Here is a 101,150-nt window from a genome sequence, read left to right as displayed (position 1 = left end):
AATTAGCAAATTTAAAGGGAAATGAGTACTTTCAATCACATCTTAAACAAACTTTAAATTCTAAAGTTAAATCAAAGATATTTGGGATGCAAAACAAAAGAATACAGCACTACATCAATTTTGGTTAGCAAATATAAAGTTTCCATAAGATCCATAAGTTACGCTTTTCATGGAATGGCACTACTGTCACATTGAATGTTCCATGATTGATAGCCGTCGTATGAACACATCTGCTGATGTTTTGCAAATAAAAATTTCACAATTTTCGTGTTTAAATGTATTCTGCTAAAACCGGTGTAAGGGGGCGTGGACAATACATTTTGTATTTCTTTACATAAAAACAAATTATACTTTGCATTTACCGCACATTTGATGCAAGTAACGTACCAAATCACACTGAAAAGACATTTTCTTTTAAATCACGGCATGAATTCCTGTAATAGTTCTATATATTTTGGGTTTGAAGCGTAAATATATCTATTTAAAACGGGGAAGTTGCAATAACAGATATTGTCGATATTGTATTATCAAAACAAGTCAAAGTCATACAGTTTAGATGTTCTTTATCGTTTCCAAAGTTCACTGTGACAAATATTGTTAAATCTTAACGTTCTAACCTGACCCAGAAAACCATTATTTAATACTTTATAATGAAAAATAGATGAAAATTTTGCCTATGTCTCCTTTTTAGCAACATAGATTTATAAGTCACTCAGCATGAAGCAGTATATCAGTCAAACAAATAGCAGTTTTGTCATTCAAATAAATATCAGTCACATACATGGCATTTTTTAAGTTTCAAATGCCACAGTATCTTCCTGGCACAGGTAGCAGTATGTCTGCACATAGGTAGCAGCATGTTTATTACATAGTAGCAAGTAATTGCCCAAAGAATTTTGCCTAATACAAGGTGACCATTAATATTATTGAATTATGCAATATTTAATTAGAAATGCTCTTGATTCCTTGATTGTGTTTTTGGTGGTGTTATTATTATTTTTTTTTTGTGTGTGTGTGTTTGTTTTTGTTGTTTTTTTGTTATAACACCTAACTCATCTTACACAAATGCTGTTTTAAAAGCAGTCATGCTGTTGTCCGTTGAGCTCTCCCTTAAATCAGAGCTGTCGGTAACGTTCGTAAATATCTACGCATCTTAAATGCAGAAATATGACGATTTTGGTCATGTAAGATCATTGAAGTTCAATTAAAAGTGACATAATGAGACATTTGTTAAGAGGGTTTGGTGAAAATAATATGAATAAATGAATGGAAAACGTAATCAGCCAGGAATAAATAATCATACCAAGTTTCACCTAAAACGGCACAGCACGTATGCATAACAAATACTCCCAATTTAATTGGTGGATCGGAGTTTTTATATAAATAAATATAGGGAAGTAACTGTATATTCACATAGGCTACAATGAACTTAAGTGTATCAGCTGCATTTTGGAAGATATTTACAAACAACATTAACTTAGCAATCATTTTAAAACGTCTTTGTAATAATTCACCTAGTAACAGAATAAAAAAAAACTGTAGAAATGTTCTTTCCAATATTTCTACTTGAATAATGTTGAATCACGCTTAGGTTATGTTATATGCTTTTATAACTTTATCTTTAAACGTCATATTTGTGGCATGAAGGCTTCTTAACCTTTGATCCATTTTGTTTAGTTCTGCCCATTATTATCCCGCCACTTTTCATGGAATGACACGAAAGTGCGACATTGAAGATTCCATGACTACCGCCGGATCTGCGGATGTTTCTGAATTCATGAATTCAAAATTGTACTATTTTCAGGTTAAAATGTAGAATTCTGCTTATGCCAAAGCCCTTGGGCGTGGACGGTCACTAGAATGTAAAAGTACCTCCATCAATAGGCTCAATCAAACCGAGCCTTCAACATTTTTTAGTTTTGTCGTTTTGGGCAGTTTTTAGAAACTCCGTTTTCTCTAATTTAACGGATACTAAAATAATGCAAAACACCTATGTATAAATGTTTCATTATAAAAAGTTTTTTTTTAAAATTTTAAGTGATAATGCAACTTTTTTATACTAAATTGTATGTCTTTTCAATAAACAAAAAGGTTAAAAACTATTCAAATTTATATCACTTGTTTGTTTCAAGGTAATTTGCAACACTTTCAATTTTGACGCTTTTGGGATTATCTTGTTTAAAAAACAAAAATACTAACTTTAAATCATAAACTGAATAACATCTTATGAACGTGGGTGTCTGTTACATGAAGCAAAGAACATTTCATTTCCATTAGAAATGATCAAATTTATTCTAAAAATATTTAATTTAAAATATTTTAAGCATGAACTCATTCAGCTTTGTTTTACAGGTTATGTCGGGTATGAAGTACCCTTGTAAAAACAGCTGGGTTTGCAAATGACAACCAAAGAACAACGTTTCCCTTTTAAAGTATGGACTTACTTTGTGCCTCTTTGCGGTAACCGTTTTAATTTGAAAATAATGCATTTAATTGTATTGGCATTTTATGCAATTTAACAAAGACATAAAGTGGGAAGAAAGATCAACAATGCAAAACGACGTTTACAGAAAGCAGAACAAGACGCACCTAACCATACTAAAGGAGAGAGTTCAGAAAAAGCTTTTAAAGCTTCTTACTCTATCCATGAAATTATTTGTATATACTTTAAGATAACAAATTAAATACTGTTTAAAAAAAACCCTGCCACAAAATTCTCAATTGTCATGGTGCAGAATACAAACTGAAAACCAGAATCTTTAATAAGACATTTTGACAGCATCGTCAGTATCAGCCATTTTATTAACAGTGCAATACTTGGTACCTTAAATATTTCGAATTTTTAGCTGATCATGTTAATTTGAAGCCTTAAAGAAAGCATAAAACGGTAAAAAAGAAATGCTGTAGGTTCAGTTTGACTTTGATCATGGAAGGTACTGACAAATACACTATACACCAAAATTTGTTTATCTTTCTAAGGCCTTTTCTGAAAGCTAATCAGTGTATCAAACAAGAATGCGCACTATTATAATAGTTAAAATAAATACACGTTATACATACATGGAACTAATAAAATTTATATTGATTATAATAATAATAATTTGTTACAGATATACAATATTAATTTATATGTATTATTGTTTGATTCAAACTTTTAAATGATGAAATTACATATTGATTGAACAATATTATTTTCACATAAATATGCAAAACATATATGTGTAGCAAATACGAACGAATTAATGAAACGATTGACAAAATAAACAACATATTCTAAAAAGGTCATGATTGCCATTTAAACCATGAACAATTGAAATTTAATCTCAATATTCGGATCAGATTTGATCGTAATTCTTTTAAATTGATCCGAAGATTTATCCAAAACACTTATCTTTATCCAAAAAATAAGGATTTTTATCTTCAATTTATATTTGGTAATGATAAAAGTCCAATTAAAAACAACTATTGTTTAAAAAGCTGATAAGCTCAATAAGGAACAAATTAGAAAGCTAATATGTATTAAAATAATAAAATGACATCATAATTTACAATTATGTATTTCTCAAAATAATCACCGATGCCAAGTCATTAAATATACATAATAACAGACTGGACAAGTAACTTGGTAAATAAATGATTATGTTTCACCAGGTGTATTAACATTCGGAAAATAAGATGCATGCATGTTTGTGTAGCTAGTTTTAAAACTGACGAATTGACTTTTCTTTGACTTAAGTCAGTATTTTTCTTTATGTTATTTTATAAGGAGAGAGAGGGGGGAATACAAATAACTCATTTTTTTCATAGCATACACTTTTGATGAAGATTGTCGGGCAATATTTGTCCAATGGCTGCATAAAACATTAAGTATTCCTGATAATCGAAAAAAAAAACATAAAGCATTCGATAACAAAAAATTCAGCTCATTGCTCCGGCAACGAAGTATTGTTAGAAACATATGCATGGTGAACAGAGATGAAAATGAATGCTTTGAAAGCACTGAAAAAGCTGAATTATAATTCTAGAAAGGACAGTACGGTATGCAGCGTTTAAATATTATGATATGAAAATAACACATTTTTAATTAAAACTTTTAAGTAAGATTTTAATTGTTTGGAGTATTTGCCTCATGGCTGTATTTTGAGGAGAAAAAAAACAACGTGCAAGCACTTGCCAGTGCACAAGTCAATCAAACTAAACAAGTGTCCTGTCATACAATAAAATATGAACAATGCAAACAGTTGTCAGTACAAACCACGGACAATATCTAGTAGAAATGCTTGCATATGTGTTATTCTTTATTTTAGATTTTCAATTTTCCTGTTTTTGGACGTTCTTTAGGTATTCCTAATAAATTGCATTATACGAAATTTTGTAGTTTACTACAACTTAAGGGAGATAATTGTCATGTTATAATGGTTTTTTGCTGTCCTAGGTAACTCCCTTTTAAATTCAAGTGCCTCTTGAAAGCTAAAGGACTCTTTAGAATTTTATGATTTATGGCAATTTACTCAAATTATTCTAGAGTAACAATAAAATATTGTAAATGTAATATATACAAAATATAAAGTTAAACTTTGCCGAACACACAAAAAAAGTGTTCTTAAAATAATACAGCACATAAGACATAATTACAAACCTATCTGACGTTACACATTTATTAATTTCACAGGTACTGGCAGGCCGTTGAAAAATCTCCCCTATCAACACGGGGGAGGAAGTGTTACACGAAGGATGGAGTTCTTATGATAACTTGTTTGGAGTTCTTATGATAACTGTCACGGAGTTCCTGGAAAACGTTACAGATTTATGTGGAAAACTTTTCTATATACTTGGAGAACTCACGTAAAAAATGGTTATTTTTAACTTTAAATGGGGAGTTTGAGGTGCTAAATTAAACTTTGATAATTAAGCTTGCCCTACATATTGTATAATGTTTCAGAAAAAATCTTTTAGTCCATATTTCGCCGCCGTTTAAAAAAAAACTGGTAGTTTTGAGAATTTTTTTCAAATTACTTGCTAATTCGTACATATTGACCTTTTCATTTGTGATCTTCGTTGCTATACATAATCACCTAATTATAGTGGAGAGTTGCAAACATAAAGCCCGGGCTAATACATGTATACCCGATTTTTCAAATGTTACGAAGTTCTTGTGATAACTCAAAATATGTCCTTGAGTTCTTATGATAATTTTTGTTACTGCCAGTGTGTTTCTTGTGCTTAATTACGGCACGTTTAAGCGTATTTTATTAGTCAATAAGTGTGTAAATCATTATTAAGCATAGTACGCTTATAAATCATTTGCACAAACATTTGGTTATATAACGATGGTTTTGATCCTAATTAAATTTGTGCGAAACCATATTAACATTATAAAACCCAACGAATGCACTAAATGTTTCTGTGTATACTGTCCATCAACAAAAGTTTTATGTCATAAGTTTCCGCAAATGCAACATTGCGGCCATGTGGCAAAATTAAAACACGACCATTCAATATATCTGGAGAAGACATGAAACTGCTTTGGTGTACAGTCTACATAGGATAAACAGGTGCTAAGCTATCTTCAGGAACGACCGCCTCCGTGGTCGAGGGTTTGAGCCGATGACTTGTAATCCAGTTACCTCTCTGGCGTGGGTTCGATCCCCGGGAGATGCTTTGGTAGTTTAGCACAGAGGAAGGTAGTCTAGTACTGGTGTAACTCTCCAGGAACGATGGTTAGGAAACTACCCGCCCATATGACTGAAATACTGTTGGGAAAGGCGTAAATAAAACAAACAAAAATCTTCAGGAAAACCTGAATCAGCGGTCACCTCTATTCAGCAGTAACATGGCTTAAACCGCCAAGGAACATTTTTTAAAACTTACACTTTTTCTCTCAGTTATATGTTTTAAGTAACCGCCTTTCTAAAGCAGACAATAAGTAGTTGGGCTTCCCCCAAGAAGCGGCTAAGTAAATTGTATCTGTTCATTATATACCATGTATCGTATATAACCGGGATATCCTTCACACCCATGCACCCGAAATGTATGATCTTTTTATGCATAAAAAATCAACCGATAACTACCGATTCGGCAGATTTGCACGTGCCCTACGGGTAATTTTCCGAAATATGGAAATTGCTGTACGTCACGTGATGCTACATTGGATTTACCAATGCATGAAACTTACGGTGACTCACATATCTTATTGAAGACTTACTTTCTATCTTCATACTTTTACACGTTTCTATGACAAAAACTGATACCTTTTAGAAATTGAAATACCCGTTGAATACATAAAGACGACATCCACCTCATTAAATTTAGATAAAGGTAGTGCATACTACCTCCTTTTTTGCTGAAAACCATTTACATGCATACCGATAGCATAGTTACTTAATGTTCTCTAAAACTGCCAGGAATAATGTATATATGACAAAATCTTGAGTATTAAATTCAAAGCGTATTTTTATTATGTAAGTAAATGCTCTACATCAAGTATGTTTACAGTCATTCCAATAAAATAAAAAAAACACACACACAAAAAGGCCAAAACAAACACAAAAAACACAAGAAACGGAGGTAAGAAAAATATCTCTTGAACTGAAAAACACGATCAAAACCAACGTTATATAACCAAATTTTTGCGCAAATGTACTATGTTACATAATGATTTACACACTTATTTACTAATAAAATACGCTTAAAGGTGCCGTGATTAAACACAAAAACACACCGGCAGTAACAAAAGTTATCATAAGAACTCCAGGACATATTTTGAGTTATCGCAAGAACTCCGTAACATTTGAAAAATCGGGTATAAATTTATTAGCCTGGGCTTTCTGTTTGCAACTCTCCATAATAATTAGGTAATTTAGTTTAGCAACGAAGAAGATCACAAATGAAAAGGTCAATATGTACGAATTAGCAAGTAATTTCAAATTGGTAATTTTTCTCAAAACTACCAGATTTATTTTTTAAAAAAGGCGACAAAATATGGACTAAAAGATTTTTTCTGAAACAAAATAAAATATGTATATCTTAATTATCAAAGTTTAATTTAGCACCTCAAACACCCCATTTAAAGTTAAAAAATAACCATTTTTTACGCGAGTTCTCCAAGTATATAGAAAAGTTTTCCACAGAAATCCGTATCGTTTTCCAGGAACTCCGTGACAGTTATCATAAGAACTCCAAACAAGTTATCATAAGAACTCAGTCCCTCGTGTAACACTTCCTCCCCCGTGATCAAGATGCTTTACTAAATTTTAAGATTTGTATGGTGATGCGTACTTGTTCTCAGCATTTCGATATTTTCTTTGTTCTTCGAGGGCGTTTGAATATAATTCTGTAGATTTTGAGAATGGATTAAATACCGCTTAAGCAAATGCTTAGTGAGTAGGGTGAAGTCAGGCGTGGACGACGTAATTTCTATTATCACTCAGGAAAAGATTCTAAATAAAACGATCAATTTGCTTTTATTCTTTTGCTCCCGAGGGATCTTACTTTTCAGAGTTTTGATTATTTATGAATATTTCTCCTAAAATTACTCCTTAAAGTTCATTAGTAGGTGGGGGTGCGGTAATGTGTTTTTTTTTCTTTTGACTTTTTTTCCGGGGAGGGGTGTCAATAATTTATTAGCCCATTGATTTCCTCTAGGTATGACGCATTTGTGCATACAATATATTCATTCATTCGGTATTATATTCAATGATTTTCTTTAAAATCACGACAAAATAGGTAAAACAAAAAGAAATGAAACAATAAAATGTCCTGTTATTCTAATAATTGTTTATCCTTAATTACAAATGTGAGTTGTCATCAATTTTCTCATCATTTATGAATTTAAATACGTGATAAAAATACCCCTTTTCAAATACCTAAATTATTATGTTGACGCTTTAAAAATGCCAAAAAAAAGAATCCTTAATAAACGCCAGAAACAACATAGTTAACATGTTCCAGCCATGTTCAATTTAGCCGGTCTTTTATTTTTCATTTATTTATTTATTTATGTATTTATTTATTTATTTATTTATTTATTCATTTATTTATTTAAGTATATAAATACATGGCATTTCATGGTACAAGAACCACTATAACATAATTATTATATTGAAACCTACATAACAAAAACATATTTACCTCTCACCGGCTTGTGTAGTACTCAATTTTTAAGTGGTGCTGAATTCAATTATCCCGAAGGACCACAAAACTTATAACAGAGAATTGTATGTGCAATCTAAAATAACACGATATGGAAAAAACACTCCCTACAAGTTTGTTAAAAGATTTTACATTCCTAAAAAAGTCCTTGAACAGATTGATGGAATTCTGTATATATTTTGGTAGTTTAATCCACTTAGAGCAACCATTGTAGTAAAAAGACTTTTTACCAAACATCAAAACTGCTAATATGATTATGTACAAAACTAGCTGAAATAAAATGTATGTAAAAGGGGCAGAATCTGTATGTATTTTGAAAATATAATTGAGAATAATTTGCTTGAATCTGCTTGAAATATGTAAACAGCCTTACTGCTGGAAGTTCACTTAATTAATTTGACTTTTTTAGTCAAGTTTAAGTACAAACATAATCATCTTATTCTGAGTAGATTGGAGCCTGCTTTTCAGATTCTGAGAAATACCATTATACCAAACAGAGCAGGCATAGTCCAAATGACATTGGATTAAAGACATAACTTTTTTCTTAGTATAAAAAGATAAATAAACTTTCTTTTTTTCTATCAGAATCTTAAGTCTTGCATTTGCTTTGTTAATGACTGATATGTCACAAAGTTCAAAATTTTGTCTAAGGTGGCTTATATTTTTTTTAAACACTTGCAATGTCATTTACATAAATAAAAAAGCAGAGGTCCAAGAATGGATGCTTGAGGTACGCCACATTTTACTTATGCAAATGATGAATAAGTACCATATATATCAAAACATTGCTGTCTAACTGATAAATCAGAATGGAACCATCTGACAACATCTTGACTCAAACTCAACATATTTATTTGTTCTAAAAGTACAGGGTATGATTAAAAAATTCTCTGCCCGTTATACTTTTAGCCACTACACTGACATTTACATACGATACGTCGGTACCGATATGTTATTGAAGATTGCTGACTGAGTTACACGCGGTTTTACTAAGATTAAGTAACATGAAACAAACTTTGGTCAGTCGAAGGGTGTGTCATTTAGACCAAATAGAGAAAGTTGAAATCAAAGCCGTCATTAAAAAAGTGATGTCGCCCAAGGAAATCCACGAAGACTTCATGGATACACTTGTCAAGAAGTCAACTACATATAGCACTGTGAAAAAGGGGCTGCTTAATTTAAGAGGGGCATGGAGAGCATTGGAGTTGACGAGCGGCCTGGGCTGCCAAAAGAGGTCACCAACGGTGAAACTGCCGAAGCTGTTCACGATCTGGTCATGTATGACAGAAGGCAAGACCTGCGAAGTATTGCTAGTGAAGTGAGTATAAGCGTTGATTCAGTTCAGACAACTCTCACTGATGCCTACGGCATGTCAAAGGTTTCCGCTAGATCTTGAGCAAGGTCGTACCATCAACAGTACGTACTATGCAGACGAAGAAATTGCGCGTAAAAGGGGGGCAAACTGACTCAAGGCGTTCTGCTCTTGCACGACAATTTGTTAGCTCACATATCCCAAGTTGCGACGGCTGCTGCAACTAACTACGGCTCAAAATTCTCCCCCATTCCCCATATTCTCTGGATTTGGCCACCTCTGACTTCTACATGTTTCCGAAACTGAAAACCAAGCTTCGTGGTAGACGTTTTGGAAGCAATGAAGTTGTAATGGAGGCGATTAATGAGTTCTTTGAGGACCTATATAGAGAGTTATATTTTGAAGGGTTAACCAAATTTGGAGCACATGTGTGCACAGTGCATTGATTTAGAGGGCGATTATTTTGAAAATAAGACCATAAGTTGGGTTCTCTGACTACCGTGAACTTTTTTATCAATCCTCATATCCAAAAATTTAGTGTGGTCAACAATATCGTAATACTTTTGTTAAATAACAATTATCTTTATAGACGATTCGGGAAGTAGTGAAATCTTTACAAAGGCAAAGAATGAATCATAACTGATATATAACCTGCTACTTGTTTCTTAAGTCATATTTAGGTTTTTAAGGAGCAAATAACTAACAATTAATTTCACATTGTTGTTTAAAGTCATTGTGGAAAGTCTAAATCGCTTCTATGAAACAGAATTTTTGCAAACCTTTAAGAGTAGATATACTAGTAAACATTTCTTCAAACCGCAAAGAAATTGATATCGTTCAGCATTAAATCAACTGTAAAATTAAATAACATATGTTGAATATAGTTTCAGTACCTTTTTAATCATTAATTATTACAGGGAAGAAGTTTTGAGCACCTTTAATCACCAGGAACTTTATCATTAATTGACATCTAGTGTAAATGTTTATCTTAACGACAATAATCAGAATTTTCCTTGATAATAGAAAAATATATGATGACACATACACACACGTAAGATTCGTGTAAAAGTTTTCCTCTTTTATATATTAAATGAATCAGCTGCTTATTCATAAAATTATTAAGAAATGAAAGGGCAAACGTAAAATATTATTGGGTTCATATAAAAAAAAACAATCTTGGAATCATCATTTTTTTTCTAAATAATAAGAGACAGTAGACTTATATTGTGGTGTATAAATAAAAACAAAAATGAAGACAGAATTAAGTCCTTGACCTAAGTAAAGAAATTATGAATTAGTGATATTTATTTCCTTATTCGTTAAGCGTAAAACAAGCTGAGATATAAATGACATAATTCATAGTTATAATACATTTCAAAAGGACAAAACAATCAACAATAATGTTAAAAATCCTTCAGTCCGTCCGTCTTCCGTCCCACATTTTTGTCCGGAAAATATCTCAAAATGTATTTGAGGTATCAACTTGAAACTTTATAGGCTGATAGATCATATTAAGGAGGAGTACAGTGTACAAGAATGATAACTCTACCCTGCATATTTTTTCAGTTATTGCCCTTTGTTATTTTTCAAACTTAATTTTTGTCCAGAGCATAACTCAAAAAGCCTTTGAGATTTCAACATAAAACTTCATAGTTGGATAGGTGGATATTGGTGAAATCTCACTCGGGAGCTTTGCATTTCATAAGAATGATAACTTTAACCTTCATAATTTCTTAATCATAGCCCTTTGTATTTTTTCATACCTCCTTTTTTACCTGGGTGGAGCATTACTAAAAAAGCCTTTGAGATGTCAACATGAAACTTCAAAGGTTGATAGAACTTATTGAGCGCAAGAATGATAACTTTACCCTTTTAAATATTTGAGTAATTGCCCTTTGTTGTTTTCATACTTTATGTATGGAGCATATCTCAAAAAGCATTTGAGGTATAATTTTGAAACTTCTTAGGTACATAGATTATATTTAGTAGGAGTGCAGTGTACAGGAATAATAAGTCTATCCTGCATAATTTTTTAGTCATTGCCCTTTGTTATTTTCCAAACTTAATTTTTGTCCAGAGCATTACTCAAAAAGCCTTTTGAGATATCAGTATGAACTTTATAGGTGGATAGATCTAGGCTGTAGTGTACACGAATTATTACTCTACCCTTCATAGTTATTACCCTTTGTTATATTTCATACTTAATCTTTCCTCTGAGTGGAGCATAACTCAAAAAGCCTTTGAGTTGTCAACATGAAACTTCATAGGTGGATTTATCTTATTGAGGAGAAATGCTTTGTGCAAGAATGATAATTCTACCCTTTATACTTTTTGAGCTATTGTTCTTTGTTTTTTTTATAATTTTTGTCCGGACATTATCTGAAAAAGTGCTAGAGGTATCAACTTGAATCTTCATAGGTGGATATATCTCATTAAGGAGGAGTGCATTACACAATAATTATAACCTACCTTGCATTATTTTTCAGTTATTGTCCTTAAAGTCATATAGAAATTTTAGCAAAGCTTACATTACAAAGACATAGCTTACATAACAATGACATAAAAATTTCTTGTAGGGTAATTAATCATGAAAAATGAAACACTTGAAGATGTATGAGTTTCTAAACAATCCTGTAAAAGAACTCAATTTTTAACACCAACATCTTCGCAGTCGGTAAGGAAATTATTTCCTATTCAAACTTTTTTAATATGCAAAAATAAATAAACAGTTTAAATATTAGATCAATTGAAAATACAATAATCATAAAATATATTAGACACTTATTGAACATCATAAACTAAGGGAAACTGATGTTATTCTCGATATTTTGGACAAAATTAAACTCTCATATCTTGCATAAAATAAACTCAATAAGATCTGAATGCAAGAAGTATTGTATGAGTAAAACAAAATATAAATATCTGAGCAATTTAACTAGATATTTAAAGAACAATTCTGTACTTTTTATTATAAAACTAGCCTTCACATTGTGGTATCGTAATGGCAATAACTATCCTTAACATTGTATTTCATAATGGCAATAACTATCCTTTACATTATAGTTTAGAACTATATGAGTACAAGATCTATCCTTTACATTTTATTTCAGTATGGCCAATTGCATTCCCAGATCTCATGTTGTTATTTTAAAATGAACTTATAATTAGTTGTTTCCTGTACATTTTACAGGAAGTCAAACTGAAAACAACCTTCGGCCGGAAAATGGGCAAACATGCCTGTTTTTATTCACCAGACTATCAAATGTTTACTTGACCTTGTAAAGAAGAAACAATTCGTCATATATTGTCTTATATAGTTAGGTTGGTAATATGTACAATAAAATGAGTGGGTTGAAAGTTTATTTATTGTTCACCGTTGGTAAGGTTACTAACTAGTGGCATACTAATGATACAATTTGTTGCATCAATATACCGGCGGAGTACATTCGGGGTAATTCTGCATATAAAATGTAATTTTAGCAAGTAAGTACCTTATAATGTATCAACTTACTTCCTTTTCCACTTAACAATAGTTTTGAGTAATTCGAACACGTTGTCAAATTTACGTAACAAAGAAGCATTAATCTTGAAAGAGGATATTCATTCTAAAGCAACGAAAGCAGAGTTAATGGTCTCTTTGAACACCTAGTTTATATAATGGAGGCAATAAGAATTTCAATTTCATGTGAAAGGATCTCTCCTTTTTATGTTCTTTAATGCTAACAACAACAGTAGTTGTGTGGTAGCTGTTACAAATGTAAGATGACAGGAATGTACTTTTTATGAAATTAACTTCTTGAAATAGAAACATTAGTATCTTAATGAACGCTAAAAAAAGAATCATTAGCATGCTGCACACTTAGTTTGATTGAGAGTGTTCCTCCTGGACGGTCTATCGAAACCTTTAATTATATTTAAAATAATAAGTTGTTATTTCAATTTTAGTAAAATTTTGCAACAATTCTATTATAAATATTTTGCTTTGCTTCAATGCGTGAACTTAGTGAATCTTTCTAAATGAAATTGGGTATTACGTCATGAAAATGAGCATTTTAAGCATATGCAACTATAAAATAAAATACATCTAAATAATTTCGCAATTTAACAGGCAATAAGGTTAGAAAAAAACTGTATATCAAATGGGGTTTCGCTTGTCACAATTATTACCTACAAGAGCCAAATCACTCACTTAAAGAGAGAGATAACTCGAAAAGAGGGTTGTTAACTCTTAATTAATTATCAATGTGTTTCATTTATTATTCCTTCTTCCTTCGTCATTGTAATGGATTTCACTGTACCAACATTTTTTTCCTTAATTTGTTTCAATAACATTTTTTTTCATTATGCGCTATTCGCGCTACTTTAAATTTTCTTCCTTGGCTTTTGTAAAACAAACTACACTACTTACCCCGGAAATGACTTTAAGTACGAACTTGACACAGCTCTAACCTGCGCACGAGCACCGTCTTGTTTAATTTTTTATTAGTGATAAATGTCCATATATTAGTATAGTTTGTAAAGTATCTCATAAATGATTATCATATACCGTCCTGAACGAAACTTTTTGACATGGAACAATTATTTGAAATTCTAGATCAGGTTTTTTGTGAAAATTTAAATGAATTAAAGCAGGTTTCTTTTCATACGAAATAATAAGCTGCTACCATTTCAGTTAAATATCATTTCTTCTCTTTTTTCTCTTTTTGTAGTCTTCTTATATCTCAGATCAGTGGTTACGGTACTTTTTACATTTGGATGGGTTTAACCGTTAGGATATGTTACTTACTTTCTTCATCCTCCTTTCGTGTATGCATATTTATTTTCTAGAACACATCTGCAGATGTTTCACACTTTTAAATCACACATCTAAATGTAAATGATATTTTTGATTAAGGTTACATTATGTTCAACTGATTATTAAGTAATAGAATATGAATATAAAAGTCAACAAAAAGAGAGCCGTTGACATAACGCAGCTCCCCTCTATGGTAAGTAATGTGTAGCTAAACAAAAACAATGCTTGGTTAAATATTTTAACTTAGTATTCGGGTGCAGAAAAAATGAAAATATCTCGAAAATACAAAAACTAATATCGAATATACGAGGCGACATTTTACGGTCTCCAAACAGCACAAGCAAAACAAATGTGATTAATGTGACAAAAAAAAAGAAAATAAAGAAACTCTCAAGAACACCAAAAAAGGTAAAATTAAAAATATTGCAGACTCAGTTTGAAAGAGCCATTAGTGATAATTGCAAACTACCGTTCTCGCCATCAGCACCATCTGTAGCAGTATTCAATATCTAAACATGTAGATCTAATGGTGAAATTTGTAGATATCTACGGATGTGTTCTTACGGCGGTGACCATGGGCTTTCAATATGTCCCTTAAGAAATTACTACTACGCAAAAGCATTAAATTCAAATGCTTAACCTGAAATTGATTAAAATAAAACCATCGTCCAGGAATGTCAATACGGTTATGAAGTGTTGTGAAGGTACCCCTCTGTGTTCCTTCACGTGTTTTTCATGTCTGTATTGTTACTTGTTTGGATGTTTACATGTTTTGTGATGACTGTCTTGTTGGATTGTCGTTGACGGTTGGTATTTTCTCAATCCCCCCTCTCCCATTTTTTACACGCCCCCCTCAACCTTTTCACACTTATCCCTTTAATTTCTTTATTGGCCCGTTTTAGTTTATATTATTTCACATTACATGTCCCACTTCTTACACCCTTATGTCCACTCCAGGTTTTAGTTTGGTTCCTTTTGGGTGCCCTAATTGAGTGTGTCGGGGGCCGCCTCCTGTGAACGTTGCCTTTGCCTTGTTGATCTTTATATTTTTTTAATGTAATGAAACAACGCTTTGTTTTGAGTCAGCACTTAATCCGTCGACAGTAAAGACAACTGATCACGAATAAAATAATTACTCAAAACATTTGCCGAAATTAGAAAGGATGACAACATTTTACAATAGATTGTTTCCATTTTTAGAAATTTAAAGTTTTTTTTACTGTATGAAAATCAATTCAGCTAATTTACAAAACCATTTAAAAGATGACAGTTGAAGCAAAGTTCTTTTTTTTTTTCAAAATAGCAAAATAAAAGTCAAGTCTTAAAATAACGCACGCGCCAATCACGTCAGTAAGTAATAGCATGTCTTGAAGTAATCAAGATTTATAAAAAGCAACAGTTATCTATAAAAATGAAAGTTTACTTCTTTTAAAAGAAGTATACGAGAGGTCATTTTGCAGCTGTTGAAAATACTCCTCGAAATCGCTATTCACAAAACAATGATCAATTTATACATTTTAAAGGATGTATTCACGAACTAACATTGTGTTTTTACGAAATAATATTTCATTTTTACGAAATACACTTAATGAAATGTTATTAAATTTTTACTACGTATGTACACTAACGTTAATGTGTATTAGTTATACAACGTAAATTTAGGTCATATAAACAATTTTTTGTTGTTGTTGTTCTTGTTGTGTTTTCATTTTTAGTAGAAATTTTTGTTTTGGTTTGGTTTGGTATTTCGTTTGTGTGTTTTTATTTACGTTTTGTTGTTTTTGTTTGTTTTTTTTTATTTTGTGGGGGTGTCACTTTCTTTTTCTAACCTTTTCCCTGATATAAACGTGTTTTGACGGCTTTTTGGACATGTGACAGGTTAAAAGTGGCCTCAGGTCGATCGTAAGGTGACGTGTAACCAACGCTGAAAAGCCTTTTACTTTATCTCATTGCATTGAGAAGTTGCAGCACTTTGAAATCAGTTTTGATGAGAAAAAATGCAAAATAGTGATTTTTTGCAATTGTGACACTTACCCCCGTTGTCATGATAAAAGGAAATTTAAGATTGAGCATGTTATTACAGAGGTAATGGTTCAGTCAACATATGTGCCAAGTTTCATCAGTATTGAAGCATTTTTTATAGTTTTATAGCAGTTGAAACTTGTAACAGGAGGCTTTTCAATGAAAACGTCCATTTTTCACAAAATGCTCATGGGGTAAAAGGTTAATTGAAATTAAAATTTAGCTAGTTTTATTCACTTCTGTTTTCACAAGGAAATTTACAAATATTCAACATCTGTTGTTTTGATGAAGCTGCTAGACAATAATCACACTTTTCCTTATATATGTTTTTGTAACAACTGTCTTAAAAGACTGTCAATATGTTCAAAAAATGGTTGTTGTCTCACACGTGTTAAATTCATATAAACGTTTGCTGCAAATTTTTCCTGTTTGAATCAGCTCCCAATTTATAAAACAAATGAGTAATGAAAGACCTACAGTCGAATATTAATTGTTTATATGAAAAATAAACATCTTGAGAAGTGTCCTAAAAATATTTTGATCACAAGACCAGCTCATGTGTTGTTGACTGGCGGTGCCAATGATACCATTGGTTCGCAATTGGTATCAATGTTTCAGTATAGGTAACATAAGTAAAACTCTAATTGCTGCAAAATGTGAAGTTTCGAATTAAACATCTTTCAATTAAATGTTTATTTTGAGGTCAGTGCGCATAAAATGTTTGTACCTTACTTTAATGAAAGTCCTAAGTACCAAATGATTAAAATAAATATATTTTACAAGTCATAATGACAATCCTTTTAAACATTGGTGATTCTCGTGGACAACCATCAGCTGTGTTAAGTACAGGCTTAAAATATCACAAGTAGATACTTTCAAAAAAATTGACATTATCAAAAGTTGAAGTTTTAATTCAAGTAGCTGATGTTATTAATGCCATAATATTAACAGTATCTAACCTCACTCACATCTTTCATATCTTTTGTACGAGGAAAATACTATTGATAGACATGTAAAAGATAAAATATTCATTTTTTGTCTTTATATTGTTCCAAAAAAAGCTTGCCATGCCTTCGTATATAATTAATTATTTGAATTGTCATGGAGGTGAATATACTGCACAAATAACGGGAAAACCATAAGCCTTTATTTCTTTACTACCCGAGCCCTCACCCAAACCCCAACACCAACGCCCCTCACTCCTCCGGTCTTAAATACACATTCTCATATAATTTAATTAACATTAGAACTCAAGTTTGAATTTCAACAAAATGTTTCCGTACAATAAATATTTATGTTTTTACTCTTTCCGTCACTTCAATATAGCCTTTTACCTACATTCTGATTGAACACGTTTAATCACGGAGTTTGTTAGTATAAATTTCTTGTTACTAGACCTCGTTTGTAACATTTTGATTTTATACGTAGTGCCTTACCTTAGCTTTTCACATTCACTCTTTTCATATGATTTAAAAAAGAAACGCACCCTTTTAACAAATACAAATGTCCGTAATTCTGAAATTTCCTATGGTTATTTGTTAACTCGTCAAGTGTTTATCATGCTACTGTGTGCTACTGTTTTCATACAGTTATATAGCCAGGACGATTTTTTGTTCACAGTGGTAATGGTGAGTGCGCAGGTAAAAGTCAAAATAAGTTATATTTTGTCATACATTTGTTCATTTCTTTATTTGCCTATGCAAAAAAATTAATAATCCGCTTGGCTCACTTGTATTTTTAAAATACCGTTCGGACTTTATCGGTAACGTTTAAGTTTCAAAAACAGACGAAGAGGTCTTTTTTATAATTAAGATAGCTGAACTATTTCATCCTTAACTGTTTTCATTATCAATTATTTGACCAGTTTCCACTGTAATAGTCATGAAATACATGACTTATTGAACTCAATTTGACAACAAAATGCTCATTAAGTCACTTTAACCGTGCAATATGATGAAAAGAAATAAAATGGAAACAATTATGCTTTATAATGGTATTATCTCCTTTGCAATTAAAACCCCATCATCCCTTTTGTTTAAACATTTTAATGAGATACGGTTGATCGGTGACCTTATTTTTTAGTTATAAACCCTTTTATCTTTGCATTGCAGTCGCCTTATTCACATTTAACACGCAAGCCTATTTTTATGAAAATTTACAAACTGTTCCATCTACATGATCTTTTTTCATGTCAGCAAAGAGGTTTTTATCTATAATTTCAGACCACTCGCTCCATGGGTTGTGAAAAAGAATGCAATTCTCAAAACCTGCCATGTATTTTCTAACTTTAAAAAAAATATGTACACACATGTTCTACACTTATCTTGAGGCGTGAAGTTAATAAAGTCCAATTTCAATTTTGCTTTGACTTCCTCTTTATAATAGACAGTATTTCTAATTAGTCATGAGTCTAGTTGATGTTTGATAAGTTTCCTTTCTTCTTATTTTATGATGCAAGCTATTGTTGATATATACTTCCTTTTTGCTCATAAGGAAATACTTAAACATATATTTGCCGTTTTCTCTTTCATTTTGTTATAGTATGATAAGATATTTTGATGGATTAACTGAAATTAAACCATTAAACCGAATGGATAATATTTGTGTGTTGCTAACTTTATTTCTTATTTTACCAACAATCGGTAACTATTATTTGTTTATTTCTTCTTATATAATATTCCTAGTCATTTCTTTTGCATTCGTTAGTGCCTAAAATTCAAGATATGATAATACTTCCGACACTTTTTTTTTGTACCATTCATTAGCATAGTGATTTTTGTGAGATTTTGATTCAGCGGGGCGGGGGAATTTGTAGTTACCGAAAGACCGGAACTGATAAGGGTCCTAGGTATACACCAGACAGAGCCTATAACTACTGCGACTAAAGAGTTATGTAAATCTTATGTCAGAAAAACTGACATGACTGTATATTGAATCGTTAATTATATATAAAATTTATGTCAGACAGACGACTTATCTTCATTTTTGATTGTTATGATGACTGGTATGTGATGTCGTATTTTTGCCCAGCGGTGCACCAGAGAAAACACAAAAATAAGTTTTTTTATTCTTGCGCCCCTCGGAGCAAATTTAAGGAATAGCACAAATCAGCCAACAAAGATTGTAGGATTTTCCTGCGTGTTGAAAATGAAAAACGTGTAAGATACCTTTTAGTATCTTATTTATAAAGTGTTTTGAAACAGATAAAACAAAGTCATACATATAATATTTAAAGAATACAAATACTACTTGAATAAAGATTATTTATCAAAAGGGTCGACAAGTTAATCACATATTATTGTTCATTGAAATAAGAGGGATAAAAGTTAACGAAATCATTTAGACAATACAGAACATTTCGAGTCATCTGTGAATGATGAATGCGTCTGGAAGAAAGGTTTTCGAGAGATTGTTATAGTCTTTGTTCTAATTTTACAACTCATAAGAAGGTCTAAATTTGAATATTTTTGACTGTTTTGTTTCGTACAATGTATTAAACATTGGTTTTTGTCGCGTCTTTGTTGGTATACGAATAAATAGGTGGATGAGGCGCTAATAAGAAACAATTAAAATCTTTGAACAGTCACATTTAGTCCAGCTTCGGCCTTTAAGCTTTTTATATCTTATATTCTTATATTTCTAATTTGTTGGAAAGGTCTGTTTTCGCTATAATATAACATGTATAACGTGCAAACGAAAAACTGGTAAAATCAGTAACAAATACCTGAATTACTAAAGAAAACTGGTAAAAAATCCTAACCTCATTAGGGGATTTTGCTTGATTTATAGATATTTTGTGTGGCATGCGTGAAGTCACCAGCAAACCTACTGAAATATAGCAGTAAAAGTAAAGCGTCTATTTAACGCTGATTCATGAAACAAAAAACACTATGGTCACCTCCACATCAGACCTCTGGTACAAGTATGATGTGAAACATCAGTATATTTATTACTTGCATTCGTGTTGGAAGGACAGAGTCACTAGTTCTATCATTTTTACATTCGTAAATATTGAAGAATATTTCAATTCGTAAATACAGTCAAGTAACCAGTTCCGGTGCAGGACCAGTTTCGGTTTCTTCAATGTCGTGTTCATTTGAAATAGTTCTGACATTTTAATATTTTTGTTGATAATGTCTACTTATCTGTTGGCACTTCACTTTCAAATGAATTGCTGGTTTTCTAGTAAAACAACATTGAATGAGTTGGAACTGGTCCTGTGTCAAAACTAGACCACTGATAGTAAATATTTTCTTGAAAGTTATGAAAGTTTTTCAAATATATATATTTCCCTTTGCTTTTTTTGGAAAATAGCAATGAAATAAAAAAAATCGATACTGGTAGCTTCGGTTATTGAAGGGGAATAATCTAATGGATAGTAACTATATAAGTAGGAGGATGTAAATCTTAAACGCATTTATTTTAATATATATATATAAATAAGTCATTCAAGAATACGATAACACCTTGTGAAAACAGAACTTAAATTTTACGAGGGCTGTCCCATCAGTTTGCATCACAGTTCCGTTATGAAAAATATATATAGGATATATAAGTTTTTCTATAAATACAGGATTTATTTTCATCGAGTGGTATGAAAATAAATGTTTCATGGGTGGCGGTAGCCACGATCAAAATTATATAATTTTCATACCAAAATATAAAATAAATCCTGTATTGACAGAAAAAACTTGAATTTTCTGTTTATTTTATACATTTTTTTAAATTACAATTTGAAAGATATCCCTCTAACTTTTGTGTATTGGGTGAATTTAGAAGAAAGTAGTCAGGCGAGACACCAGTGAAAATACGGAAAATATGTTTCACTGCAGTAAAAAATAAAATATTACAGTTAAAATACAGAAAATTAAAATATGCATTTTATTTCATCAATATTTCTCAGTATTTCATTTATAAGTATATAATAAAATACACTATTTGCAATTTTGAGAAAACATGTATTTACCTTTAAAACATATGATTAAATGGCTAAATTAACGCAAACTTCGTCTTTTTTAAATTTATATTTAAGTATATAAACGATTTTTTTGTCGACAAGATTCAAGATTTCAAGATTTTATTTCAAAAGTCGTTCCTTATTTCAAAGCAGATCTTTAATCAAAAGCATGATTTTCCGCGCATCGTTGACGCATGTATTCTATATCATTCATACAAAATTTTGATATCATACATTGTGTTCTTACAGCAGGCATGATTTACTAGAACATTTGCAAAGAAAAAGTAATCAAAATGACACAATTTGATGTTCAATGATTAAAATGTATCACGAGAAGACGATGTGAATATATGTGTATTGTTTGAAAATGTCACGAGCTATTATCAAAACTGCTCATGAGTTTTGCCAGCGATTTACGAGAGGAAGAACAACATTAACACCTGACGTCAGTTAAGGATTCACTAAAAAATAGGCACAAACGGACGAAAGTCTGCTCAGTATCTAACAAATAACGGATCATTAAAAGTTCTTCACATAGGGTATTAATAGACATTTTTGCTAACGGATCTCTACGTTAGGTTAGGTGCACAGCTCTTGGTCAAAGACGAAATAATGATTAATGATAGCTGACATATGTTACGGTGTGGTTCGGATCGGAATATCCGTCCCGAGGGGCCCGCAAATTGGGCGGTAACGAGGCTTGCCAATGGGCGGATTACTGAAGGACGGATATTCCGATCTACACCGCAAACATATTTTAGATGTTTTGTCTTGCATATTCAACCATATTCCATCAAACTCAAAAATCTCTGTCATTTTATCCAAAATCTTTTTCTTTCAATAGCGTATGAATTTACAACATTAATAACAACGTTGAAATGACGTCATCCTAAGCACATATTTTTCTTCTAAAATGACGTCATTTTAACTCGGATCATTCAAAAAATGCGCTAAAATGACTTTGATGTATGGCACGCGACTCATCTGGCACCCCACATGCCAGATGAAATTTCCTGCATGGGTAAAACTAACAGAAACGCCAGTCTGCTATGCAAAATATTTCAGTCCTTATAATGAGTAAGAATAAGATAGAATCATGTTGATGTCGAAATGACGTCGTGACTTGTGTCGCTACCTTTAAACTGCATAGTTAAAATGTCAAATCATTTGCTGCAACCGCAGATATATTTTGAAGTGGGCGGTGATATTGAATAAATTATATTTTTTGTTTCGCCTCGAAAACTTTAAAGATTGGTTGTTTCACATAATTATGTAGATGTTTGTAAAGAATACGATATATCAATAAAAACAAACAAAAATGACATCAACGTTTTATTTATTAATAAGTATTTGATAATTTTTCATGCTAAGATGCTAGTTATGAAAATAAGAACGACAACTGATCACATGCGTCGCCTCATGATAGCCAACTGCATTTTGCAGCTACTGTATAGACAAATACATAAAAATCATTACCAGGGCAAAACGAGTCTAATTCAAGGGCCATAACTCAGCTAAAAAAATTCAAACGGAAAACCCGTGCAATAGCGCAAGTACTGGAGGTACCAATTAATCCTTTAAAAATTCATTGAAATTACATAAGCGGTATAAGTGAGGTAGTCCGGACAAACTATAAAATAAAAGTATTGTTATTACCATACTCTGACACAAATCATTGAACCTGAAAATGCCGATGACATGCTCATTTATAATTACACTTGGTACTGATCATTTCTGTAAAGTTTTGATGAAATTGCACCAGTAGTTTATGATGAGTAGTACGGAAGTTTTGTGACGGACGGACTGTGAGACAGATGGACAGACAGACAGACAGACAGAAAACGTAGAATCGGTCCCTTTATGTCGCAACTACTCTTTTGTATATATCGAGCTTGTTATCAAAGAAACAATATCCTCTATAAAATCATTAACTATACAAACAGAAAAAGCAGCCAATGAAAAATCGGTTTTCAAATAATTGACCAATTAGGTATGTTTTGAAAACTATAAAAGTATGCCAAAAGAAAAAAAACTTTTGAGAAATAAAAATGCTAATCTTTCCGTGGCATAATGGGCTTTTTAAGATATGATAAAGTTGTATTGTTAAAAGAATGATCTGGACAATTCAGAACAAATAAATTAAAACTATAAATTCATTTAACTTAGAAATAGGACTTTCTAAAGTTTCTAAAAAGTCTGGCATTTTTTCAGCAGAGGCAAAGTGCAGTAAAGAAAATGACGTAAACAGATTTGGTGATAACTGCGGATTTATGTGCCATTGCAAGGACAATGAAGAGTGTGACGCAATTACCGGTGAATGTTCATCTGGATGTGCAAGTGGATGGTATGGACCCGGGTGTCAGTACAGTAAGTTTGTATTGCAATGATTGTAGTCATTTTAATATAATGATACAGGATTCGATTCTGAAATATATGTTTCACTATTCACACCAGAATAGATTAAACAATGGTAAGAAACAAGTAAAACTATTGTAGACACTTTTGCTTTTTATCTTAGAAGTAAAATAACATTCCATATTCATGCTTTATTATTTACGCAGCTTATTTACTATATATTCATGTGTCTAATATTTCTTTAAATGCATATGTTCCAGTGCAGTTTAAATAGCTTTGTCAACTTTGTTTTTATTTTTCTGTCGTTTTGCCATACATATTTGTTTCATTTTTTATTTTTGCGACGTTTTAGTATGCTCCGATGGTGTAAATCGCTTTAACTAAATAATTATGACTGTACTGTATGCAAAGAAACATATGAAGGAAAAATATCGTTAAAGTAACTCATCAATGATTAAATTTCTGAAAAATATCATAGGGCAACAAAAATGAAAAGCTTATTAGAAGGTTTTCAGAGGCAGAGTGAGCCTCTAAATATGTTCAAACCTTTGTTTTTATGGCTGGTGTTGTTGGTGGTGTTATTATTGTTATTGTCATCGCCTTTGGTGTTGTTTCTATAATATTATTATCTTGCATCAACTGGAAGAATTCATATTTTTATTATATACATTTATGCTTTAAAAGTAAGGTGCAGAGGTTGAAATTTCCGAACGATATGAAAATATCAATTGTGGTTTTGGCATGTTGATTTTAATGAATATTGCTTGATCCGAAAAATCAATAATTATCAAAATTCACGAAACTTATGACCTATACAGATTATTCTTTACTTTTTGTGTCAATCACATATTTGTATATCGATAAATGTTTTTTCAATCAGGGGATATCTTAGAGAACAAGTATTCAAACTTCCCAGATGCCAATATTACTGACGGTGATCCAAACACATGTTTCCAGCTAGTTAAAACTAGTACAACAAAAAATCTGTCATGGAGTGTGCGATTACCTTCTAACGAAACAATCAATGAAATACAACTTGTTACAACTGCTAAATCTTTAGGTAACCAAACATTTAAATATGTGTAGCTGTCTTTACTTAGAAATCTATGAAGTACGAAAAAACGTTTAATGATAGTAGCTTCTACAATTTCTAATACAGTTTTTTCGACAACGGCATTCATGTAAAATTATGTGAATACAATTTCTGTAAATAGTTCAGTAAGATAGGAAGACCTGTTAAAGTCGCCATTCTGTTATTTCAGTTTTTTAATTAGTAATGCAAAATTAAAACTAGAAATCGAGCGAAAAAGGACATTGTTAGGAGTTAATGTATATGTAATTATACATATATTGCCATATATACATTATCGCTTTTGTAAACTTACTTATTGATTCGAATAGACCCTTTTACGACGCGGTCCGTTGCTATGAAAAATCGATCGGAAGTAGTGTTTTATCGCGCATGCGCATTCTGCGTAGGACAAAAGAGCATCGCCTTACATAGAAATGTAGTGGAAGTTGTTTCTCATATCAAGGTTTTATATATATATATATATATATATATATATATATATATATAATTTACAAAATTCTTACTGAAAAAATCCACTGAGGTTTTGTGACAGGACGGGCATAACATATTTTACAAAATGATTAAGGTCTTACCAATAACTTGTAAGCAAATGTTCAACTCATTCTCCCACCCTATTTTCCAGAATAATCATTTTTATAGTGAATAAAAAAAGACCTAAAATGAAAAGAATTGCAAAGCTTTTCACACAAATCCAGTTAATAATGGCAAAAAATCAATTTTCAATTTAATTCTGAGTATATTTCTGTTATCATTTGCAGAAATATTTTCGTTTTAAGTGCTTCACTTGATATTTGTTAGATTTTCATTTTGTATATTTACCTTTGGACCTGAGTAGAGTTTCTTAAAATAATAGAACGAACAAAGTACGTATGGAAAGCTGCGTTCCTTACATCATGCAAAAATAAACTGGACCTTTCTTGACACATAAACTGCCAGTTTTTTAATGACACTACATTGTAAAGTGTCCACTAATATTGTGTAGGATTTAAAGTATACATCTTTTCCTTTTTGTGAAGTAAAGACATGTTTATTTTATATTTCCAAAAAGCATTTGTAGCAATTATCAATATTTTCATGTATCAAATTTGAGCATAGCACATCTTTACATCTTTAAAAATTCTAACTCGCCATCACGCCCCTGAGATTATATAATTGTTGTAAAAAGGTTGAATAGATCTATTAGCAAGAAAATATGTCAACTAAACTGTTGTTGAAATAGTTCATATAAAAACTCAAAAGATTTCAACAACGTATAAATCAAGGCTAATTATCATTCTGAAAAAAGTCGGACCAAGTGATAGCGCACTTTTATTTTTTGGCTTACCTGATTTTATTTTTTATCCGACTTGACTGTAATGTCAAACAGAAAAGTTTTAAGCCGCCACATAAATATGTTTATATAATGTTTCAAAATCTTGAGAAGTGAAAAACATTTTAAATGGTAAGTAAAAATAACAAACATTTTATCCAGTTTATCGTAACACATGTAAATGAACGTCACACTTTTTGTCACTTTACAAAATTAAATAAAAAATATAAGACTGGTATGTGCAAAAGATCGATAAAACTGAAACGTCCCGGTTGAATGATATTGTAAACTAGATCGAAAACAAGAGCCATGTTAACGTGGCTTTCCCCGCCAAATGTGTTTGCTCATTGGAAGAATGTTTATGTAGTAGAGCAGAATAATTCAATTCTAAAATGCCTTTTGGTAACTGAAGGCTGAAGTGATTACATATATGAAACTGATGTGAATACTGATTGCTGAAAATAACAAAGGGCAATAACTGAAAAGTAATGCAGGGTAGGTTACCATTCTTGTGTGCTGCCCTCCTCCTCAATGAGATCTATCCTTTTTTAGATAAGCTCCGGTAAAAGAAGGAACAATTACAAAGGGCAATAACTCAAAAATTATAAAGGGTACAATAAGATCTATCCATTTATGAAGTTTCAAATTGACATCTCAAAGTCTTTTTGAGTTATTCTCAATTCAGGTGAAAAATTAAGTATGAAAAATAACAAAGGGCAATAACTACAAAATTATGAAGGTAGAGTTATCAGTCTTGTGCACTGCACACCTCATAAGTGAGATCTATCCACCTTTGAAGTTTCATTTTGATATCTCAAAGGCTTTTCTGGGGTTATTCTCTGGACAAAAATTATGCAGAGGAGAGTTATCATTCTCTAGCATAGCACTCCTTCTGAATAACAGCTATTTACCCATGAAGTTTAAAGTTGATACCTCAAATACTTTTTGAGATATGCTCCGGACAAAAACGACGGAAGGACGGACAAAACTATTTCTATATCCATCACCGTCTTTCCGGCGGGTTTGACACTAACCGCCTTACCAATCCACGTAATCAAAGGAAATTGGCAATACAAATTGTGTAATATATTATCGCATAGTGCGATGATTTTTCTTTGACGTTCCACAACTGTTATATGGCCATAACATGCTTTATTGGTAATAATGCGTAGTGCAATATCTCAGATAACGCACACTTCTTTAGAAAAAGTGTGCGATATTTCAAATAAAGCACATGTATGTGAGTACACTTGGTTCATTTACAACTGTGATCGTAAATAAAACACACAAGGGTCAGTAAACTGTATGGATTTTTTCAGATTGCAGATAGAAAATGGGGTACTGGGAATATGGCTTTTAGTTTAGAAAAATAAATGTCTGGTGCATGAGCGAACTTGTGTATAAATCTTTTAATCCTTTTTCCTTTATGTAATTTGGTGCTGAGAGACACTGCCAGGCAGCCTTTACAGTTACCATAATTGAAATAATGTCAATTTCAAGTCCCAGAGAAAATAACCATAATCGCTTTGATGGAAATAATTCTAAAATCCATTTTTGACATGTCTTAATGCTGACCCAACGCCGGTTAGCATAAAACTAGCGCATAACAATTATTTACAGCAATGTTTATATGACTTTGGTCATCCAACAAATCAGGAATACCCACCATACTTCTGACTTGCTGTGGTTGAACATAAAGAAAACAAAAATCGGTAGTTTACATGTACCATTAAAAGTAACCGAGGTACTGTTGAACTCTCGGGTATTCTCTACAGAAAATTATCTATGCCTTACGGCCTCAACCATTTTCTGTAGAGGAAAGCCCTCGATGTCGCCCCAGGCCATGACATTTCTACAAAACAGTATGTCGTTATACTATAACTATTACATACAGGAGTAATAGAATTTAATCTTTTACACTCTGCTGTTCCAATTTAAATTACTGATGGGAAAGTCGTCCAACGATATCCTTTTTAACCTTTGAATTATTAATCCTGCATTTTCGTATAATTTATCTGTTATAAATATCAATTCAAGTTTAACGTATTTTTCGTTTTGAGTTATCTAAAAATTACTGTTTTACTAGCAAACTATCGTACACTTTTATCGGTCTTTTATCAAAATAAACTTTTCTGAACTTATTGTTAATCTTTTATTTTCCATAAATTTTTATGAAGCTGCTGAGTATTGATAAAATGTATTCTTTTGTTATTGCTTTTTTGTCCTACGCAGAATGCCATGCACGAAATGCAACATCCGTAACTATGGAAATACCGTGGCGTAAAAGGGTGCATATCATTGATTCATTTTATTTTCAATAGCAGATTTATCTTCAAAACGATACCATAAACAAATGTATTATTATTATTGCAAGTACGAGAAGAAATGTTATCTATTTTTCAGCTTATTTCAAAATCTTTGAAGGTTTTGTAGGATATAGTCCATCTACAGGAAACGATGATGTCGTTAATCAGCAAAGGTGTTTTAGACAAGGAGTTGGTATTCCAATATCAGCAACGTTTACGGTTTTATGTGATAATCCTGTCATTGGAAATTATGTGAAAATTGTGTTTGCAGAATTGCCAAACGAACTTGAACTTTGTGATGTGAAAATAAACGGAGGTACATTTATAATCTCATATTTGTTCTTGATAATGTATTATTGTATCGTTTACCAATTTAGCTTTTAATTAACTTTCAATAAATGAAATAATATTTTGCAACAATGTATATACTTTATGTCTTATGAGTGATAAAAAAGTTCTCGTGTAGTCAATGAAAAAATGAAATTCACATCAAAGGTTTATAAGAATATTTTATACGGTGAATTCATACAAAATCAATAGTGCGTTGAACTAATGTTGAACTTACTTTGATCTACTTTCATAAACGTATCTAAGTGTTAATTGAGCCAATTATTAATTTAGTCGTCAAGACTTTTGCGGATGTTGTTCAATACATGCCATTTTTTTAATTTTGTTTATTCAGGTAGAAATTTAGCGTTTAATCGGGCAGTTTCACAAGTATCAAAGACCAAAATTTGTGGTTCTACATACTGCAATGCTTCAGAGTCTGTCGACGGACAGACAAGAGAATCTAATCAGTGGCATTGTAGTTATACAGCAAATGAAACAAATCCGTGGTTGAAAGTGGATATTGGTTATCAAATAAAAATATGGAGCGTTCAGATAATATCTTTTATAGGTATTAAAAACGGAAATTATTGAAAAAGAAATAAAGTTCAAACCCTGACCAGTTCTAAATGAAATATTGAATACTACATTTAATATATATTGCATGTTAAGTCCTTCGTTAATGTATACTTGTGTTGGAAAAAGTTATGAAATAATGTCTTTTACTTGTCTCTTCATGTTATAATTTCTAATGTGACCTGTCACAAAGTGACAATGTGAGCCATTGTGAACACAATTCGCCTGGCGTTGCGTCCGTCCGTCCGTCCGTCTTCCGTCCGTCCGTAAACGTTTACTTTAAACTACATCTCCTCCTACATCTCTTGGTGGTAAACTTTAAAAAATGTTTAAAGAATTTAATTCCATTCAGAACTCTGGTTGCCATGGCAACGGGAAAAAAACTTCTTCTTTTAAAAAACCGAAAGAGCTAAAGCTGAGATATTTAGCATGAAACATCTTCTAGTGGACGTCTACCAGGTATTTGTGGTCATTGATTTTCATTATATGTATATAGTAAAATCATAAAAAATATCTGCTTCTAAAAAAGCCGAAAACCTAGAGCTGAGTTATTTAGCATGAAACACCTTATAGTGGATATCTACCAAGTTTATTCAAATAAAATAAAATTCAAATCAAAATTTGCCCCGCCTAAGGGTGTTCATTGATTTTCATTATAGGAAAAAAAATACAAAAACTTTAAAAACAAAAAACCAAAAGAAAAAAAGCCCCAAAAACAACATTAAAAGAGCTAGAGCTTAGATATTTAGCATATAACATAAATGAGTGTCTACCATGTTTGTTCAAATAAAATATCTGGGTTTAAAATTGGCCCCGACCCAGGGGGCTATTGATTTTTCTATTCGTATGTTTATAGTAAAAAACAACAACAAACAATCGTCATCTAAAGAAGCCAAATATCTAAAGCTTAGTTATTTTGCATGAAAGATTTTCTATAAGGCGTCGACCAAATTTGTTCAAATTAACTCCCTGTGATCAAAATTAGACCGCCTCAGGAGTCATTGTTATCCTTATATGTATATAGTATAAATACAAAACAAAAAATGAGAGGTGGAGCTCTTCCAAAATTGTGCAAATCATAGCACTCGGGTCAAAATTGCCCCGCCCGGGGGAACATAGATTTTCCTTATATGTAAATGTACATGTATATAGTAAAAACGTTAAAAAATCTTCTCTACATCTACAAGAGCTAAAGCTTAGTTTCCATATCAGACAGTGACTTTATAGCAGCCATTGATTTTTTATAGCAACCAGTGAATCTACCATTGAATTTCATAGCACCGACTTCCAAGGAAACCGTTTAGATTGTATGGCAACATGAACAACATATAGAACTATTGTTTTTCCCTTAGCGATAGTAACCATTAAAGTGTTTACATGTACCTTTTTCAGATATACAAATATGAACTTTGTGATATCAGTTTATGATTTAGATTTGGTATCTGCTTTCGCTTGTAGTTTACAATATTACTTGTTCCTTGTCATGGAGAATATTTATATTTAGGTGAGCGATATTAGGCCATCATTGCTATCTTGTTTTGTGATAGAATTCCCTTAAATGCAGTTTACGTAAAGAAAATTTAAGTATGTTTATTGAAGGAAATAAATACAACAATAAATTATATATGTTTATTGCAGATGTTGTTAACATGCATATCATTGAATTATTTTCAGATGAGGATCATAAGAACTTACCATATACCGTGAACATAACAAATGATACTAATGACACAAGCACCTACAACACAAACGAACTTTCAACTAATACACAAACTGTTGCATTAGATTTGATTGGCAGGTTTGTGACGCTATCAATAAACGGGGAAATTAAATTAGCAGTCTGTGAAGTTTCTGTTTTTGGAGGTAATGTCTTTTGAAATGTGATATTTCAGCTTTGACATGTATAATTCCACTTTAAATACCTACAATGCATAGCTTTGTGTTTATTGTTTTAAGAAATATAAGTAATGAATGCATTTCAGTACCTCTGTTTTCATGTCTTTTATACATATGTATTTCTATATAACGGAAAATTTGGTTGTTTTATTGTTTTCATCTTATTGTTTTGTTTGCCTTTTTGGCAGTCTGGCACTGTTATGTTGTATTGTGACATTATAGTTTTTCTGGTTGAGATGTCACTTGAAATAAATTTTTGACTCAAATGGGTTCCTTCGTAGAATATCCAATTTTCTGCAAGCCAACTTGATAGTTTTCCACATAACTGAATGTAACTGATAAAATTTACACAAACAGCGGTGAAGTAGGTTATTTAAAGCCAGTCAGCTGAACTGCCTAATTTAGATAGAGTAAGTACGTTGTACAGTTTTGATAAAATGTGTTTGAAAAAACAAGAAAGTGATTAAATCAAAATATTTCGTCTGCATCAATTGTTTGCCAGATTGTCCAGAAAAAAAGTGTGGGTACAATTGCGAGAAAGAATGTCATTGTGAGAACGCAACAATCTGGGAGAAAATTTCTGGAAATTGTTCAATCAGTTGCAACAAAACGGACAAAGATGATCAATGTAATACAAGTAAGTAAAACTAAAATAAATAATAATAATAATAATTAGTATTATAATAATGATTATAATGAGAACAATCTGGATAGTATCATGTACAATAAAATAACTGTTGATGTTTGTCCTATTAAATTGAGAATGCACATAAAGATATAAACAAACAGGCCTCACAAATACCATATTTAGTAATTATTGAATGCAAACGTTCCGGCTAGAAGCCTTTATTAGTGCAAAACATAATGAAATTACCTGAAGCAACGTCATAACGAAACACGCGTTCATCACGCAAAACACGTTTTGTCGGTTTGCGTTAAAATATTATAACATGTAGAAACAAATATTTATATTATTAATGAAGCTGGTAAATGCATCAAAATGGATCAATAGTGATTAAGATGCATATAAGGCACTGTTTACAAAAAGGAGAACACAGTAGTCATGTAACAATTTGTTTATCAGATAATACCTTATTATAAAGGCCATTGGAATTATGGTATTTAATGTATGGATCCAAAATGATTTTTTACATAAACTTTCTATGCTGCTTTATACAATTTCTATAGGCAAAACTGAAAAATGTGATAGTGAACAATTAAATTGATCCGGAATGGATCGCAACATATGAAATTGGATTTACATTACATTATTTTATATCAAACCTGTGTTAATTTTATATGTTTAATGCATTTTGATTAGTCTGACCTTCGTGTGCATATTACAGTCTTTTACATGTAAATAACATTGCGTGTAGTGCAGTTAACATCATTATTTTAATCAGAAGAACAACCTGTAATACTGCTGTTTAATTGTAATGTTACTATGTGAACATTTATGTCTTAATCATTTACTTAATTAAAACTTTCCATAAAGCAAAAAACGCTTCATAAGACAATCCCGTATTTTTTTTGAACGTCTATCAGCAAAAATAGAATAAAGCGCTTGTTATGTAAAGATTAATCATTTTCTTTCATTTCACCAATATTAGGCAGAGATGTATTGAAGTTACATCAAATAAATTTCATAAAAAAGAAATAGCTACATTTCGTTAATTAAATATGTTTCATATCGACATCCCTTCTTGTTTGGTGCCCAAAAACCAAAATGAGTTTTATATGCTATAAATCTACAACCTCATTGTGGCGAAATCGGAAGTACAATTTCTATTTGCATGAGAAACTCCGCCTTTGGGTCATCAGTTCATCAATGGAAAATCAACTTACATTTTTAAGAAGCAGTCCGAAGTTAACGGTATATTTCCGCATTATATTACGGATGTTTTCATACAAATTCAATTTTTTTATGAGATGATCACTTTTTTTGTAAACGACATGGCTAATGCACCATAAAACTAAAACGGTAAAAGTTTGTTTGCACACAAATAGATCTATCTCCTATTTGCTGTGATCCACATGATAACAATTGATTTTACCATAGTGACGTAGCGCATACAAGAGCTTATTATACAAGTCTTCATTTGCATGTTAAAATTCGTATACGAACTTTAGTGTTCTTTTAAAATCATAACTTGTGAACAATTTCTAATGAGGTTTACAACAATACTGTTAAAAATGTTAACGAAACTATAGAATGCTTGGTTTGTAAGCCGACAGAAAAAATATGTTTACTTATTTTATTTACATGATAAAGGACGTAAAATTAAAAATACAGATAGCAAAATATATCGTTAAATGAATTAAGCGAATTAAGCGTTTCCAAAGAATGTTCAAAACCATGAAGATATTATTTAAAAAAAAAGTAGCCAGGTTTTATAAAAAAGGGAAGTAAGAAATTGCTGTTCTATGAATAATGAATCATAAGAAAGTTCTAAAGTGCTTCACATTGCCGTGCCCAACGTTTGTAAATGATTTTTATCATTAAGATCAAAGCATTTGTTGTGTAAAACAATGTTTGACAATTTCCGTACATAATCAGCTTTGACATTATAAATTACCATTATCTGTCGTCAAAAAATATAACTAGAGTCATTATCAGAAATATCCGTTTATAATGATGAAACATTAGGTAACTAGATAGGTTTCTATGTTAATATATCTTTGATATACGAAGGCGAACATTACATATATCTTTTTTTAAAAGTCTTTCGTATTTCGTAAAAAGTATTTCGCTATGTTCTATCAGTACTGGAGCTACATGCTGAAACAATGGGATGACCAGGGAATCCGAGAAGAAATTTCTCATCTCTAGTCAGTTGGCGGAAACATGAACACTTGTTTAGTAATGCTTAAGTTTCTTTCTTCTATTTCAATTACACATTCTTGTTTTGCTGTTGTTCTGTTTTGTCTGTTTGTTTTTGGTTGTTTTTTATTGGGGTGTTGTTGTTGTTGTTTCTTATGTTATGTGTTTTTTGTTGTTTTTTGTTTTGTTTTGATTTTTTGTTTTTGTCTGCTTTTTAAATATTTGTATCTTGAATGAGAGGTATGTAAACGATTGAAGTAAATGGTGCAATGTGGAAAACGTCGCTGTCTAGAAGAGTGTTAAATTCATTACTTATATCTTCAATATAGAGATGAAATAAATATCTCTCCCTCTAGGTATGGTAATATTAAACATATTGTATCAAAGAATGGTAAATCTTGATGCTTGTTTTTGTAAATAACATGCTCATTTAAAACTACAATGTAAAAGAAATAAATTGCGATGGACGTTAATTACGTTAACATTAATAATTTTATTTGTGTATTATAGACTTGTGCTATTTGATATTAAATTTTTAAGGAAATGGTGATTCTTGAGTGCTTGACATGGCTTCATTTCTGACGTTCGTGTGTTCATTTATTGAAACCATTTGATATTTTGTTTGAAAGAAATTATGCAGTGTGATTCATAATGAATTATTTTAATTCTAAATATTTTCTTCTTATATCACCTTAGATGTTTGAACCTATGTGTATAATGAAACAATATAGCGATATAGAATGTCATATTTACTGTATTAGCCTGCAAAAATAATGATTTTAAGTGTGGGCAAAATTGTTTGAGGGATGACTGCAATACGAAATCCGAAGAAAGTTCTAAAGGTTGTAAACCAGAATGGGTTATTAAGTTCTGCACCCACAGTTAGCATTTGTTTTATCTTTCTAAGTCATTAGCATTTTAAGAATGTTGAAATCATTTGCAATTTTAATTCTGTTAAATAAGTAGTAATGTGCAATGAAGCAGGAGTATACAAGCTGTTTGAAATATTCACGTATCAGTAAGCAAATCAATGAAAAAGATTGCAATAAACACACATGGACTAGTAACATTCGGATATAAACATTTCATCACGATACATATACTAAGGCGGATATTACCCTTCATAGTTATTACGTTGTCAATTAATTAATTAATAATCTTTGACGGGACGGATATTAGCTAATGTAATCTACAAAGGATAAATATTGCTATGAAAAGTTCAAAGTAGCGCATTATTTTATTGAAGTAAAAATATGCAATGATATTAACACCAAAATGCTCGAAGTAAATGCAATCAAAGTGTGTTTCAATAAAATATTTTTGTGTATTGAAACTTTAGATGGAACATGCAAATTAAACCATTAATACAGTGTTGACAGAAACATATTAAGTCTTGGATGATGAACTTCATAACTTACAAATTTGAATAGATTAGTGGAATCCGACAAGAAAAGTAATTTGTCAAATCTCAAAATATGTACAATTAAACCAGTTTATATGTTCAATGACGTCATCATATCAGAAGCTAGGACAATGAAATACCTAACCTGAGTGAGTCATAAAACTTCAAAATAACATACAAAATATTCATATATAATATCTCTAAAGAACGCCCAAAACGGAACCCTAAGGATATGTTGATTTCAATTTTGCCGTTCGGATGTTCTTTTGTTAATCAAGTGTGACGGAAATGTACTTTATAGTTAATTTGATTGCCTCCCCTTTTTATAAGTTCGCCATTTGCATCAGAAAAAAAAATATTACAATTCATTCGTAAATTTAATTAGATAGGAAGAGTAGGCATTTTAGTTGTTTTTATCGCCAAATCGATATAAGTCAGCAGAATCATCCAATGTATTTATATTTTGAATTGCTTGTTTACTTACAATAATTTGTATGGAAATTTACTTAAAATAACAGACGCTCATAAGGTTTAGTTAAAGTCAGTTTCAAGAGACGTTTTATTATTTTAGCCAAACAAAATCATTGTTTTTATTCACTGCGGAGATGATGCTTCACAAGCATTATAAATAGAGCGTGTTCAGTGTTAAAATTCAGTTTGGTCCTGTCCGTTGGAGAGTGGAAACGAGGTCATAAATACTTACTGGTACACAGAAATCTTAGATTTCTGGTACTAAGGACGTTTTATGATTTCTGTAAAATTCCTTGGGCATAAATATTTTAAGAAATAGATATTTTAATTAAGTTTTGGTTTGGCTCCGGACCGTTAAGATCGAAGTTGTAATTATATTTACTAGTACCCAGTCATCTTAGATACTGGTGCTAAAATATCTTTGCATCTTCAGGAATTATTTTATGATTTAAATAGTTAGTCTGCCTGTTGTCCTTGTAAGAGTTGGATATAGGTGATATTGTATTTACTATTACCCATGTATCTTAGATATCTGGTGCTAAAACTACTTTATTGCCTAAGTTAAACCTCTTGGACAAATGTTTGATAGAGATTAGTTTATTTGAAGACATTATTTAAAGAATTGGTTTTTGAACGTTTTATGATAAGAGATTGTTGATTTGAAATATTAAAGTAAGAAATAAGAGATAAGTTTAAGAATATAAATTTTAGTTTGTTTGAAAGTAAGTGTGAAAAGAGTTTAATTGCTTCTTGAAATATATATTTTGAATAATTTAAGAATTAGTTGAAGATTGTTATTTTTGCATTTCATTATTTCTAGAGTTTTTATTAAGTTGATATCTAATCAAAAGGTTAAGAAACCACAAGAACAATTTATATTTGAATATTCTTATCAATTCGGATAAGAATCCCAAGAATAATTAAGAATTTGTATTTTGAGAATATTGTGATTTTATTTTGTAGCTATAGATTAAATAATCAACAGCTCGGTTCACGCTACACAAGTACAGCTCACTTCTTGCAGACTTTAAGTTAATGGGTTACATATGACTATGGTACTATTAATTTGTCTGGAAAATCTTAAATAACATCATTTAAAAAATATGTCTCCAAAAAGACTGAATTCAAGAGAAGTTTAATTATACGGTCATTTATTATCATCCTCAGAGGCATAATAAATTGCCTAAAGTGTTCTATAATAAAAGTAAACTTTAAGAATGTTTGTCAAAATTATTGTACAAACGGTAATGGCTGTTATGTTCAGTACTGTTTTAAACCTTGCAATTAATATTGTAAATAGCATAATAACAATTATTACGAAATGCCTCCATGCAAAACATGCAGCAAGTATTATCACGATAGATGCAGTATTAATGTACTCATTTAACCAAAGTACCATTTCCATGTTACTAACTATCGAATACTAAATATACTTTTTCGAATATAATCATAACAAATAATATCATATTTAAGATACAGTTTGCGACGATGGTTATTATGGTAAGGACTGTTCTAAGAAGTGTAGCAAACATTGTAAACTTGGGAAGAAATCCTGCGATAGGGTCAACGGACACTGTAAAGAGGGTTGCGAAAATGGATGGATGAAACCTTTGTGTACGCAAGGTAATATTTCGTTTTTACTATCTTCAAATTCCATTCTGTTTTAAGTTAGGAGGTATGGTCTAAACTTAGTAGCCAATGACAAAAAATCAATTGGTCATATTAGAAATGAGATTTGTTTTTGTGGCTTTGAAGGCACATTATGCTTCAGAATTGTTTCTTCTTCGAAAAGGGCGAATATAGAGATTAAATTAAGCGGTTTAGAACATGTTCGATGCTTATCGCCTGAGAAAAAATGTAAACAAAATTGTATTTAAATACTAAATCACTACAAAACTTAGTGTTCTATTTGCCAAAAAACAACAACAGCAAATGAGCGTTCAGATAAATGGTCAATGAGTTTGTTTTTTTGGAAAGTATAAAAGGATATCAGAAAAAAAGGTTTTTGGAAATAAAAATATAAGCATTTATGAAGCATAAGAGGCCTTTAATTAAAGATGAAATATCAAGAATGATGTTTTTCTCTTTATTTATATACTTGATTATCTTTTTCTTTCTTTCGTTATTAATTTATTTACAGTGGAACCTGTCTAATCCGAACTCGTCCAGACCAGAAGAAAAGTTCGGATTAGAAAGGTTTCCGGATTAGAAGGGGTTTTTTTTACATATTTTTTACATATTTGTTCATGTTATTGGCAGAATAGTTTAAGGAAAGAAAACGGGAATGCATGTGAAATTGCAATATTAATATTTTATTTTTGCAATCTCTTATCGTTAATTAAACATAAGAATTGAGTTTATTAAACATGGGAATACAAAAAAAATATAAAAAAATAGATAAGCAAAAATATTATATCATCAAGGGTAAGTTAATCTACGATGTTAAACAGAAGGCTGAGACATAATTAAATATTCGTACCAGCATTTGTCAATTGTTGTTTACTCTTATCTGATTCAGTGATTATCCGAATTCACTGACAGTTTCCATTAATTTTCATTACCTAATCACATGTCATTAAATTCGTTACAAAAGATTAAAAGATATTTCTATTGCATCATATCAAGATATTTATTGAAGGTGACGAAAACAATCAATTAAGCAATTATAGAAGATATCAAGGAAAGCTTTGTGTAGTTTTCATACCTTAACAGATCATACGTTTCAACAATGAATCAAGAGAAATTACTCTGATCAGTTTGGTGTATGTGCAAGATGTGCGATTTTTTTGTTAGTTTGAATTTAGGTGTGACATTTTTCAAAATATGTGCGGATACCAGAGATTAATTTTAGAGTAAAATAAGAACAAAAATTGAAAAAATCGTTCGGAATTCGGAGTAGACAGGTTCCGGATCCGAAAGGTTTTTTTACTATTGAAAATAGAACGAAAAGATTCGGCATCGGAGACTTCGTTCGGATAAGAAAGATTTCCGGATTAGAAGGGTTCGGATTAGCAAGGCTCCACATTTTATTTATTTATTTTTTTGGTTGGTTAGTTTTGCTTTTAATTAAATTATGTTCTTAGTCAAAGAAACTCCACTAATGTCCAAAAGCCACACTTTTCATTTTTGGGTAATTTTTCATAATAAGAATAACTATTCTGGAATAATAGAGTGAGCAAGTGACCTGAAACTTTGCATGCAAGTTGTTGGTCTTGATCTTTTTCAAATGGCATCAGCTTCTAAAAAATATTTTCAGTCCTGTAAAAAAGCGCAGTGGAGTGCCTTTCACAATTAAATTAGGACCGGTCAAAAGTGTTCGGAAAAATGAAAAAATAAATCGTTAAAATGAGTATTGAGACTGCTACAAAGTCAATGAATTGTGCTCTTATTGGTTCGGATAAGGCGCAAATGATCTTTATGTAACTAAGCTAATACTCTGATACAAAAAACCACAACAAAACGTCACATTTAGCCGTTTGTGCACATGTATACATTCAATTTGATCTATGAATCATACTAAATATGTTATGCTTAACATATTTTTTGTCACCTGATTGTATTTATTTAAAACTATCATCCTAAAAATGTAAAACAGCCGTTTTCCAATATATATTTGTATATACTTATGATGTTTCCTGCTTTTGTGGGACTTGTGCATTTTGTAAATAAATTGTCGAAGATTGCTCAGCGGGTGGTTAATGAACTTTGGGCCCAGACCGCCAAACACATAATTAGTCAGTGACACAATTAATTGAATCGTAGAAACATTTGTTATTAGTTACGGTAACAAGTGGTTTAGACGCGTGTGATGTTTGCGTGTCATTTTTAAATGCGTTAATGAATAAATGATTATGTCTTGCTGTAAACTTTTCTTCTTTTATGTGTGTGGTAAACAAAGATTATTTTATTCGTTTAGCTTCATTGCTGAATTTATTGAACTAGCCGAAAAAACTAATGTTTGCCAGAGGGTTCGCATTATATAAATTTTATTTTACTTGAATTGACATTTAATTTCATCTATCATCACGATCAAACAAAAGGTCATACTGGTTTTCTATGAATATCGGTATTAATTTGAAAATACAGTACGTCAACTTAAACAAAATGAAAATATTTTTTTGTTATTAATTATCCTAAATTAAAATGAATTTTATCTGAATGAATATAAATATAATTTATATAAGCATACTTAATGTGTTCATTCAAGCTTTTCAATCTTATTCTATTTGCATTAAACTTAAATAAACGTAAACACACAAGGACACATCAAGAACAAATCATTTTTTATATAAAACGAATGAATGAATATGTCAGTTATCGTGTCTTCTAATCCGTTAAGAATGTCTTTTGAGATCGGTCGAGGGCCGGAATATTGACTAAATCTTATTTCGTTTTAGTAAATACAACAGAAGCTGATTCTTACTTTGAAACATAGAAACAAAAATATCATAATTATCCATATGCATCACATTAAGTTTACTGCATTTTTTGTTAAATTAAACGGTCGCCATTCATACATTTATAATAAAAAAGTCAATTCACAGACAAATGTACCAAAGTAAAAGTTTGTATGCTCATAAGAAGACAACATCACGTGCAATAACTTAATAAGTGCTTCTATATTTAATAGCAGTTATTGAGTTCTTGCACTGAGGTGACGATTATTCAATTCAACAAACATTTGCACACTTGTTCTATCATCAAATACGACTAAAATTAATGAAACGTTTCCTATAAAAAGTAAACATATTGGACATATTAAAACAAAATGGTATACGTTGTCTACACATTTTTATCTTATAATAAACACAAAAGTTGGTTTCTATAAACTTTGTTACTGCCTCGCCCGCCAACTTCATTATCAAGCTGGTGAGAGAAAGCGACAAATACATTTTCAAGTCATATAAAAAATCTTTATATGAAAACGAATAGCTCTATGTCGTTTCCCAAGCCATTTGCCGTATAATTAAGCTCATTTATGCCAGCAAATGCATAATCCTAGTGTACAGATCATGATAGGTTATTGCTACCGTAAATTTGTTTATCTGTGCGGTGGCGGTGGTTTTGGTGTTGGTAGTTTTCAATTCGGATTACGACAGTAATCCACAATCATTATGGATTTAAAATAACCAGAGCACAATTCAATCACTGCATTTTTCCTGTTTGTTATTGTATAAGTATTGTAGTGACAATATTTGTTACATTCTACGTCGTCTCACTTTTCAAGACAGTCATGTATTTTCCACAAACATAATTAAACTAAATTGTTTAGTCGAAACATTACAGTCTTGTTATTTAAGCTACTCTTCCACAAACACCGGGTCTAAAAACAAACATAAACATATTTGTTCTCAGCAATTAAATATGCAAAGAAGTAAAATTTGAAGTTTTCACGAGATGACTGTGACCTAATGGTTGTTATGTTTTACTTGACACAGATATAAAAACCTTTAGTTACACCCGTAAACATGTTGCTAGTAGGACCGGTAGAATTTAATATATAAATATCAGTTTAAACCGGATTACCGATTCATGATTTGTCCAACAATATTGACCTGGCACTTCATTAACTTTTGTAAAGGTCATTTGAATAAACACTGACCAGATCTATCAGATTTATCTTTATACATGAATTTGCTAACTCCACTCGTCAGTGAGGTGTGGTGTATTGGTATTGATTTCGATTTCGGACTACCGATACGAAAGTCTTTGGTTCGATTCCTTATTAACACCACGTTAAGATATTTTTTTTAATTGTATGGCAAGAATAAATTTGAAATTGTTTTTCTACACCTGATTTTATAATACCATTTAAGTTGTGTTTTAATACACATTATATTTTGTATTTCATTACAACATCTTTCAACAGTTCCCTTTGTGGCACTATGTAATCGTATATGCTTTAGCGCATACACGCTATAAAGACAGTCATTAAGGTATGAGCCCCCTAATGGGCACTATAAGGAACTATAAAATTGACAACATAGGTCAGTTATATACCTTAAAAGACACAAGAATGCAAAATTTAAACAAAGTTTACCGTATGGTTTACGAGTTATGAAGATTTTCCTAAAGTAAAACTTGTTTATCATATTTTTTGGCTATTAGAAGGGCTCTTTTTCAGAAATGAGAAACTCTAATTATTCTTTTATATAATTTTTATGAAATAATGTTTTCCTATAGAAAATATTTTAGAAACAAATAATAGCATTCAGCTAACAAATGACCCAGCAAAATTATTGTTTCTACTCAAAATGTTTGAAATATGTATATAAATGTTACCCTACCCCACCCATTTTAAGTAGTTGTTTGATCATTTTTCTACTTGGAGGGCCTTATTCAAAATATCCCTAAAATTTACTCAAATCAGGAGCTGTTTTCAAAGTTTGCATAAATTTTCGTTAAAGTATATTGGACGCGCTTGTCAAATATAAAATACTTTTACCGTCTAGTTTTTATTTTATTAGACTTTGAAAAAATCAGGTACCATTTTTGATAATAAATTTGGCACAATTTAGCCAAAAGATACCAATAATAATTTTATAATTAAAATGAAACACTTTTTTCTTATCAAGAGTGATCTGAGAGACACAAATAATGTTCAAAGAAAAAAAAGAAAGAAAAAAAGTTGCCTCTTCTGGGGCTTGAACCCGCGCCCCTCAGATTTAATGCAGTTGACAGTAGTTCTAGTCTATTTGAGTACTCTTCAAAGTGGAGGTAATGCATTAGGTGGGTCATACCTTAAAATACTACATAGATAGTACACACAACCAAAAGGTTTGTAATAGTTGTAAGAGAATGGCGATTTAAAAATTAAAAGAAAAAAAAACAATCGCTGAAGTAGGATTCAGACATAGCAGTTTACGTCTACATTCTTCAAGTGAAACCCCTTTCCAACTGTACTAAGAGTGATCTTTAAGTTACACCATTTCAACAATTGGAAATTTACATTCATATCAATTTACTAGTAGATCGTACTCTATTGTCTCTTTTTATAGACATTATTTTCTATGATATTTTGTTCAGCAATCGATTGCAGTTTTTAAAAAAACCAATTGCACAACCGCTCCATCCGCAACGAACGGATCTACTTGCAAACAATTAACAGGTGTGTATATCATCATTTAAGTCAATTTTTACATAATAAAGCGTTGCAACGGTTTAAAATTAAAGCATCATAAACGTAGCAAAAACTTTACTTTTATGTGTTTTTTTCTTCGGATTAATCATTTAATCCCATACAAATGCACAAGCTTATGGTACAATTTTGTCTATCAAGAACGCCCAAAATACAAAACAAAACGCACACTAAACCTTAGCAATCGTTATGGGACAATCAATCTTATTCAGTAGCGTTACATAAAGTAATCATAAAAAACGAATCAGATTCTAAGAAATATAGGTCATCCTGCAACGACGCAAAAGCGAGGGCAAAATTTTCTTTTCGTTAAACAATCGACAAAAACGTTGGATCTAGAAGAACGTTAATTTACAATTTGACAACATTTCACCGCTTCGAACCCGGGTTTTTTTTCTTTCGGATAAATTGTTTTTTGTTGTTGTTGTTGTTGTTTTTGTACATGTATTATGACATGTTTCTACACATTTTGCTTTATTAAAACTGCTTAATGCCCTTAAATAAGAATTACGCGCTCAATGATAATCCTGGTCAAACATGAATGAATGTTTACACAATTTTTTTACCATAACCGTAGGGATGTTTACACGATTCATAACTTTAGACAAATAATAGATTAACCTGATTTATTTGTTCCTTGCAGGAAAAGGAGCAAACCTGACTGGCAAATTATTTAGGCCTGCCTAAATCATATGGAAATATTGAAAAAATCAGAATTGGAGTCAGAACTTAACTATATTATACCTAAACATTTTAAGAGTTTTCCATCCAAACCAAGATGATATGATTTAAACCACAGTGCCTGTCGAAAAACTGAGTCAAAAGCCTTTTGCAGATCAACAAATACACGTGCATGGCAAACGTGACGCTTAAGAAAGAACATGAGGTTATGTATTGCAGAATAGCATCTAGGGTGCTGTTTTCGGAAACCGAACTAGGTGTCAGATAGAATATATCTACTTTCGATTCATTTCTTAACACACCGGTGAACAAAATCCCGAGATAAACTAAAACTGATTTACTAGGGAGTGAACATTGTTTTATGTTCACGTTTTAACAGAGAGGACGCAACTTCTGACATGATGTTTGTAAACATATTCACTGTGTAATCTATTTTATTTAAATCACTGAAGTCTGCACTATCAATTAAATTATAAATAAAATAAACAAATAAAATTGTTGTAATCTAAATTTTGGCTATTAGGCTGCGCCAAAAAAAATGTGTTCGATGTTCCATTTGTAAACTGTGTGTACGCGACAATCATCATGATTAAAATTATCTTCCCTTAAGGTTTAATCATTCGCATGCCAATCTCAAAACAGCTTGATCACTTAATATATTAACCCTTTCGCTGCCGGAGGTTTATTTATTCATTGATCACCTATTTGCCAGAAGGTTTTCTAAGAAAATACTATATTATTAGCTCACCAGAGCCGAAGGCTCAGGGTGAGCTATTAGTATCAAAGGGGGATACTCCGGTGTCCGTCGTCCGTCGTCATGTGTCAACAATCGTCTTCTTCTCTTAAACCGCTGGACAGATTTACTTCAAATTTGGTCTGTAGCATCCTTGTGACAGTCACACTTGAATTTTGCTTATGCCATTTCAATTGGCCCCTTTTAGGGGTCAACAGAGCTAAAAATAGAAAAACCTTTAAACATCTTCTTCTACAGAACTAATTGATGCATGATCACCAAACTTTGTCTGTATCATTCTTGGGTAGTCTTTTATCAAGTTTGCTCATATCAATTTGATTTGCCCCTTTTAGGGGCTGCTAAAGCTAAAAAATAGAAATTACTTTAAACATCTATATCTAGAGAAAAAATTGATGGATGATCACCAAACTTTGTATGTAGCATTCTTGGGTAGTCTTTTATCAAATTTGCTCATATTAATTTGATTGGCCCCTTTTAGGGGAATCTAGACCTAAAAATAGAAAATCATTTAGTCAGACATCTTCTTCTACAGAACCAATTGATGGATGATCGCCAAACTTTGTCTGTAGCATTCTTAGGTAGTCTTTTATCAAATTTGCTCATATTAATTTGATAGGCCCCTTTTAGGGGTCAAGGGAGCTAAAAATGATATAAACCTTTAGACAGCTATTTCTACAGAACTTATTGATGGATGATCACCAAACTTTGTTATTAGCATTCTTATAGTAATCTCTTATAAAAATTGCTCATATTTATTTGATTGGCCCCTTTTAGGGACTGCTAAAGCTAAGATACCCAACCATGGCATTTCTTCAAATTATAGTTTAATGAAAGGGAAACAACTCGTGCTGGAATTTCTTTCATACATGTGAATGACCTGCTGTTTGCTGATGAAATTATTTGAGGTCATGACCTCTTATGAAATAACTTAAGCACATTATACAAGATATGTAAGAACTTAGTATTCAGCTTTATTTGGTTTCATTCATATTCACTTAATTACACCACGTCATGCAGTGTTTTCTCTAGAGAGCGTTTTCTGCGTTTTTGACACAGTACTTTTGCATTTGATGCGGTAATATTATAGCCGTGTGTTTTCCGTGACGCATATTTTTGCGAGCGTCGTAGTATATATTTTGTTCTATAAATAGGATGAATTTCATCAGCTGATCGGTCACATGATTTATCTTAGACGCTTTAGTGATTATTACATGATAAAAGCGCTCAGGCGCTTCAGATTGTGACGTCATTATCCGGGTAAATTCACAAATGTCTGCTTCGAAAAAAAGCAGCCAAGATTGACTTCATTCTTCAATAAAGACAATGTTAATCAACCGTAAACAACTCTGCGCCTATACCAAATGAGGTTTCCCAACCAAATCAATCGGCGAATGCTGAAACAACTGAGAAATCCAAGCAAAATGATAATGTTCCGAAGCGATTTTTTCGTAAGGAATTTTTGGTTATTAAAATGACTTGCACAGTTTGTATTACTGAAATAAACAAATCATTCACATCGGGATGCACAAACTTTAGAGTTTTTTAGTACCGTATGGTACTGGTTACGGGAGTTGACAGAAAATCAGAACTAGTGTTTTACGCTTGACAGACGTACGCTACCAAAGCTCCATAATTTTACCGATTGGGCACATATTTGCCCTCAAATAAAAAGTTTGTTGTCCCATACTGTAAACACCTTACATATTTTGCATGTGACATTTTGTGTATTCATTTACAAAAGTTATCAAGAAAACATGTTCCATCAAAATTAACCCTGCTGTAGTGGTCATTTATCAGGTCTAGTATATTTCATGATATTTATGGACTGTCCGTAAATTTATAGATAGTCTGGGACATTATCTTATATCCCAGGGATAGTCTAGAAATTTAAAGATTTTTCAATCCATAAATTTACAAATCTTTATTCAATGTGAAATGTGCTGTTTTTAATTTTACACTGAAATCCGCAGCTTCTGACTAGTTTTTTATTGATTGTTTATATTCACAAAGGTAATGTGGTGAGTTTCATCTTTGTATGATAATTTTGAAATATTTAATAAAAGTGAAAATTTAAAGTCATCATATTGTTTTGAATGTCACCATACTGTTACATTTAATCATATAGTATGTAACCTTATTAATTTTAACCTGTGGTTTTAAATTTTAATGCAGCTTCTACTATTTTCTTACTTAATGTCTGTAAATTTACAGATACAAAAATCTGTTAAATTATGGCTCTTCCAAAAATTTACAGACTGTTCGTAAATATCATGAAATCCTAGACCTGTTTATTCTGCATTATTTTATTCTACAAAGTCTCGCGGGAACACAATTGTAACATAGATATTTTTAACAAATTGTTACTTTATCGTATTTAATATTGATGATAAAATATTTGATACTATAATTTTTAATCTTTTCAGATTTTTTTTATGAAAAATAAGTGACATAGATAGAAAAACAATACCATTAGTTTTACAATCCATGTTGTATGTCTTTTATATTCTTTTCGACTTTTCATTTTTCTTTAAAAGGCATATAAGCAAGAGATTGTTTTTGTGTGTTTTTTTGTTGTTGTTTTTTTTATATAGTTTTTTCTATTATTAATAGAACACATTCAAAAGGTTATTTTTTCTCACTTATGTTGTTTCTCAATACAACTTTCGAATTTTGCATTACAATATTTAAAACCACGGAGCAAAAAGAAAAAAGTTAAATACTAAACTAATATACATGGAAATTGTATGTATACTTCTAAAGTATAAGAAACAACTTTAATAATTTTAGTAATAAAATACACTATGAATAATTATAAAATAGATAACAAGTTAACATGAGTTTTACATTTAAATGTATCCAATTAAGAATATTTTTGTTTTATTTGTGGAAGCATTATTTACTGAAGTTTATTATATTGAAGTAATAAAAAGCTTACTATATAAAGTTAAAAAATAAGAGTAAGCAAAAGAGCACATATATTGATTGCTTTATAAAATTGCATTTATAATTCTGTCACTTTTTTAAAGTCTACTTTGTATATTTTTTTGAGGTTAGCAATATATGGATCACATTACATGTAAATGAAAAACAACCAACAGTTTGTTTTCGTAATTGTTTTTTTCAGTTTAATAGGTGAGCTGGTTTTGTTTTTTGTGTATTATGGTTTTATACTTTTAAGTATGAGGTTGGTTTGCTCTTCATGGAAACTACAATAATTACTTTAAATGTTAAAGGGTTAGGAAATAGTCAAAAACGAAAACAATTATTTAATTGGCTGGATTCACAACCATATTCTATTTATATGTTACAAGAAACCCACTTAACAAATCAATATGAACCTTTGAAAAATGAATGGAATGGCACAACTTTTTTCAGTGGAAATAAATCTAACAAAGCAGGCGTTGCATTTTTGATTAAAAACGATTGTAATATTAAAATTTTAAATAAAAAAGAATTGATTATAGGAAAATTAATAATGATTGAAGTAAAAATAAATGACAAGGATTTCACAATGATTAATATTTATGGACCAAATGATGATAACATATATATTTTTGATATACTTGAAAAGTTTATTCTTGAAAATGACGACAAGAACATTTTAATCGCTGGCGATTTCAATGCAGTAATTAATACATCTTTGGACAAAAAGAATGGAAATCTTCATACAAGTAGAAAATGTAGAGATAAGATAAAAAACATATTGAAACATGTAATCTAATTGACATTTGGCGTTTTAAACACCCTGAGAAGAGGCAATTTACATGGCACTCTAATGGAAAACCAGTCATATACTGTAGACTTGATTACTTTCTTATATCCGATTCGCTTAGAAACATCATTTCAAAAAGTAATATTTCACATGGCTTTAAAACAGATCATTCTCTAGTTACTTTGACAATTAATGATAATGCAATGCAAAAAGGACCTGGATACTTTAAAATGAACAGTGCTTTATTATTAGATGAAGTTTATCAAAGTCAAATTAAAGAAATTATTCAAACAACAGCAGAAATAAATAAAACATCAAATCCAAATACTTTGTGGGAAATAGTAAAAGGTGCAATAAGAAATGAAACAATACGTTATGCAAGTTTTAAGAAAAAGACAGAAAAAGAACAAGAGTTAAATTTGAACGATGAAATAAAACAATTAGAAGAAAAAATACTAACAATTGATTCCTATAAAGAAAGTGAAGATGAAAATAAGTTAAAAAATGAAATTTTATTAAAAAAAAAAAAAAAACTTGATAAAATTTATGAATATCGTGTAAATGGCTCAATTTTAAGAGCAAGAGCTATTCATGTAGAACATAACGAAAAAAAAGTAAATATTTTGCAAACTTAGAAAAAAAAACAAGCCGAGAAAAAAGTTATACATAAATTAAAAGTAGAAAATAAAGAAATAACAGAAATAAAAGAAATATTAAAAGAAGAAAAATCCTTTTATGAATGTTTGTATAGATATAGAACTTCTCAAAACTCAAATATTAATTTTTTTGATACAGATATAAAATTATTAAATGAAGAAGAAAAGATCACATGTGAAGGGAAAATTAATGAATATGAATGTAAAATAGCTTTATCAGAAATGAAAAATAATAAAAGTCCAGGATCTGATGGTTTAACAGTTGAATTCTATAAATTATTTTGGAATTGCATAAAAGACTATTATCTAGCTTCCATTAATTACTCTTTTGATACTTCAAAATTAACAACACTTCAAAGACAAGGAATAATATCCCTTATTCCTAAACCGGATAAAGATCTTACAGATATTTCAAATTGGAGACCAATAAGCTTGCTCAATGTTGATTATAAACTTGCAACAAAAACAATTTCAAATAGAATAAAAAAAGTTCTGCCGTCTATAATAAGTTTTAATCAAACTGGTTATATGAAAAATAGATATATTGGTGAAAATGTAAGGCTGATTTTTGAAATTATTGAACATCTGCAGAAAGAAAATAAACCGGGTTTATTATTCTTTGCTGATTATGAAAAAGCATTCGACAGTCTAAGCCATCAATTTATATTTGATACACTGAATAAATTTAATTTTGGCAAAGATCTTATAAAATGGGTTAAAAAATTTTATACTGATATATCAAGTATAGTTATCAATAATGGACATTTTTCAGAATCTTTTAATATAGAAAGGGATGTACGTCAGGGATGTCCATTATCATCTTCATTATTTATTTTATGTATAGAACTATTATCAAATTTCATAGAAAAAGATAGTGAAATTAAAGGAATAGAAATCGCGAACAAAACAATAAAGCAATCCTTTTTTGCAGATGATGCAACATTTGTTAATGATGGATCAGTGAAGTCTTTTGAAAAACTTGTATATGTCATAACGGAATTTAGCAAAATCTCTGGTTTAAAACTTAATACAAAAAAATCCACAGTTCTACGAGTGGGATCGCTCACAAAAAGTGATATAGAACATTGTAAATATAAAAAATTCAATTGGACATCTGATTCAGCAAAATATCTAGGTATTCTTTTCTCGTCTAATTACAAAATAAATACAGATATAAATTTAGAACCAAAACTAAGAAACTTTTTTATTTGCTTAAAACAATGGCAACACAGAAAACTGACCCTTATGGGTAAAGTGATGGTAATAAAAACATTTGCCTTACCTAAACTGTTGTATCCATTTTCAGTTTTAGAAAACCCATCAAGTAATAAGATTAAAGAAATAATTAAAGCAATGTTTTTGTTTCTTTGGGATGGCAAGCCAGAATAAATCAAACGTAAAACATTGAAACTTAATGTTAAAAATGGTGGTTTAAAAATGATCGATATTAATAATTTTTTTAAATGCAGTAAAGGCAAATTGGGTCAAACGATATATAAATGAGGACAATAAAGGATTATGGAAACTTTTTATAAATCAAAAGATAAAACAGTATGGAAATGACCTTATATTTGACTGTAATCTTTCGAAATCAGATATCAATAAGCTTTTTCCTCATAATTCATTTGTAAACAATGTGCTTTCGTCATGGTTTCATATTCAACAAGAACACAATAAAAAAAAGATAACCTTAAACATATAATATGGAATAATTCGAATATTAAAATTGATAATAAATTGGTGTACTATAAAACATGGCATCAAAAAGGTATTCTATATTTAGAACATCTATATGATTATAGGAAAAATGAACTCTACAAATTTGAAGACCTTAAAAATATCTATGGTATGGAAAATGCTGAGTTTTTAAAATATTACACGCTTGTGAATAATATACCAACAGGATATCTTAATAGTCTGAAATCTACAAGAAATTATAACGAAGTACAAGATACACTCCTAAATAAAGTTAAAAAATCAAAATCTACAAATAAGCTTTTATATAATATTCAACTTGAAAATGATGAAAGGTTCAAAAATACAAATGAAGAGAAATGGGAAAAAGAAATAGAAACTGAGTTGGATTGGCAAAAAATAGATATGGTTCCATTTAAAAGTACTACAGACGTGTCATTGAGAAATTTTCAATACAAATTTATTCATAGACTTATTCCAACTAATACAATGTTATTTAAGTATAACCTTTGTAATTCAAATCTATGTGATTTTTGTGGTAGCAATTTAGAAACGCTTTACCATCTTTTTTGGGAATGTACTATTGTACAAAATTTATGGTCAAAATTACATTCTTTTCTTTTATCAATCAATACTGTTTTCTCATATGATTTAGAAACAGTGTTTTTTGGAGAACTGAAAAACAATATTAATAGTATTTTAGTAAATTATATCATCATATTTATGAAATATTTTATCCTTAAAATGAAATACCAAAAGCATGAACCAACTTTTGATATTTTCAAAAACTTTTTGCTATTGAGAATACAAATTGAAGAGAAAATTGCTTTTCTAAATGATAACGTTGAATCACACAAACAAAAATGGGGTAACTTGTTTAACGCTCTAACCTACAAACCAACAGTAAGAGAAAGTTAAAAATAATTTCAAAACCATAAAACGTAAGAAAATTAATTGAAATTAGCTCGCTTGTTCCTTTTTTTGTCTCTTTTTTGCGATTGTATGTATTTTTGTATGTATGTAGGAAAAAAGTATCTTTTTGAATGTCTGTGTGTATGTTTGTGTATGTATATTTTCTCTGACATTTTCTTTGTTGTTTTTTTTTCTCTCTCTCTCTCCTTATTTTTACACCACATAATGTTAAATATTTTTGAATATATATACTTCAAAAAGCCTTCTTTTTTTCATTCTCCCTTTCTCCAAATAATGTTAAAAAGTCTTTGAATATACATGTACTTTAAATTTTCAGTCCCTTTATCTGAAATACTCTTTCTATTATTCGAAATGAATAAATATATAGTAGAAATATGGAGTAAATGGATGTTTTTCATACTTATGTAGTTTTTTTTGTTTTTGAAATTATAGGTATGAGTCTATGAATTGCATGTTAATATGTATGTTTGAATTGTTATACTTCAAATATCAAATAAATGAAGAAAAAAAAGTTTTTTTTAACAAAGCCTCCAAAATATGAGGGCAAAATATTTCAATGATTTAAATTAGAAGGGCAAGTAAAAGTTGAGCTGGACTGGTCTTTCAGCAAGTTCTTTGAAAAATAACACTGAAAAACAGTTGTTTCTGGTGAGCGACTCAGGGCCATCATGGCCCTCTTGTTAATTTATATAATTATTATTATTTGTTATTAGTATTATAATAATTATATATATTTCCAAATCTGCTAGTATAATAATTATTATTGTCGATGGTATAATAATCAATATATTTATTATTATTATTATTATATTATTAGTTATAAAGATCGTTGACAGGTTATATGACCCAATATAAACGGGTATTTGTAAATATAACCCGAGCCGTTAGGCGAGGGTTATATTGCAAACAGCCGTTTATATACGGCCATATAACCTGTCAACCATCTTTATAACGAATTTATAATACAGCAAGCATCATTTTTAGAGAAAACAAGTAAGATTTCTTCATTAATCGACAGCAGCCGTGTATATAAAACTATATAAACGTCACGATTATCCAATGAAAAATGACGTTACAAACGTGCAGTATTATAATTATTATAATACTTATTATTATTATTATTATAGAAACGGCAAAAGCCGTCTATATGTCAAATACGCCGAAAACAATAGGGACGGCAGTGAAAGGGTTAAAAGGGCAAAATTGAAGTTTATCAAAAACGTGCTCTTGTAGAAGCAAGTAATCAATTACATTATGCGCGCCGCGGCTATAATAGGTAAAACCACAAGAATTGTGAAATTGGCATAATCTCCCTTTAGCTACCCGCAAACAGGTTGCTTAACACAAGCCAAGAATTTTGTGTCCGCGTGTATGGCATAATGTATCAAGCGAGACCCTAACGGAATGATTATGGGGACCATAAAAGTCCGGGTTTCTAATATTTTGTCACAAACGATATTGTCAGGTTTATTATCAATACGACAGTTCCAATCACATGCTAAATATACTCGACCTGATTTTTCAAAATTAAAAACATCTTGTTCTATGACATCAAAGAGGTTAGCGTCTACTCAATTTGCTATTGGAGTTCATCCGGCCATGAATATAAACAACAAAATTAACATCTTTATCAAGTTTAAGCCGGACAATAGTGTCATTATTATTCTTAATTATAGATACACCTTGATTGAGACATTAACTTATATAAATTGATATCCCATCACTATTACGTCTTGCCCTTTTATGTTTGAACTTTCGATATAAATAAAAGCAATGAAAGCCTTCTATAGACACATTTGAATCTTTATTGGTCCATATTTCACTTAAAACAATAATATCATTCAGTTAAAATGAAAAAAAATCTTTACCAGAACGTCTTGTGTCAGTTTATTCATTTCAATTCCATACAAGAATACTCAGTTCATTCTCCGTATTTAACTGGAGCCCCGTGTATGTAAACTGTGTCGTAAACAAACCATGCCTTCTTCTTATCCTTTATATCATCAGTTCCCGCAAATCCACGACCATAACATAGTGGTCCAACAAATCAAGTTTATTAAGACACGTCTCAACACTTACAATTTTTGTTTCTAAGTTAACCAGTTACTATTCGATACTACTTTCGTCTCAGTACTAAGAGAGATTTTTCTACAGGTATATCCTGCTCTGTTAAAATTGAAGAGGTATCAAATAATACAAATTCGTTGCACAAATAATACCACTTACTGATTTGAGCTCCATATTTAAACATTTCTTTTTTTTTAAAATGCCAGTATAGTGAGTATATTCCTAAATATGTACAAAATATACCAGAGCTCAAACATGTGCGTCTTGTCATGTGCGGGATGTTGCACTTGTTTAGTATCCCTCATGTACAGACTGAATCAAACCGAGTCTGCAATTCTTATGTAATTCTCTTGTGATTAATGCTTCCGAGGGATCACTTTGTTTCCAGATTATTTTTCACTAAAAGTCACGTAACCGAATAATCAAATTTCAGCCATATCATACTTACATTATGTTTTCTCACGATCTATCTAATACAGAGTGCAACATCTCGTTGCATCATCTAGACCGCATGTTTTGTCACAATCAGTGTCAATTTTTGTTATAGCTATCAACCAAGGTTTGTATATTATATGTTTTGTACAAAGAAATAGTTAATAATATTGGTATCTTCCAGTATATTTCTTGTTAAAACAGTGCACGTTCAAAGAAACATATTCAGTTGAGCCTCCGCTTAAGTCTTCTAATAGCAATCACGCACTGCACAGCGTTCAGATGGTGTCAAATCCAAAACAATTATGAATAACGTCACTTCATTATTTGTAGTACATATTTGCTGTCTTATTTATTCACCATTGAAGTACAATGAAAATAGTAAATATAACGGGTTAATCAAGAGATAGAAAATGCCAGAATATGAAAAGGCTGAAAGGTAAAAATGAGAAAATAAGATATTGAAAACTGTCCATTGTAAATATGTCGGCCATATTCATGTTACCAACCTTATATTTAAAGGTATTTATCATGCAACAGTTCTCGAGCATTTGCCATGGTAGTTGCATGATAAAATAGATATTGTCAATGTCTGATAAATTGTGAATGACGGAAACATTTTGATACTTAATAGAATGTCCACCTGGGAAGTATGGTGCAGAATGTAAGAAGAATTGTTCCTCAGCTTGCGAGCAGGGTGATTGTAATCATGTCGATGGCAAATGCCTTAACGGATGCGAGCCTGGTTACCAAGGAAAGAGGTGTAAAAAGGGTAAGTCTGTTTTATGAAGGTAGGGTGATAGCATAAAAAATGTATGCTAGTATACTCACCGTAATGTACACAATATCAGAAGACGTACGATGTCAATAAAGTATTTTCGTTTAAATATATTGTTCATATATAGTTTACTTATTAACTATTATTCCTTTGATTCAATAATTGGCCGTTTTCATTTAATATACAAAATTCTATAATGTACATTTAATGCATATTAGGAACAACTTATAGTGTTTACCAGATTCAAATTTATGTAAGGATTATCTAGTCTTTTTGATCGCGATCGCTTAAGGTCTTATGAAATACGCATTAGCACAACATGTTACAATTTATATAATCATATAGTCAATACATAACTTTGAAATGCCTCTCCACAATTGCTTAAGAAGAAACGTATTTTATGTCAAATCAGAATAAATTCACTGTCTTTATTCCTGAAAAAAAGATTTTCAAAGTACATTAACCGGGTTTTTTTTCCGAAGAATACATTTTTTTTGAAAAGCGCCAAAGGACGCAAGGTAGGACTAGACACTGCAATGTAGGACTAGACAATGCGAAATACTAGAATGAGTAGTGTATAGGTGTTGGCGTCTGTATAAACTTATTACGTGCGTTTTCATGCCATAGCGATTTACTTGTGTAAACGTGCGTGCGAGCGTGCGTATGTGTGTGTGTGTGCGCGCGCATGTTTCCCGAAATCCGCCATGGCAACCGAAAGGAATAAATGTGAAAGGTCTAGAGCATAAATATTTTGCACAAATTAATGCCTTGTAGACTTCTACCAAGATTGTTCAAATATATCCCTGGGTTCAAATTTGGACCCGCCCGGGATTAATGCGTTTTCCTTATATGTTTTGTAGTTAAAAATTTAAAAAAATCTTTAAAATTATAAAGTGTGAGCTTAGATATTTAGCATGAAACATTGTCTAGTGAGCCCCTATTAGGATTCTTCAAATTATAACGTTAGGGTCAAAATTGGCTCTACCATAGGACATGACTATTCTTCAATCATAAATAAAAATAAAAGGGAAACAATTTATAGTGAGATTCTACATAACTAAGAATCTTCAAATTATAGCATTTGGGTCAAAATTGCCCCTACCATAGGTTATTGCTATTCTTCAATCATAATAAATAATGAAAGGGAAACAATTCATAGTGAGCCCCTATTAAGATTCTTCAAAAAATAGCTTTGGGGTCAAAATTGCCCCTTCCACAGGTAATGGTTATTCTTCAAATCATAGATAAAGAACTCATATTGGAATGTCTATCATACATGTGTACATGTTATGCAATTGTTCTAATAAATATTCAATAGAAGGTAGTTAGTGTAAAGGTCATGACCTCTAGCAATAGAGATGTTTGCTTTTCAGACATATTTATGAAACATTTGAGGTCATGGCCTCTAGCATGAGAAATGTTTGCTTTGCAGAGATATTAATGAAATGATTAGAGAAAATAATGATTCAGACAATATATGATTTTCAAACGTAAATGTTTTATACTTCACTTCAGTGTTGTTATATTTTCTGGTCCTTCGGGATCATTGATGCCAACACTATAAAGTGTTGAGAATTGAGTACCGCTCTTGAGTACCGCTCAAGCCGGTGCTAGGGGGCGTGAGGGATGTTGCACTTGTTCATTATCCCTCATGTACAGACTCAATCAAACCGAGTCTGCAATTCTTATGTTATTTTGTTGTGATTAATGCTTCCGAGGGATCACTTTGTTTCCAGAATTTTATATGTTTTCAGAAAATGGTAATTGAAAAGATAGTATATAACAAAAGTAGCTTTAACTAAATTTCAAAGTTTAATACAGCTATGTAATATAGTGATACCTAAATATTGATGTAAGAATAGTTTTGTTTTGAATCAATTATTATACTATGGACATTGTATCTGAATATTAGACACATCTGCAAATTGTTTTTCATTTGACATGCTTAAATATGACTTTACCACCAAATAAATTAGATACTAAAGCATTATGGCTAAGTTCAATTGTATAAAGAAATAATCTACTTTTGTATCTACTATTTAGTGTTGAATTAATGCTGGCATAGCATTTTTGCAAATGCAATGCCGTTAAATATAATTATATCACAGCCAAGTTTTTAAAAATACAGAAAAGTGAACAGAAGAAAAGTCGATTTGCGTCTCATTAAGAAGCCAATTTGATAAGTCATCTACAAGTTATTTATGATTATCTAATATAACATGTACTTTTTACCTGACGATTACGATGTGATATAATAATTATTATATTGAAAAATGAAGACATATTCACCAGGTAAAAAGTCCAGATTTGTATAGTATGTTGTGTTGGGATGCTTGAAAACAAAATGTGAACTCAAGTGTCATTCCAATTGCAATCAGAGCTATAAGTGGTAAGACTCGATCATTTTATGCCATAGAGATTATTCCAAAAGTACACGAAACAAAATATTTGTATCACTGCTTTTGCAGAATATCATTAGCAGACTTGTGCAAAATTGTATTGTATTCTAAAGTATATTTTTAAATGCCCTAACATCACGATAAGTGACTGGTACATGGAATTTAAGCATGCTTAAGTTCATATAATAGTAACTCTCACACAATTATCTTTGCATAATAGATGTCGCTAAGCGTACGTGTATTTAAGATTTTATATGATTTGTGTAGTGCGCATCATTAAATCTGTTTTTTCTTTTCCCGCTTAAAACCGTCTCCTGATTCTCCTAATTGAGAATATGTTACTTAGGCAGAGTGTATTTTTGAAAATATTTATACTTATGTACGATCATTTTTTTATCTGCATTAAAACATATCTCAATTACTGTGTAAATAATATTAATAAAATATATTCTATTTATAACAATCGATATGAATTCATCCTAAGCACGCAGCTCATTTATAAGAAAAATATTGCCAGAATGCTTTTTTATGTGCAGGTGAATATTATTAGTTATAAAGATCTTTTAAACAACCGTTTATATACAGCCCTACAACCTGCCAAGAATCTTCATGACGAATTTATGATAAAACAAACTTTCTTTGTCTGAGTAAAGAAAATAAAATAAATTTATAAATTGACAGCAGCTGTGGGTATAATAGAATATTTAAACGTCACGAGTATCCAATGAAAAACAAATTACAAACGTGCAGCATTAAAATGATATATCTATCTTTTTCCAAATGGTCAATGAAACTATACGACATTACAATATTCTTGAAATATACTTCACTTTTGTAAACAATGTCAAGATCATACCAGGTATATCAGACCATGACATCATCTCCATTTTCTAGGTCTACCCTCCTCAAATAAAAGCCTCGTATTTGAACATAGTATAAAAATACCAACTGTACTGACTAGCATTTTCATTTAAACCTGAACATCAGAAATACTTCAAAAGACTGAATCTCTGTCGTTTTCAAGCCTTTGGATCCAGTTCAAAACACACTTGAGGGTGGCATATCACATTTCATACCCACTGAAAGAATAACGGCTTAACCAAATTCGCCCAGGAAAACATAATCCATTAAAACAAAATAATACATAAAAGAGACTAACTCTTTAAAAATATTTTTAAAAACAACTAAAACAAAAAATTATAAGTCAGGTCATGATAAATGACTAAAATTAAACAAGCATTTATCTCAAATAAAAGCTGAAATTAAACAATCACATGTAAACATCCTGAATCTTGCTGATGATGATGAACCTAATGCACTAAGTAAATTTTTACCAAATATTTTATACTCTAATTAAACTCTAAAAATATCATTCACGGAATGTGTCTCCAGAAAAAAAAAGCTCATGGTTTCTCAAAATTAATAACACTGAAAAAAAGCATTTTTAACAAACAATTTCAGACAGTTTCTCACCAATTATATCACTCACTTTAAGAGACATGCATACAAAATCTGAGATTTCTTGACTTTAGAAGGTATTGACAGTACATGCAAATGAGTGACATAATCATCAAACTAAAGCTCGTTGCCAGCCTCGATGCCAACAAAGCCTTACAAAGACAAACTGATTGTCCTGAAGCAGCTGAGAGAAGAAGCTATTGTTGACATAATATCTCAGTTCCCTTATTCTCTATGACTTGATCAGTGCAAATGTCAACAAAAAGTTGATGCCAGTCATGCAGCAAACTATCGCTCAATTTATCTTACTTGCATTCTCTGAAAAAAACTTGAACACAATGATGCCACACAAATGTCCTCTCGCTTTACTTCAGCATTGATTAAGAGAAAGGCGATCATGTGACACACAGCCCCATTGAACTAACTGTAACTACCTTGTGAATGGCAAACACACAGATCTCATGGCTTTTCTAAAGTTTTTGATAAAGTAAACCATTTCAAACGCTTAAGTACCCTGCAAGAACATGGTGTCTGCCCTCTAATTCTATACTGGATACAGTCCTTTCTTATTTGCCGTCGACAGACAGTAGTCACTGTCACAATCTGAAGTGCCAGTAACTTCTGGAATGCCTCAAGGACCAGTCCCATGGCCCCTTTGTTTCCTTCTCTATATCAACAAGCTATCTTCTTCTGACCTTAAATCCAATTTCAGATTATTTGCAGATTACACTGCTGTGTACTTAACCTTTAATTTCTCATCAGACCCCCAATATTCAAACATGATTTAGACAATGTGGTTCTGTTAGAGAAGCAGTGGAACATTGAGTTAGAAATAGAGAAAAATCAGAATTCCTGAAAAAGCCAAACACGACAAAATTGAAAATGTTGCAGGCTCGGTTTGATTGTATTCTTGAAAGTGCAATATTATTTAGATCACAAAAACTTAGCCTATAATTAGTACCACTATATTCTCCATGGCCAAATCGTAAAGTTGTTCTCTAATGCTACTAATCTTGGACTAGATCTGTCTGCTTACCTTATATTTAAGACACATGAGTGGGATGGTGAGAGGGTGAATGCTCAGATCAATTATATTTCTTAATTACAGGATGTATATTATAAGCAATGCACTTAACCCATTACGCGATATATACGCCTTTTTGGTGTCTCAAATGGTGGGAAAATGCCTTATTTAGGCCCCCAACACTTGTTTTTGTTTGAGAAATGTTGTTTAAAAAAGTGACCACTTTTTCGGCGCGGCCTCCAACCAAAAGATATATCAGGGGCTGCCTAGAAAATTTTGGACTTGTGAGAGGCTATAAATGACCCCAGATCAATCATAAGGTAACGTGTAACCAACGCTGAAAAGCATTTGACTTTATCTCAATCCATTGAGAAGTTGCAGCACTTTGAAGTCAATTTTGATGGAAAAAATCAACGCAAAATAGTGATTTTTGGCAATTTTGAGATGTCCCCTCGTTGCCATGGTAACAGGAAATTTAAGCCTGAGCATGTTGTTGCAAAGGCAATGGTCTAGTCAACATTTGTGCCAAGTTTGATTAGTATTGAAGCAGTTGTTATAGTTTTATAGCAATTTGAACTCGTAACGGGAGACATTTCAATGAAAACAGCCATTTTTCACAAAATGCTTATGAAGAAATGGGTTAATGAAAAAAATAAAAAAATCTACAAAACAACAATTTTGCCTCAAATTTGTCTGTTAGGCTATGTTTAAACATGGAAAAACGCAATTTTGGGTAATTTCAAGTATTTTCATCATTGTCTGTTAACCCATTACGCGATATATACGCCTTTGAACGCCTTTTCATCCCCCCCTTTTTGGGGTCTCAAATGGTGAAAAAATGTCTTAATTAGGCCCCCAACACTTGTTTTTGTTTGAGAAATGTTGTTTTAAAAAAATGACCATTTTTCGGCGCGGCCTCCAACCAAAAGATACATCAGGGGCTGCCAGAAGGGGATGTGCCCCCTTCTGTTTGGGGGGTTTGAAGGGGGCGGAGTCCCCCTCATCGCCAAGAAAATTTTCGACTTGTGAGAGGCTAAAAATGACCCCAGATAAATCATAAGGTAACGTGTAACCAACGCTGAAAAGCATTTGACTCTATCTCAATCCATTGAGAAGTTGCAGCACTTTGAAGTCAATTTTGATGGAAAAAATCAACGCAAAATAGTGATTTTTGGCAATTTTGAGATGTCCCCTCGTTGCCATGGTAACAGGAAATTTAAGCCTGAGCATGTTGTTGCAAAGGCAATTGTCCAGTCAACATTTGTGCCAAGTTTGATTAGTATTGAAGCAGTTTTTATAGTTTTATAGCAATTTGAACTTGTAACGGGAGACTTTTCAAGGAAAACAGCCATTTTTCACAAAATGCTCATGAAGTAATGGGTTAATATCTGGAAAAAAAGGATCCATCGGAAGCATTTAAGCAGCAAAATAACATAAAAATTGCGAACTCGGTTCATAGAACGCAACATCTCTCACGCCCCCCCCCCCCCCCCCACTTGCTTCGGCTTGAGTGGTACTCAAGAGTGCTGGACTCAATAATGTCATGAACATACGATATCATTATCATAAGTATTCAAATACATATTATAATTACAAATTTACAGATTTTTTCAAAGAGAAAATCTTTCAAAACAAGTCAAATATTTGAAAAATCTTAATGTGAAGGATAATGAGAAGCTGCGATATATATTTATTTTCAAACTTATACTACTGTGTTATAATAATGGCAAACTTTTTGTAAAGAAGATTGCATGAATCAGACTTGTTCAAACCAATGCATTATATATAATGTAAGCAGCAGTAGGAGATAATAATTAACAAATATAGTTGTTATTGATGGAGTACATTAAATATGATATCTCTGTCCGGTTTTGCCGATAAAAAAAAAGGACCAACGAATGAATGTGAAAACATTAAAATTGATTGTGAATTATTTTTAGCCTTTAAAAAAATTACTGAGGTCCCAAAATCCCTAAGAATTTAAATTGTGAATTTCTTTAAGTTCTAACAAAGATCAAAGTGGTACATAAAACTTAAAATATGAAAAGCTTTTCAATTTTGGGTCAAATTCCACAGTACAAATAGTAATTCTTGAAAAACGGAGCGAGTTAATGGTCTAAATTTTTGCACAAAAGTCATTGGTCAAGATCTTCATCAAAGGGAACATTAAACTTGAAAAATAATCTCAGTCCAGCCATCTAAAAAAACCAGTGGAGTCCCTTAAAATAATAATGTATAGTTAACTATCATGTTTATTATAGTTTAATAACACACTCTAGCCACTTTTGTGACTGCGTAAAATGGTATTGTACGGCCGTGTATATATTTTCACATGACGTCATTTGCGTTTTACATACATATCGTAAAGAAATGCTAAATGTTAGTGAACACTATAGATGCTCCAATAAAAAAAGTACTTTTTTCCGTAAACGGTTCATAATTTTGATAAATACAATATTTTATTCGTTAAACTTTTTTTCTAAATTTAATGAACTCATTGAATAAGATGATATTATGCTCGCCTATAATTTTATTTAATCCGTTCAATAAGTTCAGTATTGAGCATACACTTACTCAATGTTCTCTATATACAGAATGCTATCATATTTATTATTCAGGTTGTGATAAGGGTTATTATGGTCAAAACTGTTCTAAAACATGCAGCAACCATTGTAAACATGGGAATACATACTGCAATGCAGTAAATGGAACTTGTATAGATGGATGCAGACGTGGATGGAAGGAACCATTGTGTGAAAGTAATATTTTGTTTAAAATTTTTGTGATATTTTTTTTTAAAATCATGTCGTTTAAAGTCATTTTTTGTTTAACTTAATCGTTACTTCATCGAATTCAAAAAAATGAAAACCACGTCTGCTGTGATTGAGATTTTGTTGAGTTTTTTAAATTTAATTTAAGCTGTTGCACAACAAGTATCTCGTAATTACAAGTTTATGTAATTAACATAATTAGCAATAGTGTGTTATGATTATTGTTACCTTTAAGAATTGTTATACTATACTTTATTTCAGAAACTATTTCTTTATAGCACTACCATAATGCGAAAATAATGAAAACACATACTAAAAAGATCCTGAAGCATTTTACATCGAGGTTTGAAATAATATACATGTGTAAAAATGAAAAGAATTACAGAATACTTATTTTGTGTCTTGTTTTCGGGGGGTAAATCTTTCTCTTAAGATAAATATAAAAATTGATAGAAATGAAATGAATGTTTAAAATAGTACGCTGATATTTGTTTATTTGTATCGCTATCGATATGTCTGTGAGGGGTCATTGTAAGAAATGTTGATCAAAAAACATCGACATCTAGCTGTTCATTTAAAAATACCAGGTAACAGATCATATTAGAAGACTATCGAACAAGTCCTCATCGTCATTGTTCTTGAAGACTACAAAATGTAATAATGATACAACTCAGCTTAAGATTAAAATAAATCTCACAGAGTGAACACTAGCTGCAATATTTTCACAAGCGGCGTAGCCTGATTTTACATGCAAAATAAACACATTTTTAATTTATTCCATGCGTTTTAGTAGTTTTCAGTCAACATTTTAATGCATGGAAGGGCACCTGAGGTCTTCCTCCAGTAAAGCTGGAAAGTCGCCACATGACCTTTACTGTGTTGGTGCGAGGTAAAACCCGACAGAAAATTTATTTGACCGAATATTTCTTCGTTACGCCATGTGATTTCATTACAATGTTCATATTGAAAATAATTCTGTGATATTTCATGAATTTGGTTTCATTTTTAACAGGGTATGTGGAAATATATATGTTTTTTAATAATTTATATGTGTTAAATATGCAATAGTAATATTCTGATTAATTTAGCATGTGATGCTGGTTTCTATGGTCGGGACTGTAAGAAAACGTGTAGTGTGAATTGTGAGAGTGGAAACACAAACTGTGATCCTACTACCGGACGTTGTAAAAAGGGTTGTAAACCTGGTTGGATTGAACCGCAGTGTACCCGAGGTAAATTCGATTTATAAAAAGAATAAACGTACTTATTTGAAAATGATTTCCGTTTGTGATAATTTTGCCAAATGTTTAACATGCTTGTACTGATCACATGCATATAAATTTACAAACGGTCATTTAATATATATTTAAATATCTAAAAATGAATTGTTTAAATTTTGTCTTATTTTCGTATAATAATGTTAACATACTTATCTTGGATGTCCCAATTTATTTAATCATCTGTATTGCGATGTCTAGCTAGAAGTGGAGAAAATTACAATAAGTTTTGAGGTTCCAGTTCAATCCACTTTATCATGATTTTGTATAAATTTGTGTCGGATGTGTAGTATTGTAACCTGATAAAAGATAAATATGTTTAAACCAAATATCTAAAATGTATCAAAAAACATTATCTTGATAACTTAAGCCTGTGATGCTGATTTCTATCGTCGAAACTTTCGGGAAACGTGTAGTGACAATCACACTTTACATTATTCCGTAGCAAAACGTAATACAATTATACAAATACATTAACAATACATAGAGAATAAAAAGGAAATAAAATAATTTTACCAACAAGATAACATTTTTTATAATTATGTCTAAAGATTCGGTTGATTTAAGTCCTTGCGTTTAATGTGTGTGATATAAAATTTTCCAAATCTAACAAGACTTTTTCTTTTTGGAACACAATAAATCATTTAATTTGTACATGCTCAGGTTTTAAACATAATATTTTGATTTATCTTGAGCAAGGTCGTACCATAAACGGTAGGTACTTTGCAGACGAATTGAGACGTCTGCGTCAGGAGATCGCGCAAAAGGTGGGGCAAAGTGCCTCCAGGCATTTTGCTCCTGCACGACAATGCGCCAGCTCACACGTCCCAATGTGCGATGGCTGCTGCAACTGACTGCGGCTTTGAAATTCTTCCCCATCCCCCATATTCTTTAAACTTGGCCCCTCTGACTCTGACAAAGCTTCGTGGTAGACGTTCCTCAAGCAATGAAGGTGTAATGGAGGCGGTCAATGAGTTCTATGAGGACCAATATAGAAAGTTCTTATTTAAAGGGTTGGGGCACAGATGGGCAAAGTGCATTGGTGTAGGGGGCGATTAAATTGAGAAGTTAGACCATTAGTTGGGTTCTCTGACTACCGGAAGTACATCGGTCCAAGAACTTTTTGATCAATCCTCGTATATCTACAAATGTGTTCATTGCCCTGATTGCTTTGCCTTTGAGACTTTTAACATTCTAAACAACCGTACCAGTGTAATTCAATGTTACTTCCAAATAATTGAAGTCATCAACAATTTAAAACTTCATTGATGACAAGACAAGTGGTATTATTTTGTTGTAAAAATGATTCGATGTCTTCATTAAAAACATGTCGGCGAATTTGTATGACCTTGATGTAAGCCCATCGCGATTACAACATAAAACAGAGAATTCATTTTTAGATTTAATACTCGACTTTACAATATTGTTCATGTGTAAACATTGTTAAAATTTTACCATGGTAAACAAGATTAACCCATAACCAGATATACACGCCTTTTAACGCCTTTTCCACACCCACCCACCACCAATTTTTTGTTGTCTCAAATGATGAAAAAATGCCTTATTTAGGCCCCCAACACTTTTTTGTTCGAGAAATGCTGTGTCCCCTTCTGTTTGGGGGTTTGAAGGGAATTTTGAACTTGTGAGAGGCTAAAAGTGAGCCCAGATCGATCATAAGGTTACGTGTAACCAACGATGAAAAGCTTTTGAGTCTATCTCAATCCATTGAGAATTTACAGCACTTAGAAATCAATTTTGATCGACAAAATAAAGCAAAATAGTAATTTGTGGCAGTTTTGAGATGTCCGCTCGTTGCCACGGTAACAGGAAATTTACAAATGAGCATGTTGTTACAAAGGCAATGTTCCAGTCAACATTTATGTCAACTTTAAATAGTATTGAAGCAGTTTTTATAGTTTTTATAAAAAAGTGAACTTGTAACGGGAGTTTTCAATGAAAATAGCCATGTTTCGCAAATTGCTCATGCAGTAATGGGTAAACAAGGAAAAGCGGCATTCAATAAACGTAAACGACGTCTTTGTCGTTTGAGTTTCGCTCCATTAATTTCTGCAATTACACTAAACTACTATTTTAGTTCTGTTTAACAAAATTCTTGCATTCAGATCTCATTTCATTCTCAACAGATTATTTTACGTAAGACTTAAATGAGTTTATATAACACATGATTTGAGTTTTTTAAAATTTGTCCAAAATAAGAAGAATAATATCAGAACTACCATGCACCCTTAGATTATGATGTTCGATAAGTGTTTTATTAAATTAAATGATTATTGATCTGTTCAATTGATATAATGTTTATAATTATTTCACAGAAAAACAACAGGTTTGTTTAGAAACACATTCATCTTAAAGCGTTTCATTTTTTCAAGATTTATAACCCTACAAGAAAATGTTATGTCATTGTTATGCAAGCTATGCATTTCTCTATGTCTTTGTCCGGAAAACTAAGAACTAATAAATGCAAGTTAACCAGTTTTTTGTTCGGTCGAGAATCTTTTTAGCTCACCTTAGTTAGCTCAGGGTGAACTTTTGGAATCGTTGAATGTCCGTCGTCCGTCGTCGCCAACATTAAATTTTGTTTGTAATCACACTTTTGCCTCATTCATCATCAAATTTTGTCAGGAAATTTGATTAGATAATTGCTTGGATGAGTTCCAACATTGGTCATCTCGGATGAAAAACATTTTTTTATTCACAAATATTATACATAATTATACATATATACAATGAGATAATTTAACAACTTCATTTTGAGATATTCATATGTAATAGAGTAACAACATACATATACACACAAAGTGAAAAAAAGCTTGAAATCATCTGGTGGTTAGTATATATCTTTTAAAAGTTGGAGTATTCTGTCAAAAATTAACTTTTGTCTTCTTGTATTTATAGTATTGATATATTATTTCGAATTCTGTTTTAAACGGTTTTAATATGTTGAATTCATTTGAACAATTATTACTACAAAAGTAAGCTTTATAAATACTAAATCCTGCAATGGTGAGTATAACATTTATGTAAAAGTATTGTTCTTGAGATATTTTATAACCGAAAATAAGTATGTCGAGTTTACGTATATTTCTTTGAATTCAGCACCCTTGAAAAATGTATAAAATTTTCTCCCAAAATACATTTACTGCCATACAATCGATAAAAAGATGTTGATAATCTTCTATTTTATTACATTTATTACAGAGTGGAGATGAGACCATTTTCCATTTATAGCGCGTTTTTTTGCTTGTAAAGATCTTGTTAATTACTCTAAATTTGAATTGTTTATACCGATTATCAGGAATTCTTGTAATGAATTTATATATATCATTCCAGTTCAGTTTTCTTTCATATGTATTTGACCAATACGAATGTGTAGCGGGTTAAATGAATACTTTGTTTACTAATATTTGATATATTGTTTTTGAATCCATCAATTCAAAAAGTCTGTTATTATCTTAAGAGGTTTTTCTGTTTTTATTTTTGTTTGCGAAGAGTGAAACGTTTTCATAGTTTGTTTCCAGGCTAGAGGTTTAGCTTAAAAGAGCAAGTTTAATTCAACGACGCAGTTCCGTTTATCTACTAGCTTATTTAAAATAACATTTTGATCTATTTCTCTATTATTTTTTCAAATGTCAAATTTTGATTTTTTTATGTAAATCGCGAGTTTTTATCCATATTTTAATAAGTTCTTGATAAAATTTAGTCACATTACTACAATTGAGACTTTATTAGTGTCCGTATTACAATAAAATATTTAAAAAATTGTCACCTAAATCTTTCAGTAGGTGTTTCGGAATTAATTCCCAGTTTGCTTCTGATTCATTAGTGAAAGTTTTTACCCATTTAAGTTTAAGTTTCGGATGAAAAACTAGGTCGCAGGAGCTGAAACACTCTAGGGGCAACTGTTTTGATCCAAATATTCTTGAAAAACGACGGTCTGAAAATTTGTTTTGATGGTTTCTAAGACAACTTTGAATATAGATCACATGTAGTCAAAAACTAGGTCACACAGCCAAAGTATAAATAAAACCTTGTAAACACTATAATGGTTGCATATTTGACTCAATTGTCATCAAACTTTGTCAAGATGCTTGCGGATAAGTTCGAACATAGGTCATCTCGGATGAAAAACTAGGTCACAGAGCTCAAAATAGAAAAATCATGTTATCACCTCAGATGCTATTATTTTGATCCAGATATTCTGGAAATTGGTTATAGGACGATTTGTAATTTTTAGACGAAGTTCGGAAAAACCTTGTAAACACTTTAGAGGCTGTTTTTTTTATTTAAACATTCTGGTAAATGGGCAGTAAGGTGGGTTTAGTGATTTCTTATTATTATAATGATTTCTAGGTCAATTCGAAGATGGGTCACTTGGGTTCAGAAACTAGGCCATACAGTCCTAATATGGAAAAATCTCTTAAATACTCTAAATGCTACTGTTTTGCTCCAAATATCCTTGAACTTGGTCTAAAAGGTTGTTTTTATGATTTGTATGTCAGTTTATTGGTCATCTGGAAACAAAAACTAGGTAACACAGCCCAAGTATTGAAAAAAATCTTGTTATCACTCTAGGGCCTATTGTGTTGATCCAAATATCTTGGAGATCAGTTAGAAAGATTGTTGTGGTGATTTCTACGTCAATGTTTGGTTAAAAACTAGGTCACATAGTCCAAATAAAATGAAATTGAGCGTTCATAACCAGCTGATCGATATAAGGGCCATAATATAATGGCCTTCTTGTTTAAAGATGTTTCTTGTTTGACTCACCACTTAACGACTCATCAATCTAAATTCTACCCGTGAATAGTTTATTGAGATTACTTTATATCGTTATACCACGATAATTATTGACGTTATTCACATCACATTTTATTACGTTGTGGTATAATTAACCATCGAACCCATTTTTCTGGAAAGACATCGGAATAAAAAACACAATTTTAAATAAATCAGTTAGGTGACCGTCTTAAATGACAATTGCATTTAAAATATATTCATTTTGTAAATAGTCAACTGGATATGAAGCTTTATAACGCTTCAGAAATACAGAAATACTGAAATAAAAACAGAAATACTGTTTGAAATATCATCAATAGATAAGTCTTGTTATAATCATGTCGTTTGAATAATCGCAAGAAGTGACGATGGGGTGTCGAGCTCAAATTCTGTTAAATTTACAGACATTTTATTTGGTAATGTAAATTTCTCTTATTTTCCATTTATAATACGAAGAGGTCAAATTTATATCAGATTATCCAAGATCACGTGTACAATCACAACGTTTTTAAAAAGCAATGATGCATGATCACTAAAAATACTGAAATTCTAGATCGTGGATTATGGGAAAAAACACTTTCGTGCAATAGTCAATTGTGTTACATGATTACCATGGTTGCTAGTGAAGTACGTGAATACACCGGAGTTGAAATTTACTATTCTTAATGTAAAACCCTTACATAGAACAAGTAACTAAATGCCGCATGAATTACATGTTTTGTCCTTGATGGGACGGTGTACACGCGGCTGCATACCAGGATGGACAGCAGAGACTCGTGCAAAACGTGTGTTCTCGTTCAATCTTCAATATTTTATATCAAGTGTTTGATAAATGAAGATATTTTCATATCTCATATTATCATTAATTTCTTTATAAAAGTGTTTGGTGACTTTTAATGTTTTCAATTGCTAGGTCATCTATAGGTTTCTCACTTTATTACTGTAAATGAAATATTGCTTGTGTGCTACTTTTTTTATAGATTAAGCAGGTAAACCCAACCAATAATTAAACATCATAATAATCAAATTTTTTTCAGAAACGTGTATTGAAAGAGATCAATTTCTAGGATCTAGTTTATATATACGAGGTCAGACCGCTTCGTTCGTTTAAACCACTAGAAAATGTTTACCAAGATGCAACAAATTTAATACATGTTTGTTATTACTACTTGAAATATCAGAAACATTTTGCATTACATTTAAAAAAAAATAGAATTAAAAAAAAAGAAACGCTGCTATCAATTTTTTTCTATGCCTTTTCACCATACCCTTTGCAGATGCTAACGTCACAACGATGTTAGGTTTGATCATTTCAAATGTTCCATTATAAATGGCTTTATTATACTTTCCTCTGCAACATTGCCCATTATTATATTTACATATAAATCTTACATACACATTACCCTAAAATTGTCATGTTAAACTGTCTCACGACTCTAAGAGGTAAAAAATTTCAAAACAATGTAACAAAGAAAAAATGGGGAAAACCAATTTTTCTTTAGAAAAACGTTAGCATTCACGGACTGACCATGTGTAACTGCATGCCTTCACAATATCCCTCGTCGCGCCATAATGAACATACTTTAATACTTTGCCTTCAGTGGAAGGAAATACTTTGTTTGTTGACACTCAGACGATTTTCGTTTGTTTCCTGATGAAATAAGTTTATTTATATTGCTATAATTCTTTAAAGAACTAGACGTACCCTTCGTGGCTCAACCCCCGCATGATCGCCTTTGTTACTCACACTTTGAACGTTGACACAACCATCAAGAACAAACCTTCTTCACTATCAGCTTATCCTTCATGATTAACACCTTTGCAAAAAAATACCCTTATACTGACTATACAATCCTCTTCTAAGACCACCTTCACAAAGTCAACTAAATCCGCGTATATGCCTGAAACCCAGATCTAGTATCGTCTTTAGTCGATTTTTGAGAGTATTTTTGTCATATGTAAACCGTTAAAGGGATACTCAGGCGAATTATTGACAAAAATATTAAATTGATCTTATGTACTTGAATCATTCTAAAATGACATTTTATAAACTCCTAGCATGAATTCATGTATAAATTCTATATATTTTGGGTTTGAAGCGTAAATATATCTGTATACGTTGAACGAAATTTAGAGGACGACAAAATCGCCGAATAAAACTAGTCGTGTGACTTGAACAAACCCTTGAAGTTACAATAACAGATAGTGTTGAAATTATATGATTGAAACAAGTATAAGTCATTCATTTGACATGTTCTTTAACGTTTCTAGAGTTCACTGTGACAAATTTTATAAGGTCTAAACGCTCTGACCTGACTCAAGAGGGCTAGAAAACAATCATTTTATTCTTTATGAGGAGAAACGTTTCTGCCTGTGACTGCCCATTGTATTCATTTTGAGGACATATACATAATAATGAATGAAAACATTCATAATGAAAAAATGAGAATTTTGCCTGTGTCTCCTTTAAACGGAAAAATAGGCTAAGTGTGGCTTCTGATGACATGTTTATAATATCTACAGGCGATTTTCAAAAGTGAAGCGTCCGTGACGTTAAATTTTGCTATTTCTATTAAAGCAAATTAAAAAATGCCCGGAAGTGCTGCGAATAAATTTTTAAGTAACTCAATTTGTTGCCTTTGTCACAGGTAAAATAGAGTCAAATTATTGAGCTGAAATGAAAACAAAAATAACATGTAGACGCAAGTAACGTAAAAAAGAATTGAATACGGACATAACGGACAGACCTCGCTATAGTTGTGTCGATGCAAAAATATGAGAAAAAGATTAACAAGGAAGGGCGAAAGTGTCGAATTCTAAGGTTTAGTTGTTATGTTGAGTTCATTCCTTATTCTTCTTTCTTAACAAAATTTCAATTTTGTCTAATTTGACTTTTCTGTTATAAATATATATATACGTTTGTTTTTTTTTTTTTTATTAATATATTTCTAACAATACAATACACACTAATACGTTTTTAAGGGGATAATTTTAATTTGGGTGTAGTTAATAATCCACATTTAATCACTTGCTACACCTAGTAGGCAGAGACTAAATATTTATATTGTTAAGGAATGTCAATGATTATATTAAATGCATAAAAACTTGTAAAACATATATCTTACAATTGTGATAACAAAATATTAATCGTGCATTTTCTAAAAAATATTAATAATCTGGATAAAACTGTAATCTAGATAAGTAAAATTATTTTTTTAAAGTGTAATGATTTTGAAATTATATCAAGATGGGTTGAAAGGTTACTTATAAATTCAATCCAAAATGAGCTTCAGTTCTTCAGTTTTAATTCATACCATCCCGGTAAAATTTAAAACTAGTGTGTCAAAATTTTAAATTATGTGAAATATATGTGTACAACAAGAAATCATGTAATCTTTATCTTAGACCTGCACTATTTTCCGTGTGGTAACAAATATTTTTGGGTAAAGTTAATTTCGTCTTTTTGTTTTTTCACCATTGGCGTCTCGATATGTATCAAATCAACCTTCTCATACGTGATTGTCAGCCTACAACAGTCATTTGATATTGACGTTTTCGTAATATTGTGGGAAAATTGGTCGAAAAATACCAATATTTGAAATTTTCAAAAGTGAAGGATCACACCAAGCCAAAAAATAGCATTCGAGAGCAACTTGACCTAGTTTTTTTTATTATGAATATATATTTGTCAAAAAGATTACACTAATGGTTTTCTTGATCAGATATATATTAAAATTATTGCATTAGATATTGTGTACTGGAACAAAACCTAAACCGATATATTAATTTAAAAAGGTATATAATGATATCAGCTGTGCTGCTGAAAAAACGACAAAATAGTGATTCACATATAAGACAAAAGTTTTGCAGTAAGTGTAAATCATTTGCTTGCCTTTTCTTGAAATCTTGATCACAACATTATATTGATGATACAGATTGCGATGAAGGATATTATGGTGAGAACTGTTCTAAGAAGTGCAACGGCCATTGTAAAAACGGATATTGCAACAATGTTAACGGACACTGCACATATGGATGCATGGATGGGTGGAAAACACCGTTGTGTGACCAAGGTAATAACAGGTTTTATTTATTTTTTGTGTGTGTGTGACTTATTTTTCTGTTCGTTTTTTTAAGTTAAGATGTGTTAGTTTTATATAACATAGTGGTCCTGTGAGAAAAAAACCTGTAGGTTAAATTACAATTGAAATATTTTTACTGGTTTAAAGCAAAACGCCATTAGAAATTAACAGAAAATTTACCGTTAAGCACTCGGCAAAATATATCGCAACACGCGACTTTAAACTGTCATAACATTATATAAGTAATTACTTGAAATATATCTATTAACAAAAACTTAATAAGCGTAATTTTTCGTTTCAATTTTGTGAGATTTATCTCCCAGTTGATATTATTGAGGTTTTGATGATTTTGGGTAATTCAGATTTGTAGTCCTATAAAAGTAAAAACCTTTTTGTTATATTACGATTGAAATATTTTACTGTCTTAAAACGGGACGCCCCAAGAGGAATTGACTGTTTCACTAATTTGCACACGGAAAAAAATATCGCAGCATCCGATTCATCAAAACATTTTAATCATTACTTAAAAGTACCAAATATATTTATAAAATGAATCTCTGCATTGCTTACAAGACGTACACCACGTGCTTGTCAGAAACCAACACTGTAGTAGATATTATGTTTTATCCAAATTCCTTGCTAATTAAAGTACATATATCATTAAAACACTCCTAATATTTTAAAACAACAGTATGTTAAAATAAAACACAACACTTGTCAAGAGGGTTGGTTTCTTTGCTAATCATTAAGTCTGAAAATAATCTCAATGACAACAGCCGAAAGATAAAGCCTGGTTTGCATACATAAAACGGATATGTCAATATGTCTGTGAGGGTCATTGTAAGAGATATCGGTCAAAGCCCATCTGCACACAGCTGTATATTAAAAAAACACTAGGTAACAGATTATAAGAATCTTACACTGGCTGCCGGTACAAAGCGGAATATCAAGCTCGAGGGTAACTGTTTACGGCGGTAACGAGGCTCTGCCGAGTTTCCGCTTAACAGTTACCCGAGAGCTACATATTCCCGTCTGCACCGAAACCCGGTGTTTGATTCTTTTTCTTGCATATTACATATCAATTATTTTCAGAACAGAAATTACGAAAACGGATATGCTCATAACGAACTTTTTTTCTTATAGTAGCGTATAAACTTAAAACTTCATTCATAACGGTTAAGTGACGTCATCTTAAGAACATAATTCATTCATAAAAGTCGCGCGTCAATGACGTCATTTAAAGCACTCGAACTGTCTTACATGCCTGTTTTCTAACACCGGTGTAATCGGTAGATAATCCTGTCTGATATGCAAGAAAAATTTAGGAAAGACCATCGTTATCGTCATCGTCATTGTTCATGAAGACCACGGGCAGTGAAATACAATGCGATAAGAAATAGAAAGATACACCAGACACCGACTATGTATGATGATATTAATATAGATGATATTTGGATATTTGTGTTGCATTTGGTGATTGAATAATGGCTGAAGTGATAAAAAAACTAAAAACATGGTTTCCCTCATTTATCTATTTATTTATTAATTTATTTTCATCTTTTTTGTTCTTTCAAATTACTGAATAAAGTCTCTTTTTATTATTCTTCTTAGTAAAATTAAGTTTTTACACAAAACAGTTTAAAATGCAATTATTTGAAATAGTGTTAAAGTGATATTTTACCTATCCATATCAAAATATCTCTTCAAATACACAAAAATATTTTTTTAATTGAAATATTGCTTTAAAACGTTCATTTACCTGTAATTAACCTTTTTCGTTTATATACAGACATATCGCTTTCCCACCATTTGAATATAGTTGCTTTAAATATGCTACGGAATTATTATGTCCGATATATGCTTTATGAATAAAATGCTTTGACATTTGACCATGTTGAATGAATTAACTTTTTATTTATATCAGCGTATACGTTAGTAACGCAATAGAATATGAAAAAATAACATGTTGTACTGATGATATTACTGATAAATTGTTTTTACATAATGTGAATTATAAAAATGAAAACAATTAACAAAAGAATGTTGATGAAACATTTTGCAAAGGGAATTTTTTAATCATATAATGAAATGCAGAACTAAAGAGGAATGGTTATCGTTAAACGTATTCCACATCGATATTTGATAGTTTGTGGAAACAGCAATAACAACCAGGCGTCAACGATACCCTAATCATAATTTAAATTGTGTTGTCCGTGTGTCATGAATTTGGTTTATTTTTTAAACATGTGGAAATATTACGTGTTTCTCGTTATCAATCTTTCGCCCTTGCACCGGCTTAAGCAGAATTAAAACATGCAAATGGTGAAATTTTGAATTTAGAAACATCCGCAGATGTCGAATTATTTTGATTTTATATTTATAAACTTTATAAAGAGACAATGTAGCAATTTTTAATACTTTTAAATATCAAATTTGAGCATATAATCATCATTTTGACAGTACTTTGTAATTTCAAAGACAATATAGATTTCATAAGATATTTTTTACCCTGAATATGAAAATGAGGTTAGATGGAGGACGATATTTATTTGATATGGATTCTGAAAATAAAAACGGGGCTGAATTAATAAGACTTGAGCAGAAAATGATTTGCAACATCATGTATAAATGCTTAAAAACTTGTTGGTTATGTTTTAAAAGGTGTATAACAGTTATTATTGATATTTTTCTCAGCATGCTCCAGTGGATGGTACGGACAACGTTGTGCGTACACTTGTAGTCAACGTTGTGATAAACAAGAATGTAACAATACTGATGGGCGGTGTACAAGTGGCTGCATACCAGGATGGACAGGAGAGACTTGTGCAAAACGTTTGTACTTATTCAATCTTCAATACTTTATATCAAGTGTCTGATAAATGAAGATATTTTCATATCTTTTACTATTATTACTTTATTTTTTGACAGTGTTAAGTGACCTTTAATGTTTTCATTTGCTTGGTCATCTATAGGTGCTTCATTTTATTACTGTAAATTAAATATTGTTCGTGTACTACTTTTTTATAGATTAAGCAGGTAAACCCAACCAATGATTACACATCATAATATTCAATTTGTTTAAAAAACGTGTATTAAAGAAGAACAATTTCTAGGTTCTAGTTTATATATACGAGTTCAGACCGTTTCGTTCGTTTACACCACTAGAAAATGTTTAACAAGATACACAAAATGTAATAAATGTTTGTTATTACTACTTAAAATATCATAGACATTTTGTATTTCATTACAAAAATAGAATTAAAAAAATATAGATACGCTGCTATCAATTTTCTTCTATGCCTTTTCACCATACCCTTTGCAGATGCTAACGTAACAACGACATTATAAGATGACGTTAGGTTTACGTCAAGTGTTCCATTTTAAATGGCTTTATTATAATTTCTTCTGCATCATTGTCCATTTTTATATCTACATATCAATCTCGCATGCACCCTAAATTTGTCTTGTTAAATTGTCTCATGACTCTAAGCATAGGAAAGATCAGACACCGAAAGAGTCATATTAGCGCATAGTGAGTTAAATTTTGCTATTTTAATTAAAGCAAATTAAAAAGTGCCTGGAAGTGCTGTAAATAATTTTTTAAGTAACTCAATTTGTTGCCTTTGTTACAGGTAAAATAGAGTCGCGGATGCATCCGTTAATTTATTGAACTGAAATGAAAACAAAAATAACACGTAGACGCAAGTAACGTACAAAAAAGAATTGAATACGGACTTAACGGAAGTCTTCGCTATAGTTGTGTCGATGCACAAATATGCGAAAAAGATTAACAAGGAAGGGCGAAAGTGCTTCCGATGTTTCAAACTTATTTTTGAAAATCAAATTGTATCAGTTTACGACTTTTCTTAACGACTTTTCTTAACGATTTTGTTCTGGTTCATTCTGGTCGCAAACGCACTATGTTGGTTTAAACCTAAAATACAATGGAAATATACATTATATTCCTGCAAATCAATAAAAGAAAAGGACAATAGCAAGCTTTCTCCATCAACACTTCTGTACATATTTCTGTGCGCTGCCTCACCAACTATGCTTATTTTAAATGAATTAGAATTACTTTCTTAATTAAAGAGAAACACAAGAGAGAAAGTATTTTCACAAATGGATCCCTTTATCAACAGCAAATATAATATCATGTATACTTGTGAAAGAGCGTTAATGAGCGTTGAAAAACATAAGTTTGTGAATGGGCTCTTCTAACGGGTACTCGATAGGTACTAATTGAGTACCTCTGTTCGCAATATTGTTTTCAAATTGCTACGAGAGTTGATATGAAACCTGATCTTCTAAATTTTAAATGTTATGTGGTTTCTAGATAGTTACAGTCCCATTTGACTATCTGTTGAACAACGCTAAAACTTTTAGGTATTACAGCAACGTTTTTTTCTGTTAATATATTTCTAACAACACAATACAAACAAACCTAAACGTTTTTAAGGGGATAATTTTAATTTGGGTGTAGTTGATTATCCACATTTACGTAGTCACTGGCTACAACTAGTAGGCAGAAACTCAATATTGTAATCATATTATTAAAGAATAATCAATGATTACATTAAATGCATAAAAACTTATAAAAACATACATCTTACAATTGTTATAACAAAATATTAATCGTACATTTTCTAGAAAATATTGATAATCTGGATAAAACTGTAATCCAGGTAAGTAAAATTAATTAAAAAGTGTAAATATATATTTTAATTATATCAAAATTTGTTGAATGATTACTACTTATCTCAATCCAAAATGAGAAAATGTTCTTCAATTTTAAATTCAGTCCATCCCTGTAAAATTTTAAATTAGCGTGTCAAAATTATAAAGTTATGTGAAATATATGTGAAAAACAAGAAATCGTGTAATCTTTACCTTGACCTGCAGTACTTTATGTGTGGTTACAAAGATTTTTGGGTAAAGTTAATAACGTATTTTTGTTTATTGATCATTGGCTTCTTTATCTGTATCAAATCAACCTTCTCATACGTGATTGTCAGCCTACAACAATCACTTGATATTGACGTATCGGTAATATTGCGAGAAAATCGGTCGAAAAATACCCATACTTGAAATTGTCTAAAGTAAAGGATCACACAAAACCAAAAAAAAAATAGCATCGAGAACAACTTTATTTAGTTTTTTATTATAATACATATTTGTCAAAAAGATTACACTGATTACACTGTTTTCTTGATCAGATATATTCAAATTATTGCATTAGGCATTGTGTACTGGAACAAAAACTTAACCGAATATATTAATTAAAAAAGGTATATTATGATATCGGCTGTGCTGCTTAACACAGAACAAAATAGTGATCCACATATAAGACAAAAACATTGGAAGTAATTGTAAATCATTTGATTGCCTTCTATTGAAATCTTGATCACAAAATTATATTGATGATACAGGTTGCGATGAAGGTTATTATGGTGAGAACTGTTCTAAGAAGTGCAGTGGCCATTGTAAAGACGGATATTGCATCAATGTTAACGGACGCTGCACATATGGATGCATGGATGGATGGAAAACACCGTTGTGTGATCAAGGTAATATCAAGTTTTTATTTTTCTGTGTGACTTATTTTACTGTTCGTTATTTAAGTTAAGATGTGTTGTTTTTATTTAACATTGTGGTCCTGTTAAAACAAAAGCTGTTGGTTAAATTACAATTGAAATATTTCTTCTGGTTTAAAGCAAGACGCCATTAGAAAACAACAGAAAATTTACCGTTAAAGCCACTGACATCCAGATGGTAAAATGAAAAAGAAATGAAATAAAATTTCAAGTAAATGGTAAATACTGATCTAGTTAGGATTATTTTATAAATCCATCATTACTGACACTTTATTTCAAGAAAGAATGTTGACAAAAGCGTTAATATATCTGGTTTTCTTTTCCATAATTTACTACGTTACTAACGCAGTAGCCAATATAAATAGGAGAAGATAATTCATTTAACGCGGTCACGTGTCACAACAGTGATGAGGGAAAATCCCGGTATCCGGTATGCCTGGGATCGTTTATCATTTTTCGTCATTAAGTAGGCCTGTATCACATTTCAAGCTAAAGGTTAAATCGATAAATTGGTCATCATATATATGAAATAATTGATAAATTATAATTTTTAGTTTCATGAATTACTACAAATATAAAAACAAAAGCAGTTATTCGTATCCCTATATGGTTGATAAAATCCCGGATTCCGTGCGTTCCGGAGCACAGGTCGCGATATTGTCCTGTACGATCACGTGATACTAGAAAAAACCCGGATGAAAGAATTCCGTGGTATAATAAAAGAAGGTATTTCCCGTTGGTGGAAAAGCGAACTGTTTGTTTTCAGAGCAATAATGTTAAAATATGAACATTTTGAAGTGTCATTTCGATTTCTTTCAACTATATAATGTTTTTGAGGGGGGATTTTGAAATATTAGCAAGACAGCAGTTTTTCTGCTATCTTCTGGAGGTCAGCTGCTTTAAGCTCTCGACAAAATGTATCGCAACACGCGAATTTTTAATTGTCATAAAAGTATATAAATAATTACTTGTAATATTTTATTAACAAAACTTAATAGCTGTAATTTTTCGTTTCAATTTTGTGAGATTTATCTCCTAGTTTATATTATTTAGGTTCAGATGAGTTTGAGTTATTTAGATTTGTAGTCCTATAAAAATAAAAACTTTGTTTACATTACGATGGAAATATTTTTACTGGTTTGAAACAGCACGCATCAAGAGGACTACAGAAAATTCACTGTTTCACTTATATACACACGGAAAAAAATATCGCAACATCCGATTCATCAAAGCATTTTAATCATTACTTAAAACAAGACGTACACCACGTGCTTATCAGAAATCAACACTGTAGTAAATAATATGTTTTATTAAAACAAATCGTCCAAATTCCTTGCTAATTAAAGTACATATACCCTTAATACACCCCTAATATTTTAAAACAACAGTTTGTTAAAAGAAAAACACAACACTTGTCAAAAGAGTTGGTTTCTTTGTTAATCATTAAGTCTGACCTCAATGACAACAGCCGAAAGATAATTTCTGGTTGACATACATATTACGGATATGTCCATATGTCTGTGAGGGTCATTGTTAGAGATATCTGTCAAAGCCCACCTGCACACAGCTGAATATTAAAAAACACTAGGTAATAGATATTGTTAGGAAAGAGCGTCGTTATCGTCATCGTCATTGTTCATGAAGACCACAGGCAGTAAAATACAATGCGGATACAGCTCAGCTAAGAATTATCAATAGAAAGATACACCAGACACCGACTATGTATGATGATGTTAATATAAATGATCATTAGATATTTTTGTTGTATTTGGTGATAGAAAAATGGCTGAAGTGATAAAATAAAATTAAAAACATGGTTTATAAAATTAAAACTTGATATTACCTTGGTCACACAAATGTGATTTCCAGCCAAACATGCCAGAACATAATTACTTCCATCGCAAGCTGTGAAAAGGTGTTGAAAGACGTCTATATGAAGTATTTGTTTAATTCTATTTATAAATCGAATTTACCGCGGGTACACTGTGGTTAATCCAACCTGGTTTACAACTCAATTTACAATGTCCAGTAGTCGAATCACAATTTCTGTTTCCGCCATCACAATTCTCACTAAACTTTTCCTTACAGTTTCGACCATAAAAACCAGCATCACATGCTTAATTTATCAAGATAGTTTCATTGTACTATTTAGATATATAAAATATTTTAATGACCGTTTCTAAAAATATATGCATGTGACAAGTACTGGTAAACATTTAGCAAAATTATAACGAATGAATATCATTTTTAAAGAATCACGTTAATTATATTTTTAATCAAATTTACCTCGGGTAAACCTTGTTTACAACCATTTTTACAATGTCCGGCAGTCGGATCACAATATCTGTTTCAACCCTTACATTCTCACTACACGTTTTCTTACAGTTCCAACCATACAAACCAGCATCACATGCTGAATTTATCAAGATATGACTTTTGTATATTTAACACATAAATTTATTGCATGATTTTTCAATGGAAAATTTTTGGGGATAATTTTACAGTTAAATTGTCTTTTCTCACAGAAGCCGGACTATTTTTGAATGCGGACGAAAAGCAGATGTCATAGATAAATGGAAACATTTTAAGAAATACACTTCCTCTTGACTATCAAGTGATTGATAACGAGAAACACGTAATATTTCCACATATTTAAAAAATGAAACACAATTCATGACACACTGACATCACAATTTAAATTGTGACTAGGGTATCGTTGTCGCCATGTTGTTATTGCTGCTTCCACTAAATCTCATAGATCAATGTGGAATACGTTTAACGTTAACCATTTCTCTTTAGTTCTGCATTTCATTACATGATTAAAGAATTCCCTTTGCAAAAATGTTTCATCAATATTCTTTTGTTAATTGTTTACATTTTTATAATTCACATTATGATAAAAATATTTATCAGTAACAGTAACATAACAACATGTTATTTTTTCATATTCTATTGCTAAATGAATAATAGGGGTCATTATTCAATTTGCTGGCCGATTATCACCCTCTGGTCCGACTGTGTCGTGTATTAACCTCTTATTATTTGACATGTATAATTCATTGTGGTTGCTGTGCATTGTTCAATTCCTTGCATCACTTACAAGACATATATCAAGTGCTCGTCAGTTTAACCATTCGTCGTGCATCAAGTTTCAACATAATGTAGTTAAATTAATTTTAGTATACATAAAAATACGTTCACTTTCATTGCTTATATTATCAAGAATAAAAATTCCATAAATAACAACACAACAGAATGATTATACCTGATTGGCATTTATAACGCTGATATGTTCGTGAGAACTTTTGTAAGAGATATTGGTCGACAATCAGATGATTATTGAGAAAATATCACGAACAGAGGATCGATCCTTTCGTCATCATCGTCTTTCTGGAAGTCCACTGGCAATAAAATGCAATGATGATACATCACCTGCAACTAACAATTATCAAACCCGTTCATGTCAAGCGAACTTATCAATGCCAACAAAGTGCCTCCTTGAAAAATGATAATTGTTGCAATACTTTTTTCCTGGTATGTCTTAATAGCGAAAAGCACCCCTTTTCGCATACGTATTCAGAAAGGACTTTCGTATGCAAGAAGAACTATTATTTTTTAAATAATTTATGCCATTTTTCGAAAAAAATTATTTTAAGGGGGGCAGAAATTTATTAAAAATCAATAAATTCCCCGGGAACTTTTCCCAAATTTTGAAAAAAAAAAATTACAAACAAGGGAAGCGGAAATTCTCTTTTACGGGAAAGGGTAAATTGGGTCCTTTCTTTAAAAAAAAACACCATTTTTTTTAAAACACGGGGTAAAAATTTCATTTTAGGCCCCCTTATAGTGAGTGTAGATATTAAAACATGGCATTTAAAAAAAATAGAAAACGGTAAAATCCCTGAAGAAAGTCCAAATTTTGACAAATTTGACATCTATTGCAGGTTCGGTTTGATTGAGCTTGTTTTAAGGGACGGCAATTTGAAAGTGCATGTTAACCCGTCATTCGCCTTGCACCGGGGCCTCAGCAGAATTTAAACATTAAAAATGAAAAATGGTGAAATTTTGAATTTAAAGAAAACATTTGCAAGATGACGAATTAAATTTTGATTTTTATTTTTTATTATTTTAATACTTACAATATCAAATTGCGAGCATTTATATATATCTTCATCAAATTTTGACAGAAAATTTTTTAATTTAAAGGACCATTAACGGAATTGAATAAGTTTTTTACCCCTGAAATATAAAATGAGGCAAATGGAGGACAGTATCTATCTGATATGGATATTTTGGATTCTGAAAATGAAAACGAGGCTGAATAAATAAGATTTGATCAGAAAATGATTTCTATCGAAAAGTCATTTATAAATGCTGAAGAATCATTGGTTATGATTTAAAAGGTGTATAATAGTTATTATTCATATTTTTTCTTAGCATGCTCCAGTGGAATGTTATGGGCACACAGATGTAAAACGTACAAATGTAAGTCAACAATGTGATAAACAGGAATGTAATCAATACTTGATGGGCGCTGTACAAGCGGCTGCATACCAGGATGGAAGGAGAGAAATGTGGGAAAAGTATGTACTGCATTCAATCTTAAATTTTTTATAGCAATTTTGAGGAATAAAGATAAAATTTCATAAACTTATATTAATCATAACATTCTTTTTATACATTGGTTTGGTGACCTTTATGGTTTTTATCGAGCTAAGTTATTATAGGTTTTCTTCATTTATTTAAATAACTCAATGAAATATGTTCATTTTGTAGCTTTTTATATGACCCAACCAGAATTAAACATCATCAAAATAAATTTAAATTTTAAAGGGGTATTGTTTTAAAAAAAAAATTAAATGTTTTTATTTTATATAACAGTTTTTAAACCGTTTTTCGTTTAACCCCAATAAAATTTTTGTACAAAAAAAACCCAATTTAAAAAATTGTTTAAATCACATTTCCAAAAAAATCATAATACCTTGTAAGCTTTTTAAAAAAAAAGAAAACTGCAAAACTACTTTTAATTTTTTTTACCCTTTAAACCAAACCCTTGCACAAAAATGCCCAAAAAACAATGTATGGGATGATTTTAAAGTTTAAATGATCAATTTTCCCTTTAAAAATTGCTTTAAAGCAGAAAAAAAAAATTTTAATAAAATTTCCCAACTGAAACTTTGGCCTTTTTTATTTTACATATTCTTTCTTTATCACATACCGGAAAATTTTTTGTCAAAACCTTAACCCTTGAAAATCAGTCACGGGGTTTGGGATTTTTAATAATCCCCTAAAAAACATTATTTTAAAATTTTTGGAAAAGTTTTTAAATTTTTAAAAAAATGAACAAAGGGGAAGGGGAAAAAAAATTTATTTTAAGGAAAAAATACAGCATTAAAGGGGACTGCCCAAATTGTAACTGCATCCTTCTTACCCCCTCGAACGCCATAAAGACAAAACCCATAAAAAAATTGAACAAAGTTTTGGTTTAAAGGGGAAGGGAAAAAAATTTTCTTCTTTTTACCCCGGGAACTTTTCCGTGTTTTTCCCTAAAGTTTTTTTTCTGTTTTAAAATTTCAAAAGAAACAAAAACGTCCCCTTTAAAGGGGCCCTTAACCCCGCAGAACGCTTTTGCTCACCCCTTTGATCTTTAAACATCCCTAACGAAAGGGATTTTTTTTTTGTAAAAAATTTGGGTGTATGTCAAAACCTTCGGCTTGAGAAATAAAAATTAAAAGGGCCCTTTGGGTTTCCCCCCTTTAAACATAAAAAAAGGGAAAATCAAAAAAAGAGAGATAAGTTTTCCCGGGAACAAAAAATTTTTGATAAAATTTCGCCAACTTTATTTTTTTCCTTTTGAAAAATTTGTTTATGCACAAGGGGAAACATTTTTCATTTTTTTCATTTTTGCTTACAAATTTTAAAGAAATAGAAAAATAAAAAATTTAAAAAAAAAGGGACTGTTTTTTTTAAATTTTGGGGTAAAAAAAAAAAATCATAAGTTAAAAAAATTTTAAAGGGGATCAAAATTTTTATCCCCCCCAAAAAAATTTCGGGGGAAAAATATATCGGGGGTTTGCCCGTCATTCCCGTCCGTACTCTTTTCCCAATCGGTCCGGCCAAAATTTAATTGAATTGGTTTTTAAAACTTTTTCACAAAATATAACCAAAATTAAACGCTTTCGCGCCAACTTTTGGGGTCCTCCCGGAAGGTCAAGGCAAAAGCATGCCCTTTCAGAAAAAATCGGCCCCGGTCTAAATTTCATGTTTTGATTCATTTAAAACCTTTTTCACAGAATGATAAAACCCATATTGAGACGATTCGCGCAAAAATTTTTGGGGTCGCATTTTGAAGGTCAAGGTCACAGCATAACCCCCCCGTAAAGAAGAACGTCCCAATTGGTCCGGCCCCCATAACTTTTTTTTTTAACGGTTTTTAAAAATTTGACAAAAACCCATTTAAACAATTTCGCCCCAAAAATTTGGGTCCACCTTAAAGGTAAAGGTCACAGAATTTTTGTTTTAGTTAACTTTTCCGTTTTTTCCAAACACATAATTTTAATTATATACTTAATTTTTTTTTTTTTTTTTTTTTTTTTTTTTTTTTTTTTTTTTTTTTTTTTTTTTTTTTTTTTTTTTTTTTTTTTTCCTTAAATATTTTTTTAAACCTTATTTTTTAATTTTTATCTTTTTAACTTTGGAATTATTTTCAAATTTAAATTACAAAATAATGTAAGTTTCTTTTTTTTCATTTTTAAAATTTTTAAAAAATAAAAATTCCCCAAAAAAAAAAAAATATTTTATTTTTTTTATAAATTGTTCTTTCCTTTGAATAAATTTAAAATTTTAATTTTTATTCCCCTACAAATCGGAAATTTCGCTTTTCAAAAAATAAACAAAACAGGGGAAATCTTTTTTCTTACCAACAGAATTAAACCCGAAAAATGTGAATCAGCGCTTTTGAAATTTTTCAAAATTTCGTGGGGGGAACTTTTAAAAAATTTAAAAAAGGAAATTTTGTTTTTTAATTTTAACAACAATTTTGGGGTTTTAAGTAACTGGAAAAATTTACAAAAGGGAAATCCCAACCGGGAAAAAGGGAAATATTTTGGGGAAAAGGCTATATGAAAAATTTTTAGATTATAAATCGGGAAACAACCACAGGGCCCAAACCAAACCTTTTCCGGGGCCCCCCCTTTGGAAAAAATTTTTGGGTTTTTTATTTCCTTACATAAACATTTGTACCAAAAAAACCAACCCCAGCCCCCCCCTTTAAAAAAGGGGGAAAGTGAATTGAGAAAAAATCTAAACCTCTTTAACCAAAACGGCACTTCAATTGGGTCTTTTGAAAAAAAAAGGGATGACTGATTATGGCTTAACCCAAAAACTTTACTTTTAAATCATTTTGACTTGCTTTCTTTAAAGGGCCCTTGGTTTTAAAAACATCCCCCGGGATAAAGGTTGTATAAATTTTAACCCAAGGGGCCATAAATTGGGAAAGAACCAAAAGGGTTTTTTTAGAAATTGTGGGGGCAAAGTACCACAAGGGGGGGGGGGGGGCTTTTTGTTTATTTTTGGGGAAAATTTGGTCAAAAACCAAAGTAAAACCCTTTAAAAACCTCATAATTTTATAACTTTGATAAAGGGGGTTTTAAAAGAACATAACCCAACCTAAAAAATTTGGGGGAAAATTTTAAAAACCAAGCTGAAACATTTTCAAGGCAAAAAAATTCCTTTAGGATTCCAAAGGGGGCCCAAAAATAATCCCCCCACTTTTTTTCCCCTCCATGAGTTTAAATTCTTTGGGCTGGGGGACAACCTGCTGGAGCAGATGGGGGTTTTTTTCTGTTTCGGAAGGTCAAATTTCCCAAATTTTTTTTTAAAATTTTAAAATTAAACCCCTTTAAACAATTTTTGCCTACGGTTTTTTTTTTATTATTGACATAAAGCAATAACCTTGGGGGTTTAGGGAGGGGGGCCAATCTCATAAATTTTCTTTTTTGTTTTACCAACCACATGAAAGCAAATTTTCCAAACCCCTTGGTAAGTTTTTGGCCAAAATTAAAGGGTTTTAAAAACCTAAAAGGAAATCCCCAACCAAACTTTAAACCCTGAAAACATCCAGCCCGCCGGAAACGTAATTTTCACAAAAAATTTAAAATTTACAAATTTTTAAAAATAAATCTTTTTAAAAAACCCTTTTTCGGGGAAATAACATTATAATACGCCCCATGTAAATAGTTTTTTTTCAACCTGAGTGAAAAAACTTACCTTTTTATTTACCCGGCCAATGTGTTAAAATTCCCTTTTTCTATAGTTCATATGGGTTTTAAAACCAGCCCATTTTTCCCTCTTTTAAAATTTGAAAATTTAACCCGGCAAACATTTTTTAAAATTTTAAAAATGAAAAGGTTTAAATTTTAAAACCTTTTTTTAATTTGAATTTTTAATTAACAGGAGTCTACCTAGATATCAGGGAAGTAAAAATTTAAAATTTTTTCTTTTTAAAAATTTTTTTCCATTGTTTTTCCTTTGTCCCAGGGAAAATTTTTGAAAAAAAAGGAAAGTTGTTATTTTAAATAATTTTGAAATAATTTTAATTGTAAAATAGGGTTTTATTTTCATATCCCTTTTCTTTTTTTTCTAATAAAATTAAGTGTGAAAAATAAAAAAATTTTTCATTGATAGGCATGGTGTTAAAGGACGTGTCAATGCCCCAAAGCAGAAAGGTGCAGGTTTAAAATTTAAGGGGAAGTACCAAAAACAAATCCACACAGTATTTTTTTTAATGGCAAAGGGATCCAACTTTAATTTTATGGGGTCTACGCAAAAACGAACCTTTTTTTTTGCTGTTTACTTTGCCCTTTTTTGGCGGGGGTTGACATTTTTTTATTAAAAAATTAATTGACCTTTATAGGCCCGGGGGTTTAACATTTTTTTTTTTTAGCCCTTAACATGTGGTGTTTGGACTTTCGTTATGTTTAGGTTTTTTAGGTGGGAAAATTTTCCTGGGGCTTTTTACATGTTTTTTGGACGGCAAAAAAAAATTTTAAGTGGAAAACGAAAAGAGCAATATTTTTTTAATATTTTTCCTAAGAATTTTTTCCCAAAGGGGAAAAAAAAAAATTTTTTAAATTTATTTTGGGGAAATTTTAAAAAAAAATTACAAATAAAAAAAGATTTTTCTTTTTAAAACCCATTTTCTATGAATGTAGAATTTTATTGTATAAAAAAAAAAGGGTTAATAATTGAAAAAAGGTCTTTTTGAAAATAGTTATTTTTGATGAATTTAGAAACCTACCCATCTGGCCCATCTCACTGGTAGTGAGCGAGGAATTTATCCCTTTTGACAGTCTGTATTGAAGATGCCAGTTGCCTGCAGCCACATCTATATTGCCACGATGCCAGATCAATACACCATTCAAAAACATCTAAGTCTGCTGATTCATTCTTATTGAACAGAGGGGGGGGGGGAATTCTGCAAAATGTTAAGATAATAAAGCAAAAATAAGAAAGACTTTGAGTAAAGTAGTTGGAGGTAAATGCATCACAGAAAAAGATGTAAAAATCGAACACAGCAATCCAGTTAAAGTTAAAAGAACAAAACATATAGAACCCTCTATATCTGGATTCAAACAAAAAAGTAAAACTTAGCGAGTATTTCTCAAGCTCTGAATCTGATATTGGTGCAGACGAAACTGACAAATGTATAGTGGTGTAAGATTAACCCCCAATTTCATCAAAGAGGCCAAAAACCTTTTTAAGTCATCGGGGGACAAGGAAAACCTGAAAGGCCTGATCCTTGTCATTTTTGTTCTTTCTGAAAGGTTTAAATAGAAAAGGTGGAAATTTTTTATCTGCGTTTTCCCTGAAATGACATCCCGGCTCCTTTTAAAAAAAAAAGGGGGTTAAATTTTTTCTAAATTTAAAGTTTTAAACAGTTAAAAATTTTCATTTAAAGATTTAAGGTTTAATTATGTGCCTCTTTTAATTTGGTTTTTACTAAAAATTTCCCGGGGTTTCTATTTCCCGTTTTTGGGAATTAGTGGTTTTTGAAAACAAAAACAAAAAAAATCATTTTTTTAAATCACCGGGAAACCATTTTGAAAAATTCTTTGAAAATATTTTTTTTCTCAAATATAAAAAAATTTTTAACCCTTCGATATTTTGTTAAGTTGCCGAAAACGGGTTTTACCGGTATAAATGCTGATGTATTTAATATATATAATATTTATTTATCTATTTATATATATATTTACTTCTTTCTTTCTGTATAATTGTAAATCATATGTAAATTATAAACCGTTAAATGTCTAAGGCATTAGAATCTACATTGCTTTTTTTCATTTTTAACATTTTAAGTTTGCAAATGTTTTAATTAAAATTTCGTTGTCATTGGTACATTTGGAATGAAATATTATTGAAGTTTATACATACAGAAGGAAATTTTTTAAGACAACCACGGAATTATGACCATTCCACATTTAAGACAAACTTTGAAAAAACGGAATCTTTATGTCAATAGAAACATGATCAACAATTAAGACAAGTCTGCGTATCCACTATTTTAACCACCAGTTTCCGTCCCAATTCTTTTTTTTATTTGTCCCAACTATTGTGACACTGGTAATCAAGTTAATGCAAATCTATAGCACAGTTTGTTTTTATTATATGTTTAATTGCTTCAAGTTTCGAGTTTTATTTTATATTTCTCAATATGTAACATACATAGACATGAATACAAGTAATCACAGAGGACAACATTTATTTAAAATCTTGAAAGAAATTCTAAATGCTCTAAGGCAATTTTTATGAAACAAGGTTTTAAAATTGTTGTAATTCGAATGTCGTATAAATGCAATGTAAAAATTTCAGTTTGGTTTAATGTGGCTCTCTAAATGTTTTGTTTTGTGAACAATTTCATTCTCATGTGAATTATGTACATCATATAATAAAAGATAGACAAATGATTATTTTATCTTAATAATATAATTTTCTAGAATTATGTTCTGCTTTCCATCAGACTAAATATTATAACATCTTTTTAAAGTAGGGTTTGAAATATATATAATATATATTAATTGAACATATTCATACAAAATGACTAAAAGGGGCCTTGATTTTAAGATTGTACACCTAAACACTAAAGTTGACAAATAAGATAACTTGTACATTAAGACTGTTTTTGCTCAGACCAGTTGGCGGTCTTTACTACAAGGTTTTTGATGCAATATTGATAAAGTTATTAATTTATGTCAGAACTATGGTAATAAAAAAACATGTACGTTGTTAATTGTTTTATGTTGCAGATTTAGATATTATTTATAATAAAAAATTAAAGTAAGCTACATTTATAACTATTTCTTTGTAATGATAGAGTGCCTAGCTGAAAAATATGGTGTAGGTTGTAAGGAGAATTGTTCAGTAAATTGCAAAACTGGTATTTGCAATCATGTCAACGGCAATTGTAGTGAAGGATGCAACCCCGGTTATCAAGGAAATAAGTGTGAAGAAAGTAAGCTAGCTTATATATTCCAGCACAAATTTTTAAAACGTGACGGTATTCTACCGTAATAAACATGTTATTGAAAGCTTCAACATAAGATTCATTACAATTATTTAGCTGTACATTATGAATCCATGCAAGTTTTTTTTTTGTTAAGCATTTTTCTCACTTGAATAGTTTGCATTTGTTGAATATTTACATTAATTATAAAATTTAGAGTATTTTAATGTAAATTTACAATTTTATCTGGGCTATTTAAACAATGTTTACTTGTTAAATGATTTTTTTAGAATGTAATAACGGTTACTATGGTGATAATTGCACCTATCAATGCAGTGGTCATTGTAAAGAGGGTGACATAATATGTAGACATACAGATGGAGAATGTTTGAATGGTTGCCAGGCAGGGTGGAATGGTAAAAAATGTGATTCACGTAAGTTAATGGAATTAACAAATGTGTATTTCATTTGTCTCTCATGATGTGTTTTTCTATTTTATATAAATCAAATAATTATCACTTCAAAATATCTCAATTTTCCTAATTTTTATACATCAAATAAATAAATTTATCACACATATGTAATTCCAAATCATTTCAAAACGGTTTAAAATATGTTTGTTTGTTTCATTATTATTATCATTTTTATTTTGTGTTTGGGGTGCTTTTTCTTTGTTTTAACTTTTTTTCATTGATTTTTCTGGGTTTTTTTTTCGTTTTCCCGAATGTTGAAATCGAAAGATATAAAATAGTTTTACTATCTTTATTTCATCGTCGTTTTATGTTAAATCATCAGGTTGCATATGCAAGCAGAAATACAGAAAATCAAACACACTTGTAACACTCAGAACAATTTCATGTTTTGTCAATGTTATTTAGATGTACTTTCAGATTTCATTCTTGAATAATGTTCACATTCTGATGAGTTATCTAAAATTTGTTTTAGTATTTGAGTGTTTCTGTGGATTAAAACAACTTTATCCTTTGCTTGTTTGTTTGATTGGGTTTTACGTCACACCGACACAGTAAAGGTCATCTGACGACGTTCCAGCTTTACTGGTGGAGGAAGCCCTCAGATGCCCTTTCGTGCATTATTTCAGGTACAAACTGGTACCTTAGTAGAACCACAGACGTTTCGTTAGCTAGCTAGATAGCTTCCTCACATGAAAGAATCCAAAGTAACTATCAGGATTCGAACCCACAGTGGCGAGAGGCAAGTGAGTTGAAGTCAACGACCTAACCTCTCGGCCACGGACGCCCTAAAAATTTTATTCTTTACATAACGAAATATAATACTTTCTTTCATTTTGTTCTTTATAGAATGTTTGCCTGGGAAGTTTGGTATTGGATGTAAGGAGAGTTGTCCTTCAAATTGTAAACATGATGTCTGTGGGTATGTTGATGGCGATTGTGATGAAGGGTGCAAGCTAGGTTTTCAAGGAAAGAAGTGTAAAGAAAGTAATTATGTTTCCGTTATATTTTAGTCTGGTCTTTCGGGATCATTGATTACAGTGCTTTAAGTGTTGATGAATGAACGTTGCTTAAGCGTGTGGTATATTGGGTAAAATATTTGCACTTTCCATTATATTATAGGCCAATGAATAAATGCAGTTTTCTCTTACTAGTTTTTTTCTATTTTTTAAGTGACTCCCTTAAAAGTATTCTGAACATCTATTGTTTGATAAAGATAATAAAGTTTTAATGTCAATACAGTTGTGCATCTAAAATTTAAATTATTTTCAGACTTATTTGTGAATATGCAATACAACTGAATGTCGTACCTGTAGATTTCGATTTGTTTAACATAACTCTTGATTAAAATGAAACATGTGTATGTATTGAATCTTCAGAAGAACTTTAGACTTCTTTAAATAAATGTTTTCCTGAATTTCAAACAAATTGTCTGAGATTAAAATTGTTATTCTTGTCATGTTTAATTGATACCAAGTATTTCAATGTCTTTGTTTGAATAATTTTTGTTATGATATTTTTGTTTTTCAAAATAATATTTAGACTGTACTAGCGGTACCTTTGGCGATAACTGCAGCACGAAATGCAGTGATTACTGTGAAGGCGGGGATAAGATGTGCAGACCTACAGATGGAAATTGTCTAAATGGTTGCAAGGCAGGCTGGAATGGAACAGACTGTTTCTCAAGTAAACAAATAATAGTTTTTCCTTTTATTTAATCCATCACCTAATACAATTCCTTTTCAATAGCTGATTTAAGATATAACATGTTCCTTACAAAATGTGGAAAGGGGGAGATTTCTCGGTATTCTGTAAGTTTTTTGATAAAATAAACCTTATTACCACATACATCCCGATCGTTTTTCAGCATTCAACACATTGTATTGCTGTGGTCGTAACGTCCGGAATATGCATATACTACGTATAAATTCATCCGTTCATCCGCATATTCTTAATGAAAAATAATTCCCTCCGTCATGTTTAAATTTGCTAAACGCATTTTATAGAATTATTTAATGAAAGGAAAATTGCATAATGATGCTATCCCACTCGCCCTGAATACAACTTTGCACAGTATACTCGACGATATTACCCATTAAAATTTAACATCCGGGGAGTACTGCTTTTTGTAAGTGAATGTTGGTTTTGAAGAATAACATTTTACTTACACAATATAGTTCCGGAAGGCAAATTTATTTTGATGTCGTATTTTTTATTGTCGTTTTGTATCCTTTTAAACATTTTTATACAGTTTATTAAAATATTGTCTCATGTCAAATTGTTACACTTAAAACATATAATTTTTCCAAGAATGTGACAATGGGTTTTACGGTAAACACTGCGCGTTGGTGTGTGGTAACTGCTTACCTGGAAAAGGTTGCAACCATGTTAATGGCACTTGTCATGGAGGATGCCAAACAGGTTACAGCGGCGCCACCTGTTTACAAGGTATTTTACTATACGCATTATTTTAAAAGCAAGCTTGTGTTTTGAAAGTCAGCTTATTGAATTAATCCCGGCTTCTGTCAATGTAAATTTTATCTTGAAGTTATCATCAGTTCATTTTCATTATTGTTTGCTCGCCGCTTGCATGTAATTATCAACATATTCAATTGTTAGAACATTTGAATATTTATAAATAATGTTTAACTTTCACAGAGTGAGTCAAACATTGGTCATGTGTTCTAGAGACTTTATTTGTAGTACAGGATAAATGTGTGTAATCTCTTTTTTACACCACGGGTAGATAACTCGGTACACATATCTTTATATTTACAGCAATGCAAACGTCGAATATTTCGAGTTCGATTGTGGCAGGGGGAGTAGCGGTTCTTGTCATCTTAATTGTAATAATTATTGTAGTTATTGCTTTCGTTTGGCATAAGCAACGCAATCAGAATAAAAGGTAATGTTATATTATTGTGTTACTAACTTACTACATGTGTCTTAATTCTGAAGCAGTGTAAATGCAGAATACAAGGCTGCATCATTTAAGTGCAAAATAATAATTTGATTTTTTATAGAATATTATATAGACAAAAGATCTGAAGATATCTTTACTTTTTCCATAATATTTCAAAACTATTAAAGAAATAAACATGAATTTTAAGCGTGCATTTCTTTAATATCTTTGAGGATATTAGAACTTTCAAAGTTTAAACGAAATTGTGGACATTTAAGACATAAAGAAATACAAGTTCAAAATATTGACTATTTACTGTTTTGATATCGTTTATCATTTTCTTTTTACAATAGAAAAGATAAACAAAGAGAAGACGTGGAGCTCAGAGACGCTGTTGCGACTGCTAGCAATGAAAATAGAAGGCCATCTCACGGTGGAAATACGCAATCAAATACAGGTATGGCGTAATTCAGAGGTAGATCTGACTATTGTTTTTAAATTACAAAGAGTTTGGTTAAAGAATGCTTTTACCAATGATATCTTAACTAGTTCACTGTAATTGGTTATAATAAAGTGCTCTCAATATTAATTTATCAATTAACAGAAAAAAAATTCACAGGTATAACTAGTCAAACATACTAAAACTAAAGATTTAAAAATGTGCAATTGTCTTGTTTAAACACATCTTCATGGTCATACCTATTATAGTATTCGATAAATAAAAGGTCATATAGATTATATTATTGTTTTTGTTATTTTTTATGTACCTTGGTTACATTTATATAATGGATCGATCATACACGACATTTCAGTGTTTTTTCAATTACAATCTTTTTTAGGCAATTTTATTTGGGTTCATATTTTTCTCCTCCTGACGTAAATCTCTATGTACGTCTAAAAGTGCCATGTGAAATGCTGTGTGTCACCTATAAACTTTGTTGTATTATTTTCTAGTCCTTTTGTATCATTGATTTTAACACAAAGATTGAATTTTCTTTAACCAGTGCTCGGTGAACCTTTTTTTGGTTTATACAGAATTTATTTTAGTTCGATTGTGCAGGAAGCTATAAGCTTATAAACGCACTTTCGAATCCGTTCCTGGAACCAACCAGTACTGAGCAATTAGTGTAAAGTTTCTTGCTCAAGGAAACAACGACTTGCCCCTGTCAGGGTTTGAACCCATGCGGCTAGCGATCATTAGATTACTAGTCCGAAGCGTTAACCACTCGGCCATGCCGCCACTAACCTTTTTTTATTTCATTAACGGACGGATTTGAACTTTCAATTATCTTTCTTGTTCCCTACTTCTTATTATAAGCGATATTTTGATATGATATATTTGATATATTGTTGAATATTATTTAAGTCATTTGGGATTCATCTTGTCAGAGATAGACATATGCCTACCTATATATTCTAAAAACAAGAGTCTGTTATTTGTTTTATAGTACTAAAACAGTTTTGTTTTGATGAAATATATGATGTCCTATCTTACTAAAGAATTTGTCAGTGCTGTCCAACTCTCAGAAGAATTTGTATCTTATACCTAGTATCATGAATAGCCTTAATGATACTAGGTTTTATTAAAGGGTAATTGCTAAACATATCATACGCTAATGTTATTTACGACAATGTAAATGAGTGTTATTTACGATAATGGAAATGAGTGGTATTTACGATAATGGAAATGAGTGTTATTTACGAAAATGTAAATGTGCACGTACATGAATCTGGGTTGAGATTTTGAAATTGTAGAAGAATTCAAAGTTTATCTACATAGTTTTGTTTTCAGCAGATGACAGTGGAATTCCGGCAGCAGCAGCGGATGCGAACATTTACAACAACTTCCCGATGCAAAGTCCCAGCAGAAATGCCATTCCACTTTCAAATCTTCTATCATACGTCAAAGAAAATCTGGCCAATCCTTACCACTTTGCAACAGAATTTCAGGTTATTTGATGTTCCTTATGTGAACGTTTTTTTAACTTATTTATTTGTTACTTGATACTTGAGATCTACATAATTAAATATTCTTCATAATTTAATGTTACAGTGAATTGATCCATTATGGAAGGTCCGTATAATTTTGCTAAAATAATTCATAACGTTATGTGATTAAAAAAATACGAAGTATTTAGATATTAATATGTTGTGCTGGTAAGTGTGATGTAAATGATCTTATACGACGTATCCTTAAATAGCAGATAATAAATTGTTATAGCACAAAATATCATTATTCATCATATAAATGTCCATATAAAAAACCTGTATCAAAATTTTGTTCAAGAGATATTCTATAAGAATATTCAAATGATACAGTTCTATTGTTTTATCATTTTTTAAATACTTATTGAAAATGTGCTGATTGCAGACCCATTCATTTTAAACTTTATATTTAATAAAAAAAGAAATTAAATAGAGAATTGTATGAAAAGAAATAGGTATTTAGGTTTCGTGACTTATATACAGATGTACACACATTATGTGCAGATAAAGAAAAGCAATGTTATAAAATGCAAAAGATCAAACCTGAAAGTTCAGATTTCGTTTGCATTTATTCAAATGTTGAGTAATTAAGAATAAATCTTATTGCTTCCAATATTGTTTTTGTTTCATTTTTTTTTTTTTGGGGGGGGGGGTATTTTTTGTCATAGTTTTTATCTTGGTTTTGTTTCAGGATATACCTTATGGAATGAAAAAGTCGTCTGCTGTTGCCAAGAAATCGTTTAACCGTGAAAAGAACAGATACAAGGATATGCACGCATGTATGAAATAATTTTTACAGTTTTTGACATTATTATTGTATAATTGTATTTCTTTTCAAACCTGTGTAATAACGGGAAAGTAAAAAGTTCAAAATCAAAACTAAATATTATTTAAAGCTGATGAATGCCTACATATAAGCAAAAATATTTCAATAAAACCAACCTTCAGGAAAAAGTAAAAACAATATAATATAATTTTGCAGTATTTATCTTCATATTTCTACTGTGCAGTAGGGCTAATTTTGCACATTTTGACATCTTTTTGGTAATTTACGTGGATTATAAGTGCCGTTTGCAATGTGTACAATACTTCCTTTGTTCTCTTTACAATCGTTACTTCTAAATATATATCCAAAATTTTTATGACATTAGCAAAACCCAGCGTGCAAATTCCGTATACACTACTGGTATACGGTAAAAAGTCTGGATAACCGAAGATTGCAAGAATCTGGAGGCATGCTTCTCAATTAAAGCGCATGAACTTGATTAATTAAGATGCTGTTCAGAACGCATACAGAAAGTTAACTTTCTCTCAGATGTCATGCCTGAAATTATGAGCGTGTGTTTTTTTATTCACCAGTAAGATTGCAAGTCGCCATATGACTGTGACAATCTTTGTGGGACTGACAACTAAACAAAAATGTCTGTTCAAAGCAGAATATGTTTATTTAAAAGTATTGTTAAGGAAATGATAACGACTACAAAACTAAAGAAAAATATATAGAAAGTAACTTCAACAATGTGTTTTTCAGCAAGTGTTAACTAAAGCTTTACCATAGCACCACAGTTATTACTACGATAGCCATTTTAACTTTATATATAAGCCTCTCTAACAATAACTGATTACCGTCATGACACAATGTTATGTCAGCATCTTACAAAATACCTTCAGTTTTCAATTTTTAATGACAGTATTATCGTCTTAAACATACTTTTTTTCTACCAATACATTTTATAAGCATGATGAAAATAAAACTATGCATGTATTCAGTGACATTTTGTTCAATAAAGGTGGCTTTATGTCAATTTAATACTATACTTACATTTCTTGAATCATCAGATGATGAAACACGTGTTAAGCTGAAAAAACTGCCAAACATACAGGGATCAGATTATATCAATGCGAGTTTCATCAAGGTAAGACCTTTTAACATACCTGAATCCTGTATGTTGTATTTAAGGATGTAACAAATCTTAAGTGAAATTTTATATATGTATATAATTATTCTTCTAAAACAATTTCCAAACATCAAAGAAAACTTTAATATGTACTGCAAATGTTAAAATGCATTATAAGTAATCATTAAAATACAACCATTCATTTCTTATTGAACAATTTGGCTTAGACTTTATCGAAATGAATTTCTTATTACCTTCCTTTATTTACATGAAAATGTTAAATTCGGTAATATTTTTATAAATAATGCTTTTTAGAACTTACAATATTAATAAATCTTAATTTGAGCATCAAATTTATGATATAAGCATCATATTTATGATAAAAAACCATAAGAAATTACTCGTAGATACAGATATGGCAAGTTTCTAACGTAACAACAACTGTAACAATAAAAAAGACATTATTATATACTCAGTTGCAAAAGAAAGTGTGCACCTGATTATAGGGAAATACTGATTTCAGCAAATTTAGACATATGTGGTATCAAATTTTGTAGAAAGGTATTAACTTCACGATGGTTTACATTAAAATGAATGTTGCCTATCATCAGAATTTTGGTTACTTGTAAACAGCTGAAAGGTGAAAAATAAAAGTTGTAGAATTGTGATTCTTGTAAAAGCTTTGGATACTTTAATGTTTGAAATTACCATGATTCAGTTCCATATGATATTATATCAGGTCCATGCAGTCTCGAACACTTCAGATGATCTACGAAACATTTACTGGTCAATTGTCACGTTACTGAGCACAAAAATTGACAACTCTGCAACTTTTAAATTTCACCCTTCCGCAATGAAATAAAACTAAATAAAACAAATGCCAGTACAAAGTAAACCATTGTGTGGTCAAAACATTTCGACAAAGTGTTGATACCAAATTTGCCACTAATTTGCCAAGCAAGTATATGGATTTTTCCAAATTAACCAAGTGCATTCTTTCTTCTGCAAATAAGTATATTTTAGTCATACTGATGCAGTAGAAAAGTCGTTATTCTTGTGGCGTATGAACATATCTGCGGATGTTTCTAAATTCAAAATTTCACCATTTTTATGTCAAATGTTGAATTTTGTTTAAGCAGATGCTAGACGGTAATTTGCACTTGACAGTACCGTCCTTTAACAGGCTCAGTCAAACCGAGTTTACATTATTTTCAATTTTGCCGTTTTGGACTTTCTTTAGGGAATCCTATTTTCTCTATTTTGCTAAACTTAAAGCGGTATTAGCTTCTTATATGGATATCGCAAACGAAAAGCAACTAAGGCATATAACATTTTAGAAGCGAACATAGCCTTTTATTCTAATGTGATGACATCCAAGATATAAGTAAGTTTAGTTTAAGAAATCTTTATATTATGTGCAACATTATTCTTAATAAACCAGGACATTTGTTTGTTGAACAGGGACATCACAAAGAATATGCCTACATAGCGGCACAAGGTAATCAATAACTTTGGAATTAACAAAGTACATTGTAATTAATATATTTTAGAAGAATAAGAATATTTTTGTTTTGTTTTCTATCTCAAATGTCCATTTAGCCACTGACGTGATGCTATCATTTTTGTTTCTAAAAATAAAACACTTTATTTCTGGTTTCCAAAATGTTTCACATCGGTTCTTAAGAAAATTGTCTTTTGCTTATTTTAATTTTTGGCAATATTTTAAGTATTTCGTGCTGCATGTCAAGCGCTACTATTTCCAGTTATTTAACATTTAAGATGCTCTAAATCCATTATTTAATTCATCACATATTTGACTTTTCTAAAGAATCAAAGTTTTATTGAAGTCTGAGGCATAATGGTCTTTTATTTGAGGTACAGCGGAGGGTATTTTGGAGATATTTATATCACACTAATCAAAACCTTTTATCTCCCTTATATTGAAGTTTTCTAATAGATAATCACAGATTGTCTAAATTGACTTGAAAATAACAAACTTGGTAATGAAGTATGGCAAGAGATACTTATACATATTTATAGATATATTCCTATGAAACTGTACAATTCCACTATTTAAAAGAGATCATCAAAAGCATGGTTTGAACGGAAAATGCAACGTAGCTGTGCAGGTTTCATTTCAATAGCATTCGGATGATTATGTTTGTATATATGTGTATCTACATTTTAATAATTGTAAATGTGTTTAAGGTCCCATTGACTCGAGCATGGACGATTTTTGGAGAATGATCTGGGAGAAAGATGTATATACCATTGCCATGGTAACAAACCTGGTTGAGCTAGAAAAAGGTATTTCATAATATTGCACATATACTCGTACTTAAAAAAACATTATCTCTGTCAGTTTCCACCATCCACAAAAGAGTTTCTTAAGCATCAGCAATGCATCAACTAAGAATAACCTTTCTAATGCCAAATACGTGATTTCTTTTATTGATTTAAGATAGATAAATTGAGCTAACTTTCTTTAATGTATATAACATAAATTATAGACATCGTGAAAGTATTTGATAGGATAAGTAATTTTTTTCATATAACTTTATTGATATTTTTTCAAAACCTTATTACATTAGTTATTCTTGTGACTTTTATAATACTTTGTCTTTTGTTCAGACAAAATGCCAGCAGTATTGGCCGGCTGTCGAAACCAGTACACGCTATGGTAACGTTTTTGTTAACACGGCATCGGAAATTATCTACTATGACTTTACAATTCGGAACTTCAATGTATCATTTGAGGTAAATTGTATACGTTCTCTTAAATTATACATTTTCACATAAAAAATGATAAACAAGATCAACAAGGAAAGGCGGCGCTCAATGAACGCCAATGAAAGCCAGTTGTTAATAGCATCAAGAGTAGTGTCTAGATATATTGATGATTGATTGATTGATTAATTGATTGATTGATTTATTTATTAATTTATTCAATTACTAATCAGACAATTTAATTGTTACATTTCTTAGATTAGTCATTTTACTTGCTTTCCAAATAACAAAATATAACGATACTGTTTTTGAAGGGAGAACCACAACGAAATATTCGTCAGTTTCATTTTACATCCTGGCCGGATAAAAGTGTTCCAAAGAGACCGTCAAGTTTGATTCAGTTCTGGCGAAAAGTACGGAAGAACGACGAAAACAAAGACCACACATGGCTTGTCCACTGCAGGTGATACCTTAAAACATCTTAAATCAATAATTCATTTTATTTCACTCTGTAGAGTAGCCTTATTAATGAGGCCTATTGAACACACCGTAGGTAAAACTTTAAAGTCTGCATCATTTGTGTCTCATTACAGTCTCTTCGCAAACAACATCATGGTGTAAGATGTTTTTTAAATGACTGAAATTAGGTATTATGTATAATCTGACGAATTGTCATGCAGTAAATGTATTAATTAGCATGCGTTAAGTGCTAAATTCACTAGTGTTACATGTAACAAAATAAACAATTAAGAAACTTAAACATGAAGTAAAATATTTCACTTTTCACAACATTACATAGTGCTGGTGTTGGTCGAACTGGTACTTTCATTGCCCTAGACATTTTGTATGACCAAGGAAAAGACAAAGGATCTATTGATGTGTATCAATGTGTAAAAGACTTACGTGACCAACGAGTGAATATGGTTCAAACAAAGGTAATAGTTATATCTCGTTGTCATATTTTATTAATTGTTTTAATACGCATTGAATGTACCCATTCATTTGACCGCCGGCCGATTGCTGCGCATTATCTTCAACGAACATGAACATGCTATAGCTAAGCAACACTCAAAATATGACGTTAAATACGCACACAAACTAAATTGAGATATTTATTCGAAAAAGTGTAAATTGAAGGTGTGTATTGTCTTTTCGTAATTGGTGTGATATGTGTTTATATTTAGCTGATATTTGAATGTAAGTTTTAAAGACAAAGGTTTTTGCTGTTTATTTTTAATTCTTTTTGCATCCTTTAAATGTTGTCTGTTGTCATACCATACAAAACCAATTGTGTTATATTATTATCATAAGACAATGTTTTTTGTTGCAAATATACATTTAAACTGCTACCTTAATAATGTTGTGCTATAATATTTTGAAGATAGATTTTGTAATGTTAACAGCGTGTAATATTTTCCAGATGTTTTTCACAATACAAAACATTTATGCATAAACGTACAATATAGAGAGATACACATTTAAAGAGGATATTGTTTTTTGTAAGATTAAACAAAGATTATTAAGGAAGTCATTCAATAGCATCTTACCAAAATTCTGTACATGAGAGATAATGGATATGTGTAACATCCCTCACGCCTCCTAGCACCGGCTTGAGCGGTACTC

At 30.9% G+C, this 101,150-nt stretch overlaps 1 protein-coding gene across 1 annotated transcript; it reads left to right on the top strand.

The window, feature by feature from the left end:
- Positions 1 to 18,791: 18,791 nt before the first annotated feature.
- LOC132749562 (uncharacterized) lies at positions 18,792 to 100,573 on the top strand. The gene is made up of 30 exons (XM_060739373.1): positions 18,792 to 18,922; positions 23,449 to 23,604; positions 24,473 to 24,652; positions 28,398 to 28,616; positions 28,983 to 29,198; positions 30,878 to 31,066; positions 31,602 to 31,736; positions 37,267 to 37,416; positions 54,496 to 54,633; positions 62,139 to 62,279; positions 63,380 to 63,523; positions 72,301 to 72,438; positions 75,142 to 75,279; positions 77,877 to 78,014; positions 82,479 to 82,526; positions 89,380 to 89,553; positions 89,835 to 89,978; positions 90,864 to 91,001; positions 91,557 to 91,700; positions 92,325 to 92,462; positions 92,793 to 92,919; positions 93,270 to 93,373; positions 94,709 to 94,866; positions 95,594 to 95,681; positions 96,742 to 96,818; positions 98,262 to 98,298; positions 99,009 to 99,105; positions 99,431 to 99,557; positions 99,842 to 99,990; positions 100,327 to 100,573. Exons 1-30 carry the CDS (start codon positions 18,823 to 18,825, stop codon positions 100,571 to 100,573), a joined length of 4,179 nt encoding a protein of 1,392 aa, XP_060595356.1. The 5' UTR covers positions 18,792 to 18,822.
- The last annotated feature ends 577 nt before the right edge of the window (positions 100,574 to 101,150 follow it).

This window comes from Ruditapes philippinarum, unplaced genomic scaffold (genome assembly GCF_026571515.1).
Source record: "Ruditapes philippinarum isolate M1 unplaced genomic scaffold, ASM2657151v2 ctg656_1_1_1_1, whole genome shotgun sequence".
Lineage (NCBI taxonomy): Eukaryota > Metazoa > Mollusca > Bivalvia > Venerida > Veneridae > Ruditapes > Ruditapes philippinarum.
Note: the sequence above shows the minus strand (reverse complement) of the source record. Positions and strands in the feature narration are given on the sequence as shown.

Bases quoted from the DNA above. Each gene is read 5' to 3' on its own strand.
- LOC132749562 (XM_060739373.1), top strand. From the start codon at position 18,823: ATGATAAGATATTTTGATGGATTAACTGAAATTAAACCATTAAACCGA. The intron at 89,554-89,834 runs GTAAGCTAGCTT...TGATTTTTTTAG, and splicing joins AGGAAATAAGTGTGAAGAAA to AATGTAATAACGGTTACTAT. The intron at 94,867-95,593 runs GTTATTTGATGT...GTTTTGTTTCAG, and splicing joins ACTTTGCAACAGAATTTCAG to GATATACCTTATGGAATGAA.